We start from the raw sequence: 123,140 nt of genomic DNA, 5'->3' as shown, positions 1-123,140 counted from the left end.
TTAGATGCCTAACTTCAGACAATTAGTGACAGCTCAAACTTCCTTATGCATCTGCTGCACTGTGTCCTGGGTTGGAAAACAGTGTTTGAGAATTAACCTCACAAAAAAGGTCTGTTCCCCTTGGATTGGTTATCCAGTCCTATTCCTGTAGCCACAGCAGCAAGATGATAGAGAGCACTTACCCCTACTGGCTACAGAACTGAGCCAGGGGAAAGAAGTATGACTGGTTCCTCCTTTCCAGTTGCTGTCATCAAATGCCTTGAAAAGTGCTGGGTTTCAGTGTGCTATTTTATCAGAAAAATCCTTACATGCTTGAAAAGCCTGCTGCAGGTCCCAAGAACCAGTGAAACCACCCAGAAGGAGACTGAATGCCCCAGTGATTCTTGGGGGCATCTCGCTGCTGGTCTAAGAACTTCTGAAGGCTGTTGAAGCAATAGCTGTTTCATGGTCTATGGCTCTGTGCTCTTTCCATAGCCCAGTTCTGTTTGTAATCCATACCAAGCCCATTTCAGAGCACCAAGTCCTGGAAACCCTTTGGTTTGGAATACTCTTTACACAACTCTCCCTGTTGCATTGTATAATCCCAAATGAAACGTTTTGGGTAATCCCTTTGCTGTGGGCTTTAACTGGGTCTTTGAGCAGCAACGCTGTCCGAGTGCAAGGCACCTGCTCTGGGGCAGCTGTGGAAGCGGAGCCATGTCATGGTTAGAGCCATGTGGCATGGATACTGCAGCCCTCTGCCAAGAGGTGCTGGCTGGCATTATCAGATGGGCTGTCATGCAAAGTCTGTGTTCAGCAGTCTGTGGTCAGAATGGGTAAAACCTTGACGCCTTTCATTGAATCTGCACTCAAGGACAAAGAGAACATCCCTCCCCAAGGAAGCTGTCACAGCACCAAGATTGACAGAGTTCCGGAAGACTTTGGACAATGCTGTCAGGAACATGGTGTCATTCTTGGGGTGGTCCTCTGCGAGGACAGTAGTTGGATTTCGATGATCCTTGTGAGTATTCTGTGATTCTGTGAACATGTCACACAGTTGGGGGGATATGTGGTCCTTTGGGGTTGTGAAGAGTTTTGTTGGTTTGAAAAATTTGAAAAATTCATCCTGGATGTGGGCTGGATAGGAACTCAGGCATGAAGGGAAGGGGTGTTGTAAGAGGTATTTCCACAGGAACTTGGGGCAAAGGATGTTCTTCTTTCTGTAGCTAACACCAATGCTGGTTTTTAAGCACTTATGGCGCACTGAACCATGGAAGTGATTTTGAAGAAGAGAGAGCTAGAGAAGGGAGAAGGAATCACAGCATAATTTGGGTCTCCCTTCTCAGTGAGAGCTGAGCACTGCTGGCTTGGAGCTGAGGAAATTAATGGGAAATAAGTGAAGCAACGCATCACAAGATCTTCCGACCATCATTTCATGTTTAGGTGGAGTTTGAGTGACTTTAGCGTATGTAGAGTGTGAAAAGTAATACATATTTTCAAGTTAATGAAACAAAGTTCAGTTTTAGATTACCACCTGGATCATTCCTTTGGCTTAGTTCCCATTAGCTGCATTGATTTCAACAAAGCAAGACTGCAGCATTTTCATATCTCTCTATCCCTTGTTGCATGTCTCCCTTAGATGTTACACCAAGCTCCCTCAGTGTTCCCTCAGTGCTATGAATGTGTGCACACAGTTTGTCCCTGGTGACTTACAGCCAACACATGCACTCCTTGCTGAACTTTGTTTTTTAGTATTCTCCCCACAATATCCACTACAGTCACTCAAACAACACAAACTCAATATGAATATGAAACATCAATCAGGTGTATGTTGAGTGGAGTATCAAGCATGTGTCTATTGAATGGAACATCAGGCTTGTGTTTATTGCATGGAACATCAAGCATGTGTGGAACATCAAGTGTGTGTATATTGCATGGAACATCAGGTGTAAATAGGAATTGCAAGGAAGTTAATCATTTCATCATATTCCAAATTTTTACATACAGTACCATTATTAAAGCAAAACATATTAAGGCAAAATATATATATATATGTATGTATATATGCAGCAGTAGGTGACCATCCAAAGAGGATCCTACCATTGATGTTCTCTGTCTTTCTTCACTCCTTCTAGCACGTGATGTATTTCTTCCACATCGTGATGGACAGTAATCAAAACTTTGTCCATTTTCTTGAGCTTGCTTCAACAGCAGCTTTCTTATCAAGGTGAGATTCATTATGACAAGAGTATCAATTGATAAGATGTAAAAGGAGTTTAGTAATTAAAATCACATCCCATAATTTCAATGAAGTTACAGATCCAAACATTAGAGTGATTACTTGGATCTACAGCAATGTTATCTATAAATACAAAATCACAAGGGATTGTCATACAAGTGCATCCTTTTCCAATATATACAAATATGGTTTGAGGGGTTTCATCAGGATGTATTTCAAAATGATAAACCGTTTTTTCAGTATCAGGACAAATGTCTTGGGCTTTGATGGTGTTATGTTCGCAAATAAATCCTTCTTGTCCCCCCATAGCATATGCATTAACATCAATGGTTTGCCATTTACTTCCAATATGTTGGGCCCATGCTCTGTGTTCCAGGGGATAGACAGCTCCATTATGATTTAATCCTGAAGCGATGGTATGATTTGGCACATCGTCTGTACTGACACAGGTACTACAATGTGCACTGTGCCCAGCATTTACAGGGAGAAGAAGGGGAGCTTGCCCTGCCAGCCCTAGCCCCATCTGCCCCCAGCAGGAGCACTGCACATGGCAGGTGTTGGGGAACAGCTCCAGAACAATCAGCTGCCTGGAGCAGCCTCTCCCCATGCCCTGCAGCTGAGGGAGCTCCTGAGGGGCTGAGGGAGCCCGTGGGGGAGCCGCAGGGCCCTAACACCAGCTTCCACATATCGTGTGGTGGATGAGGACTTGTCTCATGGGTCGAGCACAAAAGGTAATAGTGAATGGGGTAACATCAGACTGGCAACCCGTCACTAGTGGGGTTCCACAGCGCTCCACCTTAGGCCCTGTGCTCTTCAGCATGACTCAGACAGAGGACTGGAAGGGATACTAAGTTTGCAGATGACAGAAAACTGGGAGGAGCTGTTGACTCCCTCGAAGGCAGGGAGGCCCTGCGGAGAGACTTGGACAAATTAGAGAACTGGGCAATCAGCAATCATATGAACTCCAACAAGGAGAAGTGCTAGATTCTGCCCCCATCAGGTATGGGGCAACACTGGCTGTTTGTACAGACAGGGGAATGAGATGCTGGAAAGCAGTGCCATGGAAAGGGACCTGGGGGTCCTGGTCGATGGCAAGTTGAATATGAATCAGCAGTGCCCTGGCAGCCAGGAGGACCAACTGTGTCCTGGGGGGGATCAGGCAAAGCAGCGCCAGCCGGTCGAGGGAGGGGATTGTCCCGCTCTGCTCTGCACTGGGGTGGCCTCACCTTGAATATTGTGTGCAGTTTTTGGCATCACAGTATAAGAAAAATAAGAAATATTAAGCTATTAGAGAGTGTCCAAAGGAGGTCAATGAAGATGGTGGTCTTTATTGAAGTGATTGAGGTCACTTGGTCTGTTCAGCCTGGAGAAGAGGAGACTGAGAGGAGACTTCATTGCAGTCTACAACTTCCTCCTGAGGGGAAGTGCAGGGGCAGGCACTGATCTCTTCTCTCTGGTGACCAATGACAGAACCTGAGGGAATGGTCTGAAATTGTGTCGGGACGTTAAGACTGGATATCAGAAAAAGGTTCTTCACCCAGAGAGTTGATTTGGAACAGGTTCCCTAGGGAAGTGGTCACAGCACTAAGCCTGACAGAGTTCAAGAAGCGTTTGGATGATACCCTCAGGCACAGGGTGTGACTTTTGGGGATGGTCCTGTGCAGGGCCAGGAGTTGGACTCAAGGATCCTTGTGGGTCCCTTCCAACTCAGCAGATTCTGTGATTCTGTAATTCCATGAAAAGCCACCCAGCCGTGCCTTTCCCACAGGGGCTCTGAAGATTAAAAATGACAAAGATCAAGTCAAGGCTTCTGCTGATAGCACTGTCCTGCTGCTAAACATACATAACAATACTCTACAAAGGTAGTTCAGGGACTTGTCCAGGAGCACAGACAAATGTTGTGTGAGAGAAAAAATAATAAATCTTACTGCACTTGGGCCTTGCTCCCTCTTTAACCTTTCTTATGATTCCGCTCTAGTTGTTTAAATCAACAGCACTTAGTAGAGATTGTACTTTTAATGAGGACTCCCTATGGAAATTGGAGAAAGAGATTCTTTTTGAAAAAAACTATAAAAGAACATTGCATAAAGAGAATATCATTACTGACACAATGCCTAGAAGCTTCAAATAAAACAGTAAAGCATGTAATTACCTATTGTTCCTTGTGTCCAACAGAAATGCCATTATGAAAAAAATATAGGGAACACAGGATAAGCTACAAGGAATAATCCATCTCTGGCGAGTGAATGATTTCTTAGTAGTTTTAGTCTGTAACTTACGGTTCAGTATCGTTTCAAAAAAAGACAAAGGTATGAAATGTTGGCCATTATCTCCTGCAGTAATGAGATATTCCTGAAAAGATGCACAGGAGCGTTTATAGCACATACTCAGTACCTTAGGGAAAGTGCAGTCTTGCATCACTCTTACCGCTACGGATTTTGCATTATAGAGGCATCTCAGTGATACTGCCAGATAATGGTGGCTTATGGCTTCTCTGAATAGATTATTAGATTTTTTTTCTCGTTGAAATTTTCCAGCCTTCTAAAGCAATAAAAATGGTGGACTGACAGCATCAGTCAGTTAGGAGAACTAACTGGTTGTCATTATGGGATTTTTTCCACAGCTCACACTGCATGTTTTTACGAAACAGAAAGGAAGGTGAGAGCTGCTATGAAATGGAAGCTCTTGAAAAAGTCCTAGTCATCACTTTTGTAGAGGAATTTTCCTTCTCATTGCATAACTAACAAATAGCAATGAAAACACAGCCCTATTCAGTCCTACAGTACTTCTATTACTCAGAGTTAATATTTTACTTAAGAACCTACAGTTATGATATCATTACCATAGTAGTCATAATTTGTTAGTCATTCTACATTTTGTAAAAATAACAAGAAATTCTCAGCTTGGCTTATGTACAGTGAGACTTTGAGATGGATAAATTTTACCTCAGGTATGATAGTTTATGTCTGAAAGTAACATCAGAGGTAAGTAGTGCCTGTGGTAGCTGATAGCTCTGAATTGTTTGTTAGGTATAACCCTACTTCCTAAAGGAGAAAATTGTGAGTTTGTGGAGATAAACATGTGAATAAAAAGTAATTTTTCTGGGATTTTTGTTGAAGAAAAATATGAATTAACTAAGTCCTGTCATGGATCTGACGTTTGTAATTATTGTCTTTTGATAGCAATCTCACTTTGTGTTTGGGTAAGCTATTTTTTGAAGCTCTTGCCCTACATCTTTGAAAAAATAAATTCTATGCAGTAGGATCATAATGCTGGTTAGGATTGTGATCTCTGACTTGGAAACTTTTTTAAAGAAGTAGAAAAGAGAAAAGATTACAAAATAATTGATCAGACATAAATTTAATGAGATATTCAATATTAAAAACTGGAGTACATTTTATAGAGATTAAAACCAGATATGAATATAAAAATATAGAAAAATACACACATAGGTGTGTGGGCGAGTAGGTGGGTGAACCTATTTAGCCAAAGAGGCCAATTAGGATTGTTAAAACAAGTCATGGATTCCTACTTGTTGTAGTGCTTGAATAGTTTGTGTAATTTCCTTCTCTCCTCTCCTGGAATGTGATTCCTAGGAATGTTTTATAGTCACCAACTTGGCAGGCACAGACAGCACAACAGGATTCCACTGCAGGAACCAATGTAGAAGGGTTATAGGCCTAATGGTAAATCCAATGGAAAATTCTGCTTACAGAGTCCCCAAAAAACTCCAACTATTTAGCATTTCAACAGTTCATCCTGCCAGAATATCAATGCCCAAAACAGATTCTTTAACTGGGGCAATTAGCACTGTCATGACAAATGGGGCAGTATTTCCTGTTGTTAAAGTAACCTTAGCTTGGAGGGTGGGGGTGGGATTTCCCCCCAAGCCACAGATCTATGATATAGCTTCTTTATTAGTTATATCACTATGCAATACAGCAATTTCAGCTTCTGTATCCACCAGAGCTAAGACAGTAAAGTTCCCTCAAATTGCCGCTTTATAGTTAAAGCAACACAGAGGCATCAGTTCCCCTCACATTAAAAGACTACAGTGGCAGCAAAACTGTCATTTCTCCTGTTTTGGCATTTGCCAGGCAGTGCCTTGAGGTAAGGTGGCAGTGGGGTGGAATAATTTCTTTGTATAGGTACTAATTTGGTGATGGTGAAATATTTCTGATGTTGCAATTCCCTTTATTTCTGATTGTGGGACACCAGTTTGTTTCCCTGTCACCCCTAAGGTAGCTCTTTTCTGGTTTTACCACCTTATTTTCATCCATCACCTGCACAGCTGGTTCCAAAACTACATCCCCCATGTCTCTCAAGGTATTTGCTAGGGCATCTATGCCTACCAGTAGCACTCACGACTTCTGGTACAATCAAGTGTTTAAGTGAAACAGGTCCTGCCCTTCTCAAAAGATGCATTTTTATACTTGTCATTACTGTTGCCCCATCCAGACTAGATCCTGTAATCAACACATGAGCCATGCCCATCTGATGCAGTAAACTAATACCTTCTTTCATTGTACACCAATTTCTGAGGGATGACATCAGTTTGTCAGTATCTGCATATGCTGTTAAAATTGCTGCACACAACCATTGGTACACAGTCGGCACAACAATATCCTGCTCACCAGGACCCCTGGTATTTCATAACTGAGCATCTGTTGTATCTGATCATCACTGGCTATAGGGCATAATAGATCTTTTTCACCCATTAAGAAGTGGATGTGTGCAGCACCATCATCCCAAGCTCTCAAAATCCATACTAGCATTCTTTCTCCACTCCTTTGCTGATAGAGCTCTGAAAATTCCCTTAACTCCTTTGGGCTATAAGTGCATGTGATCTGTACCCCTCCATCTGACACATTCCACTGCTTCTCCACTTGTATGAAGGGTTGCACTTGTACCACTTCCAAATCTGTTAAATCTGTCTCAAACTCAGAGTCTGAGGACTCACTCCAGATATTTCCATCCCATTCCTTGTGATCCTATGAAGATTTCATAGTGAGAGCAGGAACCTTTCTTTTCCATATTTATGCCTTCATTTGATAGCCTCCAGCCATTTTACAGTGCATTGCTGCTCATAGCACCTCTTTGCTTGAGTGGTAGTTATTTCTTGTGCCATCAACTCTCCATCCTGGAAAGTCCTGACTTCCAACTCTCTCACTTTGCTCTGCAGTGCTGTAAGTTCACAGCTGAGAGCTCTAAGACGGGTAGCTAATAGCCATCACTCTGAATGCACACACCACCCTCTTCCTTCTTTCCCTCCCCGTATACACTGAGCATGATGTCGTATGGTCTGGAATATCCCTTTAGTCAGTTTGGGTCACCTGTCCCAACTGTGCCTCCTCCCAACCTCCCATGCACCCTTAGCCTCCTAGCCACCATGGCAGTATGAAAAGCAGACAGGCCTTGGCTGTGTGTAAGCACTGATCAGCAATAACAAAAACATGTCTATATTGCCTGTGTTCAGCACAAATCCAAAACACAGCCCCCCTACCAGCCACTGTGGAGAGAATTAACTCTACCCCTGCCAAAACCAGCACATCATCATGAATGAATGAGAGCTATTTCATTCTAGCCCATGTTTCCCCAGTGCTGAAAGGGGTTTCCTATTCTGTCTTTGAGCACAATTAAATTAGACAAGAGTTAAAAAAGAGACAACTGGAAAGACATGAAAGAATATGAGTAAGCAATGGAGTTGTTTGCATTGGTTTTCTCTAAGAGGGAGAGAATTGATGTACCAGATAAAAAGGAAAAAAAAAAGAAAATAACCTTAAAATGAACTGCCTACATCAAACCAAACCAAATATCCCCAATGTTTTGGCTTATATACAGAGCAAACTTGATACAAAATCCATGGGGTGCACCAAAAATTTTGTATCAAGTTTGCTCTGCACATAAGTCCAAAGATGTGCAATTTGAAGCTGGAGGAGGAGGCATTAAACTACCCTCTCCAGAGCTTTCACAGCCTAGCCAGTGCTGCCTCCCTGTCTGCACCATGACCTCTGCTGCTGAGTTGCTTTGGACTGCCTTCCCATTCTCTTGCAGATCAGCCAGATCCAGTAGACTTTGGATACAGGAGATTTCTGCATTTGGGTCTGGTAGAGCTGAATCAAGTGGACTCTCACGCTCATCCAGCCTGATGGATGTGACTGCTTCTTTTGCCATCTCTGTGTGTGCATGTGTGCATTCCAAGGAGCCAACACACACCAACACACACACAGAGATTTACACAGTTGCTACAAACCAGGTTGACATCAACAGAGCAACGCCTTTACTAGCACCCAGGTATCCATAACCACCACATGAACACGAACATGAACACAGTCCAGTACTTTTCTGTTTTTCCAGGTGATCCAGATTGGATGTTTTCTAGTGAAACATAAACACACCTTCAATCCCTAGATTCATAAGCACAGTATATTTATAGATTCCTCAAATAACAGTATAGAAATTAATTTAAATAAATCCCTGTACTATTTGTGGCTGGATGTCAAGCTCCATATCTAGTCTTTGGTGCAAAGCTTGGGTCTTTCTAGAATCATGTCTTCTGGGTCATGAGAGAGTCCAGTTTCAAGTTCCCTGCTGCACCATACAGGTTCAGATAGAGGGATCCCACTGGTAGGCAGCCTAAAACACTTTACACTTCCAACTGCTGTTCCCAAGATCTGTAAGCCCCCCACTGCTCTGTGACCTGTGTTCCTTTTTTTCCACTGCACCCTCGCCCTCTTCTCTGACCAAGCACAGTTTCAATCCTTTGGAGTGACTCCCTCCTGTTGTGCCTGATGTGTCTGTCTCATTTTGCAGGTACCCTCTGTGAAAATCCTTGCCTTGCATGGGAGACTGAATAGGGCTGAAAACATGGTTAACTGTGAAACTAGAAAACTTTATTTCCACAGCTAAGTTAACTTCACGACTTGCATGCATGCAGAGGAGGAGCATGGGCAGGACAGAGCAGGCCTTTGGCACTGAGGCTGCCTTTGGATCAGCAGGCACTACCCCAGAAGGAAATGGTCATGGTCCACTGCAGCCTGCACTGGATCCTGTTCATCCTGCTTCTCTAGCCAGTTTTCTCCTTAGGGCCTCTAGGAACTTGTGCACCTGAGTAAAAAATTCCACCAGCTGCTGCAGTGGGAGTGGGAAGGAGCTAAACCAGTCCGATGGTGTTGGTATTGGTGTTGGTATTGGTGTTGGTATTGGTGTTGGCTTCTGAGAGGGGCTTGAGGCAGTCGTAAAATGATTCCATGCCCTTTTATCTGGTTGCAGGTCTATCTGGACCAGGATCCAGTCGTAGAAATACTGAGTGGAGGTGTAGACTCCGGGCTGGTTTGCTCTTGCACAGCCTTTTCCCCAGCTAGCCAAGCCAACGAGCCAGAAGTAGGCAGCATTGTCATCTTTGCATACCAGGGGACCACTGCTGTCACCCTGCAGTGGAGCAGAGACAGTTAAGTTGGTATCAGGTGGCTGCTGCCAGCACTAGGGCTGTCTCCTTCTCTCTCATAGCCCCAGCCAGAGCTGTATTCCTGGCAGAGAAAGGCCCTGCTCAGGTGCTGGAGCCTATAGAACTTTGGCTGGGAGCAAGCTGGGGGCTCTCTCTCATCTCTGCACAGGGATCCTGGATTTACAGAGCATGGACATTCCAGGGTCAGCATCTGGATGTATGGGCTGCCGAGAGCTCTAGATGGGCTTTCTGGGCAGAGTGCCAGCCTTGGGGCACTGGGCAAGGACCTGCAGATGGGGAAGGAGAGGGAAGCCCTATCAGCGGTGGGGACCTGGGGCTGGGGCAGTGACTGGCCCGGCAAAGCAGATGCTGGGCTGTGTCTGAGCAGTGGTGATGGGGCTGTCTGTGCTGCTGGGGGCTGAGTGGCTCCTACCTGGCAGGTGTCCATGGTGCCCTGTGGGTAACCAGCACACAAGTTGTGGGTGTGGATGGCCCCTGTGTACCACCAGCTGCTGTTACAGAGCTGGACATCGATGAGGTGGACCTTGGACTCCTGCAGGACATCGCTTGGTCTTCGATCTATGAGCACAGACAGGAATGAGCACCCAGCAGCTCCTGTTCCCTTCACTTCCTATCTGGGGGTAAAGCCCTTCCCTAGGGTTTCCCTAGGGTTCCCTAAGGGGGACACCATGTTGTCGTGCTGTCCCCCTTCTGTCTGGCTTTGGGGAGTGGGCCAGGACCATCTCTCCAGAGGCACATATCCTGCAGCCTGATTCTGGCTTTGGCCCCTGCAGTTGGGAACCCCAACCCATCTCCCTGGTGTTCCAAGCTTGCCCTCAGGGCACATGTCATTTTTGGGAACCCACCTCTTGCAGTGGTGGAACCCCAGCCAGCAATGTAGCACGTTTTCAGCTCTGACACTCTCAGTGTGGCATCAGGCACACAGCCCAGCTGTATGTAGTGGCTGCATGGGACTGGCTGGTCCAATTCCAGCAAGGCAATATCATTCCTCTCCTCACCGGGAGTATAGTGTTCATGAACCTGTAGCTGCTTAATCTGGCGCAATTGCACCTCAGGGCCCAGCTGAGTCAACCGGGTGGCCCCGATCACCACACGCCACATGCTGATGTTCCTGGGAGGCAGATGGAGAAAGGGATGAGAGGGAGCATAGCCATGTGCTGCAGCAGCCCAGCAGTTCCCTGCCTTCTCTTCCCAAGGCAGAGAGCAAAGCAGTGCTATAGAGGGTATGATTGCTCTAGCATGCCTTAGGCTCTGGTAATGTTGAGCTGGAGGCTGCTAGGAAGCAGTGGCAGGAGTGCAGCCTTCTCCCTGAGCAATATCTCAGCTGGGCTATGCAGTGCTGAGGCACTGGGTATACTGCAAGGAAATGGGATGGGAGTAGCATGTAGTGCTGCCAACTGGGCACCTGCTAGTTGTGGGGATATCTCTGTTCCCTGGTCCTCCTTACCTGGTGTTGATGAAGCAGTGGGCGGCTGTGAGGACCCACTGTGTGCTGATGAGGGACCCTCCACAGATATGCCCTGTGCCTGGTTTCTGGGTATCCTGGATGCTGACAATGCCAGGCCAGGCCCCTGGCTGGACACCTGAGCCACCCACGACACTCCATGTGCTGTCATCAGAAGCCGTGGGGCCATAGTCATAAGTCATGGGGCCGTAGGAAGCAGCCATGGGCCAGAGCCCGCAGGTCCCTCTGTAAGAAGAAAGTCATTGCTGTTGTGCTGCTCAGGCTGAAGGTCATCTGACTTTCCTCCCCACATGGCATTGTTTGCATGGCCAGCAGGGCCAGGGAATCTCATAGGGCATGTGTCTGTCTGCCCGTTTCTGTTTGAGTCCCACAGACAAGTTGCGCCAGCAATCCAGGAACTGTCAAGGAACTGAAGCTCCCACATGGGGTTCAGAAAGCTGTGATATGACCACAGGGGACAGGAAAAATCCAGTAAGGGTTTCCCAAGCTCCCCCCCAGAGCCTGAGGCCGCTTACCCGCAGGTGTCCCATGTGCCGAGCATGGGCTTGCACACAGTCAGCAGGACAAGGAGGCACAGCAAATTCATTGCTGCCAGTGGCATGTCTCAGCTGCAAGTAACGAGGGCTCATTGCCTCCAGTGCAGCCACCAGTGTAGTGCCTGCAGGCCCTAGGGCTGATGTCACAGAGTGGCTGATTTGGTGTTCTAGGCACAGAGGCCTCGGGGGACTGGGCAGGGGGAGGGGCAATGTAGAGTCATAGAATCATAGACTGGTTTGGGTTGGAAGGGACTGCAAAGATTGTCTAGTTCCAACCTCCTTGCCACAGGCAGGAACATCTTCCACTAGAGCAGGATGCCATCCAAGGCCATCCAACCTGACCTTGAAAACTTTCAGGGATGGGGCAGCCACAGCTTCTCTGGACAGCATGTGCTAGTGCCTCACCACCCATGGGACTTCCAAGCAGAAGGTAGGATTGGACATTGTTGACAGATTCCCAGTGAATGCTCTGCTGTTAGGATGCGGGTGTGCAGCCCCAGGGCAGGCAGCAGCACTTGCTGTAAGAGCTTGCGGGAAAACACCCCGTGTGCCATCATAGCCTCTTTGGGAAGTTCACTGACACCCTGCTCTCTGGATCACTTTGCCACCAAGTCCTTCCCAAAAAACTTACACCAGAGAACATTACTACCGCAGGCAGTATGCGTGTGTTTGGGTACTGAGGAGCCAATCTTGTTGTGGCTCTGCTGGGCAAGCAATGAAGTGCAAGCATACCCAAAAAGCCAAGCAGTGTCAACCTTCCTGCACAAAGCACAGTGAAACACAGGTGCAGCACTGTCCATGCTGGCCACGTCAGTCGCTGCAGCATCCTCTGGCAGGCTCCATGTCCTTGCTCTCTATGAGTTCTATTCCTGTTCTGGGACCACACTGACAAGGGTAGTTGTGGCATCTGGGATGCTTAGCCAAGGATGTGCAATTAGAAGCTGTAGACAGGGAAGGATGCTCCTGCTCTCAGCTCCACATGCCAATCTCAATGCCTTTGGTAAATCCAGTACCAGCCTTATCAGACTGCCTGCTACAGCTCTGTGGTGGAGCCTTGCTCACCTGCTGGACCGCAGGGCAGCCATGAGAGAAAAGCAGGAGCCAGCCACATGCGCTGCATTTGTTGAGCAGCACTAGGTCCCTGGAGGGGAGAGACCAGTGGCTCTCCTCTGGTGTCTTCTTGCAGAAGCCACCCCTGCCATTCTGCCCTGCCCCCCTTTACAAGACCTTGCTACTTAAACCCAATGCTTGGTCGAAGAGGAGAGCCATAAGAACAATAGAGAGACGGTAAAAAGGGGCCTGGAGAAGAGACTGAGTCTGGTTAGTATCGATGGAGGGGCATAAACATAAAGCGCACAGACCAATGTGGTTGGCCATATGTTCAACTTATTATTTAAATAAGTCAACTTTTATACAGTTTAGTTTGTTTTGGGCACATGCTTACAACAAGGTGATTGGATAGCTCAGTCTGTACACGCGTCTCATGTCTCCAGTTCATTGGACCTGATGTTCTGTCCACGTGGCCTGAAATCATACTTGGCATGTAGAGGCCTTCATAATTAGGGGCTTTCTGAAATCTGCAGGTGTACCTTTATCTGTACTTTCTCAAGGCTTTCTTGCTATAAACATACTATGTTCTCAAACCTTATAATTAGACACACAGCTAACAAGTATAAACATTACATATTTTCACACAGTCTATAAGTATAAACATTACAGCTTACAACTTCTAAAGTCATGTCAAGCAAGGCCTACAGAACTGCAATAGAAATTGTTCACAAAATTTGTATCCTGCAACAGGTTAGCTTCTCAGAGAGAAGGTAAAATATCAGGAACTCGGCACAAAAGGAGACGCCAGCATGGCAAGAGATATTTCATAGACTCCAGCTGATGTTAGGTAAGTTGAAGTAGAAGGTAAGATGGGGGTTTGTTGTTTTGTTTTTTACCAGTAGGTGAAACTACTGTTAAGGCAGCTTGTGAAAGTGATCCAGGAATAAATAAATTTGAACCCTGTTGAGCACTGCCCTTTCTCGGGTGAATCCTTTTTGTCCTGGTTTACTTTAAAGAAGAAGGTTGGTAATATTTTCCCAAGTGGTCTTAATGGGTTTTGAAGAGTACAAGCTGGCTCCAGGAGGTTATTCAAAAGCAGGTGATTTTATGTTTCATAGACCTCCTGATGGCCTAGCTGTCACTATTCCAAAAAGTTTAACCAGGGCAGTTCCATACTCAGCATGAGGCTCGTTTGATTCCTGTCTGAGATGCAAATTCTGTTGAGGCACCACATGGCTGTGAAGCATCCTAAACCTACCTTCTGTAATTTCTTGTCAAGCTTGCTACCATAATTGACTTCTTTGTGCAAGCACCACATTGTTCTCAAACATCTGCTTGGGAAGGTTTTTGAGGAAAAATTATTGAACAGAATGTTTTGAGACATGAACAACTGTCTTCCTAACATGCAACTAGCTTCCCTCACTCTTTCCAGTCTCTTAAACAAGAGACTCTTAAACAAGTGACTTGACCTTGATTTTCCCCTTTCCATCTCTGATCCACAAATGAAAGGAAAAGAGAAAGCAGCCAAACAAGCAGGTTTCTGTATTGTGAAATAACCTTTTTTTAATATGTAAATGGCCTTATTTTATTGGTAACTTGGATTTAGCACCTGCCATTTTTCTTCTTTCCTTTTAGTAATAGCCTAGGTGATACCTAGTTAGAAAGAATGTGGGAGAAATCCTTCTCACCTCTCTGGCGGAAAAAAACAAATATTGGCTAGCTTTAGGCTGAGCAGCTTGATTAGAAATATTAGTGTAGCTGCTGTTGCATGGAGACCCTACAACCTGTCTGGAAATCTGGCTAGACCATCAGACTACTGATGTGACCTTTTGCACTCGACTGCTTTTGATACTTAAAATGTGTAAGAGAAAACTCTCATTTTTCTTCAGAAATTTCAGCCATATCTTTGACTGTAGCATGGTCATTCTCTCTCTCTGGCTTTCAGTTACAGAATGGAGTAACGTTTGCACACTCTTGCATCCTGCATGAAGTGCATGTTTGGCTTTGATTTCTCAGCTGAGATTCTTCTTTCATTTAAGATCAGAAATGCATTGCCCAATAAAAGCCACATTAAATTGTTACTTCTTTTAAAAAATCACGCATCTCCTTGCTTCCCCTTTAGTCTGTAGATAGATATTAGTTATTAGATGGGTTAACTTGGGGGTTTTAATACAAGGCTTTATGTTAAAAGTTTGCTTTACTTAATAAAGAGCTTGCAAACTGTGATAGATTAGGATTAGCACATGTGATTAAAAAATGAAAAATTAAGGGAAAAGTTTTCATTTGCTGTCTGACTATTCCTAACTTTTTTCTAGAGGGCAACCTGTATTCAGTAATTTTGCTTTCTATACTTCATCATTTAATTTTCAAGTATTTCCATACTGCCTTAGTTTGACTTGCTCAGCTGAGCAGTGCAGAATAGCAATAAAAATCTGTGAACCTAAAAAACAAACAAACAAACAAACAAACCTCAAATAAACCAGACAAAAAACCCATTATTTTTTAAAAGTGATTAATTTCTGGGCAAATGTTGTTGTTTCTGACTTGAATAAAACAGTCTTTGATAGGTATGTAAGGTATCAAATATATTAAATCCTGATAATATTGCAAAATCTAAGTGTAAAAAAGGATGCTAAAACATGAAGCATTTAAAACAAGTTTCTTGGGGTTAAGGTTTATTTTTGCATTTTTCCCTTTTTTTTTTTTGGTTGCAGAAAACAATTTTATACACTGATGAGACAGAATGATAAAAATTGGAAATCTTTTTTTTTTTCCTCGTTTCATGAGGGAAGAATTGCTCTAAGAGAAGAGAAACTGCTGGATAATTACTTTGCAGTTTCAGTTGGCTAGTGTTGACCTCCTTCGGGGGTTAGTCAACAAACTAACATGTTTGTTCATGAGTGCTGATTTTATGGTATGCTTCTGCAAGAGCAGGTGATTTTTTTCAATAAATTCTAAAATACCCTTCTGTTTATTTGTGCTGATAAATGTCTTTGAAATTAGGATGTCAAGAATTCAGAATAGTACATCCATTGAAAGAAAATGGACACATGCATTTGTATTTAATAGCTGATAAAAACATTTTTAATATTATAAAAGGAACCAGAAACTCTACATCAGTTAAAACACTTGTGAAAATGTCAGACTTATAGGAACTCACTCAAACAACCTGATGAGAAGGCCTCTATTTTGGAAAGGCAATTGTAATCAGCAGCTCTTTCATGTGTCTACAACTCTGGAAGATCTTTGCCTTAGCACTTTGAAATCTTGGTGAACTTGGCTCGAATTTAACTTGTGTTAACCCCTTCTTTGCACCTCCAGCCCCCTTCATATTTTCAAAATATCTCTTGGAAGTGAAAACTAGGTATAGGACCTCCTTGAGGAGTGTTGTTTGAGGGTGAAACTGCTATTTTGAAGAGTCACCTTGCCACATGCAGGGCAAACTTTCATTTCCTGCAATTTGTGGAAATTGCCTGAGTGGTAAGATGAGAGAAAAATTAGTATTCTCTGTTCTCTCACTGTGAAAGAAGATAAAATCTCCATTTTTTAGGTAAGAAATGTTTTTGACTAAAATAAACCATTGTAGAGTGATAAGATCTTGTATGACAGAAAAGAAAGCACATCTCCTGTGGAAGAACAAGTTTCTGACCTCTTACAGTTTATTTTACTTGTACAGGTATGAGGACATCATTACATTGTATAAGGACTTACTTATATAAGTCAATAGTCTATTTGTGCTGTGTGACAAAGAGTAAAGAAAAAAATTTTATTTAGCTTCTGTAATGATTTAGTCCTGTGACAAATTAGTAGGCATTTATTTACTTGAAATAATGTTCTTCTGCTGTTTCCTGTTGTGATGTGCATCATTGAGACTCCAGGAATCAGCAATACGCCAAGAGGCGCTCTGCTAAGTACATACATTGGTGTTACTATATAACATGAAGGACCTGTCCTTTCTGTTTTAAGCATGAAGAGAGGAAAAAAATCTACTGCTGCAATACTTTCCAACTGAGCAGGGACCTTCATTAGGAGTTGCTACAGCAGCGCATTTTGGAAAAAAGGTCTTAATTAAAAGATCAAAACAAACAGGAGGAAGGACCCATCAATTCTTCCAAAAGGAAAAAAAAAGCTTTTTAAGAAAAACAGGCTGTGTTCTATTCTTATGCTATATTTGGCATAAAAATAGGCAAATACAGCTGGTGGAATTGATTTTTTTTTCAGAAGCACCCATGGAAAACGCTTCCCTCATTCATCATTTCCTGTTTCCTATTTTTGACTCAAACCCATTCCACAGTAATGCTACAAAACAAAATATCCATAAAGCCTGATGAAAATTAAATAATTTCCATCTGTATATCAAAAGTGCACCATATCAGTTGTTTTGGCTTTAGAGTGGGGCCCTTTTGATTAAATTTGTAAAAATACCTTTATAATAAAGATTGTTCATGCAAGACTTACAATAACTATAAAAAAAATTATGCTCTGGAAAAGATTAATTTCCTTTGATTTGACCTGTGACATGGACAGTGTCTAGCTTGCTTATATTTCAGGTTTGACTAATACTTGTTTCAAATTTAAAAGCTTTTTGTAAGCATAATTATGAGTAAGTTTACCGGTCTCCTAAAATCTCCATACTTATTCCGAGTTTCCATTGCATGAGTGACTTTAAAGATGATACAAGTGTACTCATTTAAAAGCAAAAGAAGCTTTCATTAAGTTTTGAAGTTGCATAAAAATGTAGAAATCACTTTCAGAGTGCTATAGTTCATTTGCAAGAAAGTAGGGTGGAAAATGTTCAAGTTGTGTATTATATATACAAGTGCCTTAAGTTGTATGAAGTGGTATTCTAATTTGAAAATCAAATGTAAAAGGTCACTGTATGTTTACATGGTTGCTAGCCAATTAGCCATATTGAGTTTGATAATGTGGACTGCTGTTCTTATATACATTAATTCTTAGAGTGCTTGGTTGTGAAATCCTGCTGCACCACACTAAGTGTATTTAATAGGCTTCCCATGAGGCTTAATTAGTTTTTTTTCTAATTGATTCTCCTCCATTCTGCCCTTTCTCTGCCCTAGCATTTAGCAGAACTCTGAATGAGTTGAAAAAGCAAAGGCAAAGAAGACTTCCCAAAAGAAAAGACTGCTTATTTATAAATATGAGATAAATTCCAAAGTAAGGTTTTTAAAAATTAAAATATTATCCAGGTTTCAAAGTAGGGCATGCTAATTCCCTGGCATAGTGGGACATTATGCTGACATGTACAGCCTGACTCTCTTCTATGTCAGTGCTTCAAATGTCCCGGGTGCAAATATTTATCTCTGTACCACAGTGATGAACAGCAGGGAAGGGGCAATTTTGGACAGTTTTGGTCATTAAAACAACTCCATATTAATTCTATAGCATAAGGTAAAACTAAAAGTCTGGACTGGGAAGCCTTTCACTTCTGTGAGGGCAATGGCCTGACATGCTATACCTAAGAGCAAAAGAAAGCCACTGTCTTTGAAAATAAATGACAGTGTATTTGGCAGCATTTTACATTTGCTTGCACAGCTGCGAATCTAGATGAAAAGACTTCCAATTCAAATTTGAAATCACACTGCATTTAATAAATCCAGTCATACCATAGGGGACTGATTTCCTGGCTTTATTCCAATGATATTTTTCTGACATACAAGGAGTGTTGTGCTTACACTTTCAATTTCATAAACCTCCTTATTAAATACCAAAAAGCTGTCAATAGCTTTTACTATTTTACAGAGTAAAATAAAAGCTATTTTGGAATTTAATAGGTTTGCTTAGTTCAGCCAGTGCTGTAAGCCGTAGAATTGTATATTTTTATTAGAAGTATTTTATTCTTTCATCCATTTTCAGGTATGCCTAGAATATGTTGTAATATAGCATCTGAAAACAAGAGTTCCTAATAAACCTACTGGTGTTGTGTAAAATCAATTTGTAACTGCACGTAACTGTATGCAAGTAACATGAGAAGGGAATATTGTCCTTTCACCTCTTTTTTTTTTTTAATTAAAATTTACCCTGCACTCACATTTAGACTTGAACTGCAGCAGACTCAATTTTATTCCAGAAAGTCCATTTGGTATAGAGTGAGAAGTATTTGTCTGAGTTTATTGTTCTACAGTAAACTCACATTGGTTCACTGGTCTTTCTTTTTTTAAAATTTTTACCAACCTTCTAGGCTATTGAACAAAACCTACCTCATGTTTATGTATGTAACACATGAAAAGATCTTTGAGCAGTATGTAGCATCCATGCTTCAAACATTCAGCACCTATTTCCAGATGTTTTCATGTGTGAAGATGATGATCTAGCTCACCACCACAGTCTGTTCAATACTTCAGTTTTCTCTCATTAATTTAGTTCATTTTGAGACATGAACCTAAAGTCACCTTGCATACACTTTGCAAATGCTCTGAAATTTCTCTATGCCTATAGAAGTCTAACAGAATACATTTGTAAATTATCCCCAATGTAGCATGATATAAAACTGTATGACAGGATATGCATGACCACCTTTTCGGTAGCTTTGTGAGAAGTATTGATAGTGCTGCATAAAGATCTATTTTTTGTTTGTGTACCTAGCAAATGAAGAAGACTATAGAGTTATAGAACAAATGTTAATGACATCTCTCTCCATGAAATGTCATCTATAACAAGCACATAGTGACTTTTACAGAGTTTGTTTCTGTCATTCAAAGTATTTGCCTCAGGGTGAATTAATGAGCTGGATTCAAATCAGAAATATTGGTATCATTTTACTACCAAAAACATAACTGCAGTGATACCTCTAGCATGATACAATCAACCTTTAGCCTTCCACACACTGTTGGAAGGCTGGTTTGAATGAAAAGCCCCAGAAAAATAGACCATCCTCTGAGAAGTTACAGGCCTCTTGATAAAAAGGCCAGCAAAGGATTCCTGCTCAAAATAACTAAGAAACAGCTGCAGTGTCAGAGGTTTTCCTCCAAGTCAACATCTCTTTGCAGATATTTAAAGATAGTTTATGACATTGTGGAAAGTAGTCCCTAAAATTATGAAACTTGTAAAAGAAACTTGGCTGGAACTTCACAGGTGAGGTCATGAAACATTGAAGTTACTCTCAGAAAATTATTGCCTTGTTATTTCTAGAAGCATTTATTACAGCAAGAGAATTCTAGCATAAAAATGAAGTTTGCACAATAAAAGACTGCTTTGTTTCACAAATATATGATTTTAAAAATATACTTTTTAATGGGTGTTGCTGCCTCAGAATTATAACAGCAATTATCATTCTAACCTGCACAAGCAGTGTAATGAGATTTCAGTGTCAGGAGGCTGGTTATCTATCTTTCCTAAATTTAGTCTTTACAGGGGTTGGTGGTTTTACACCTGTATGGGAGAAGGAAACAAATCCAGGAATGTCCAAATCCTAATACCAGGCAGCTATATTTCAGTTCTCTAGACTGTGGCAGGTTTTCCTCACCAATTACAAAAGGAGTATATGAAATCTGAATTCAGTTTGGAGATTTCCTATGTCTCCTATTGACCTGCATGTCTGTCTGGATCTTTCACACTTCAGTCTCAAACCTCTTCTAAAAAGTATCTGTACACTTCTCTTTTCTCTATGGAAAAACCTTTCTTGTCAATTTCATATGACAATTTCAATCCCTTTTAAGGAAGAAAGCAAATAGAGGGGAGGAAAACAACAGCAGCAGAAGCAGAGTCAGATTGTGTCTGTTTATTTAATTCCAGAGCAAAAGGTGTATGTATCTAACAACTGCACCTTCAATACGTATAGAAAAGATCGTTTCCCTACACACTAACATGTGCAAAGAATATTTCACACTGATTAGGACTCTGAAGTGATTTGGATGATCCAGGACTGGTATTTGTATTTCTCTCTACTTCAGGAATTCACTATATTCCAATTGTATGCTAAACCTGAAGAGAAGATTGACATCATATACTCTACCATTTGCAGAGTGAAATAAGGTCCTGTGACTGTCTTAGCTTCCTTGTCATGTGACATTTTCTTCTTTCCTCCTTTGAAACACTGTTGATTTATATACATATATATATATATAAATATATATATACACACATATATATATATACACAGAAGCCTACCTTCAAGGACTACAATGTACTGTTTTCACCTTACACAACTGAATATAAATGTAAGAATATATTTGTAAAGTATTTTTGAAACAACATAATCAAAACTTTCTATTAACACAAATGCTGGTGTTTGGTTTCCATTTTCTTTATAAAGACGACATTAATGAGTGCTAGAGAATAAAGGGAAACTAAAGCAGAACTGTGGGGACACTAGAGCCAACAGTGATGGTGTAATTTTACAATGTAAGAGTCTTGAATAGATTTGACCACATTATGAAATAGAGTGTTTCCTCATATGTAGTTAAATAGTTAACACAGTTAATCCTGTTGAAAAATGAGAGACTGTCTTGCATCCCATAGACTCAAAAAACACAATAGAAAAGACACTGGATATCATATAAAGGAGCTATAAATTTCCATGCTTTGTTGGATCCATGGTCATTTAGAAGGTTCATCTTCAAGAAATTACAGCAGTAAGAAATGCTTTTAAAGGCTTATAAACAACAGTTATATATGGTTGGGGTTTTTACCTTCACTCCAGAGAAATGCATTTACATTTTTGTGAGCAGAGATATATACATAGCAATTCACTATAAATTGCATTTTCAGTAGCAATTACTTTTAATTTGAATGTCTATCTATATAAGTTCTTCCATCTGAACTGGTTTTAGAATATCCTGTCCTTAGAAATAGTATAGGAAATCAATGTGGTTACTATGAGTGTAGTGGTTGCTAAGAGAAATAGTGATTTTTGCACTAGAGCCACAGAATTCTTTGTAATAATTATGACAGCTATGATATCCAAAGGCAATATGGATGCATCTGGATCTAAGATGAATCTGAATCAATGAATTTGGACATGAAACAATAAAATTGGTATTATTGTGCTTAACTAAGATTCTACGTGATTTGCTTTTTTTCCCAAGATCAAAAAAAAAAAAAAAGAAAAGAAAAAAGGGGGAAAAAAAGGCATTTAGAAGTTGGAGAAACAAGTCTCCAGACAGTGTGCACTTTATTCCTCTTAAGGTCTGGCATGCGGCATAGAGTTTTTCACCATGATTAGCAAACACATATAGTTACTAGTGTACATTGATCAAGGTGAGAGCTAAAACAGAGGAAAGATGCAGTGTCAGGATGCAGATGGAGAGTCAGCAGGCTGGAGGACAGCAGTTCAACAGGAGACTCCAGGCAGAAAAATTTACTTTCTTGCTGGAAGCATCCAACAGGTATCAAATACCTGACATTAACTGTCGAGGTTCAGCTCACCAGGTTTGACCCACAATGACTTTAGTGATACTCAGACGCACATATTTACAGGGAAAAAAAAAAAGAAAAGCCAAGAAAAACAAAGAAAAAGGAGGGGGAGTTATAAAAATGTCCTTCTTGAAGTGGCTGCCCCTGCCCAGATTGGCCATTTCTCAAGCATGTCGTCTTGCAACACTGAACTGAGACTTCAGCCTGATTTTGCTGGGACTTCAGCCTTATTTTACAGGCGGTTTTAGATGTCCCTCACCTAACTGCTCAGTCTGTAGCCAGATATCCAATGGATAACGATTCCAAACTACTGTGCACAAAGCATTGTTCAATAGTACTAGGACCTGTGATAATAAATCTTACACTTAATGGCCTCTTAGCAAAACCCAGCGTTCAGTTTTCACTTCAAACCACTGCCTTGAATTTGGTCTACAATGAACATCCGTGAAGTATTTGTGGGGAAATCCCACGCAATCTTTAGTCCAGCACTCCTTTGCTAGCCAGCACCTCTTCAGTGGTGGAAGGGGAAGAGGAAACCTATTTTTAGTTCTACCGCTAGTGTTACTGTTCACAGTATTTACTTCTAGTTTTGCCGTCGGTGTTACGGTGACCCGCGCCCCCGGCACAGGCACGGCGACGGTCCCGCGCTGTACGGCACCGTGCGCGGCACTGTCGCGCGGCGGCGGCGCGGCGGCCAATGGGGAGCGGCGGGCGGCGTGGGAGCCGCCGGGCGCGGACGGCGACGCACGTGTGTGGTGAGAGCGGCGGGGCCGGGCCCGCACGGAGACCTCCATTCCTGCGGCCTCCCGGGAGTGCCGCGGAGCCGGGCCTGGCGTCCCTGGGGAGCGGGAACCGCGGCCGTGCCCGGCTGTGCCACTGTGCCGCCCGGCGCCTGGCTCCGCGCCGTCCGTCGGGGAGGGTTTGACTCTGCCGTGCGTGTTAACCGGGGGGCGCGGGCTGTCTTTTCGTCACAGGGGATGCTCGGCGGTCCAGTAATCCTGTCTCCCACTCTGTTAGCAGTGTTGTCGCCATGGAGAACAAGGGTAAAAAGAAGTTCGCGGGGAAGAATGGAAAAGCGCCGCGTGGAAAAGTGCCACACGGGAAGAGGAAGTTTAAGAAGGATAATGGTAAGAAGGCAGAGGCTCGCTCATAGGAGCCCTGGCCCAGTGATTGTGGTTGTGTACTGGCATGTATGGAGGTCTTTTTGTTTTGGTTTTTTTTTTTTTTTGCCTTGGTAAATGGACGCATGAAACGAGTAGTTTGGGAAATGAGCGAAGAGAAGTGGGTGTTGTCTGCCTGAACTTCAGTAAGGCTTTGACAGTGTCTCCCCTCCTATAAGATCCTCACAGAGGTGCTGGTGAATTACAGGCTGGTGAGGTAGATTGAAATCTGTCTGAAGGGCTGGGTCCAGAGAATGGGATACTCTGGTTGGAGGCCACTGGTTAGCGGGGAACCCCAGGAGTCAACACGAGGTCCGGTTCTGCTCAACAGCCTCATGGGTGATGTGAATGATGTCACAAAGTGCACCATCTTCAGATTCACTGGTGACACAGAACTGGAAGGAGTGGCAGATGCACCAGAGGGTTGTGCTGCTCTCCAGGGGGACCTCAGCAGGTGGGAAAATGGGCTGACAGAAGCCTGTGAGGTTTATCAAGGAGCAAAGGGCAGACTCCTGCAGCTTGAGGGGAACAGCCCTGTGCACTGGTTCATGCTGGGATAAAGCAGCTTTCCAGAAAAGATCCTGGGGCTCCTGGTGGTCAGATGAAACATGAGCTAGCAATGGCTCATTGGATGCTGGGCTGTGATAGGTGGAGTGCTGCGAGCAGGGTGAGGAAGGTGAGCCTTGCCCTCTCCTCAGCTCTCTTGGTGAGGCTTTGCCTGGAGTGCTGTGTCCAGCTCTCGGCTCTTCAGTGAAATAGAGACATAGACTTACTGGAGAGAGCCCAGTGAAGGGCTGCAGAGATGATGAAGGGACCAGGGTGTCTCTCCTAGGAGGAAAGGCTAAGAGATCTGGAGCAGTTCAGCCTGGGGAAGACAAGGCTGAGGGGGACCTTGTGAATATACACAAATACCTGAAGAAAGGGTTCAAAAGCAGAACCAGACTCTTTCCAGTAGAGCCCAGTAGCAGGACCAGAGAACAGTGGGCACAAACTGGAACACAGGGGGGTCCCTCTCAACATCAGGAAAGACTTCTTTACTCTGGGGGTGACTGAGCACTGGCAGGTTGCCCAAAGAGATGGTGGAGTTTCCCACATTGGACACAGTCAAAAGCCACCCGAACATGGTCCTGGGCAACCAGCTTTGGGTGGCCGTGCGTGAGCGGGAGGATTGGACCAGATGACTTTCAGAGGTGCCTTCCAACTGTAGCCATTCTATGACTACCTTGCATTCAAGATTATACTGACTGTATGAGGAACTAACTTGGAAAAGTAAAGCTGAAATGCTTTAAATAGGTTGCATGGAAAGCCCATTGTCTCTAGTTGATTCACCTAAGATACTCTCCATCAAAAATTTGGAGTTGGTAACCTTTTGATTCTAGATTTGTTTTCCCACATTAAGAAAAAGTTTATTTGAGAGGTGAAGCTAGGTTGTGTGGAATTCCTGTGGGTTAGGATTGGGAAGACTTCTTTCAGCAACGTTTGCTCTCTTCTGTTTGGAACAGATGATCTCAGAACAGCTCTGACCATAAACTGTGAAAAGATGATTTGGGGATTGATGACTGTGATGTCAGGGATAGTAAAATTCTTGATGTAGAATAATGCTTTTTATGCGTGCTGCGTGGAAAATAATGCCTGGGCTAAACTTCCCCGGAGAAACCTGGGGGCTGCAATGAAAACACTGGCTTTGAGAAGCATGTAAGAATTACTGTTATAGAGTTGTTGTTACAAAGAAGTTTAATTCTTGTTACAGTAGTTTTTTTAATTTTGAAGCAACATAAGCTCTATGATAGCATTTTAATTTCTGGTTTGTTGATTAATAGATTCAGGTCCCCCAAAGAAGGTCTTTAACAAAGGAGGTGAGGAGGGAAAGCCTAAATCCATTTCCAAGAAATTTGTTAAAGGACAGTTAAGACCTGGAAAAGCTACTGTCAAACAGTTCAAGAATAAACAGCAACCAGAAAAGTTTGCAAAGAAGAGGAAACTCCAGGATGGTGAAGAGGGAGGTGAGCAGATTTTTAAGCCTGGATACCAGTGGAGGCCAGGGTGGGAAACACATTGTTCATCTAGACCTTCTTCTTTCCCCCTGCCTTGTTATCACCTTTCCAAATTGGCTGAATAACTCCAGATTTTCTTCCTGTTTGGTCTTTGCTGTGGGAAAAATTACTTCCTTTGACTAAGCTTGAGGTTGAAGTCATGAGATTCAAGTTACAAATTTTCTTGGAAGTCAAAATGAAAGATGCAGTAGGAAATTTAAATAAGTGGCATGCCATCATAAAGCTCTGTTTATTTTAATGGCAGTGCTAAGTGGTTGGCTTGAAACTGGCAATTTTGACACGTTTGGAAAATAGAGAGCTTTTCGTAGACCATTTTGGAAATGTAATCGACTGTTCTTAAAGTACTTGCTATAAATTTTGGAATAGAAATTCATGACACAATGTTGATTATCCTTTACATGTCTAATTTCTGTGGTCCAAACAATCTGATCACCTCCTTAAAAAAAAAAAAAAAGGACATCACGGGTGCTACCACTGCTTTTACATTTTACAGCTTTTTTGTTTGTTTGTTTATACAGAAAGACTAAGTAATTTTCTTGTTTTATCACTGTTTAAGTAAATTTGTTATTTAAATTTGTTTCTTCTGCATGAGATCTTCATGTTGTCCCTTTTCCTGCTGTGAGGCAAAGCTCTACTGGGACAATTAAACAGCATTGTAAAATGAGAAATGGAATTTTATGTGAGGGGATCTGAAGTTCTGCAGGAAAATGGTACTTGTTTGTAGGACAGTAGATGATGTTGGGTATTTTACTGTTGCTGTTATTGCAGATTTGCAGAATGGCTTTTTATGAAATATGCATTGGATATGTGGAAATCTTAGTAGCAACAGAATGTTCTTATTAATCTGCTTTAAAAAAACCTGAAACCCAGAGAAAACCTCTAAATGTTGTTTATAAGAGTAACTGAAAGCTGCTGTGTATTGCATAGTGGCACTGCTCTCAAAGCCTTACAAGTTTTGCTTGTAAGGAAAAAGAGTGTGATAGGGGAGTGATATAAAAATCAATAATATGCATTGTAAAAGGAAAGCATGTTTTTTTGGATGGGAAAGCCATTTAAGTGCAAGGTGCTGAATACCAATAAGTGGTGCCTTAAGGTCTAAAAATTTAAAGCTGTGTCTTTAATGTTTCTTTAGAGCCAATAGTTAGCATGACTTGCTTCTGTGAAGCCATGTATTATGAGAGAATGAGTTTTGTCAAGGTATGAATAAAGCTAAAATCAAATTCTTGATGTTTTTCCATAATTAATTTTTGGCACTTCTCTAATGTTATTTTGCCTGAGTTTTTTGTGTGGAGATGTACAGCTCTTGTATAGTAAAATCCCACTCTTAAGGAATTTGACTGAATAAAATGGTTAAGCTTGTAAAAAGGCTTTAATTTTTTCCCGTTTTCTGAGTTTCCAGATGTGTATTTTTGAGTTAGGGGTCTCCTTTTAAGAGAGGGAAAAGGTATGTATATATATATGTGTATATAGAGTGAACTAAAAAGGGAGAACTACTTGGGGCTGCTATAGGCTGCTAGGTACATTTAAGTCAATTTTCAAGGTAGTAAGAGATTAGCAATGCATCCTTTGACAGCTTTGAGGGAAAAAAAAAATTCATTGTTTGCCTTCTTCTTCCAGTATTCTAGAGGGAGCAATTGCTAGCTTAGCATACTTATTCAGTCTTTAAGCTTTCATGTTAGCTAGCTGGGTAACGGCAGGCAAAGGTCCTGAATTGCTAGCAATTCAAGTCATGGATCTGCCACAGTTTATACTGATAAAGAATTCCGTTGCTCCTCTTTTATTGACTGTAGAAAATGTATATACTTTTGTCTTAAGGATCAGGTTCTAAGAAGCCAAAATGGAACGACTTCAAAAAGAAAAGGAAGGAGTTAAAGCAAACGAGACAAATTAATGATAAAAGTAATTACGACATAATTGTAAAATCGAAGCAAATATGGGAAAATGTGAGAAGGTAATAAGGATTTTTTTTCTTTCATTCCATTAACTTTTAGTCAGAAGTTGCCTGAATACTCTCTTTCTCCTCTTGTAGTTATATAAAGCTGTATTTTCACGCCGGAACTCCATGGGCGAACAATAACGTTGCATGCAATTTTGTAGGTTGTTCAGAGTACGGTGACCCATGGTGCTAGAAATGTCTGCATTGAACTTGTATTCTAGGCTAAAATTTGTGAGTAAGGGCTTAAGGAGTTGTCTTACTTTTTTTGAATCCTGATGCACAGAGCATGTACTGATTTACCCTGATCCTGCAGTGGGATTACTGCATGAGTTTTTTGTGAAGGTTCATCTACTCTGGGGATGTAATTCTAGACATGTGGCCTCATATCAGCAAGCCAAGTTAATTTTGCTTGCTCTAAGTATCCTTGCTTTGCAATTTTGGCTGTAAGATGGTTACAGATCTTTGGAAGTGTAAACAACTCTGACTGCAAATTTGAGTTTATGTTTCAAATAATGCTGTTACTGGAAAGAAGAATAAGGTTAAAGTGTGGATATCTGGTTTGGTTTCCAGGAACTGAAGCAGCTTAATTACATCTTTTTACAGGCTTAATGAATGACAATATAAATTTGGATTAGCAGAAGCTAACCTAGTTTTATTTTGTACTGTCTTGCTTCTTAATTTATAGATATAATTGAATCATACTAAAAAAAAGCTGTTTCCTCAATTAAAATTTTTTCGCTGGGTTTTTTTTTGATTATAGGAAGAAATGCGATAAGGAGAAGAGAGAAAAGCTAATGAATGAACTACAGAAGCTTCTTCATGGGAAAATTAAAAATGTAGGAAAAACTAAAGGCATAGTGCATGAGTTCACCAAAGCTTCTTTAAAAAATTGTGTACTATAAAAGAACTTGTAAAAGTATAGCAGTGTAGTACCTGTTCTTCCGAAAGCTACAGGGAATTTTTTTAGACTGTGAGTAAAAAGAACAAAAACAGGGCTGAAAGACTACATTTGGCACTTCTATTTCAGGACAGTAGTCCTGGGATACTCTGTCTGTCAGCTGGCTATTTAAAAGGCTGTCTGTTTTGCCAAGCAGCTTTAGTGTAGTGAAATTTGATGTTAACTGAGGTTCAGGAACTCAGAGTTTTGATTAATTACAATTATTGCTTTGCAACTTTCTAGAGAAGATAGTGTCCTGATGCTTAACTGTACTAAATGGTTTCTTTGCTTCGTTCTTGAAATGTAATGGCAAAGGACATGAAAAAAAAATGAGATACCATTTAATGGTTTTATTTCAGTATGGAAAACCTTAATGCATGTCTTTAATTGCCAGCAACTGCAAGTATTGCCTGTATTTTGTTTGATAGAGTACTTGTAAAGGGGTAAAAGACCTGAAATCTTAATTTGTTATAAACACGTAACTGCTTTTTTAATTGGCATTACATGCTACACATGGCATGAAACTGTACTAGAGAGCATGTACATTAAAATAAATACGGTGCCTAGTGGCTATTGAATGGCCCAGGGTAATGAAGTATCTCTGTCGTTCAGCTGGCATTTGCACATGATTCAACTCGAGTGATCCAGTGCTTTATTCAGTATGGCAATGAGAAGCAAAGACAAGAGACATTTGAAGAATTGAAAGGTACTTTCTTCCCATTTACATTTTACCTTTATGTTTCTGTATTGTTGTTAGGAAGCATTTGAACAAGCCATATTGTTTTCTCTTTAATATTTTTAAATTTTTTTCTGAACTAATGCATCATTTCTAGTGAGCTCTTCATCCTTATGTGAGTAATGACATCTTGTTTTGTGAAGTTACTGTAGTGAAAAATAAAGCAACTAAATGCTTCTCCCTTCTTCTAGATAGCCTAGTAGAGTTGAGCAAGTCAAAATACTCCAGAAATATTGTGAAGAAGTTTCTTATGTATGGGTGAGTATGAAGTGAATTTGCTCATCTGTGTTGGGATGTTTCATTTCTAGTGTGAATGCTACTCTTAATTTATAGTACATTTATCATGAATAAAAAATAAGTCTCTGAAAACGTCTTTATAATAGGGATGAGACGGGGGAGTGTGTGGTATTGCTAACAGTGTTTTTCCTTTTACAAAACGTAAAGCTAAAGCTGTACCCATCAGGGATAACATGCCAAAAAAAGGTCAGATATATGCTCAAAGTTGATCTTTGCCTTAAAATGACCCTGGCTTTTAAAAATTTTCTCTGCATAGTAATTCGGAATGGCATCCTCTATTCTGTAGAATTTATCCATTGGTTTTCTTTTCTTTCTTTTCATTTTTCCATATTACCGGCTTTCTTGCCATGTTTCCTAAGTGCCATAAGGCTAATCCAGATGTATATATTTCATGGTTTCTGCACTAAAACTTATTACCTAAATGTGTTTCCAAGCTTACCTCTAAAAGTTTTAACTCTTGCTATTTATCTTTCTCCATGAAACAGGACAAAAACACAAGTTGCAGAAATAATCAAAAGTTTTAAAGGCCATGTGAAAAAAATGCTCCGTCATGCCGAGGCGTCTGCTGTGGTGGAATATGCGTATAATGACAAAGCCATTCTGGAGCAGAGGAATATGCTGACAGAAGAATTATACGGGAACACTTTCCAGGTTTACAAGGTGGTGTTTCAATACTTAGGAGTTTAAGATGATTTAGCACCTAACGGGGTCCTGTTAGTAATACCTTACCTATCTTACGTCCTATTTATTTTGATGAAATTTCTTTCTGTCAGCTGTCGAAAGGTAGTCCAGTTTAGCGTGTTTAAGGTGTAGTTATTACTTGCATGTTTCTAGTCTAGATGAAATTGTTGTGTTTTTTTCAGTTTGAACTATGTAAAATATTTTATGTTCATGTGTGAGCTTGCTCTGCTCATCCAAGACAGTCTATTATAATGTAGTTGCAGTCGTCATGGTATCATCGTGTCTAGTCTACCGTCATCCTTACTGAGATAAGATTTAGGCTTAATTCCCCATTAACACTGTAGATGACTCTTGTGTCAGAACTGCCTTATATTTTGTGAGAACAGGGTGTGGGCAGAATGGGCCTGTATCCATATACAGTATGCCATTTAGGCTTAATTTTTAACTTTTCAAAAAGTACAACCTCCTTTCTTTTGAATTCTGTTTTTATTTTTTTCTTGCTGACTTGAAACGTTGTTTTCCATTATAGTCATGAATTTTGCTACAAAGTACAAAACTGTTTTACACAATTACAGGGGAGTTACTTCTGCACCCTGTTGTACAACACAGCATACTTTTACCCAAGATTTCTGTTAAAACTGTATAAGAAATTAACAACTGATTTCTGAACTGTATTCCTGTTTTTTTTTTTAATAAGAGGTTATTACAAGTTTTAATTAAGCATTTTGCAACATTGTAATAGAAAGGTGTGTGTGCTGTGATTGTGGGGTGTAATTTGTTCTGGGAAGTAAAACAACCCATAAAAACAAGTGCAATGATACCTTTTGTCATTCCAGTGTTCTTGGCATGGGTGCTTCAAGTAGCCATACATTTTGGTGCAAACCTGAAACTCAGCACAATGTAGGTTTATTAAAAATGACAAGGTAGTCTTTAAAAAGACCGCTCCAGCAGGGACAGTTAAAAAAATATTCTAATTTTCTATCTAGTCAGACTGTTCTTCCAACAACAGATTATTTTACAAGTTACCAGTGTAATTCTTTAGTTGAGATACCAGGAAGTTTTTGTGTATGGAAGGTGTATGGTATATATTCCTCCTCTCTGCTGTTCCTGAACTGGAATTGAGCTGGGCCTTTGTCAACTTCTCAGTTCACTCACTTGTACACTCTGATGTATGTGTACATGTCATGCAGGATTTCTGTTTAGCTGAGGAGCACCTTAACATAATACCGGTTTTGTGTATTTTACCTTGTGTCCAACAGTCTCATGAAGAGCTGATATGATTGGCAAAAAGCGGCTCAGACCATGGAAGTAGTTTTTGTTTGCTAGTGATGAATATTTGATTTGTAGAAACTTAAGTTTACAGCTTCTGACATACTCAAAAAAGCTAGCTTTTTATTTCTAAAATTGTAAAATTTGTTAATTTTGCAGAAAATAATTTTGGTTTTGATATTGTTCATGACTTTTTATTAAAAAGGGACTAAACATTATAATTTTTCATAAACTCTGATACTTACTGGGAGCAGCTAAACCTCTGATTGTGCATTCGTTTCAGACACCAGTTGTCCCAACACTGGATAAAGTGTTAGAAGCTCAGCCTGAAAAGAGAGAGGCCATCTTGGATGAAATGAAACAGATTCTAACACCAATGGCACAAAAGTAAGGACAAAAATTGATTTAAAGTGTGGCAATCTAGCGTGAACCAATTTGTTTCTTACATACAAACAATGACATCAATATTCTTATAAACTCATATGACAGTGAGTCATCTCTCATATCTCATATGAGAGATCATTTTAAGCTGTAATGTTGCTGTGTTGTATAGTAAGTAACTATGCTTTTGTCCCAGGTGTCATAACGAATAACTTATCTTAATATTGAACTCCACTTCTATAAACTGAAGTGTCCCCTGCCCCAGTCAAACCATTGGTAGAAATCCCACACTGTGATATGTTTCCATAATGCATTGTTAGATAAGCTTCTCCAGTGGTCTTTATGAGAAAATAGGTTTTATAACTTTTAAGTTTCAGTAGAATCTTCCACATATTCTCAGTGGTAAACATCTAATCCAAACTGACTTTATGTGTTTTTGCACACCATCCTGCCTAACTTTTTTAAATACAAATGAGGTATTGCTAGCATATGTTAAAATGATTATTTGTGGGGAACTTGTTGTTTATATTCATCTATCCAAATACAGAGAGGCGGTGATAAAGCACTCACTGGTACATAAAGTATTTTTGGACTTTTTCATTCACGCTCTTCCAAAACAAAGATCTGTAAGTATGATTATTTTGGTTTTGGTCTTCTTTTGCCTTTTCAGTGAAATGTTTTTTATCTTCTTGTGAAAGTATTGTAAGTCAACTAGACAAAAATACACATCTTTCATTTACAGAGTTTTACACATCTGATGGTTCTAGATGGATGACTGGAGAGTAGTGTTGTATGGAGATTTACAGTCACAGTGAACTTCTACATCAGTGCTTGTGAGATCTAGTGAAATGACTTGATGTTTCCTTTCTTCATGCTGAGTGGTCCTTCTCAGCAGCGGGGGAATAATTGAAGCCAGGGCCATAGCTTCCAGTAGTTTAGCTTTCCAGTGTGTAGTTTCTTAACCACTTACAGTAATTGGCCAAAAATCTCTTGATCAAAATACAGTGAGATTGGGCCCTTCTGTCAGCACTGAAAGCCTTATCTGCTATGTCTGTATTGCATTCCAGTTTTAATATTACCTCAGGCATTCTTGCAAAAACAAGGCCTAAATCCATTTGTGTGAAGTGCCACCGTTTAAGCTGGTGTCTGTCAAGATTTCACCAGCCTCGTCCTGGTTCTCCAGTTCAGAACCATCTCACCTCAAGCCAGGCAGAGCCTTCTAAACTTTCTGTCTCTTACCTTCTTCTGCCAGTCTGGTCTCCTGAATTCTGCTTTGTTACTGTTAATAAACCCAAAGTGAAGGGTAGTGGAGTGGCCTGTTCATAATCTATTCTGAGTCTGGATGTTGCCTAATTAAACATTCCTATGCATTGTCTCAGAATGCTTCTGGATTCACAGGCTTATGTGAATCGGCAATAAGGCATATCTCCTTCTTGCTTGGCCTTCTGTGTGGGTGTGCTAGTATATGGAGATCCTCTTTGGGGTTTGGAAACCCCATCTGCAGATCTGTTCCTGCCTATACATACAGCTAGTGACACCAATCGTGTTATGACTGAGCAGTTTATAAGTAATTGGTCAAATGCTTGGAGCCTTTGGCTGGAGAGCAAGAAGAAGCTAAGGATAGAAAGAGGGATAGGTGGGAGTTTCATGTCAAAGAAGTTGTTGGATAGTAATAGAGGTAGTATCTAGTAAACCATGAGGGGATTGTTTGGTTTGGTTTGCTTTTTTCCTTTGGCTGATGGTATTATTTGTCAGATAGCTTCAGAACCTCATTCCTTTGATATGAAGACTAACTTTTGGCTGAATCTTGTCATACCTGATTTATAACATAGCCTGGTGCTTAAATGACTTCTTAGTTCTTCTTACTTTCTGGCTATTACCCTGTTTGTGTAAATAAATTACACCATCTTCAAAGATTTCTCCCTAAATTAATGGTTGTCTTCGTCTCTAATTTCTGTTTCAGTTCTGAGCACCGTGACTTGAATTTTTTGTAATTGGACAGCTGACAAGCTTCAATACAGTTGTGATTTGATGAGATGATTATGATAAACAGTATAGTTTAAAGAAAGAAAGAAAGCTTGTATCATTTACAGTCTTTTGGACTCTTTTTGAGGGGGTTTTTCATAGGTGAAAGCAATGACAGTGTTTCTGTAGAGCCAGAGCGTTTCTGTAGTGTTGTGGGCAGACAAAAAGATTCTTTCAGGCTCTCACCCACCTGCCTTGAGATTTCTCATGCCTTTTCTTTCACCTTTTTGCTTTATCACCATTTCTTGCCCAGGAAATGATAGAAGCTATCAGAGAGGCTGTCATCTACCTGGCACACACTCATGATGGAGCCCGAGTAGCAATGCACTGTTTATGGCATGGCACTCCCAAGGTAATGTTTGGTTTCCCTCTACTTAGTCCTCTGTGATTGTCCACATGGGTCCTTCTGCTAGTGCACATTTTCATGCAGTTAAGAATTTGAGAGCAAGGTTAAAAACTGGCCCCTCTTTATCTATTGACAAACACAAACAGTAATTTTTTCTTTGTGGAGCAAATACTCTCATTAGAACTTCTATAGTGGAAGCATCTCCTTTTATTTTTAGCAGAGATTTTGAAGGTGCCACATTACGCTTTTCCATTTTAAGATTATTGTCCTTTCATTTATCCCACAGATTTCCTAATACAAGTGAAATTGACAGGAGAAAGTGAAATTGACAGGAGAAAGAGGGCAGTAAAAAAGTCATACTGTGAAAACATGTTTGGCTTTGGAATGCTAAGACTTATAAATGTTATAGGAGCTGTGTTTTAGTTTTATCTGCTGATATAGCATCCTGAAATACTTTAGGTGTAATGTATGGCATCACCTCTTGGAAATACTCTAATGCCTCCTATATTTTTCTGTATTAAAAATAAAAAAGCAGTATTAACTGCTTCTTAAAGAGTACAGAAAAAAATATGAAGTTCCTAGGATCTAGGGGTGGTAATGAATCTAAGAAAGACTGAGCAGTGATTGCAAGAACCAAAAGAACAAGCACTGAGGCAACTTTCTGACAAGAATTTCTTGCTAGTAATAGGGTTTTGCAACAAGCTAGGGGTCCTGTTGAATAGGTTTCTTTCCAAATGAAGAGATGAAATTTATTCTTCTTTAAGTAATAAACGAAATATGTGGTGGTTTGGGTTTTTTTGGTTTTTTGTTTGTTGGTTGGGTTTTTTTCCAGTTTTTTTTGGCATCTTCTGTTGCTGGGCTGGACTTGCAAACATACCACAGCGCCTCTCTTGGATTGAGTCAGAATTCAGGTTTAACTTTTCACACTGATTCTAGGTGAAGACTAATAGTACAAATGTGAGTCTTTGGGAAATAATAGCCTTTGCTTTAGTAAGCAAAATGAAGATTATCTTGTTGAAAGGTATAAATAACAGTTTAGTTACTCAGAATCACTGGTATTCAAGGCTCATTTGAGTTTCCTGTTTCCTTTTGAATAGGACAGAAAAGTCATTGTGAAAACTATGAAGACATATATTGAAAAAATAGCAACGGTGAGTGTTCATTAACCATTTATTTCATAGTCTCTGAAACAGAAGTACTTTGATAAAGGCTGATTTGAATGTTCTTTGGTACTGGAAACAACTGTGAGGTCTCAAACTAGTCTTAAAACAGTAGTGGTGTATTAGATAATATGAAATAATTGAACTTATGGAATATTTAGAGACACCATTGTGGGCACTACATGTGGCTTCTTTAAAGTATTTGAGTTCATTATTAGTCCTAAGTTTTCTTTCAGGTTTTTCTTTTATGGAACGCAACTTTATATTGTATCTTCATATGGCTTGTTGGTTAATTCTCCTTGGTTGGGAATAAAACAACATGTATAAAGAAGAGGAAAAAAAAATCAAGATGTGTTGGAGACATTGGAAAGGCTATTTGAACATGCATATTTCTTATAAGATGGTCAATATTTTTTTCAACTCAGGAAGCTACAAAATGGATTAGTGCTAGAGTGACATACAATGGAAGAAGTCCATGTGTTTTATTTTTTTCTGAGTAACACGTATGCTTGGAGACTGCAGCACCAGTAGAGTAACAGATGCAACCAGATTTTCATACAATTGGGCAAAACTGGAACTGTGAAGAAGAGCTTTTTGTACTTCTTCCCTTCCTGGTTGCTGTGTTTTTCTGTTTGCTAATAGTTAATGTAGTCTCAGTCAGTGACCTCCAGACTTTTTTGATCACATCATGAGTGTGCATCCCCAATATGTGTATATTTATGTATAAATTATGTATCTGTACTACTGTACTAGCATGCATTATAAAACATACACAGAAATAGAAAATTTGAAAGAATGACATAAAGATTACCAGAGTTTTTTTAAATTTATTTATTAATGGCACTACGATGGATTGTCTTGTGCAACCCGCTTTGGGGCCCACTGGTCTAGGTAATGTTTCTCTCCATAATTTCCTAATACCAGAATAAATGAGTTGTTACATTTTATAAATTATATAAAAGTGTAAGAGAGTGGGTGAATAATAGCTAACAAAACATTGAGCACCGAAGATGTGGCTTCACTTTGAGGTACAGTCTCACTGACACACAAGTGAATTGGGTTGTGCCCTTCAGAGTATGCTTGGACTTGCACTCCAACAATGCAGTGGAGACTGTATGTCATTGCAGACACATGATCTCCAAAAATACAGTGTGTGACTTAGTTCAGTTTTAAGCAAATCCACTGTAGAAATAAAGTCTGCATGTAATGTTCCTGCAGGAAAATCCTGTGATTTCAAATGATGATTATACAGTAGGATTAGATTAATAGCTTGGATGTGATAAAACAGTGTATCCACTGAGAGTATATCCACAGAGCTACTTTTGTTTGAACAACATATTTCTCTTAACAAGCCTTGCTTTTAGAGAGTGCCTAAATGTTGGGCTTCTCTCCTTTGATGGAAGTAGTCAGAATTTGTTTGTGGTTCATTTTGTGTTATGGTTTAGACAAACTCTCAGAAGTACCAATTCTAAGTCAGTATATTCATAAAACTTGACTGCATGTCTGATGTCTCATCTTTGCAGGGTGAATTTTCTCATCTGGTCTTGCTGGCAGCATTTGATTGCATTGATGACACGAAACTTGTGAAGCAGTTAATTATATCAGTAAGTAATTGAACTTTTCCTAAAATAGTGTATTAAATAGTGTCAGTATGTTTGCCAGTGTATAGGAGGATAAGAGTAGGAATCCCCCTGCTTTTTTAAACTATTTAAATACTTTCCATATTTTCTGTTTCATTATATTTGTGTATCATGGTTAGTTTTTTATTTTCATAGCATTTTCATATGTTTTTTAGTTATTTATTTTAATTAGTTTTTAGGCTAGATTCAGTACTTGCTGAAATTTGCCCTTTTTGTACATGTTCATTCTGGCTAGTGGGTGACTGGAGTCTCTTTAAAGTTCATGTCTTTTGTCATGGAAGTTCGAACTCTGCAAGTTTCAAGAGATTAAATTGGTGAAAGACTTTAGAATAAGGATGTTACCTCATACAATTTACAGGCAAAAATATTTGCATCCTGTAAGCATAGTAATTAACACTGGTGTACGTGTTGTAAACAGCTTACAGTAGTACTCATGCTGTGGCTTTAGGGACTGACAGGTTTAGAGACAGTGGCAGGAAAATAAAGATGATGCAAATGTTCTACATTGGAGGAGGAATATGAGAAGAAAGTGGTTCTGATGAGGCTTGCTTTGAAAAATATGAGCAGTTCTTCCCTTAAGCAATTTTGTATAGCGGGGAGTTGGAATTTTGTACCCTAACATGGAGATTTGGCTGTGCCTTTTTAATGGGTCTGGAGAGATGAAAGCATCTTAGTGCAGAGATGGCTTTTGTTTCTCAAGGATTTTAGCTGTAGTTGCAGCTGGGTTTTGTTTTCAGATCCCAATCTGCAATGCAACAACTTCTGGAAAAGGTCCAAGCAAATAAGTCCTGATTTACCAGAGCTGTCTTGGTATGAGATCATTGAGGTGTTCCTGTATTATGTTACAAGCACTCTGCTTTCTGGAGAGTTTATTAGTTCAGATACTCTGTTTGTCTTTAGCTGAGCTTCCAAGTCATTTAATTACTGAATCATCTGAGATCAGTAATTAATCCATCATCAAAGAGAATAGAATATTTATCGTTTGGTCATCCTATCACATCGATCTGGACAGAAGAGTAAGGGATAACAAGGAGAAGTAGCCTTCACACATAAAGAATTGGCCCATCAGGGTTTATATGAGGTCAAATATAAGGAAAGGATGGCAGGGAAAATTAAAAAAAAAAAAAAAAAAGAAAAGATGAAAACCAGCTCTTCTGATAGTGAATGAAAACTAGTAGCAGATGGTGAGGTGGGGGCATCTTAAAATCAAGCATTGAAGCATACTCTTTGGAAGAAGCCAAGCCTTAAAATTGTCTCAAAGAGCAGTTTTTTCTAAAATACCTTGTACTGTTTATCATTCTGTCCATAATAAAATTTAGCTGTAGGAAGGTAACAAAACTAATAAGATTTGAGGGGGAGAAAAAGGAAAGGGTTTTTCTGTTGTTGTTTTGTGGGTTGTTTTGCTGGTTTGGGGGGCTTTTTTGGTAGTATTACAAAACTCATCATTTTTGTGGATTGGCAGCACATCTGGGAATTTGCAGGTAAGGGAAGGTTTTAAGGTCTTTAAATCCTTTGAGGAAGGTCTTCTCATCATCCCTCAGCTCCACAGAGTCTTAATCCAGGACCAAAGAATATGTGTGGTGCTTTGAAGCTTCACATGTGATTGGAACTGTACACTGTGAGCTTGGCATGTGTAAGGATTTCAGCAGATTTTAACGTGAAATCCCTCTCTTTCATGAGGACTCCAAAAATGCGTAGCTAGGAAGACACCACCAAAGAGAGACAGCATGTCTGTGTCATTTAGAGTTTTTCCCGGTATACTTTCTCACAGTTTTGAAAGTGACCAACAACTGTTATTTTATTAATGTTTCATTGTTGTTTGTTTACTCTTACAGGAAATAAATGCTTCCTTGCCCAATATAATAAACAACAAATATGGAAAGAAGGTCTTGTTGTACTTGCTAAGTCCTAGAGATCCTGCACATTTTGTTCCAGAAATCATCACACTTCTGCAACAGGGAGATGGAAATGCCTATAGGTAACTCAGATATGAAGGTTATTTTCCTTAGAGTCCAGAAGAGTTCACACAACTTTGTCATGATTTAATTTCAATTTTCTTCATAATAAATCTAAGTAAAGTAAATTTATAAAAATTATATTTGTAAGTATTATTAGATACATTATTCTGTCCTTATTTTTTTCTTTTTTTCCTCTTTTTTTGTTTAAATTTCACATACTATGGTTAGTAACTAGCAAGGTATTGGTGATCAGTAGTTTACCCCTTTTGTAAAGGGCAAATATTGTGATACGTTCTGTGTGTAAACTCATATATCAGATTTGGCATAGAAGAAAATTTGTAATATGCATCACTGGTGCTTTGAGTTGGATAAAAGTATATCTCAAAATCTAGCAATAAAAGTTAAAATTACTAGTTTGATTCTTATCTCTGGTATTGACATTGGTGCTTATCAGCTTTGAAGAAGGAGCAATTTTAGATGACTAGTGAGTTGTGTAAGAGATACATCTTGGTAGTTGAGATAACAAAATGAAAATAAACAGGGTAAATTATGATTAACAAAAAACTCTACGAGGTTTAAAGGCAGTCAGCTTTAAACACTTTCTCACTCCATGTGTTCTTAAACTACGTGAGCAATATGTGTTTAATTGTGTGTGAAACAGAGGGAACATTAATGCCTATATTTTAGTCTTACGGTAATTTATATCTGTCTCAAATAGCATGTATGTTATGAATTTCTTGTTGCTTAATGTGCATACATAGCAAGTCTTCTACAGTAGTGTGCTGTCCTTTTTCTCAGTAAGAAGAACACTGAACTGCGTCACCGTGAACTCCTGGAAGCCATTTCCTCTCCTTTGCTTGAATATTTGCAAGAACATACCCAAGAAGTAGTGGTAGACAAAGCTACCTTTGTCTTGGTTGCTGCCATCTTAAGAACAGCTCTTGGTGACATCCAGCCTGCACTAGATGCAATTGCTAATTTAGCAGCAGAAGAGCTGGTTCCGGGTGGCTGTGATGGACAGGTATTGTACAGAGGACAAGGTGCTGAGATCTTGCAGGTCTTTTATATTACTAGAATAAAGTCCTCTCTTTTTCCTTTATGTAAGACCTCAGCATACTGCTCTAGTAGCACTTGTACATTAGATGTGATCCTGTTTTCTGACATTGGGATTACATATTTTATTATTATTTTTGTTACTGCATCTGGCTGGAGTCATGGTGGCTTGAGGCAGTACTTCATATGAGTTGTAGAGCAAGTTACTTCATGATCTTGAATCTTTAGAACTGCTTTAAACATTTTGTGGGAAGGTAGCTGACAAGCATGTCTCTCTTTTAATGTGCAATCAAGCATTTAGCAAAGTTTTATATGTCATTTGACTATTTACACGGAGAATGACAGGGTCTCTTAGCTTTCAGGTATGCATATCTCCCTGTAAGGAAAGATCTTAGATAATAGCTGTTTGTCTTTATAGTATGACCTTCTCCTCAAAGTTGTGCCCCTCCTCTGTTTTGCTGAGTTAGGCTCAGTCAGATATGTGTCTGTAGACTAGAAAACAAAAAAATGCAGTGTACACTATATTTAAGACAGATGTCCTCCAGATTTCCATGGTTGTGCTGGATTTGCACTGTCTTTCCCTTTCTTTAAGATACACATTTTACAGAATTTTACATGAACTAATCATGTTTTCTGTGACTTTCTGTGAAAAGTGTAGTGAATTTTCAAGTCTGTGAAAATGCAAAAGGTCTGGAAGTTCTTGCAGAAGCAGGTAGACCAAGAGATTCTGCTCTGTAAGAATGAAGTCTTTGGAGGAGCGGGTGAAATGTTGGTTGATATGGTTTATATTCCTGAAAGTTAAATGTTGCAGGGAAGATGGTAAAAATTAAACTGGTCAGTTTGAATAAGTATTCAGAAACTCTTTATATTTGTGTAGGCGATAAGTAAATGAATCAGTGTGATGTAGTGTCTGAAGGCAAAGTGAATAAATCAAGCAGAAGTATTTATGGCCAGACATGGAACTGCATTTTAAAACGTCATCACTAAATAATTTGGTTTGGTTTTGGTTTGTCTGTTCCCCTTAAAGCTTCATATTGCAGAGCATCCAGCAGGACATCTAGTTTTGAAATGGTTAATAGAACAAGATGAAAAAGTGAGAGAGAGTGGAAAAGAAGGTATGTGGGAAATTCAGCTTTATTTGATCAAATTGACTTCAGACTAATTGCTTATCTGACCTAAAATAAGATTGTTGCATTTATTTCTTGAGTATACTAATATATGCAAAATTTAACATTAGTGCTTCTATGTTTTTGCTGCTGTGAGCTTCTATACAAACAGAATGCCAAGGATATGTTTGCTTTTTCTGCAAAGCAAGTAGTGGCTGGGGGTTTTTCTCAGGGGTTTACTGTGTATTTGGGACAGAGTTCATTCCTGTTCTTAAAACGGGTTGATAGCTTTGCTAAATTGCATAGCAGTTTAAAGTATAATAATAGAAACAGTAAAGTCTTTCTGACAGGAACCCCTGTTTCATTAGTGCTTGTGAGCTAAACTGTAATCTTTAGTGTGTTCATTGATCCTGGTGGATTAATGCTTTATAACTGTTATTACAATAATTCGTGCACAAAAATAGGACAACTTTGCTAGTTTATGTTCCATAAGGCAGATAATGGGCACAGATGTTCTCAGTTTAGCTTTTAAACCTATTTTATTACGTAACTAAAATCTTGTTGTGTGAGTCACCCTATCCTAATAGTGATTTCTTTTTCTCATACAAAAACCTCAAAAAATGAAAGGGACTGAGTGGCAAAGTATAATCTGAGGGAACTTCTTTGTGTGTAGTGGTTTTTTTTCTATGTAAAATTATCAGACCTTGTTAAACTCTTTATTTCTTTTCTTCTTGCTACAGTCAGGTAGCCACTGTTCCCTTTAAAATATGTTAGTTGTACTTTATTAAATATTTTTGAAAGGAGGTTGTTTTCCTACTTCTCAAGGAGATGATTAAAAATGTGCAAAGGGAAAGTTTTATGAGTGTCTTTCAGAGGCTAGCCTGAGATGATGATAGTAATCTGGATTTATTTCTGCTAACATCATGCAATTCCCAGTTTAAGCGCATGCTGTTCCCTTTGGTTTCCTCCAAAAAGTGCCTTGCAAAATTGTTGCTCCGAGTTCATTGAATTGGCATTAAAAACCGAGCAGTTGTTATTACGTGTGGAACAAGTATAAGAACTGACCTGTCTTCAGGTGGAATTTGGATCTAAAGTGATGTGAAAAATAGCTTCAGTGTTTGTTTGGAGGTTGGAGTTTGTTGGGTTTTTTTGGCATTATTTACTGCTAAGTTTGCTCAGCATACAAGTTCTAAGCAGTTTTCATGAGGGTCAGTTCTTCAAATTCAGCTGAGGACCTGAGGTCAGACTAGGTTCTTTGTTTTGCATATGTCATTAGTGTAATAAGTAATTAGTGCTGCTATTGTCTAATAAATTTCAAGCAGTACTTGGGAGTAGTCTAGCATCTATGAAGATTATGCATTGCATTGAACAGTCAGTTATTTAGAGGGAACTTTGTGAATAGTTGGTAACTAAAAATTATTTGATTAAATTGCAACTAGAGAGAACTTTTAACAGGCTTTTTTGTATAAAGATACTGTGTCAATTTTTTTCTTCTCCCTACCTCTTTCCCACGTTTTACAGTTTGCTTTGGAAGAACACTGGTGGAACGGGTTGGTATTGAGAATCTGAAGACCTGGGCAGAAGTAAATAGAGGTGCCATTATTCTGTGTTGGTATGTAAGGCACATGGCCGCTTCTGGTTAGATTGCAGTGTTAATTTCTTGAACAGCTAAGAGAATATAAATTGAAATTTCTACCAACAAAATCTACTGTATTTCATGCAACTGGCAAGTCTTCAATGGAACAGGGAAATGGAAGAATTCAAGCCAGAGTTTTCATAAGTTGTTCCTTGAACTCTATCTTTTGTAGTACTAGGGAGTGGCTCAGTATTGGAAAATCTGAAGATTAAAAATCAAATTTATTTTTAAAGTTGTGCCTACCATGTCTTTGTTTTACAAGCACAAAATTCTCAAAAGAGCAGTCTACAAATACCTACATAAAAATAATTAATGTAATTAGTGAAATACCTGGGACTGGTGGCAGCATACAATAATCTGGAAATTGTTTTGTTTTGTTTTGGTAAATTATGCTTTGTGTTGATCCCTTAATTACAAAGCCTAAAAATTTCTGATACTGGAGTAAAGAAATATTTGAAAGAGACCATGCATAAGAATAGACTATGCGAAGGCTTATGATGAGCTCATGACTTTGAAGCAGCGAACCATGCAACTAGTGAGATAAAAAATACTCCACAGGAATCAGACTAACAATAACATTTTGTTTTATTGAATGTGAACAGCTGTGTTAATCATCGCTGCTTTCGCTTTGTAGCTTCCTGTCAGTAGAAATCGAAGGTTTTGCCTTTAACCCAAAGTGTGTGGTCTGTGTTCTGGAACTTCTCTGTCAGCCTTGCACTTCTGGCTCCTTGTAAAGACTTTCACTGAACCAAAGTCAACAAACAATTCAAACAGACAACATGATTTTGAAAAATAAATCCTCTGCTTTCTTTTTGCTGCTCTACTTTTCTTTCTCCTGAAGTTACTTTAGACTCCTCACTGTTTGCTTTACTTCTCTGCTACTTTGATGTTCTTACTCTTTTGCAAGGTGAATCAAAAGCCGTTTTCAACTTCTGTTAGTTAATCTGAGTTCAATTCTAACTTTGTTTAGGCATTGTCATTCAGATCACTAGTGAGAAGAATTGCTAGTTGAGGAGTAGTTGCAATCCAGATACAAAGCCAGTTTGCACAACATCTTAATAGTCATATGGATCTGGCTGTTAAGATTGTTCAGCTGCCAGAATGATAATGCTCTTTCTTTGCCTCTCATAACAGGCCTTTAGAATTCAATAAATGTATCTAATGTCTGTAAATTACTGATCCTGCACATGAATGTTTGGTGTAGTTTTGTTAGAAAGGCTTATTTATGACACTGTTAATTCTTGGAGTTTTTGCCTTTGACTCAAGGCTGAAGAGGTTCATTTAGCATGTGGTGTGGCTGGTGTATGTACTGAGCTGTTTAGATTGTCCAAATAAAGTTGCAAAGTAAAGTAACAGATTTTTTTTTTTCCATATTTAGCACTTCAGTAACTGGCTATCACTGTGGCAATAGTCTTTGAATAGGCTTTGAAGACTTACAGATAAAACAGGAAACTATTAATTGCTTATTAGAAAAAACTAGCACAGTAGTGGTGTATTTTATGGAAAGATCTGTGAGGAACGGCAGTCTTTCTCCCTCTCTGGTATTACTCATGTCACTACAGGATGGGACTTTGACAAGTGTCCTTTGTTACTAAGCAGGGGAGCTTATCTCCCAGAGTGGCAGTATTTTCACCAATATTGAAACTTAGAGGAAAGAGAGAAAAGAGTATATTGCTTCTTTGTTTCCTGGAATTTTATTCTTAAGTTTTTTGTTTATTTCACTGAAATTTGAATCTTTGGTAGATTAAACTTCTCTTGATGACTTTTTAGGCATGAAGTCCTTTTATTTAGGCAGCTGAAAACACATAACCAGCTCCTTTTGTTCCATTTCATGTGACACCTGCTTACCTCAAAAACATATAGTAATTAATTACATTTTTGTTTAACTACATGCACTGAAGTCGAGAGATTATCTAAATCATACAGCAATAATAAATTGAATTTAGTCCGGTATAGATAGTAACTGCAGGGGTTTTTTTACATGATATAATTGTTGAGTTTTTAAAAACCTCCTCATTTAAAAAACCCAGATACTTCTTTTGTCATAAGGGAGCTCAGATCCCTCAGAAAAAAGTGATTTTCAGACAATGCCAGTTCTCCCTGAAGCCGTGATTGATTTTTGTTTTGTTGTTGGCTTTCAGAAGCCATCTGTCACATTCATGCAAATCAGAAACTTGGAATTACTCAGTGAGTCCATTTGAAGGTTTTTGGCTATCTAGTCATTATTTGTCAGTTACAAGCAGTCATTGCATGTGCTTGACTTCTTAGTTACCTGGTGTAATCTGGACCTTCACCTTTCCTTGTCCTACTTGGTTTTAATTTGATTTTTATAAAAAAAATCTGGAACCTGGTTCTGACCTAATACTAGCTTGAGGAGTCCTAAGGTAATGAGAGGACCCTCTGCAGGCCAGCCTAGTGTATAAAGTCTTGCAAGTACTTGAATGTCATGGATGCAGGTCTGTTTACTTTCCTATATATGAGTCTTCTGGCTGTTTTTTAATTTGTAAGTGATGTGTTACACCAGGGTAGAAAATGGGCAAGAACTTACTTCACCAAATGTCTTATCGACCTCCATGTGTTATTCGTGTAACCTGTAGGAGTTAGGTTTTATATCCACAAAATACATACATGCCAGCTTTCTAGATCTTATAAAAACTTCCAGAATAATAGTTTTGAAACCTCCCACTATGTTCACTATGTTGGTCTTATCAAACATGCAGATGTTCTGTATTAAGAATAGCTGTCTTGAAATACCTGTGGATACTAGGAGTTTGAAAGCAGCTGTACATGTATAGCTGTCAGCAGATGAAAGTAATTTTTAGAAATACATAAAATGAAGTCCAAAGTGTCTTGCTATTTTGTCCCTTGTGGTGAGTGAACCACGTGTACTTCTCTGTGTTAATTACCAATGTGATCAGCACATCCTTTGTTAGTGCTCTTGACTTTCTTGCTGTTGTCAGGGGTACATGACTCACAGAAAAGATAAGAAAGTATCACCCTCACTTGTGTTGAATGTCCCATGCAGTACTGCCTGTAGTGTTGCCATCTGGCACAGGATTTGGAGTTCTAAAGGAGTCAAAATATAAATCTCACCTTAAGCTGCATTAATTCCTTTATGTCTTCATCCAGTTTGCCATGTCTAATCCTTTTTTAAGAAGTAGGTGAGAAACAAGCTTTTAGGGAGCTGCAAAATTGAGAGCTACTTGGAAGAGTCTTAGGGATTGTAAGAACTTGAAGTATCACGCAGCCTGCTTGACACCAGCACATGGGTGTTATAGTTTGTTTCCAGTCTTAGTTTATTTGTATGTCAAACTTGTAATTCTGATTTGCACACGTGGTTTGCACACATCGGCTGTAGAAGACACTTTTTTTAGGCAGTGTTCACTCATCGTTTTGAAGTAGCAAATTAGCTGTGCCATTACCTCTATTGATTTTCTGTTGCAGTCCAAGAACATTTCACTGTTAACTAAAGGAGGGGAGAAGGACAGTCAATGCCTATGTTGATCTGCATAGTGGAGAAACTTTTTCTTTTCTAATAGTATTTTACATCTTATGATGAATTTCCTTGTTTCTGAGGAAGAAAGTTATGTGGGAAATCTGGTTGTTTTCTAAAAGTAGTATGTAAAAGGAGAACAGAACTGGTAAGGGTCTGTAGTCCTGCACTAAATGTGCCATGGAAGTACAACAGTGAAGGTACTTGAATGTATTAGATGTATGGCACTGTATGCAGTTTTAGGACTCCTGTTGCAGGAAAGGTATCAACAACTGGACTGAGTTTAATGAAGAGTGACCAGCACAGTCACGGGCTGGATCCCTTGGCCTGGTAGGAGAGGCTGTGGGGCCAAGGCTGTTTAATCTGGGAGAAGGGGCAGCTTGTGGGCACCCAGCAGCATCCCTGGCACCCATGGGAGGGAATGGAGGAGAGTTAGTCCCTTCACAGCAATAGGGGGCAAGAGGCAGTGGCACAAGCTGAAACACAAGAGGCTCAGGCTGAAGATAAAGGAGCAGCCTTTTCCCCATGAGGATGGTCCAGCAGTGGGGCTGGGGCCCAGGGAGTTTGGGCTGTCTCCAGCCTGGCAGGTTTCAAGCCAAGAGTGGGTGAAGCCTTGGACAACCTGGTCTGACCCAGTGTTTGAACATGCTTTGAATAGGGATCAGCAGTTCCCTGCAGACTGATTCATCATTTGTTGGTTGTGTTATCACTTGGTGTTTCATACTTTCTGGAATGTTTTACATCTTTTTATAAGAGGAAGTAACAGAATCTGGCCTGAACGATATTCTTCCCAAATAGTTATTGTTTCCTTACATGGACAGCTTCTTTTTCTATGACCTGCATGCTGACCTTTGACATCCTGTAATTTTTCCTGTTTCTTGTAGCCTTCTCCGGAGCACTGATGAAAAAGTGGCAAATACAGTCAAAAAAGGACTGAAAAAGCTCATCCCAAAGCTGAAGCAGAATAAAAACGTAAAAGGAATAGAAGCATTACTGGAAAAATTGACTTCCTAATGTAAATGGAGATAAAATGATTATTTACATCAATGCAGTCCACTGAGATTTGGTAAGATTTTGCATCATGGTTGTTGAAAGAAGCAATGTATGCATTTGTATATTAAATAATTTCTAAAACAGCTGGTCATTGTACTCATTCTATTGTGCACAGTAAAAGATTGTTCTCAGAGATTGAAATCTCGAGAAGATGTAAGAGCTAGTGGAAACTTCTGAACACATAATCAATAAGTTAAATCTTTTCTGATAACTTGCTCAAAAATGTTTTGAGTCTTGTTAAAATTTGCACATACGTTGTCATAGTTACCATAGAAACACAAGCATCTGTTCTGGAGATATTGTGTACAGGCAAATACACTTGTTCTTAATCCCTTCCCTCCTGGTTTCCTCAAAAAAACAAACAAGGAAAACAATTCAAGTTCCATTCTTACCCTGTGATGGAGGCCTTCCATCATTAGGAACTAACAAGAATAGAATGAAAACAGTCTGACCTTTTTCAGAGAAGGTCCTGAGGGAGCAGCTGACTATTTCAATGGACCACAGTTGAGTTTTGTTTTACTCAAGTCTTCTGAGAAGTACACACTTTTAAGCCCTGAAAAAAAACGAGTTTCTTCGTTGTAATGGGGGAGGGATGAATTTGCTTCTGCATGATATCAAATAAGTATCCTATTGATTTCTCCTGTACCCTATTTTGATCAAGAAAAATCAAACCAGTATTTTCTTTTAGAAAAAAAATCCAAAGCTTTCTTCTTAGGGCATTCATAGGTCACCCACCCCCCACCCTGCTGGTGTTAATGCCATGATGATAGACTAATCCACACAGAGAGACCAGTTAATTAGATCTCCAACAGCAGGAGGCACTCTTCACTGTTGATTAGCTTGATAAAATGTGGCTTCATTTTTAATAGCAGATAGCCATTACTTCTTCCAAGATACAGCTTCCACAAGATAAAGTACCATACAACTACCTGAAGGCTGCCAGTGATTAAGTAAACTGGTTTAAGTTCCTGTATTTTACATACTTGAAATCATTCTCCTCAGTTACTGTATTTATGAACAGAGTTCATGATGCTCCACCCCTACTCGTGCAGTCCATTGGGAAGTGCAGTGCTCAGCACACGTCACAATCAGATTACCCAGTCTGAAACTCAGACTTGCATGCTTAGCATGAGGTAAAATACTCTCGTTCCCTAGGGCACACCTGCATGGCCCTAACATTAAAGCACACAATCAAAGCATCACATCAGATCCTTGTCAGCAGACATTCTTAACATGGCTTTTTGCTATTCAGTTTGTTAGCACATTCTCTAGCTATGATATTTTCATTGCCCTGTGAAATCCTCTTGACTGGAAGTATGTCTGTGCCAGATTTTAAGGATTAGATATTCCCCTCAGTAAGCCAAAAATTTAAAAGGGTTGTATAATTTTTTTTCTGCTCCCTGTTTTGTTCTACTGCTAATTAAAGCTACAAAGTTGATGTTATGAGGAGGGGCTGAAGGAGCTGGGCCTGTTCAGCCTCAAGAAGAAACACCTGAGAGGGGATCTCACCAATGTTGATCAGTATCGGAAGAGAGGGTGTCAAGAGGATGGATCAAGGCTCTTCTCAGTGGTGCCAAGCCATAGGAGAAGAGTCAAAGAGCAGAAACTGATGCACAGGAAGTTCCACCTGAACATGAGGAAGAACTTCTTTTCTGTGTGGGTGACTGAGCACTTGGAACAGATTGTCCAGAGAAGTTGTGGAGTCTCCCTCACTGGAGATACTCAGGAACCATCTGGATGCAATCCTGTGCCATGTGCTCTAGGATGACCCTGGTTGAACAGGGAGGTTGGACCAGATGACCCCACTGTGGTCCCTTCCAACCTGACCCAATCTGTGATTCTGTAATTCTGTAATTATTCATCATAAATCTGTTGCGTGTTTCATTCAGCTTGGGTTTTTTTGGCAGTAACTGAGACTTCTTTAGAAACAATTCACCACAGTTTAAATTCACTATCTGTTGCTAACTAAAACAATCCATTTTATTGTCACAAAAGAAAATCCTGTTACAGAAACTAATGAGCTGCAATCTTCAGTAACTGAGAGGATGTGTTTACAAGCAGGAACACTTAATGCCAGTAATCAATTGCTTCTCACTGGTCTTGTCTGGGGGCAGTATTTCTTAGTACAAAAAAATTACAAGATACTCAAATAAGCAAATTTATAGAAATAATCATAAACCCAATTGTAATTCATAGTTTACTTAGGTAGTTTGACCAGTACATAAATGTTATAGTTAGGAAAAGACTTTCTAACATTGTTTGTTTGCATCTCTTGATTTACTGAAACCTTGCTGACTGTGCTCCCCTCTAATTCCACCTAAGCTTACCAGTATTTGTAAGTACTGAAAGGTTAATCCCAATTAGACCTGATTGGCACTGGCATTAAGTGGTCCTGCTTGTAACACATCTTCTCAGTTACTGAAGATTGCAGCTCCTTAGTTTCTGTAACAGGATTTTCTTTTGTGACAATAAAACATTGTTTTAATTAGCAACAGATAATGAATTTAAACTGTAGTGAGCTGCATCTAAAAAAGTCTCAGTTACTGCCAGAAAACCCAGCTTGAAAAAAATATGCAACAGATTTGTGACTGAATAATTAGTGGCAGACTAAAACAGCAGAAAAAAAATCTGGTACAGTCCCTCTGAATTTTTGGGTTATTGAGGGGAATAAACTAATGCTTAGAATCTGGCACAGACATACTTCCAATCAAAGATTACAGGGAGCAGTGAAATTAAGTCGAAGCTAGAGAAAGTGTTAAAAAACTGAAAGCAAAAGTCTTGCAGATATCTGCTTACATGGATTTGCTGTGATGCTTTGATTGTGTTCTTTAATTATGGTTGCATTAACTGGTGTGTACCAGGCAGTTAATTTGCATTTTTGAGTCTTCATGTATGGTTTATTTTAAGTTATGTGTAGTAATTTGGAGTGATGACTGCTAATTTTCCTTACCACAAACTGAGAAATGCCACTCTCAATTAAGTAGACATCAGTTTAGGTTATGCTGTAGGCAGCACTATTTTCCTACCAGGGATAGAACATAAATTTTGCTGTTAAGGTGTGTCTTTAATGTCAGTTGAAACCAAATTCTGAAATGGCCTTAATAGAGGGAGAGGTTATGTGAGTGCAAAAGGTTGTTTAAGTGGCTTAAGGTGTGTCAGAGAGTGGTCTAATTTCTTGCACTGAAGAAGCTGGTTGGATGCAGTGCCATTTCTGTCCTGATCTAACTCTGTGTGTGTGTGAAGGCTGAGAAGTAAAATCTTTAAAAGCTTATGAAACAAAAATGGTTTGATTTTTTTAAGTGTGTCTTTTTTATTTTTTTGAATGTACTTGACAAGGATTTTTGCCTACTTTAGGTTTTCCAAACTGATCAAATTATTGCCCGCATCTTAATATAGCTAGTAGTGATTGTGTTATTGCCAAGAAGACAACGGAAGCGCATATGCAGCAAGTGTTTGTGTCAGCTACTCGCTCAGAAGAAAGGCTGTGCCAGCAATTATGGGGCATTTGTTTTAAAGCCCTTGTCTAGAAGTGAAGTGACTGTCCCCTCTGGCCATCCAGAGCCAACACCTCTCACTTTACGTGGCAGAAGCTGGAGTGTGAACCACCAATGTTTAATCACTGTGAATGCTAGGACAGTCTAGGACAGAAAAGGTAGTGATAATTGTTTAATTTTTCATTCTTAGAAGACAGAGGACCCATTACCTTGGTAGTAATGTATATATTACTGTGTTTGAGAGTATTTTCCATTAGCTTGGAAAAAGGGGCATACACACAGGTACTGTTGCACCTTAATAGTGCTTGGTTTAAGGTACAGAAGAACCAGCATTCCTCTTTGCTGCTGACAGCAGGATCTGTCAAGAGCAAGCAGTATTTTGCTTTTCCACTGACTCTTCACCAACTTACCTTTTCTTCAAAAGCAGGAAATGTACACAATGACTCTTGAGTTTGTGTCTGGGTGCAGAACTGAGGAAAAAGTGGGGTCAACAGAAAGTGCACAATTGGTTAATTTCCAGACTTAGCTGGAAATAAAGGGGGAGCGTTGTGGGACACTATACATTTTGTAGGCCGACTGTGACCCATAAGTTGTGAGATTTTCTTTCTTACTCCTGTCTATCTCTTGTTTAGTTGGGCTGTAGACCTGTTGGAATGGACACAAAGCCATATCCATGTATGCACACCTTTTGGTACTTAGGGTTTCTGCCAAATGTTCTTGCTATTATTGTGTCATGTCTAAAAAATTAAATGGTACTAATCAAACATTAAAATTAGGGTTTTTTAATTTCTTACATCTTTAAAACAGATTCATGCAAGTGTTCATTGCAGTTAATCAAGACACATTTCCTTCTGATTTCTTAGGAGAAGTCTGTACTGTCCATCAGACAGTTGGCATTGTCAAATTAAAGATCACTGTCAAAACTCATCCGTTTTGCCTCACTAGTGTGTACAACATTCCTCATCTGCTTTCTGAAAACACAGAAGTTCATATATTCTTAACCAAATTATTCTTCAATCAGTTTTCTTGTTTTCTTATTGGGGTTTAAAACTTTTGCATTGACTTGTTCCCTTACATGCTCCATTATGTAAGTTGAACTTTCCATTATAAGGGGTTTTTTTATTTGGTTGTTTTGCGTATCTTGTTTTGAGACCCTGGTCTTTTAGGATATGGAACCTTTTTTAAGATCTATAAATGGTAGATACCATTTTATTAACCATCTAATAAAGAAAAGCATTCACTCCTATTTAAAAAATACCGTTCTATTATAACCGGGTCCTCAACCTTTTCTCCCATCCTTATAACTGCAAATTTCAGCAGTTCAAGCTTTTCGTGACATGATTTTTTTTCTTTTAGAAGTATGCAAATGCTCTAACCTGTTTGGCTGTAGCATCCGAAGTGGCCAGTAGTAGTATTTACAAGCTGTGGTATGGGGAGGGATTAAGGCAAGGGAAAGTTACTGATGGCTGGAAAACTGGAAAATATGTGGGTTAAATTCAGTTAATAGCAGTAATTTCTTGCATATGCCCACCTTAACATTATATGTCTTTGTGGTTTTTCTCTTGTAGTGTTGAAGTTTTATCAAGGGCCATACTGGTTGCAGTGGGTTTAACCATCTTGTCATCTGCTGTTATGGAAGATGGTTTTAATTGTTGGATTTATATCTCTTTCAATCAGAACATGTCTGACAAATACACTTACGCTTTACAAAATGTAAAAATCTTACGATTGTCTAATTTTCCCTGTCTTCCCCACAGCTGGTTCTGCCTGTCATTCCTGTACTTGTCAGTCTGTGATATAACTGGAGTGTGTCTACATGGATTACATCTTTTATTAGAATAAATAAAAAATAAATAGAAAGCATAGAGGAGGGAGCTGACAGACCTCCAGGTATACAGGCATGTACAAATAGGTGCTAGAAGCATTGAACTGAAAAGTCATTAGAATGTTTTTATTTGTTAGCAAAACAGACGTAAATAAGATACTTGTGGGGGAAAAAACCAACCAAACAAAAAAGAAGAACATTTCATTTTCATTTTAAAAATGTACTGAATTAAAAGCATCCCCAAAAAACATTTTTTATGGAAAAAAGTATTAAGGTAGTATTGGTTCAATATGTTATAGTCATTGAAGTTTCTGCTCACAGAGTATGGTTAGATGAAGAAGATCGTGTGCCACAACATTTGCTATTAAGTCATCTTCACAGTGGTGACGGCACCAGTTTTCAAGGCAGTCATTCTTATGGCTGAAATGCTTTCAGAGGCTGTTTTACAAATTGATGCCACCTGTTCTTCCAAGTAAGCATTTTTTCTGACCTTTTTTCTCTATTTGTCTGAAGAGGTTAAAATATTTAAAGCCTCTTTCGAATTCTGTATCTTTTGATAGTGGGCAGCGAAAAGAAGAGGTAGTACCATTTTAAAGACATGTTTGAGATATGTCTGAATTATTTCTCTTCAAAATAATTGAAAATGGTTGAACTTTCACATTACTGTAAACACTCCACCCTTGGTGACAAGACTCCAGGCTTTTGGTACACTCTGCACCTGAGAAAGATGCAGCAGAGCTAGCTGGCACAGCAGGTAGCAAGCATCAGATATTTGTAAGGAAAAGGGGAATCTGGCAGCCTGTAACCTCTGAGTGGCAGCAGTGAACAATTTTCTGTATGAGGGACTGTACTTCCCACGAGGATACCCACCCAGCTACCTTGCCCTGCCTAAAGGGCCTTGCAGCCCCCCATCACAAAGAAATGTGCTGTCGCCACCTGCCTGTGATTTCCTGAATTTTCCTAAATTTCTGGAACTTACTGGTTTCGGTGTTTGTTTTTGTTTTTTTTTTTTTTTGCTTGCTTGTTGTGTGGTCTATGGTCCTGTGTCATTGTCGTCCCTGTCTCCGCCCACCCTCCCCAACCACCCCCATCTGCCAGAACTGGTGAAGGAAAGAGTGTTGGTGGCCTGAAGAACAATTATTAAGTGGTAGCAAAAGATTGACTTTGTAGCATGGTACTTGCTTATCTAGTTATTAACAGGGGTCAAAATCTTTTGCTTATAAATGGAGCAAATCCACTTTAGAAGTTAGAATGACAGTACAGAGTAATTTTATAGAGTAGAATTAGACCGTGACAATTTTTATTTAAAAACCTCAATAATCTCTATCTCAGGACCTACTTGTAGAAGGCTTTAATTTTTCTCAGCATATTTCCATTAAATTGCCTAAGCACATAAAAACTAGCACTGACCTTTCCCTTTTTCAGTCCTAGATAAAGAGCTGGATTACAGTCAAATGGCATGTAATTTCTATACTACTAAATAAAGAAGTCAATAAAGGTTTTGTAATAGTCGATAAGCGTATTTTTACGTAACATAAAACCAGAATGTTCTAAACAGTTGAAATTTTTCTTTCCTAATCTTATTGACAGCCATTATTTTTCAAAAACATTGAGTTATTTGTAGTTGATAATAAAAAATGTTGAAGTATTCCTAGTTGATAATCTTTAAAGTTTTACATATTTAAAGACTGAATATTGCTATTTGCCTTAGAAGCCTGGGAGTAGTACCAGATGCCTATTAATCTGTGGTTTACTGTAGCTATCCCTGTAAGTGCTATCTTTCTGAATGAGAAAAGCAAACAGCTGCAGAACTGAATTGAAAAAATGATTTTCTTCTAAGACAAGGATTTGTGCAGAAGCAAATTCTAATTGGAATTCTTTCCACTGTCTCATGTAGAGACAGACTAGATTTCTACCCCCCCCCCCACTTTTTTTTCTTTTTTTTTTAATTCTCTCTTTTTACTCCTTTTTTTTTCTTTTTTTTTTTTCCTTTTCTTTTTCACCCCTCTTTCATTCCCCAATAATTCCCTGGCCTAAATTAAGTAGAAGAAACAATACTTAGTTCTCCTGAAATGAAGGCAGGCCATCCAGATAAACTGACTGTTTCTTTGTCTAACAGAGACACACCATGGTTACTAAGCCCGTAGTGAAACATAATGATAGAACATATTTTCCTTCTCCCTCTGGGTCTCATTAATATCTGCAGTTAGTTAAAACAGAAGACTTTATCATGACCATATTCAGAGAGATTTTTAATTTCTCAGTGGTTAGAGAATCCTCCACCCTGTTTCCCCAAAACCTTACTTATGCCAAATTAGCATCTCATAAAACAAGACCTATCTACTTTAATAGTATTGCCCATATTTGTTGTGTTTAATATTTTCCCTTGATGTTTTATTTTAAAACCTTTTGACTGTCAAAGCCCTATGGCATTCAAGTAACTAAGACAATCATGACTCCTGCATTGTTTCTGGATGTTGTCATGTATACCACTTGACTCTTTCCTTTGAGTAATCTAGGGATGGTGATAATGCCATTGAAGGTCTTAGTGAATGTGGCAGAATAAATTGAGTCCTTCTCAGTGTTAACAAGAAAATGGCAAAAGTGCTACATCCTATTTGAAAACCAGCTGGTTTTGCACAGCCTTCTTCAGATTGTCAGAAGTTTGTTCTGTGGGAATATGAACTCATTCCTTCCTCTGAGCTGGCTGGAGGTACACTTGGTATGGTATGAGCCTCAGACAGACTCTCACAGCAGGAGAGGACTTTATGGGAGGACCATCCACACAGAAAGTGCTGGCACTGACACAACTTTGGGCAATCCAGGCAATGTCTGACTGGTGTAGTCATACATCAACTTTAGGCGTACTCTTTCCTCTTGAAATGCACACACTTATGCTTAAGATCAGTTAAGCCACAAGGCAGAAAGCTGGATAAAGTAATCCAGAGAACAAAATTATGAGTTTTGCCTGAAAAAAAAACCTACCAAGGACTAACTTCTGGTTTTCTGGAAAGTGCTTTACTCCACTAGGAACCGGTTCATCTTCTCAGTGCAGCAGGGCAGGGGAGTCAGGTAATTACAAAACAATAACCAGGAACTTTACGTAGTCTTGTGCTTAGTGTTTCATAGCCAGAGAGGTCTGTCCTCCAGATTGCATACTTCTACCATGTATCTTGTGCCAGCTCTAGGTGTTAATCAGAGCTTTCAGCGTTGAGCTTGGTCATGAATCAAGCGAGAATCTACCCACGCTCCCCCAAACAGTCACATTTTTGTGATGAATCAGTGCACAGAGCAATCAAGATGGTCCCAAAGCTGGTGGGGCTGGATGGCAGAGGGGTAAGGGGGCAAAGTGCATTGAGGAAAGAGAGTAGGACAGGCACTGGGTAAGCTGAGCTGCCCAAAACGTGATGACATTGGTGCTCAGTGCACCCAGATGGGACCTGGTGGTACTGGTTACAATATCTTCTTCTAAGGGGACAGAAATTGTTCTCCTCTGTGTCTGTCAGTGTTTTTGCCCATAACCATGAGCCTGTAGGGTTCTCGAAGTAAGCATTTTACCTTCATGTGGCTGTAGTGTATGGGGACTGACTCTGGAGTCCTTGCAGACTAAAGTTGTCAACTGAAAATTGCTAGGGCCAGAGGAGACTGTAAGTTTGGGAAGATTTTGCTGCTTGGTCAGGGTACTTTCATAGCTTTTTTGTTGAAGCAGGGTCTGTGACCCACACCTTTGCACCCAGATGAGTGCTGGAAACACCAAGCTCTATGGTCTTTCTTTTACAAGTGACATTGGGCCATTATTTACCTGGTGCAAAATGGAACAGATTCAGCTAGAGGGGTGCAGGAGACTCTCTCCAAATGTATTTGAGTGGTTATAGCAGTGCTATGGGACTTGTGCATTAAAATCTTGTTGGACAGATAGGAAAGCACTTGCCAAGGACATTGAATTCTGACTCCTCACTAAAAGAGAGAAGACTTCTTCTGCTCGTGTTTTTTGTGGAAAGCCTATTCCCTGATATGTCTTGAAAAACATCTACTTCAATGGGTCCTGCAGGTGAGACAAGTGGGGTGGAAAATAGTGATATCTGTCAGGTCTGAGCCTGTGACAAAGTCCAGTCTCAGCAGAATAAGTGTTCAGGCTTTCAATTTCCGTAGGTGGCAAGAAGCTGCTGAGCTTGCTATGCAGAGCTGAGCATCTGCATCCCATCTGCATGGTCATTACTTCAGCAAAGAAATTAAAGTGTCCAGTATCTTGGAAAGTTGAGTAATCACCGCGTTTTAAGTCCCTTTAAGGGATCTAACTCCAGCTGCATGTTGAAAATAAAGCATAGTTGTGTTTTTGCATGCTTGTTACCTCCCAACTCACTCAACTGCAGTAAGCAGTTTCCTGTGGTTTCTGGAAACTTCTTGTCCTCTTGTTGCTGTGCAGAAGGGCCATACAAATTCATACTGTCCCTAGAGCCAAAGTAAAGCACCTATTCTTCTCAGTGAGTGCCAGGATTGTGCCTGCTGCATTGTGTGCAGTCCAGAGCAGCAAACATCTATCACATTGAACTCCCAGGGCTCAGCTGTGCTTTAAAGACATGGTTTAGCTTTTAACAGAGCTGATCAGCACACAATGTGCTGCCTGTCATTCCTAAAGAACAAAATGACAGATGGGCTTATGATACGTTTGTCTGGAGGTAGAGAATGAGAAGAGCAAGTTGGTTACTAATTACCTTCTCACCATTGAAAGGAGAAATGTCCCCATGCTTGACACAATTCGCATGGACATAGCAAAATTAATGAACTTTTTCACCCTCAGCTGTCCCAGAGTGAGCTTCACACTATTGTCTCCCTTGTGGTCCTGAAATTTGAATGCAGCCATTTGCATTCAGCAGGGCAGCACAGACAAAACATGAGAGTTCAAGAGTTTTAAAATGCATCCCTGTCATCAGGATGCTTTGCAACAGCAAACAGCCATGGGTCATATCGGTGATTGTTACCATTGCTCCTTTTCATGACACTTTTTTCCTTAAGGCTCTTTGTATCTAATTATCAATAAAGTAATTTTTCTTTCAGATCTGTTATTCAACTTACTATTTCTAAATTGGTATGATTGCTCTTATGTAAAAAGAATATTCCTGATTTGCTGTGAAGTCATACATGAAACTGTGATTCCATTTAATTGTAATTTTTATTTGTTTTGTAGGTTTGGGGGCAAGTTTAGACACATGAAAAATCGCATCCAGCTGTGCAAGGAGACCCAGTAATTTTAGGACACAAAGTACCCTTGAGGGTGAGCTAAGGGTCAGGATTATGTCCCTAATGGCTGTATGTACTAGATAAAGTATCTTGACTTTAAACTATATTTAAAATTGTTTAGAGATAAGTGCTGATAAGATCCTTTGTGATCAACAGACTTTATGAGATACTATCCATTACATATTTAATTTGATTCCTTTTTAAATGCTGCTTTAACACTTACGTCCCATGACAGGCCTATTATTCTAACAATTCAATAAATAGATAAGTTAAATACTGTAAAATAAATTTAGATTATTATTTAATACTACACCTAAAAAGACTTGTGTTTAAAAATGTTTTCAAAATTGATCAATGAGATTTATCAACTCAAACTCCAGAATTCTTCATTAGTTCTTGTCACAATGAAATATAGTTATGGGTGTGGTGGTGGAGGGAATGCTGAAAGCAGTGTATTGCTTGCTTGGACATGAAAATAGGAATAATTTGCAGGGCTGCATTTGAAAAATAAAATTGGAAGAGTGAAGCATAGCTATCTGACAGTGGAAACAGAAGCTGAAATCTTAAGGAGTGTAGCTGCTGCTAATATTTAGGTAAATGCTCTAGGCTGTTTTCCTGGATTTGAAAGCAGATGTGAAACCAATTCAAGCAATGCAATCAGTATATTGGGTATTCTATTTGTTTCATTTTTGAGACTGCCTTGACAGCAGTGAGGTGGCTGACCCTTAATGACACCAATTTGTTTTCCTTTGGTACTATTTAGGGTGGGTCTTTATTGCCAATCTAATCAGTAGCAGGAGGCTAGATCTCCGTGTAGATCTAATTCAGAGTTTCTGAGTGGTTAATCTGAAGAAGGTAATTTCAGAGAGTTGATGAGTGCTTTAGTTCTGCTCACCATATAGCAAAGTTTTTAAAAAAATTGTTGTAATCTGGACCTTTTTAGTTTCAAAAACAACCCCCTTCAAAACAGATTTCACCATCTACTGTTACTTTTGGCCTCTTCTGTTTATCTTCACTTAGCTTGGCTGATCTGTTTTTCTTCTTTCTCCTTCAGCTTCTCCATTTCCTCCCAATATCCAAAGCACAAGCTGTGTCATTGCTATGACAAAGAGTGGGTTGCACCTTCTCCACAGCACTCAGATATTTTCTTCATGGCTCTCCGTGTGAAGTCAACCTTCCCTCTTTCTTTCTTGAGAGCTGTGTACTCGTAAGCCTTCAGCTTGCTGTAATAGTCTGAGAATTTGTTGTAGAGGATGGAGATGGGCATGCCATTCAGGATTATTCCAAAAGCAATGCAGAGGAAAGCAAACAGGCGACCAAGGTGAGTTTCTGGACACATATCACCATATCCCACTGTAGAGATGCTGACCTACAGGCAAATTGACATTCAGCTTATTAGCTGGGAAGAAATATATAAACAGATATGTTCACTGATCAGGGACAATTTTAAAGTTAGTGTTTTTTTACTTTGCATCGTAAGTCTGAAATACTCTGTAATGCCTTTTTTTTTTGTACCATCCATCTTATAGAAAATATGCCTTTTTAAAAAAATCCCTCCCATGAAGTAAAGAAAGACAATGATTAGATACCATTTAGGAGGATTTTTAGAAGCTTTGCCCTGCAGAGGGAATTTCCAAACAATTTCCACACCAACCTGTCCAGAAGGTGAGTTTGCTTGGATCCAGTGAGAGAATAGATGGGGCTCCCTGACCATGCAAATCCACTGATAGCTGCAACCCTGCTCCCTCATTGTCACTTGGACCAGATGCCCTGTTTCTAAATCCAGTGTGCTGATAAACCCCAGTATTTGGGACTTAGTCCATGGGTTATATTTTGAGTTTTACCTGTGTTTGTCATATATATTGCAGGAACTAATGCAAAACACATGAAAATCTTCAGCTAATTGTGAAATGTAATTTCATAATATTTGCACTATAGGAAGAAGTGATCCAGGACTTTGAAGTTTCTAGATAAAATCCTCTTTAATGATAACATACCTACAAGGAACTGTAGCTTGGAATTTTTTGCTTGCAAGATATGCTTGCAACATATATATTAATAGTGCTAAGTGAGTACCCAGGTGGGAAATTTTTGCTGAATTCCCTTTTTTAAAGAAGTATTTGAGGGTTGTTTAAAATGTTTTGGGTTTGGTTGCTGTTGTTTTTTGTTTGGTTTTGGTTTGTTTTTTTTTCTTTGAGAGTGGTAGTATGTAATGTATCTGTTTTATATGAATCTGTACACTTTGCCATTACATTGTCTACATAGTTTCACAGACATTTTTCCTCTCAGCCCCATACTATACCAAGTACTATGATACTTTCACTGTAAAATTCCGTTTCAAAAATTCATGGGTGTTTGATTATGGGGATGCTACATATGAATTATGTATTCCCAAACAGTCAGCATAAAATAACTCCTAATTTAGTTACTTCCATTGCACACATCTTGATTTTTTTATAATTTTTACATTTAGTAAATATAACTTACTTTTCTCTGGCAAGTAAAACTTGCAGGCTTTTGCCACCTGGCACTTTCTAGTCAGTGCAAGAGACTAGAGACTTTTTCAGTCAGTGAATTTTATTTTTTTTTTCACAATGTCTCAACACACTGTGTGTATCCATGAAACAGTAAAAAAATCTCTGGCAGAAGTCAGCCACAGGCTGTAGGACTTTCACTGTAATGCCCTTGTGGCTTTAGCCACAGTAAGTGGCTTCAGAATAAATAAATAAATAATTCTTTGGAAGGTCACAGTGTGCAGCCTGCCATCCTCTAACATCCTAAATAAAATGTTATTTCCAGTGAAGAAAGCATTAGGGTACATGAAACAGCATTGGGTGAGCACATTTGTAGGATGCACCTGGTGCTTCCTGTGGAATAAAAAGGATTAGTCACTCGCTTTAATGGAAATTAAGTCACTGGATTTGAATGATAATACAGGATAAATATCTCCAAAAATAAATACTGAGATGAAGGTAAGATGTTTATCTCTACCAGCCAGGAGAAAATCATTATCCTCTGATAAGGTTCTGTTCCACTGGCATAGTCTTATACATTGCCTGTAATAGTTTAGGAGGGATGCTTCTTCTCTTGCATGTGGGAGACTGTGAACACTGTTGGATTTTAATAAAATTTGAGTGATCCAGATATTTAATTTGCAGTCTTAAAGAACAGATAGCCTTTAAAAAGTGTTTCATGCCTTGGAATTGCAATGTGCATGCTACAGCTTCTGTTTTAAAGAAACTTACTCAGCTAAATAGGCCTTTTTCACATAGTCATGTAAGTTTCTTAGGAATATCTAAATGATTACGGTGTCACTAGTTTGCAGAAATGAGCCCTAAAGATTTTGCATATAACCTGCATGTTCAGAAAACAAAACATAAGACTGATGTCCTCATTCTAGCAATGTATGAAGCAGGAATGTTTTCATAACCTGTATATATCACTTACGGATGATCTGCAAAGGTCACATTACAGAACCCTTTCCTTTATTCACTGATTTTTCCATCCTTCCCATGTCCCAGCTTAAAGGATATTCAGCACTGGTGCATATATGCATGTGCGTATGTAAATGTCTATGTGTGTCTGTAGGGCCAGTTTTTCTGCCATGAGCTGAATCACTACAAACATATGTATGGTAAACCACCACACCTCATTGGTCATTGCTGGACTAGAAGTGCAGACCGTGGGCTCCAGGACTGCTGGCCAGAAGTGACCTTGGATGGGCTGGGATTACTGTTCTGTGGGCCCCACACGCAGCTCTGGCATCCAGTGTCTATGCTGATCAACCAGCATGAGATGTTCTGACTCCTATCCAGTCCATTTGCATGGGCTTCTTTCTCCAGGGAAGTGACTGGGACAGAGCTAGACCCATAGCCATGCCCAGGGCTCAGTCCTGGGGCCTTGCATAAATGTCTGTGTCTTAGGGTTATGGGTGGCCAAGTTAGAGGCCCTTTGCCTCCCCTCAGCATCTGCAATGCCTAGCTACCTCCTGGTTTCATCCAGAATGCTATACATGCACACATCTTCTGCAGCACAACAGAACACAATCTCTTGTGTAAAACAACTGTTGGTCCTAATGCAACTTTAACAGCCAGAGCTCTGGGACAGCTTTCGCTTTTAAAGTTTGAGTGACCTGACAATAGTTAATAAGCTATGTCTTATCATCTTGCAGTTGTATGATGGATCACAGAAGATCTGCAAATAGAATAAGAATGAAAATCCTGTGTCCACCTGCAACCAGATAGCCTGATGCTTTCATTTTTGTTTTCCTTCCTTTTGTTTTTGGCAACACTGACAATGGCATTAAATGGGGAAATCTTTTCTTTCCCATCTCTTTGCCTGTTTCTTCTTTAAAAGTGCAAATACTTCCTGCATTTGGAGAGATGGCAATTTCAACGCTTCCTGCCTGATTAAGCCTTTAAGCTTACCACAGAGGTGAATGAGTGCATGCGTGTGTGTGTGTGTGTGAGTGAGTGCATATGTCCTGTAAGCTCAGAATTCAGAGCAGATGTTCACTGATCTGAGCCTGTTGTTTTCAAGGCTGCCAGCAGCTCCAGCAAGGAAGGGGAGGGTAAGGGAAGGGGGACCTCCGGATACCCAGCAAGGTAAGATGTGTTTACTTACAGCAGCCCACCACCAAGCATGGGGAATGCTGGTGAAGTTGGTGCTGGAGACGTCATGCTCCACTGTGTAGACCATGGCAGAGAAGGCGAAGATCCCCATAGCAATGAAGAGCAAAAGGCAGCCCACCTGCTGGTAGCACTGGCGCAAGGTAAAGCCAAAGGCACGCAGCCCTGTGGAGTGGCGGGCCAGCTTGAGGATGCGGAAGATGCGCATGAGGCGCATGATGCGAAGCACTTGTCCTACCTTGCCCACCCGTCCCACCTTCTCGATATCGTGCTCATGCTGAGAGCCCCGACCCCGGGGCTGGTCATCATCAGTAAAGCATTCGAGCAGCAGCTGCAGATAGAGGGGCAGGATGGCAATGAGGTCTACTGCATTGAGGGCGCTGCTGGCAAAGCGGCGTAGGTCTGGGGTAGAGACCAAGCGCAGCAGGTACTCCAGTGTGAAGAATGCAATGCACAGGGTCTCAATGTGCTCCAAGACAGGCCGGCTGTCCCCACTCTTCCAGTCTACCTGCTGCATCTCCTCCACAGTGTTGAGTGCCAGGGCCACCACGGAGATGAGCACAAAGAAGCTGGAGGCCACTGCCATCACCTTGGCAGTGACAGAGGAGAAGGGCTTCTCCATGAGGTTCCAGAGGCGCCAACGCTGGGGACCATAGTAGCGCATGTGGTGGAAGAGCTGCTCGTTCTCCTCAGCCTCTGCCTGGGAGCGCAGCTCCCGCTGGACCTTCAGCTGTTCTCTCAGCTCGTCACGGCGCTCCTCGAAGCAGATGCGGCAACAGCGAGGGGTGTATTTGAGACGCACGCCCCAGTAGCTCAACTCCTCCAGGAAGCTACAGGGGCACAGCTCGTCCCGCACACGCAGCACCCCTGAGGCATAGAAGTTGTACACCAGCTGGAAGACGGCTGGGTCCCGGTCAAAGAAATACTCATCAACCTGGGCAGCATAGTCATCACACAGGCCCAGCTGGCAATGACGGTCAGTGGAGGTGGCCAGGCGGCCCAGGCGGGTCTTGGGATAGATGGCCACTGCCTGGTAGGTGAGACGGTAGCTTTGGCCACCAACGTTGATGTTCAGCATGGACGGAGCAGATGCTGTGGCTGGGGCTCTGGCAGAAGGGGCAGGAGAACAAGGAATGAATGATGAGGCCTTGTTTTCTCCCTTAAATGCATCTTCACTTGGCCATTTTCTTTGTTCTTTCTCTTCGTCTTCCTCATCTTCATCATCCACATAATAGTTGTAATTCCCCTCAGGTCCCAGTAGCAGTAGGGACTGGGTGTTCAAGGGACCGTTAGCAGGAAAACCGCTCTGCTTGTCTACATGCATGCCTTCATTATCCTTCCCCTTGTTCTGCTGTGGGAGGATGTTTGGTGCTTCCCCCTCTCTGCCTTTACGTTTCAGGAAGGGAAACTCTCGCTGCATGTTAAACTGCAACATACTATTATTCTTTACTCTTCTCCCTTCTTTGCATTCACCTAATCAAGAAACTAACACCAGTCCTTTCCAACACTACAAAGGCTGACAATCCTGTTTTCTTCTCTCTTTATCTCAGCAGTATCATGCACAGCAGTGGTTCTGCATTTTTCTCTCTGCCAGCCACCACTTCAGTTGTTGTGAAAGCTCCGTGTGGGATATAGACATATGAAGACTGCTGTTGACCGTTTTAATCTTGCTGACAGCAAAGATCTGAGTGCTTAGAGGAGGGGATTTAGGGGCTATTATCCTGTTCCATCCTCATTTCCCTCAGGCTGTGACGTGAATGATTATGGATCCATAAATCTATGAAAAATCGGTAGGGGGGGAAAAACCCTAAAGTTTTATTCCTAATAAAACCCACACATTTCCTATTTCAGTATATATGGATTTAAAATAATCTCAAAATGAAAATGTGTGAGGGGCAGAGAGAGAGAAAGAGAGAGAGAGAGAGAGAAGAGAGAACATTACAGATATCTTTCATGCTCATGAAGATAGCTGGCTTGGTTTTCCTTAATGAAAATAATGAATAATTGATATGCAGATAAAGGGTAGGAACTCACTAGAGTACCTCTTAAAATGTTTTCAAAAGGTGAGCAAATAAAAGTCATCCCTTTTTATTCCCAGATAGAATATCTCCATTTGATTAAGAGCTGAGGAAAGCTGCAGCTTTGGCTGTGCTCTGGGAGTGCAGGTCTCATGCTACACTGGACTCAGTGGAAATGAAGGGGTGTGAAGGGGTTTCCAGCTTCAAACTCTTTATGAGCTGCTGAGAAACAGCATAAAGGCACTCTTGTTTCTCTTGCAGATCATTTTAGAGTAGCATAACGCTGCAGTGGGCAACTAGTAGGATAGGAGAGATGCTTTCTCTTGCTTTGATGGAGGTTTTATTCTCAGCTCTGGTTGAACTGGCACAAGCATCTCCTGTAACAATGAGCATCCTGAAAGCCAGTTTGCTTCCCCTTGTCACTGGGAGCACTTCAGTTGAGCTATGGCTCTTGTAAAGCAGAGGATACACACCACAAAAGGATGGTTCCTTTGGCATGCTCTTAGCACCTGAGTTATAACTTCTAAACACCAGCTGTATCCAGGCTGATGCGGGAAAGGAAAAGGCACTGGAAGATTACTAGCTTTGGCAACACCCTTGCTGGTCTGGAAGGTGTTCCATTTGCAATCCTGTAGCCTGCCTTCTCCTCGCAGGTCCTGACCCTTTCACGGAAGCTGCTGGGACAGTGTATCCCAGCAGCAGTGTTTTTACTTTGTTGTCCTTAAGTTCCTCTTCTGTCATTGGTCTCATGGTCTTGCACCTGCAGACCCCAATATTGCCGTTCTGGTGGTGTCCCATGCGAAGCAATTGCTGTTGCTGTGAGAATGCCCCCTTATTTTTTCCTGTTTCTTTACCCTCAGTTGTATCTTTTGTATTTACTAGTTCTTGACAAACTGGAAGATGACATAGCTAAGCATTTTGCAATACTTTTGTTCTCAGGGTGTATTCTAAGGTTTCTGTGTTCAAGGTTTCTTTGAGTCACATTGTTTAAAGCCTGGATTATTTGTAATTCATATTTAACTGTTCTTGAAAGTCTTTTGCTTCATGAATTTGTCTCCACTGTCCGTTTTCTTTCTTGATGCAAAAAAAGGCAGGGCCCCTATTAATAGGGATTGTCAGTGCCTCTTTAGAGATACCAATCTGCTTTGCAGTTTGCTTTGAACATTAAACCATACCATGGTGAGTCCTTTGTATAGCAACCTTAATGCAAATTAATGTCTAGTTTTGAGGCTGTTTCATTCTCCTAAGCAGACTAATTCAGACATAAAAAAAGGGTGGTCTGCAATGCCATCATTTTACTACCAAATATTTTCCATATTTCTTAATCAAGATTCAGACTATAACAAATTACTCTTGTCAGCCTCTGCTCTAACATTAATTTTTCTTTTTGTCAAGCTCCCTGGTCTCACGTCTGAGAAGTATCCAGTAAGGCTTTTTGCTCAGTGCTTGAGAGATCATTTCTCATACCATACTGCAGTAGCAGGAGCTTCTACAGGGTGAACTTTTTGACTGTCAGACATCAGCTCCTCATGCACCTGGACTCAGATCTTGGATATCATTACTAAGCAAAGCAAGGAATATCACTAAGTTCACTTCTGCTCAGACTAATCCCTTTGACCTAGATATTCTTGGGAACAGAGCTCTCAGGTACCCGCTGCACTCTACTCAAACTTGCCTCTAACTGACAAAGTAGGTAAAATCAAGTTGCTTTATTTATGTTCTTTATTTTGGGGTGAGAGTTAGTTCTGAGCTGCTAGTTTCTCAGCCTAGATAGATAAGAAAATGAAGTGACCAGAAAGGACCCACTTTTTTTCCCTTATCTACCTTATTCAGTGTGCTGCTTATCCTCACATGGATAAATGTCATTAGTAAGAATTGCACAATATCTTCTTGTATGGGGCAGACTATGGGCTGCTCAAAGAGCTCATTAGTAAGGTCCCTTGGGAATCCCTTTTTTTAAAGTTATTTGGGTCCAGAAAGGCTGCTCACTTTTTAAGATCTGTCTGTTAAGAGCAAAGGAGCAGCCAATTTTAAAGTGTTGGTAGCCAAGCCTGTGCGGCAGAAGGTTGGCTTGGCTGAGCAGGGATCTTCTAGAACTCAGGTGGAGAAGGAAAGTGTATGGACATTGAAAGCAAGTACAGATGATATGAGGGAATGACAGAGATGCTGCTCACCTCTGTAGAGAGAAAATTAGTGTGCCCAAAGCTCAGTTAGAGTTCAAACTCGCCAACACTGTGGAGGACAACAAAAAGGGCTTTTTTTTTTTTTTTTAAATATGTTAACAGCAACTGGAGGATCAGAGATAACATTGGTCCATTGCTTGAGGAGGTCGGCTACCTCACATAGGAATGTAGATCCAGCAAAGAAGTTTAATGCCACCTTTGCCTCTGTCTTCAACACTAGTGATGGGCTTTGGGATCCCTGGAGCCCAGTGTTGAAAGAAGTGTCACTTGGGGAATGATAAACATCCAGGCAATCCTGAAGTTGTTTGAGACTTGCTGCCAGTTGGATGCACCTAAGTCTGTGGGGCTAGATAAGATTCATCCCATGAAGGAACTGGCTGATGTAGTTGCAGGACGTCTCTCCATTGTTTTTCATTTGTCTTGGGAGTCTGGAGAGGTCCTAATCGACTGGAACCTGGCAAATGCTGTCCTGATATTCAGGAAGGGTAAGATGATGATTCTGGAAATTACTGGCCTGTCAGTCTCACTGCGGCACCTGGTAAAATTATAGAGAAGGTTATTCTGGAAGTTATTGAAAAACACTTGAGAGACAATGCAGTCACTGGTCACAGCCAGCACCCAGGGGAAAGTCCTGTTCGACCAACTTAATTGCCTTTTGTGACAAAGTCACTCATCTAGTTGACCAAGGGAAGCCAGTAGATGTGGATTGTTTTTCATTTTAGCAAAGCTTTTGGTACTCTCTCTCACAGTACCCTGCTGAATAAACTGCCTAGCACACAGCTAGACGAGTCCATAATAAGTTGTGTGAGCAACTGACTGCTCAAACGGCTTTAGTAAACGGTGTTACATCAGGCTGGCAGCCAGTAACCAGTGGGGTTCCCCAGGGCTCCATTTTAGGGCCAGTGCTTTATGTTTTTATGAATTACCCGGATACCAGCTTCCTGAGAACAGGATTTTCACAAGAGAAAACTATAATTAAAATGGAAGACGGTCATGAGAAGATAAGTTTTGGCAAGCCACCATTTTTAAGAGTGCTGGCTTTTCCCAAGATAGAGGACTGTAAAACTGCAATGCTCTTTCACTGAGCAAATCAGCTTCAGAATTGAGTATATGTGCTTTGTCTTGATTAAAAAATAAGAGAACTTTTTAATTAAATTACTTTAAAGAATTTATATGGTCCTGTAAGGCCTCAGTGGATTAGTTCCTACCTCAGTAGAGGAATTTTTCACAGATTAGTACTTTTTTAAGGTCAGGAAAGGCCTGTAAGATCATCTATTCTGACCTACTTGAACAATGGCCCCAGAACTTTTTTTAGCAGAATGGCAAAATGACTGAGCAATGTGTCTCAAACTACTTCTGCATCTTGGAGACATGAAATAATATGCTCGGCTGTCCACAGGAAATTGCACTGTAAGATTACATGTGTCCAGCCAGACTCCTTCCTTAGCTTCCAGGGACCTCTCAAGCTATGTTGACAATGTGGAAAATACTGCTAATGGTAATTATTAACAATATAATAATTATTAATGTCCTGTTTATCATATTAGAGCACTCAAAAAGCATAATAGGGCTGAAGGTAGACTGACTGACTGCAGTGTCTGCTAAAACTCTAAGGAGTGACTCAGCTAGTAAAAGAATTAAGATTCTGTTCCGTCTGCTTCTCCCCATACCAGTTCTTTATAAAGAATGATTGTCAAAAAAATAAAAATGAACTAAAATTTAAAAAAATCCTGAGCTACAGCTTTGCCAAAATACCAGATCTGCTTAGAGCTGAAGCAACCTTCATTCTACTCTGTCTCCACTCAGTTCAGTTAGTTAGACTCAAATGCAAGCAGGTGAGCAAGAGGATCCTTTCTGCTCTGTAATTTCAGGCATCTTTGTACCCTACCACCCTGGCAGACTGTCTCAGGCCTCAGAATGCCATGCTGTTGCTGAACAAATGCTTCTGTGCTTATTGCTTACTCTATTTCTGTTTCTTTTTTTTTTCCTCAACTTCCCAACCCTGCTGCTGCAGCCACCCAGTGGATGCTTTGAAAAGATGAGTGAGTGGGAAGAGAGGATGATTGAAGGATGGAATAATCAGCATCACCCAGCTGCTCATATCTCTTCCCACTTACACGGAAGAGCTCACATGCCTGTGCAATCCTCTGCCTTCATGCATCAGTGTGGCCTGCACCTACAAGAAGAAAGAACACAGAGAGAGAGCCAGGTACATAGACGAAGCAGAGGGACAGACTGGGGTTGTCAGCATGCTACCTGAGCAGCTGGGCTGTGTCAACCAGGGCAGCAGTGCTGATGTATGTCCAGGGGGCATGCCAGGTGACTGCAGCAGTATACTTGAGCCCAGAGACCCAGGACAAACCACGTGTGCTACCACTGCTGTCTATATATCAGTGGGTCCTTGTTGGTATCTGTTTCCACCTCTGGCACTCTATGCTGTCTCTTTCCTCTCCCAGTGAACTTCTGCTGATTGTTTTAAATTACATTTTCTTAAGCAGATAAACCCACACTGTTTACATGCTTCAGCAAGTCAAGGCATTACAGCATCCTATGCGCATAGGAAAATGTGACACACACAAAAAGAACAGTACCATATTCCTCTAGCTCAGCGAGTTCATAATGCTTTTTTACAGGTGGGATGCTGAAGAACAAAGTTATTTAACCTGGAAACAAGCAGAAGAATCAAGTGTTTTCGTATTTCATATCGCTGGGCTTTCCACTGGGCCTTGCTCACTGTATGCAATGGTTCATTCATAAACATTAGCAGCTCTTCAGTCACAGGCACCTTGTGCCAGTCCTGCAGTGAACAAACAGTATAAGCAAACAGTACGAGCACACAACAGCAGCAAGAACAAATTTGACTAAATGAGTGGGAATGAATGTCAACTCCACGCAGTGAAACAGGAAATATGCTGGAAGTAGAGAGCAAGTCATGGTAGTAACACTTTGCTAAAGGAGTGTGCAATAAATGGGCTTTATGTTTTCTGAGCATTACACCTTTATGTGAATAAGCAGTTTTCTTGATGACAGAGTGCAGCTACCAGTTTTGCTTTGAGAATTTTTTTCGTACTGCAGAAAGGGAGGAAGTATGGATATGTTTATACAGTGTTTGCACTTCCTCTCTCTCCCAAGAATTTACTCTTGTGTGTTTTTTTATTTGTTTTGCTGTTTCCTTATGTATGATAATGACACTTTTGACTGGCAGTATACAGTGATAAAGTGCCTTTTTTTTTTTTATGTGAGAGGACTGTGCAAAAACAATAGTGCCAATACACCTATCAAAAGCCATTGAAACCTCGACAATGATAAAATCACAAAGTGGAAGCCACAGATTAAAGTCTGTCCTGAGGAACAACAGTCCCTCAGCACACACAGGCCTTTCTGGCACACTAAGCAGCATGGCATTCATTCCCTGATTTCAGGATCATTGGTGGGCTGAAGACCTATCTGTCCCACAAATTGCAAAGAGCCTTCTGATTTTGTAAACTGTATCATTCTGGTACTGTTCCAGTCAACACTTCCTTCTTTTTCCCTGTTTGCATCCTACCACCAGGGTCACAAATCTCAGTGTGATGTAGTTTATGATGATCCATATGACAGGATCTTGAAAAACAAAAACCAAAGAAACAAATAAAACCACCCAAATAACCAACCAACACACCCCCCTCTGCCCACCCTCCACCAAAAAAACCCCCCCCCAAAACGGGAGGTACAAAATAAAGAAGTACATTCAACCTTGGATTCCTTTTGGTGGTAAAATGGTGACTTGTGTTGGACTCAGTTACAAGGCGATCTAACAGCTGTATGTATCATGGCCCCTGGACAGCAATTTTTTCTGATTTATGCATTCTATCACACACTATGCTGAAAACTGCTGATTCTTTACTTAGACTTTATCAAAACCAGCTAGCAACAGGAAAAAAACCCCAACTCATTCATGCATATTGCATGTAACAGGACCACACAGACTCAGAAAGGACTTAATGCAAGGCATGTATCCAGGAATATTTTTCAAAACCACTGGTAGTCTTCTCCAAGTTCTGTCTCTTAACAAATACATTCGTTGCAATAACTTTTTCTGTAGTTCCTTCTTGTTTGCTTGGGTGTGACTGCCCCTCTTGAGCCTTTCCTATGCGAGCACTACCAGTGATAGTGAATTAGCACAGCTTACCTGTCTCCTGAACATTTACTTGCTGCTCTGCAGCTGAATTACTCTCATGCACAGGTCTAATACTGTGCTACATCCCAAATCTGAAAGCCTGGCACCTGCCAGGCCCTCCACCTCCGTGTACTCATAGGCATATCCAGCTTCACACCAGCATTACCTTTGAGGAGGGGAGAAGGGATGCCATACTCTTGAAGTGGATTTTCTGACCCTATACTTGTAAGTCCATAATTCATAGTGGATTTTTTAAGGCTGTGCTATTGTGAAATTTTGTTTGCTTCCGGCATGTGCATGTCACAACTCTCCTTGTCAGTTTGGGACTGGAACTGCATGGCCTCTGCTTTTCTGAGATTTATTTATTGCTTCCTTCTCTTCCCGTATTGTACCTGTGCTGTACTGCCTTGGTCCCATCTGTCTGCCTCCTGTGCAGCAGCACCTCTTTCTATAAAATCAGTGATACCAGCACTCTTCTGTTTTGAGTCAGCTGTATATACACCTCATAAAGACTTCTCTATCCACAATATGCTTACTTTCCTTATGAGTGTTTCGTATGCTCTGTCATGGTGAAGTCCAAAGAATAAGAAGTGTATGCTTTTAGAATACAAATTGAATTATTTAATTGTAAAATTATTAGGAGTTCCCTTACACACAAGAAAGATTGGTTAAAAATAAACTATTCCTGGAACTTTTCAGAAGAAATCAGATAATTTTGTGTAGTGGAAGAAAAGATTTCACTCATTACTGAGATGCTTAATTCAGAGCTAATTATGATTTTAAATTCTGGGAGATATTTTCTAAACACTAACACAGTGTTTGTTTATAATAAGGCTCTCTATCTACAAAGTTGCATACCAAAGAACAAATCAGTTCAGGGGCAAAGAAAGCTTTTGCAAGCCTGGACTTAAGCCAGTTTTTGTGTATGGATATTTGTACACACACATATTGATACATATGTGTGAAAATCTGTCAGCAAGATGATTGCTATCCTTATCCATGTACTATTTGTAAGTCACTTTAATACAGGGATTTTTTCAGGCATATCATGAATATAGAGTTAAGTGGTTTAAACAGGTTATCTTTTATTTTGCTGCTCTGACCACACGCTGCACAGTATTGAATTGATTTACAAGCTGACTTTTCCTAGGGGAGAAGAATTCAATTCCCAACTCTGAACTTCTCTGCTCAATATAATGCAATACCCCAAATTTTTTTTTTGTCTTTTTTGAGAGTGAACAAGATAGAGAAAAGATCTTTGCTGATATTGCCTCTGAAGAAATAATGAATATACCTTTGAAAATATTAATTTGATTTTGACTTCTGGTAAAAAAGAGGTTCTTCCCTTTGACTCCCCTACTCTCAAAGGCTGGCAAGACAAAAAAATAGGTAGAGCTGCAAAACTATGGAAGGTTTTTGAATGTGACAGAGCAACAAGTGCCTGTTTAAGCTAATCACTACCTTTGTCAAATACTACTTAGAAAATCATCCTGAAAATTGCTTCTTTTAGAAAATACACTGTACTTTGCTGTTTTAAAAGGAGGTCAGAAATCCCTATTTTACAAAGATGAGTGCTAATTTTGTTATAATTAATTATAACAATTAATAATAATGGTTAATTGCATGATGCTTTATGTCAAACTGAAGTTGCAGTGTCATCTAAGACCTTTGTACGCAAGAGACTTTTTTCAGATTTGGCTGAAAGACAGTATTTAGAAAATATTCTGCAGAAACATGATGTCATTGCTATTATGGATAACCATTGCAGAAATAGAGGATCTAGATAGCTTAAAAAGCACTTGCAGTTTATCTCTGTAAGTAACCTTAGAAGAGTAAAAGTAATGAAAGGTGATTCACCGTAACACTAATACAATCACAAGTGACTTCAGGAAGTCAGAAGAAAAAGTCAGGCATAGGTGAGCTTTTCCCTCCTGCAAGTGCATAAATGCATGAGTGGTGAGACGTGGTTGCCCAAATTAGATGGGCTTCATTGTAGCTCAGACTGGGGTTGCAGAAGCTGATGTTCAAAATGGGAGGGCATCTTTATTCAACCTGTGTAAGGATGGCTTAGCACTAAACTACAATGAGGGAGGCAGGCAGGCAAGGGAAGAGAGGCAGACAGGCAGGGAGGGAGGGGCAGGCGGGAAGGAAGGAAGGAAGGAAGGAAGACAGGCAGGCAGGGGAAGGAAGGAAGGAAGGAAGGAAGGAAGGAGCCACATCCCACTTTGAACCTATTTTCTCCAACTCTTTTTAGACTCCTGACGTTGTCATCACACTTTTCTTTAATCTCCTCCACACTGGATGACTTGAGGCAGCAAAAAGAGGAATGAGAAATGCAGCTGAGGAAGTGTACAGTTCATTCACAACTGAGGGAGATTTGGGAGAAACAATCCAGACATAAATAACTGATAATAGCTAATGTAGGTTCTTGGCAGTGTAGCAAATAGTTGTTTGCCTAAGTTGTCAGCACCCCTGTTTGAAATCTATTTGAGAAGCTGGAAAGCACAGAAAAAGTGTAATTATGATGCATACTAATTTTTTTGTGGGTGTTTTTGTTCTGCTTAAAGGACCAAGGGACTGGAGTTAATGACCAGGAGGTCCCTTACAACATGTTCCTTGGCTTATGACTAGTCAGTCATTTGTGATGGGTCAGGGACACATGCTTGTGTGATATTCTCCTGCCTCAGAGACCATATGATCCAATAGTAATTTTCATGTCCTGTTACTCAATGATTTCCTTAATATGTTCAAAACCTATTTCTTTCTTAGGAACTTGCTAAAATCCTCCACTAGGACAAGTGGGTCCTGAAGGACAATTCTGTGTCATCATTCTGCTTCGCTAATGTTATTCACTAATGCTAATTCACTATGTTATGTCTTACTTTATTAATTTTCCTCCATCCAGTGTTTTACTTTGTTAACAGCTTAATTCTCCACTGGCTCATCGGTGTAGTTTCTACTTGTGTGTATGGCTCACCACAGTAAAACTTGGCTCTATAGGGTCAAGGTGTTCAATAATCTGCCAGACATATTTTATCTATGAGAAATGTGGGGTGCCATTGGAGAGGGAGCTAAGTGTAAAGGTGAAAAGGTTGGGAGCAGTGGCTGCAGATCAGAAAAACCAGAGGAAACAAGGAAAGAAGGAGACCTGATGTAAAACCACATACTAGGGTATTAATCTTTAGTCATTTAGTGAGGAGTCAGGCAGGAGAAAGTTACTCTCTGAACTGTTTTTCTAATATTTGTTTTTCTGAATCTTCACAGTGGTGGCTGCCAGAGGTATTATTCTCATTCCTGGCTCTTCCTCCACGTCTCCCCATGGAGATGAACCAGAGTCTGCTGGAGGCAAGGCAATGCATAATAGCCATAAAGCATCACAGGGCAGCTCTAAATGTGCTGCATACACATTGGAATTACATACTTGACTTCAAATAAAATATTTTTCTTAGAATTAGATCACCATTCAGCACTGTTGGTTGAGGCTCTGACAATTCAGATGTTTCCACTACTTTGCCTCACTCCTACATTTTTGCTCCTGTCTGCCACTGGTGGACACAGCCTCTCCTGAAGCCTGTGATGCTCCATTACAGTGACTTGCATCCCTTTGAGGGGGACATATGTTACCCCTGGGCTACTCTGAGAATAGGAGGGGACCTGGGCATACATTACAGTGTCCTGAGTTGCTGTTTTCTTTGTGCTCAGAGTATGCAGTTTATTTTGTTTTGCTATGAATTATGCTTTAAGCTAAATCTTGATCTTGAATTAACCCAGCAATATATCTTCAGCTCATGGATTCCTTACACTTTCTCTTTTTATTCTTTTTTTCTGGTTTGCTTTTTCTCTTCAGATATGAGCAATTGCATATACATCCTGGGCTGGCATAAGTCCGGAGGGACTAAATTGTAATGAGCACAGAAAAGACATGATAGCCAATTTGGTAAGTGAAGCAGCACACAAGGAATACCACTTACTTGACTGCAGCCTGATTTATAAAGTAAAGAAATGCACACACATCATACATTTAACAACAGATGGCATAAAACAATCTGCTAAATCTGCATCCCCACAGACTCAGCTGTGGTAGCAGAAGCAAGTCGTCTGCAATCTTGATCCTCCGTCTGAACAAACCAATGTAGATCATTATGATTTTGTGCATACTAGAAGGGAATGTAGTTTCAGCCACAGTTCAAACAAGTTATACTGATGGAGAATCTGAGATGATGAATTTTTAGTCTATTTGAGATGAACTGATGCCTTCGACAGTGTAAGGCATGTATTCATAGATGTTATTAGGTCACTGACAGAGAAATCTCTTTTTAGCCTTTTGCCTATGCAAGCTTCCAGTGGAGTTCCACCCTAAAAGCCAGTGACAGAAAAAAAAATACCAAGTGGAGAAGGATTTAAGGATTCAGCATTGCACGTTGTTTCTAGTTTTTCAGCATTGCACGTTGTTTCTAGTTTGAAGTGAGTACAATGCATTCAGACTGCAGATGCAGCACCCTGGGAGCTGTAGAGGATACTTGCATGAGCAATGCAAACAGAATCTGATGGCTCGTACATTCTGATAATAATGATTGACAAATGAAGAGGGAGTTTTATGTGTGGGGTTTTTTTCTGTTTTTGTGACTGGACACCAGGGTGATTGGACATATAAAAAGGCAGATGGTTTCGATTGATAGAAATGTTGGCTCTTTGTGGCATAAAATGTCAGTTCGGCTGAAAAATTCTCTGCACTTCAGCATAATGCTTGCACAGCATAGTTATCTACCTGTGTTACACTCCAGATTTTAAGCCATAAACTGCCCAGAGTGGTTACATTGTATTTAAGACTTTTATAAAGCCTTTTGGTTTGTTATAACCTTGAATTCGCATCTGAAGAAAAGAGTCACACACCTTTCTCTAAGACAAATTCTTTTAATTTAGCGAGAAAAATATTTTGGCAAAAGGTTTTACAGGAATAAAATGCAAACAAAAAAAGCATTTTACTAAAACACCCAGTACAAAAACTCAGTTCACAGAAAACACCTATTGCAAACAGTCAATAAACCAGCTTTAGTAAAACACAATTCATTGGTTTTAAGTTACCCATGAGAGAAGGAAAAGAGTAAAAGAAGAAAACAGATTAAAAGGGTAAAGAAAGAGAGAAGAAAGAGAAAAGGAGAGAGAGGAAAGAAAAAACGCTTACCATACAAGATCTGATGGTTCACATGGTTCAGGTTGGAGGAGAGGAGAGAGAGAGAGAGCTCGCATGGAGTCTCGTGTATTTATATAACTCAGTTTTCCCTCCCAGGCAGGGTATCCATCAGTGCCTGCCAGGCCAGAGTGGGGTGTGCTGTAGCCAGCCACAGGTTGCAGGGCTGGGGTGTGGGTGGGCTACCAGGCAGCTCTGCCTTGACTGACAGCCCGGCTGCAGGGCCTTCAGCTCTGCATGAGCTCTGCGGGGGCTCAGCCGTGTTGGCTGCACTCCCTCTGGCTCTGCCCTGCGCTCTCGGGGACCCAGCCCTGCTGGCTGCAGGCCGTGTGCTCCTAGCAGGCCTTCTGTGACACAGCAGCCTTACCATGGACCTGCAGGTCCAGGCCCAGTCCTTCCCCACATACACACACTCACAGTGAGTTGGTTCTGACCCATATCAATAATTCAGTGAGATTCAGATCCAGGACCTCACAACTTGTGAGATCAAAATTTTATTTCTAATGAACCAGACTTGGTCTCCTGGGGAGGAACAATACATCATGGTTTTAAAACATTTTAAGGGACAACACCATGTCAGAACCTCAGTATAGTTTGGGAAGGAAGGATCTCCTAATCAGAGCCTTTTAAGGATAAAATCTCCCTTAGAGTAGTTTGAAACTACAAGGTTTGGGGATTTGCTGACAGAATCTCAGCAAAGTGCTAGATAGAAATATTACACTTGTCATTTTTCATCAGTAATGCCCTAAAGGGAAATTCCATTTATTGGACCTGTTCACAGGAGAGTTTACATCCTGTCTAATGAACCAAAAAAAAAAAGGCTTTGGTTCTGTATTTTAATATGTTGTGTTAGCTGCAAAGTTAAATTTTATTAATTGTTTACTGTGTTTCTGAGAACTGGAGTACCTTAGGTAATTAATTACCCTGGAGTTATTGCTGCTCTCTGTGCAATAAGCATAATATTTAGTACGTTGATGTGACCAGACAGAGCCTCACTCCTCCTTTAGTGAATTCAGCAACACAGTTAAAATGCAAGACCTTGCAGTTTCCCCAGCTGAGAGCAGCATGTGAAAGCACAACTGTAGATGTGAATAGGTAGGAAACAGACAACTCTGGACATGACTTGGCATGGCTCAGTTGTGGGACAGGTCTGCGTGTGGGCGATGCAGCTGCACAAAGGCTGAGTCAGGTCGCCGGGTGCCAGGCTGGTGATGCCCTGGAACACTGAGCTCAGAAATCCAAATTGCTCTGTTACTAATCCCCTCCTTTCAGTTTCTCTGGAGAAATCCATGGTCTGAGGCAGTGGCCTTCCCTGGTCAACCTTCCCCCAGCTTTATGTGCTGAGCATGACACCATATGGTATGGGATATCCCTGTGGTCAGCTGGGGTCAGCTGTCCTGGCTGTCCTTTTGCATGCCCAGCCTGCTCTCCTGTGGGGTGGTGTGAGGAGCAGAAAAGGCCTTGATGCTGCGTAAGCACCTCTCAGCAATAATGAAAACATCTCCATGTTATCAACACTATTTTCAGCAAAAATCCCAAACATGGGCCCATACTATCTACTGTGAAGAAAATCAACTCTACTCCAGTCAAAACCAGAAAATTTGTGGAGGCCCTCACCTAAGGATGGTATGAAGGCTGAAGTTTTCATGGCTCATAAATGAGAGTAGGTGAATGCTTAAAAATAAAACATGAAGGACCATTGTGAAGGAAGACAACTGCATGTAAGTGACAAAGTATTCTGGCAAAGTATCACTTTATGATATCATTAAATTCTCCATAGGCACCCACAAATGGCCACTGCTAGAGACCAGACAGTGGGTTAAATAGATCTCTGGTATGTCCTGGCACAATTGATATTTTCTCCTCATGTGATGACCTGGTCCATCTGCTATGACTGCTGTCTGCCCTTTGACAGGAAGCTGTGAGGGCAGAAAGCCTTGCTGTCCTCTAGTTATAAAATCAAGGGGATTTGGGTAAATGTTTGGTTTTCCTAGGTATGAGACAATACAAATATTGTCTCCACAATATAATGTTGAGGGAAATGACAAGTAGGTAAGTGTTGCAGTGCACACATTCTACTGTAGCTGATGCTCATGCAATGGTGCCAGCTTCATTTCTATTCTAATGACTTTCAAATGTACAGTATGCTGTGGTCCCATGCTCATGAACTGTGTTGTATGAAATGTTTTAAAGAGTTAGTTTAAACAGAAAGCAGAGCATATTCATCTTCTAGGGAGATGTTTTACAGCCTGTACAACATAAATTTGTCCTAAGGCAGGTAGTCTGCAGCTGCTACTGGTTGAGAAATGGTAAGGGAATCCCCTTTGCCTTTGCCTTCACCTGCTAAAGCTGATTTACACCCGAGGGTTGCTCCCTGGGTTAGAGGGAATGTTTTACAGGCACGTCTGGAATCATAACTGCAGAACGTAGTTGTGATAAAGCAACTTGACCTTGTTATGGCATTTTTCACCTGTTGCACTAAGAACATGGTTCTCCCAAATGGTTTTGAAACACTTATGTGATTAGGTAAAACATCTTCAGGTATGTAAAACCTAAACCATGCAACAGTCCAGAAAAATGAAGCACAGTCTTGCATTATCCTAGTGTGTCATCTTGTCAGTTACTATGTGTACCACCAATTCAACAGCCAAGATGAAGTACTCTCATAGGAGTTGGCTATTGTGAGATTCCAGATGGCCCTTCCTCCTTCTTGCAGCACGTAACCTAAATATGTAACAACTCATCCACTATCACACTGAGAATCTGTTACTAGAGTGACACAATGAAATGAATTGCTGGAGAAACAAAAGGCAGTTTGGGGACTTTTGCATAATGTTCCCCTCTGAATTTCAGACTTTCAAAAAAACCAGGTTTTTTCGGCGTGCCTCGTAGTATGAAACAAGTAATTCACAGGAGGATGTGCCTTCATCACTCTACACCTTAGAAATAACAAAGGCCATTGTCCAGGAAAGAAAATTGCTCTTGAGCAAACAGCCAGTTTATCAGCCTGCACTCCTACCATAAAGTCATCTTTATCCAGCTAACTTTATGAACGAGCAAAATAAGCTTCGGATTTTTTTGGCTGATGAGATATGGGAGAAAAGGCAGAAGGTATTTCAAAAAGCAAAATTGAAAAAAGGGATCAGTGCCTCTCATGGCAGGTGCACGCTTCTCATTTGTGTGCCTCAGGGAAGAGGGAGTCAGAAGTGCTTTCAATTTACTGTATTTGATTTCACTTCTGAGAGTAACAATCTGTTCAGGGACTCAAACCGTGATGGTGGAAGTATGTCAGATTTGGGGTTTGCATTCATAAAGGATTTGGAGAAGAGAACAATACAATACTCATCCTAGAGGTGTACTCAGAATGGCCCGCTACAATTACCTCTTCAGTACATGATTTCAAGTGTGGTAATTCTTTAGGTAAAATGTTTCACAAACATAACTCATGTCTGCTTGGGCCAAAATGTAATTTGGAATCAGGACAGTGTAGGGCGTGTAGGGCATAAAATAACCTGAAGAGTCTTTATGGATGGTATAGCGCTGAGCAATCTTCAGATAAATCATTAAAGATTAATGCTAAACTGGTTGAAGAGAATAGGGATTCCAGTAAATGTTGAGGTATCCGCCACAGGAGCTCAGCTGACATCTTTTCTTCAACTATCCTGTCCTCTGAGAAAGGAGTTTGATGCCTGCTCAGCTGGTGCTACAAAAAATATCTAGGAGCCGTAAGCTGGGGTGAGATAAGAAAGGGTTTAATTTTGCCAAGGCAGTAGATGTTACACGACGCGCGCGCCGGGCTGTGCCCGAGATGTTACATTTATAGCAATATCTGGCCAATCCCAAGTGTGTCCATCCTCTAACTTTTGGCCTGGTCCACCCCCTGGCCCACCTCCTGGAATTGGGTCGGGGGGCTTTTTGGGACCCCCTCTTCATCATTCTTTGTCAACTTCGGGGCACAGAGAGCAGAGTCACACAGTTCCTTGACTCTGTCCTGCGGTTTAGGCCAAGATACAAGCGTTCTCCAAACAAGACAGGCTTGCCTTGACTAAGAGACTAAACATCTTCTACTGGATACGGGGTAGGGTTGATATGGGGAGTATGGAATGGGGTGAGAGGATTAAGGAATGTATAAACTAAGGGGTGCTACAGGGAGGAGGGAGAAAGGGGTTTGTTTCTAAAATCTACTTCTATTACCTATAAAACTTATAAGGCTTACAAAATTAGAAAAATAAAAAACATTAGGGGGCTTAAGGCATCAATTTTTTGGCTGTGAATCACATAATCATCTAGGTTGGAAAATACCACTAAGATCAAGCCCAACCTTTGACTGATTACCACCTTGTCAACTAGCATGGTGGAAAGTCTTTTAAAGTGTACATTTTTTTAACTCCCATGAAAACTGGATGGATGTGCAGAATTTGACTTTACCAGGCTTTCTTTATCTGCAGCATCCAAATTTGAATCAACAGTCCCACAAACAAGAGGTTAGTACATGAATTGCTGCAGAGTTTATAGCCCTTTTTCTCTCACAGCAGCTAAATGACTGAGTCATTCAAATCTGGTTTCTGTGAGGTAGAAAAATATGATGCCATTAGACCTCATTAATGAACTGCTGAGAGCCACACTCCACAGTAACCAACATCTCCATTCTCCCAGGCAGTAAATCAGCACTATTCCATTAAGTTTAAAGGGCTCAAGCTAATTTGCACCGACCAAGGATATCATGCTGTAAACTTAGGCTCCCACAGTGTATGGATTGCTTCATTCATCACAGAATCACAGCTGTCTCCAGCTGGCAGAGAGCACCTATTCAGCTCCGCAATAAAACACAGTAAAGCAGGAAATTAATAAGAACTTGAGGCCCTTGTGGGACTGTACAGAGCATGTACATTTTCTGAACATCATATGGGCTTTGGCCAGGGTGCTCATGATTCAGCTGCTGAGCTTGGGGATGCAGCAAAATAGTTTAAAATCTCTGTAGTATCTTAAGTTCTATATAATGCAATGGTATATCTAACATAATTACAGGACAATGTGGATACTATGTTAGTCCATCTATGCAGTCTTTGTAATCTGTCAGAAGTTTAGCATAGAATATAAAAGATTTAAAATGCATTTTTGCAATCTGTCAGTTGCAAACCTAAAATGAATGATAATGTTAAAACTACAGCTGAAAGAGGCAGGCATTTCTCGTTGGGCTTTTTTTCTTCTCTGGCTTTTTCACAGTTTTCATACTGGTGACTATAATTTAGTTATGCTCAGAAAGAAACAAGGAATAATTCAAAACTGATATAAATAACAATTATTTCTACTGGATTAGGGTATTTCTACTTTAGATAGTAAATATTTCTACTTTCTGGCCCTTTAGTGGGACTCCTGTTTGGAAGATCAGCAGCACTACCCTGAAGAAGAAAGCCTTAATGGAATTCAGAAGTCTTTGTTTAGACCATCTAAATATCTGTGAAAGAAGACAAATACAGACATTGGCCAGCAACAATTTGTCTTTTTCTTCCACTCTGCCTAAGTTCAAATCAGTTCCTAATAGAGCTGTCAATACTTCTGTACCCAGTCTCACCCTTCCAGGACAGCTGGTATCTGTTGCTTTGCTTATCTGTGGTAACAGGAAGATATTACCTGGACTGTAGGCACCCTAATTAGGCAAAAAAAATGAACAAACTGAGCCTCCTCAGCCATGTTCTTGGTATTGGTTTCATAGAATACATATGACCCAACTATTGGGAAGTTAGTTAGAATAAGGAGAATAAGGAGAGTTTCAGGCTGTGAGAGGGAAAGAAGTGTTTCTTTCCCTCAGTTAAAAAAGAAAAAAAAGAAAAAAAGTATAATATTTGAAGAGTTTTGAACTCTACAGACAATAGTAGCAGGGGAGACAGAAAACTTACAAGGAATAATGCAATACAATAATCCATTAAGAAAATACTAGGTGGCATACAGCATCTGTGACCTTATCCCAGGAAGCTTAACAACAAATCTTATGTTCTTAAGTCTAAGTAACCCCAGTAGGCACACTGTCCTCAAGTGGCAAATCTATTCTAAGCTCTAGAGGTTCCATCACAAAAGGGAAGAGAGAAGAGAGGATCTTGCTGCACCTGCAGGTAGCTTCTCTCTTGAACAAGCAGATGATTGTGAGACACATTCTTAAACAAGTACCCAGCTGTTACCTTATTACCAATTCTGCTCATTAAAATACAGCTGCATCAATATGAATATGGAAAATCCATTATATGATTGTCCTCTGGACTTATGTGGCCTGGAGCTGAAAAATGCTTTTCCAACTTTTGTTTCTGATGCTTCCTTCAACACCATGGCTGCTTTGGTTCTCATTTTCCCTGTTAAATTTTGACCAAATGTATGGTAATTTAGGCCTATGGACTCTTTAAAAATTACCAGAAGTCTACAAAACTTCAAGAGCACTACATTCATCGTCATGTTTTTGTTGGGGGAAAGCAGCTTGGGAAAAATCCTAACACAGATAACCAGCTGTTCCCCTCTCCCCCTGTTTTGGGAGGAAGTCTTTTAGTATTGCTCAGGGGTCTGGTGTTTGGAATGATGTCTGAAGGCTTCACTTTGTGGCTGTACAGATTGTGATATGCACTCCAGTTAATACGTCTAGCCCTGAGTATAGAAAACATGACTATTATGATGATGAAAAAAGAATTTTCTACAAGAATATTATTTTGCCTGAATGTTATTTATTGTATTACACTGTTCCCAATGGACTGGAAATTCTTTAGGGTAGAATAATTTTTCCTGTTTCTGTCTATTACTTAGTACAATGCAACCCTTACTTTTATGGCAGCTTTGGGCTATGCCAAAACATCAATAACATCAAAATAGAGATGATACTCTTGTATTCGCTCTCCCTGCTAATGTGCAATAGGTTGCACATTCAGTTGTGAAGGTGTCCTAACCACCTAATTGTTGTTTTCTGTCTTGGAGTGAGCCTCTTCAAGTTTACAGACTTCAGATGTGCTCCCCTCAAAAACATACAGAGGCCACACGACATGCAGCAACATCAAAGTGATAGGATGTGACCACAGCCAATTAAATACCAATCTTTTTTATTGAGGTGGATTGTAATGATTAATGCTGAATTAGATAGGAAAAGCAACTGTGTCCTGCTACAAAGTTCTCAGGGATATAACTTCATTTTCTATTAAAAGGAATTCCAGTGTGCTTTCCCTGCTCAAATTGAAATTTCCTCTAATTGCTCTGCGAGTAAAAGTTGAATTCTGACCCTGGTTGCTGGGACAGGAGTTTCCTGCTGGCTTGCCTTCTGCGTACCTTTCTCAAATGTGAATTTCTCTTGTAAGAACTGCCATTCAGGGGCTGTTTGGACATGTTATTGAGTGTACTTAAAGCATAAAAGGATTGGGAAGACAGGGAAATGAATGAAAGGAAAAAGTACATCCTGTGTTTTCCAGTTCTCCATTAGCAGCTAGTGGGAATGGAAATGGCCACTAGCTTTGCAGTAATTAGCCAGTACCCCAAACAGACAGATTTTTCAGCCCACAAGTTTTGTTTTAGATTGTATCATTAAAGCAGAACAATCCTGACTCGTGATATTAGCACTTAAGATTTCATGCAGCCACTGGTGCTCAGATTCTCACTGCTGTTTCCAGCAGTTTGAATCACAGCAGTTCAATCCCCTTTCCTGGTCCCCAGCTCTACTGCCCTTGCAGGTAACCACCAGTGTGGGAAGGCACTGGGCCTTGCCTATCTGGGGCTATGGGTGCTGGAGTTGTGGCACAGATTCCCAAATATTATTTATTTTTATATTTGCACAGCAGTGAAAGGCTAAATAGCTATAGAAGCTATACAGCTATAGAAAGCCTGATAGCTATATAGATAAGTTGGGTTGATAGATTTTGGTAAGAAAGATAGATATTGACTTCAGTAGCTATATAAACATGAGGTAAGAAAACCCCTGAATAAAAATATGTTTATACAAATGCTGTATAGTATTTCTTTACTTTCTTTGGCAGCCACAAGCTGTGATCTTGGACTAAGAGTCAACCATAACATTCTTCGGGGCCTTAGATGTTCTTGCAGGTGATGCATCCATAAAATTATGTTTTAAGACTAAAAGAGTTGTTAATAATCAGCTTTTATACAATGATAGCAGCTAGACAAAACTCAGCTAAGGAATATGGGGCTTACTTTGCTTTCTTAACATTTATAAACCTTTAGGATTTAGGGATATATCAATGCATTTCAATTCTATATGCAAATAGCTGTAAAACTATGATCTGCACAGGGAGATGAACAGTTTAGAGGACTTGTTAAAAGCTTTGGAATGTCTGTTCATTTTTTCTGCTCCAGTTTTCACTATGGCCAATCATGGCTATGCTTCGCGAACAAAGATTTCAGAAGGGCTCTACCCACGTTTGTTACAAGCGCGTTGGTGGCTAAAAAGGCCAATACGAGATAGGCACATCCAGTTGCAAAAGACACAGCAGAAAGACTCCTTAGGAGGTATATTCTGCAAGGCACGATTCTTTCTGCATTGTCTTTTCTCCTCAAGAGTGATCCTGCGTGCTTTCTCAAAAGCATCAGCAGTGTTATAGATAGTGTGTCTCCAGACCTCCCGATTGGAGGCCAGAGTAGACCAGTTATGTTGATCAATATGGCCAAGGCTGAGATGTTAGTGAAGTAAAAAATGTTGTTATTATTGCTACTATAATGATTCAGCCACCACTGTGAAAAATAAGTTAGCAGTCTTATTTCTTCTATTTGTGATTGTGCTTTAATGCTACAGCATTCAACAGAAGGCACACTAACGGGCACTGACAGCAGAGACCCCAAAGATTTGGCTGCCAAATCACATCACTGGAGCAATGAGATGAAGTTTATGACAGAGGAAATGACTAGTTTTTACAGCTACAATTTGATTTTTCTTTTTACCAGCCTTAAATTTTCTCCATACAAAAATGTCTTTTTAGACAAGAAATTATAGCCTGCAGAAAACATCTGCTAGTAAGTTGATTAATTAAAGATTACATTCCCTGATAGCAACTGCTGTGTCAGTCTGACTGGAAACGAGAGAATATGGAAAGTATGGCTGAAAGACTGGGGGAGAGTAGATATAATTAGTGGTAATAAAGGTTTCTGAAAGGCCTGGACTTGAACGTGCCATGGTTTAGCAATAGGCCAAAAAAATCAGAGGCTCGTTATTCTTAGTAACCCGAGGAAGTTTAATTCATTAAGACACAAAGCCTTAAAAGCTGTCCTGGGTGTACAAGTGAGTAATTTTCCCCAGTCAGCTACCTGCCAGACAGAAAGACAGAAAACCAAACTCACACCGAAGGCAGGTGTGTCCTCCTGCTAAGTGTAACATTCCTTGTCTCTAATTGAAAAAACCATGACAGAGGTTTTAAATCTTGTCACCTGTACTGTGCTTTCTCAGGCAACCTCTGGAGACTGCTGGTTTTCCCCAAGCAGAAGTGGGAAACAGAAGCGCCTTTCCCATGTCCCGTGCTTGCAGGTGGAAACAGCATGGAGAGCCCTAAGCCCCACAGGTACTCCTGCAGATTCGTCATCCAGATGGACCGTCTCCTGGCTCTGCCTTGTGGTATGCCAAACTCCAAACCCTTCACTGCACTTTCTTGATATTCCAGCGCTGGTTTAGGAGAATCTAATGAGTCACTTGAAATTACACTTGCTGTGTGGAATCAGCTATGAGAATCTGTGTTTCACACCCTCTTGGGTGCCAAGTTGCACAGTGTGATGCTAACACAACCAGTGCTGCCATCATGTTTGTGTATTTAATGGCTGGTTGTTCAGGAATTGGATTTTTTCACCAGGTACCTTTGTAATTAAGAAATAATATTGCTGGAACATTTAAGCCTCATGAGGTCAATCAGAGTTGTAATCCCTGTTGAGACATTTCACAGGCTGCTGCTGAAGGGCTGAGGGCCACTGAACCCCCAAAACAGGTTGTGTGTAGTCATTCTGTGATGAGCTGAAGATCTATATGTTCTCTCTAACCTTCCCCTCATGATGGTTTATTTGGTTCTTTCTGTCTGTAATTAGGTAGATAAATGGGTCTGGAAACATGTATTTCAGGTTTAAATCAGGCTTATTTTGGCTGAAGATACTTGTTTGGCCAGTTCAGGACAGGCTTAAACACAACCAAAGTAAATGGCAACACCAGGGAACACAAATAGTTTTGCACCAGTCTACCTGAACTAGCATGGTTTTATATGAGGAAACCCATCATACACTTCTCCACCTGTCAGGGGACATCTACCCTACTCTGTGATGGGGAAAGTTCACCCACTGCCTGCTTGAGGGATTGAGCTTTGCAGTAGCAAAATAGCCCATAAACTTTCTGCTTCAAGGTCCTCAATTTTCCATCTTTGAATTATTTGAGTAAGAAACTGCCTGGAGAGCCTGTTTTTTATTCAGCTTTGTGGTATGGTGCTTGACCTCAGCCATGAGCAGTTATGGGACCCAAAACCCTTATGTTAAAAAAGTAAAATCTCAGTTTAGTGACATGACCCCCTTTCAGTTTGTCTAAGAAGGACATATAATCACAAGAGACTTATGCTAGTACAGAACAAGCTTTTGGAAAAGAATCTACAAAAGCAGGAAAAATGGTCTTATTTTAATTTAATAAAATAATAATTTAATGCCTTTAAAATGTATTCTATATTTAAAATAGTAGAAAGTGAAATATGATTGTCTGCTTATTACAATTAACTGTCAGTGAATTCTATACCATAGAAAAAATTTATTTCAATCTCAGGAAAGAAACCCTACATGTTAATTTCTATATGTATAAATATGGATATCCCCCCCCCCGCCGCATGGCTGTGTGGAGGTGTCCCGGGAGCCCCGGGTCACCCCCCCCCGCCGCATGGCTGTGTGGAGGTGTCCCGGGAGCCCCGGGCGCGGTTTACTCCCCAGTCACAATCACCACGGGAGAAGGAGAGAATGGGGGAGCCTTGCAGGCCGGAGCTGCACCCCCATGGAGGAGAGGACAGCTTCGGAGCACACTCAGGTTTGCCGTTCCAGGTTTGGGGGGGAGGGGTTTGAGGGGGGAGGGGGAGGCAAGGTGGGAGGATGGGGGGGTCAGGGGAAGGGGGGTGAGGAGAGGGGAGGGGTATCGAGCAGGCTGTGGGGGTCCTCCAACTTGCAGGAGGTAGAGCGGGGCAGTCCTGTTTCAAGTGTCACAGGTGAGCAGTGCACCTGTTGATACGTGGTAACACAGTGAAGGAAGGATATGGTCAGGGTGGACAGTGGGTTTCCTTTACAGTGATGGCGGTCCCAGCCAGGCTGGGGCCTTGGTGGGCACCCCAGCCTTGGATGAGTGGGGGGGTTGGTTGGTTGCTTTGTTTGTCTGTTTGGTTTTGGCTCACCTGCGGCTGCTGCACAGCTGCGGCATGTTCTGGATGTGTCTGCTTTGCTCTGTTGCGTCCTGAAGGGGTGGACAGGGCGGGGGTTGTTCCTGGGTGTCTCCTTGAGATTGTGTATAGTTAGGTGATAGTGGGGTGGGAAGTGAGGGACTTGCCCAGATCGCTCTGACAGGCACAGACCATGTGTGCCCATATGTGGTTGCGAGCTATGCTGGCGATGGTACATGCCTTCGGTAGGGTCGCCCATGCCAGACAGGTCAAAACCATAGGGTCAGATACATTACATTCTTGGGCAGGATGAGCCCGTTAGCCTTCTGGCAATCATCCTAGGAGAAGGACAACTCTAATCTCAAACCCGGGCAGATGGAGCTCGCTTAGCCCTGTAAGGCCATCCATCTAAGAGAAGGTCACTCTAATCAAACCTACGTCCCGAGGACCTCGCTGCCACCGTCCAAGCTCGCTTGGCCCTGGCAGATGAACCTCAGGATTAAAGGGTGGGTTCAGTTCCGCGCATACTGCATCTCACCTAAAAAATTCATTGCGCAGGCTTGAAGGCTTTACCCACATGCAAAAAGTCCTGCAGCGACGGGCGAGGGTCGAAACGGTAGGTGAAAGGTGCACTGGGAGCCGCAGACTCAACCCTGCATGCAGGCGGTTCAGGATATTGGTCATTTGAGACTGACGGAGATGAGAGTCTCTTGGGGCAGCACCCTGAACGACCAAGCAGCCTTTTCAAGGACAGCACTGCTTGCTCCACTCGGAGAGGGGCCTAGAAAAGGTGGCCTAAACAAAGCTCATCTCCACCTTCACCCGGTTGGTTAACCGCAGACCAACGGGCATCTTCTTCCAATGCGGTCGCACAAAGAGCAAAAGACAAAGGCACGCACCTGCCTCCAAAGGTGTACCCAAATTAACTCTAGCATGTTGGAACATCAGAACCATGCTCGATTCTGCGAACAGTAGGCGTCCTGAGCGACGTTCTGCCCTAATTGCCCATGAACTGGCTCGTCTCAACATCGACATTGCTGCTCTCAGCGAAGTTTGCCTTCACGAGGAAGGCAGCCTCAGAGAACATGGTGCCGGTTACACACTCTTTTGGTCAGGTAAGCCCAGAACCGAAAAACATCTCTCAGGTGTCGGTTTCATGATCAAAAACTCTATTGTCCCTAAACTCGAAAATCTGCCGACAGGTCACTCTGACCGCATTATCTCCCTACGCCTTCCACTAAACAACAAGCAACACGTTGTCATCTTCAGTATATATGCCCCAACTCTCCAAGCTGACCCTGCTGAAAAAGATAAATTTTACACTGACCTGCGCTGCCTTACCCAAAAGGTGCCCGCAGATGATAAGATCATTATCCTTGGTGATTTCAACGCCAGAGTAGGTAAGAATTTTGAAGCTTGGAAAGGAATACTAGGCAAGCATGGTGTTGGAAACTGCAATGATAATGGTCGACTTCTGCTAGAATTCTGTGCAGAGCAACAGCTTACCATAACTAACACTATCTTTCAGCAGAAAAATAGTCTGAAGACAACCTGGATGCACCCCAGGTCTAAGCATTGGCACCTCATTGATTATGTCTTGGTGCGTCGGAGAGATGTCCGCGATGTCCTCCATACCCGCGTGATGCCCAGCGCAGAATGCCAAACAGACCATCGGCTTGTGCGCTGTAAACTCAACTTCATTCTCAAATTCAAACCCAAAAGGGGCAGTATCCCAAGGAGAAGACTTCAAGTTAACGATCTCCAATCAGCCACAGTAAGAGAAAGATTCCAGACAAATCTTCAAACCAGGCTCGAAAACCATCCCACAAATCCTGCAGATTCCTCTCCTGAAACAATTTGGTATCATATTAAAAGCTGCATCCTGCAATCCTCTGAAGAATCCTTAGGGTTCTCCCTCAAGAAGAACAAGGACTGGTTTGATGAAAACAATCAAGAAATCCAGGACTTGTTGAGGAATAAGAGAACTGCCCACCAAGCACACCTTGCACTGCCATCCTGTCACGCAAGAAAAACAGCCTTTCGTCTTGCATGCAGCAAGCTTCAGCAGAAACTCCGTGTCATCCAGAACAAGTGGTGGACCGATCTAGCTGCAAAAACTCAACTATGTGCAGATACAGGGGATCACAAAGGATTCTATGAGGCCCTGAAAACAGCATATGGGCCTACGTACCAAGTCCAAAGCCCACTACTCAGTGCAGATGGTCAAACGCTTCTGACAGATAAAACCTCCATTCTGAATAGATGGTCTGAACACTTTCAGACTCTTTTCAGTACCAACCGTGTAGTACAAGACTCAGCAATTCAGTCCATCACACAACAACCGGTGAAATTCGAATTGGATACTGCCCCCACTTTAGGAGAAACCCTTAAGGCCATACAGCAGGTGAAAATCGGCAAGGCAGCTGGGGTTGATGGAATTCCACCCGAAGTCTGGAAACATGGGGGCCTTGCACTCCATGCTAAATTTCACGAGTTTGTGGTGCGCTGTTGGGAACTAGGCGAACTACCTTCAGACCTTCGTGATGCAGTCATCATCACCTTGTATAAGAAGAAAGGTACTAAATCAGACTGCTCAAATTACCGTGGTATTACTCTGCTCTCCATTGCTGGCAAAATCTTGGCAAGAATACTCCTGAACAGACTAATACCCGCTATAGCAGAAGAAATTCTACCTGAAAGTCAGTGTGGCTTCAGAGCCAACAGGAGCACCACAGACATGATATTTGTTCTCAGACAACTGCAAGAGAAGTGTAGGGAACAGAACAAAGGTCTCTATGTAACCTTTGTCGACCTCACCAAGGCTTTCGATACTGTGAGCAGAAAAGGTCTTTGGCAGATTTTGGAATGTTTAGGTTGTCCCCCCAAGTTCCTTAAAATGATCATCTCACTTCATGAGGATCAGCACGGCCAAGTCAGATATGGCAACACACTTTCTGAGCCCTTTCTAATAAAGAATGGCGTGAAACAAGGCTGCGTTCTCGCTCCTACCTTATTCACAGTCTTTTTCAGCATGATGCTCCAAAGGGCCACGGCAGACCTCGATGATCAGGACGGTATTTACATTCGATATCGTACTGATGGAAGCCTATTCAACCTAAGGCGACTGAAGGCCCACACTAAGACCCTAAACCATCTTGTCCGGGAGCTGCTTTATGCTGATGACGCCGCCCTTGTTGCCCACACAGAAGCAGCTCTGCAGCGTTTAACATCCTGCTTTGCAGATGCTGCTGAGCTCTTTGGGCTGGAAGTCAGCTTAAAGAAGACTGAAGTTCTCCATCAACCTGCACCTCAGGAAGTCCTCCATCATCCCCACATCACCATCGGCCAGTCAGAACTCAAATCAGTCCAACAGTTTAATTACTTAGGCAGCCTCATCTCCTCAGATGGTAAGATCGACGGGGAGATAGACAATAGGTTAGCAAAGGCATATAGTGCCTTTGGAAAGCTCCATAAAAGAGTCTGGCGTAATAAACACTTGAAGAAAAGTACCAAGATCAGTGTTTACAGAGCCATAGTGCTGTCTACTCTTTTATATGGTTCTGAATCATGGGTCATCTACCGCCACCACCTGCGTCTCCTAGAACGCTTCCATCAACGCTGCCTCCGCACAATCCTAAACATCCACTGGTCAGACTACGTGACCAATACATCTGTTCTTGAACAGGCAGCAATCACAAGTATTGAGGCCATGCTACTGAGAACGCAACTGCGATGGGCAGGGCACGTCTCCAGGATGAAGGACCACCGCCTCCCTAAGATCCTGCTCTATGGTGAACTTGCCACTGGCTGTCGCAAGAGAGGAGCTCCGAAGAAAAGATACAAGGACTCCTTGAAGCAACAACTCAGCCTTGGGCATATTGATCACCATAACTGGTCTACTCTGGCCTCTAATCGGGAGGCCTGGAGACAGACCATTTATAATGCTGCTGATGCTTTTGAGAAAGCACGCAGGATCACTCTTGAGGAGAAAAGACAACGCAGAAAGAATCGAGCCTTGCAGAATATACCATCTAAGGAGTCTTTCTGCTGTGTCTTTTGCAACCGGACGTGTCTATCTCGTATCGGCCTTTTTAGCCACCAACGCGCTTGCAAGAAACGTGGGTAGAGTCCTTCCCAAATCTTCGTTCGCGAAGCCTAGCCATGATGACCATGAAATATGGATATATGGATTATATATATATAAAAATATATCCATATACAATATATGTAGAATATTTGAACACGTGGTCTGTGGTAGAAAAGGAGTTGAAAATGGTCTAATAAGGACCTATCCTCTGATGCAGAATTAAGCCTACAGCTTAATACCCAAGTGTAAGAGATAGTTATTCAGAGGAATGATTATAGGCTGCCCTACAGCATAAGGTACAGTCCTGAGTCTCAAAAAAGCCGATGAAATGGAAAGACAATGGAAATGCTAAACTAGGAACTTATTATCTCCTGATTTTCTTTCCCCTCTTTCTTAAGGAGAGACATAGGGCCTTAATGTCATATAAAAGAACAAATTAAAAAGGGCCAGAGTGGGAAAAATCTATTTCCAGCTGGTCTAACAACACTAATTCACTCACTTTTATATTTGGCTCCCCTTAAATGGAAAACTCAGTACTACTTCTGAGCATGACATAACCATGCTATGTGTGTCTGTGTGTGTGTGTGTGTGCATGCACACATGGAGAGAGCACATTCTGGAAGCACCATCTAACTGCAATTTCTTAATTTTTTTGGCAGCTGGAGCGTAACATTGCCTTTCAAGTAGATTTTCTTGCATTTAATTTGTTGGATTAACAGAAGTAAAATGGTGGTCTTTGGCCAGAAAAACGCTGTGTCTGTCTTTTCTTCGTTATTGGCTTGCCCTCTGACAGTATTATATTTCACTGTCTGCCAGCTGGGTGACAGACTGCCTGATGAAAATTTATCATGTTGCCCTCTGTTGTGGACACAACATGTCATAAGGAAAGTATCCATGATGTCATGGTTTTAGCCTCTGGTGGATGTACAGCACAAAAAATAAGAACTATAAAACAGCTATTCCTCTGTGCAATTTTCCTTGTTTTTGTGCTAGCTTACATTCTTACATTTATTAATTTTTTTCTATTGAATGTTTATACTCTGTTATGTACCAAAAATTAAATAATATTTTTTCCTTAAACCAATCACTTGTTCTTCATGGGTCTTGATATTGGGGTTTTTGGAAGCCCTGAACTAACATGGTTGTTTCTGCTTGTTTTGCTCATATACCCCCCAGATTAGTTCATGTCTTACAATTGTACTGGATCGACAACAAGCGCATCTGAATACATTAGAAGGTAAAATGTTGCTTCCAATGACTTTTTTTGATTTTTTTTTTAAGAAACACATATAATTCTACCCAAATATTTAAAACTATGAAGATGTCCTCTTTCACTCAAGGCAGTCTGAATTTTAGAATGCCACTACTGAAACATGTCATATGTGTTCTCTTTACATAACTTCAAGTAAGAGGATTCCTTCTGGGATAAAAATAGATTTCTCAGCCCAAAAAAACAGAGGAAAACTTCCTTCCGTTCCTTAAAGGCAGAGTAAAATTTCCCTTGAAGCTAAGGGTGTGGCCTTGAAGCCTCATTGGTTTCTTAAGCTGATATATTTGTGGCAAACCCCATTGATTCAAGAAGATTAAATTGTTATGCAATAAATATACACTCCAGACCTTTACAGCATCATAGACATTTTCCCCTTATGCAAAGACTGTTGTATCCTGCACGGAGCAGTAAACAAGATATCTGGCAATTAAGTGAGATGGAAAACTTTTGCTATAAAATGTAACTGATTCCTCTCAGTAATATCTTCATTACTGTTACCATTTAGGTTATTCTGATCCTGGAGGCTTTTCTTCTGTGAAATGTGTCCTGCTGAACTTTCAGGCTGTGACTTTGACTGTGAAGCTGCTATTCTGAGGAAACCAAGTTTCAGTCCCAGGGTTCCTGTTTTTTGTGGGTGTTTGAAGAATGACTGTGCTCCAGACTGCAGGCAATCATATCTCACATGTAGCGTCTCAGCCATAGAAGATTATATGCTTTTGCTGTTACATCACATAATGGAAATGACATCTAACTCTGAAGTAGGATCAATTAAAAAAAAAATCCCAATACATAGTATTTATTTTTGTAATCTGTGCCATTCCTTTTCCCCTTTATCTAAAGAAAAGAATTTTGTTTTGATTTTGTTGAAAACAGGGCAAACCTTCATAAACATTCAGAAAAAAATTGCTTCACCTAAAGTGTGCAAAATGCTACACAAAATGTACTTATTGTTATGCCTTGGTACAATCGTCCATATATCTCAGTATGTGTCTCTCCTTTTTCAGTTGCATGAAGTGAATTTTAATTAATTGTAGTAAGGATGGAAATGACAGTATGGCAAAATCTGCAGTTTGTTTTACATCAAGCAAGCCATTATGTTTTGCCTGTTGTATAATCACTTGTCTGTACACAAAAGATAGAAAAACTTGGTCAGGATTTAGTGCTGTTTGACTACCACTTGGAATGCCCATTAAATTACTGCACAAAGCAGACAACAATGCAGACTCAAGCCCCGAGACTTGTGTTAACTTGACTGCATAAATGGGTCTCCAAGTTTAAAAACAGTTGAACAAAAGAGCCACCATGGAGTGATTAAGATTTATTTGGGTGCTGGAGTGCACAGCTGCTGTGGGGAGGAGGGAGGGAGACAGCACGCATCCTCAGGGCTCGCTCGCCTGTGCTTGGCACAGGTCCCAGCTGTGAAGAAATGAGCAACTGCACAACCTTTGTGCTCCTCTGCTTCCTCAGGGCTGGCCTAATCCCCCAGCACAAACACGATCACTCCCACAGAGGTACCAATCAGCAAAGGGCTTGACAGGCTGCAGCAGTGCACTGATTAAGTGTGATCTCACCACATCATGCTCCAAATTTGTTCAGTTCTCCTGAAGGCAGAGAACTATTTTTGCATTAGTGCAGAAGGGTGAAGGGATAGAAGTCAGGTAAGGAATGGTCTACCAGCTTACCGGTGAATTTTATTTCTTCAACACACTGACTTGAATGCTCAGCACTGTTTGCACAGCAAAAAAACCCAGTCTTGGACTGCTTTGATATTGTCAACAATACAGGGGTGACACAGCCTCCAGCAGAAGGCTGTCTCTTCCTACATTGCAGATTCTGATATCTTCCTTCCTATATTACTGATTATCCCAGACTGCTAATGTTTGCTAATGACTTAAGGAGTCTGTTCAGAAGGCAGAGTATCACTGCAGAAACTAAAAATGAAAGCATCATGAGGGCAATATTAACATAGAAACTAAACATTTCATTGTGACTGTTTTAAAAATGACAAGTTGTAGTGGAAATGTGCCTACTCTCACTGGGACCAGGCAGTGCAGGATTGAAACTAAAACAGGCAGAGTGAAAATTACTATCTTCCAATTCAGGGAACCATTCACATGTTCAGTAGTATAGGTTTAGCAAAGAGCTAACAAATTACTGAGTTGTTTTTTTTCTTTTCAATGCCACCAGACAGTTTTCTAATAGCAGATTTTATTCAACTGTTGACTTGTAATGCAGCAAGAGATGGGCAGACTGGTACAATACATCCAGCTTCTATGTTGGTGTCCTTTGTCCTTAAGACAAAATGGTATCGTGGTGCAAGTTGGGTTATGTTGATTTTTACTTTTTGTCTTTGGGATGAAGTTGATGGTTTAGCACTATAATAATGTAAAGGTGAAAATCAAAACAATGTATCATGATTTTTGTTAAGAGAAACTTTGATTTTTAAAAATGTTCTTAGTGGCATAGTCTTATAAAAACTGAATAGAAACATCTGAAGGTCAGCAACACTAACATCCTTAAGGTCTTTGCTCATCCTATTAGCTTGACGATTAGAAAATGTACTTATGCTGAGTCTGTTAATGCATGACAAATACAGTAGGCATGTATATGAGACTTCCAAACAACATAACATAAATCCCGATTATTGTTGAACTTCCTGTGTCACCTGAACATATGAATGAGTCTTTGAACTACTGACTGAGGCTGTGAGTTAAGCATGTCAACATAGAAGCCTCACTGACCTGAGCCATGTCCTGAAGTACGTTTACTTACATTAAAAGCAATATGCTAGTTGTGTCAAAGAGTAACACTTTCTTCTCACTTTGATGGTTGACATCTGCATTTGGGTCCATTACTCTTCTCAAAGAACAATGCCTTGTTTTGTGGCTTTGTACCAGAAAGCTTTACTGACTCATTGCTAAAAGAAACAAGCATCATAATACATTGATCAAAACTGAGTAATAGAGTCTGATCCAAGTTGCAAGCACAAAACTTGCCCAGACAAGGCCCTGAGCAACCTGATTTAGCTTCGAAAGGAGCCCCACTTTGAGCAGGAGGCTGTACTAGATGACATTCAAGAATTTTTCTCTGGCTGTATACTTGAAATCCAGTTAACGACACAATATTTTTTGTTTACTCTTCCTGTTACTTTCAAACATGCTGCTTGCATCTCAGACTAGTGCAGTACATCTTGTGGAATGAACATATATGAAATTCATGTGGTTGGATTAAACTTTGTATATACGTAATTTTTGTGTTCTCTCTCCTTAAGCACAATATATTTAATGCAAAATCTTGCAACTAACAGCAAAGTAAATGTCCCTGTGGTGCACACCACCTACGCTGCCTACTGGATAAACCGCAACAGCAGAACACTAGCAGAACTCACTTCAGGTCTTTGCTAAAATTTGGTTAAATTATGGCATTGGGCATCTTTAAGTGAAATCTGCTTATACATGTGTGCTTGTGTGTGTAAGTATATATATGTGCATGCACACAGATTCCCTTAGAGCTTTACAAGCCTTAGTTAATGTTCACAATGGCCCTGTGACTTGTTACAAGTGGAAGAACTGAGGCACAGAAGAGATTTGCCCTAAATGAAACAGGAAACAAAAAGCAGAATGAGTGGAATACACTTTCCACTTACTTACCACATGAGCTATTTAATAGCCTTTCATACATACCTAATCTGAAGGCAGCTGTGACTCCTTACAAAGCATGGGACCATATTGTCTAGTCACAGTTCTAAGGTCCATGAACTTTAAGCAATCAAACATGACGGACTAGAGCAGAGAAACTCTGGAGTGCCAGAGGATCCTGTGACAATTCCTCTTTGTAGCTAACTGTGTCAGCCTGTGTGCTGAAGATAAATTGCTGAGAGAGGGATTTTCTTCTGTGTCAGGCTGAGGATTTCTGTGACTTCTGCACATTTGTTTCCTCTCTCTCAAGAACATGGTACAAAGTAAATTGGGCTCTTTGTTGGTACACTGATCTGTGTACTTCTTTTAAAAGCAAACTGGAAGTTCCTAGCAAGTCAAACTATAAATTTGTCAAGCTGAAAACATATCGATTTTATTTCCTTCCTATTTGTAACAAATAGAAAAAAACAAAATTAAATCACTGGTAATGTACATTCCCTGCTACTGCTCTTTGTGGCCCTTTTAATCCTCATCATTGTAATAGCTGACTTGTGTCTAGGTGGTCTTTTGGACTTTCATCTAGAATCAAACTAGAGAATGGTATTTAATGCAGCTCATAAAGTAACAGGTTATGCTGAGAAGGATCCCCTGCAAGAAAAGTTAATAAGGCAGCTTCACCTTTGACTTAAACTGATTTCATGTTTGCTCTACTTCTTAATATTTATTTCTGAAAATCTTAAATAACACAGAATGTCCTTCTGCCTGCTTACTACTCCTTGTTCCTTTGTTTCAACAGATGGATGAGGCATTTTCTGCTGCCCTCAGAAGAGGGCTGGATCCTTTCCATAAGCCCCAGACTCTCTGGCAGGAATTTATCCTTCATAGAGCACCTCAGGATGTTGCTGCAGGCCGTATGGAGGCCTCCCAGACTTTCTGTGATTTTCTAGTTGCCCTACATTTTGCAACATGAACAGTGGGGGGTTTGCATGTCTTGCTTCTGTTCTTAGATTTACCTATGCAATTGCTACTGATCACTATGAATTTGGGTCAGGTTCCTTCCTGTGATTTATAGGTAACACAAAAGAGATTGAAGGTTTACCTAAGGGAATGGAATGACAAAACAAAATGGGGAGATAGCCCAGCCCACCACCTCACAGTGCATTCACCACTCTACGGTCACTGCCCACAAAAGGCTCTTCGGCATTAGGAAACTCAGGGTTGCTCGTCCATCTTTGGTTACCCACTTTGCACTCCTCTGTCCTACAGACCTTATTTCACAGTATCTAGAGTCTTCTACAAGGAAAAAATAAAGGGGGAGGTGCAGGCAAAGGGGAAGTGGCCACATGTCTAGGTGCATCAGAGGCACTGGACTATTCTCCATTGATGATTGGGTTCCCCAGAGCAGACCCCTGTCTCAGCCCCTTCTCTTCAGCTGGAGTGTGAAGCTTCACTTCTTCCCTGGAGGGACAACAAAACAGGCTCTGAAAAGAATTAACTGACTTACACAATTATTTCAATTCTTCACTGATTCCTTAACATGATTGTTAAGCTCTTAATGACAAGACTGGCTGCTTGACTTACTTCCATTCTGAAATAATTTAAAGGCAAATTCATTTTCTCAGTTGTCCCTACAGTATCATGTAAAAAAGTACCATTTAGTGTTTGTTAAATTAACTAACTGCTACTGAAGTGTCAGATTAGAAGAAGAACAAAATAAATGCCAGGTTGAACTATTAAACCTGATATACTTCACAGCCACTTGCAGAGTCCATACTCTGAAGTGGATCTTTTTAAGTGCTGACTGCTAAATGAAAGTGTTGGAGTAGCTCATAGTCAAAGTCATGTCTGTCATGTTTATACAGAGCACTAAAGTCTTCTGCTAGAGATTCTTGATGGTCACCAAGGGACCCTCAGGTGGTGTCATGTAACTGGGAATGTCTGTTGCTTGCATGTGACATTTAAATGCATGTGAAACCTAAGATGGTGAAAAATGGCTTTTTTTGAATGTTTTTTCTCGCAAGTGGATGCACTGCTATCAAATACTAAAATGCAGTTCTCATGACACCATTTGAATTATGCTCTCTGTAAATAAGCAGTTGTACAATTTTCCCTTCTCTGCATTCACTTACATATATTAAACCAGCTGTGGAGGCTGCCAAAAAGACAAATGGCTAGGAAGAGCTAGCACTTTCTATATGCTACAATCTGTCAGATACCCACTTTCATCCAAGCAATTGCTCAAATACTGTTTCTGAGAAAAGATATAGGTATATTACAATTACAAAAATGCCAAGTTTTACCTGATACCAGGAACTTGATAATGTGTATGGATCACAACCAATAACTTAGTTAAATTCTACGGACACCATCCTACCTGCCTCCCCTGCCCTCAATTACTTTGACCTATTCTTCAACCAAAAAAAAGTTGGGGGAGAGGGTGCAGTGGGTTGAATGTTGTCTAATTGAAGAATAACCAATGTTTCTTCCTGTAAAACCAGAATGACCAAGTTGCTCCTGCATCAATATTTCACATGTAACTTGAATTTAGTACTAAGGCTTTATTAAGTGTCATTATTTGTACAAAGTTCATGGAGTGAACTTCTTTCACCACTAGAGACACAAGCTGAAAAATTAGAAACTCACAGTATTTGTCACCTAGACAGTAGGAGTCACAATACACTATGGAATTAACAAATCACAATCTAACTTTCTTGGAAGTCTAATTGAAATGCACAGATGAGCTCATATATTTACGGGCCAAAAAAAGGAATAAGCTGCCCAAACAAACCCACCACTTCTCAGTTGCACACATCCTCAAAAGGGATGTTAGAGTAGGCAGCACTGCTTCTAGCTTGTTATGGTGTTGACTGTATTCAGTGATCAACCTTTCCAAGAGACCTTTCAACAATACTTTCCACTCAAAGGAATGTTAAGTTAATCTTCTAAAGTTGCTATCCAACTTTGAATCTACGCACTGAAAGTACAATAAAACATTTCCATATATTTTGAAGTTTGACTCTAAGAGAGCACATCCTGGGGAGGAAGAAAAAAAATACCTAAAATCTGTCTAGTTTTGCTACAGAGGACATCACAGCAAAAAAATATTTCAACTACTTATGTGGTTTTCTGAGCCATTTGTCTTGATTTAGTGCTTAGTGTTTTCTATGTTCAACCAATCCATTATAGACCAAGAGTGTGTTAGTTAAGTTAGCCTTCAGTAGCCTGTTCAGGTTGTTGTGATTTTTTTTCATGTATGATATGAAGCATTTGCCACTGCTTGACAGAGGTGTGCAAGAGTCCTGACCAGGGCTGTGCACAGAAGAATTAAGGCCATCCATCATTCTTTCCACAAGCAGTCTCTATTTTAGATGTTCAACAGCCTGAATACTCAGCAGCCTAACTTAATTGCACAGCCTCTCTGTCCCTCCCCTGCTCTGAAGACTTTTTGATTTGATATGGGAAGAGTTTGAAGCTTTTTCAGGAAACAAAAAGTGAAAACCAGCAAGCCAGGAATGTATTATGTTGGCTTTTGCACTTCAACAGAACAGACAGACCTCTTCAAACACCTTCTTCTAGTAGGTGACAATACCAACCATTGCTGTGAGGCAGCTCAGAGACGGAATAGGAACATGTTTCTTTACAGACATGCTGTGGCATGACTACAGAAAGTATTGGCAGGCCTCCACTTACATCCAAGGCTATGAAGTGAAGAATGCTTCTGTAGCTGTATGCTTTTTTTCTTTATCTGAAGAGTCCCACACTATTTCTTCCAGCCTGAGTCTTTGTTCTGAATTTTTCCATAATCTAGCATGATTCAGCACTTACAAAAAAATAGATAAATGGATCTTCACTGTTTCAGTAAAGATCTGATTGGAAAAAAGTTATGTGTTCATTGAAAATGTAGGCAAATACAAGCTGGGTTGGGAAAAGGCACACAGCAGCTATCTGTAGTGGAATGAAGTGCAGAAGGGGAAGAAGTGAATCACATAAGCAACATAATTCCCTTTATGTTAATTTCCCTCTGTTTTTACAGCACTGTAAATATTTTACATTATTGCTCAAAGGCAGATCAAATAGGAGGCAGAAAAGAATGTGGGAGCAGAGGGAGTGTATTAAGAGAAATTTGCATATTTGTAAGGGAAAGAAAGAGTCAGTTTCAAATCCACACTGGCTAGCAGACACTGAACAGAAATAGGCAGTATTTAGAACCAGAGGGCTTATGCATTCATCTGGGAAGCAGAAATTATACCATTACTTTGAATACTAACTCAATAACCAAATAAAGCCATATTTTTGTATCTATTAGCAGAAAGTACTTCAGCAGGAATATAAAGTCAACTTAACAGTGAAACTCAACCAAACAGGTTATTAATGTCCCATTGCTCTCTAAGCCCACAGGATTGCAGCGAGGAGCTGAGACAGGGATGATCTTTGTGAATTCATTTAGTGGACACCAGCACAGCCACAGGCTGCTGCTGCAGGAGTGCTCAGTACAGATATACCACCTGCATTAGATGCCAGAAGAGTCATATGACAAGCAATAAAACAAGTGCCCTTGCAGATGGCCAGGGAGAAAAACTGTTCAAAGAGAGTAAGGCATTTGTCAATGTAAGTTGGATCTGTTTTTACAGAAGGAATCCCTGACTACTCTCCAAGCCTACTGTGGATATAAACAATTATTCCATAATACAAAAATGAAGAGGGGCAGGGAAGACTAAACCCTAGCGAGATGAAGAACTCAACTATATCTGCAAGTAAGTACAGGCCATCTTATATCGTCTGCTACTGTCTGATATTCCCCACTCCTCCCTCCTGCTATTTGAAGGCATAGAAGTCTTATCTGGTAAAGCAGTAAGTTTCCTCTAGACTATAGGAACTACTTTTGTATGTCAAGGCATGATTCTGACAACTTTATTCAGCTCAATAAAGTTAGACAACAAATTCCTAGAGCCCACAGTTTCTGTAAGAACCACCTCAGGTTCATTAAACAGATTTAACTTGCTACTTCAACTGAATGTTAACCTCAGGAAGAAGTATCTTCATCTGTCTTACCAGTCTACTCCTTATGCCATTCAGTACGATACTGGTAACACCAATGAAGTTCAGCAAAAAGGTAGAGCTGTTCTTCTGTACAAAGACCAGAAAGGCAGAGGAATTTGCCTGTAATTAGTTGCCATGTGAATTTATAATCAACCATCTGACTAAGAATTATGTTTTCTGGTTTGTCACATTTGAACACAAATACTTCTTAGTATCCTGAGTTAGATATCTTACTGAAACAGTTGAATTTGACCCCGTAACTAATGATCCTTACATATAAGGCTGATGTGAAAGGCACTTTATTCCAAAAAGTACTTGGCAAAATAGACACAGTATTGCTGTCCAGAAACTTTAGAGGCCCCCTTACATTCTAATCTTTGCAAGATATTTCAGTCCACATGCAGTCCAGATACTGAAAATGTCTGCAGTCAAGAGCTGCTAGGGATAGTTGGCAGAAGCTTCAATTCCCCAAGGAGTTGTGAGCTTGCTAGAAACAACTTATTTTAAATCTGCACAAGTAGGCAGCTGGCCTCACCTGTCAATAAACGAATCCACAGTAACAGAAGACCATTAAGAGAACAGACCCCAGCTGTAGCTGCAATGAGAAAAGGCATTAGAACCAAGCCCCAGAACTGATCCATGTTCCGAGTTGATGATTTTCACTGCTACCACTGTAGAGACAGGACTGCTTGAGAGTCATTTAACAAAAGAATAGCTAAGAGATTTTTGCTTCTTCCAAACTATGTGTTAGCCTTGAACCTGCATCCCGTCTTAAGTACTTTTTTGTTACCTTGAAGGGGGAAGGATTAGCAACAGTCAAGTAGCACCTCATACTACAACAGTTATGGGGTGGCAATTCCTGGCCAAGATCCTGAGTGTTAGGGAAGAAACCATGATTTTGTCCCAGGAAAGTAGTTTATCATTAAGGAAACAACTAACAACTAGGGAATCTACCTTTTACTCAGTTGGAGATTACCAAATAGTTTTGCCATAAAGATCAAAAGTTTATTTTTTTTATTCCAAACTTGATCACAGAGCAAATTGCCTGAAAACCACAGAACCTGCAAGTTAGTTCAGTCTTGATACTCCTTTATTGCAGGAATGAGCTATACATGTATAGTGGAGAAGGAGCATACCTGGTGCTAGAATTAGCACTCAAGTAGTATGGTACTAAATAGTTATCAGAGATGAGTATTATCTTCCCACACCCAGAGCAGTTGTACAATTTATTTTTCACTCCTACAGTCACCCAAGAGGCTCCAGCACTTCAAGTGATTGCTATCTTATGGCCATTGCAATGAACTGAGTTCCCACAGAGAAAGGGACAACTGGCTCATTATCGCACATTACAGGGGAGTTCAGTCATTACACGTGCAGCAACGGGGGCTCTTTAGCACTGAACCTCCAGGAGCAGGCTGCCACAATAGCTGCCAAGTCACAACTCACGTTCCTGCGCACAAGTGCAGCAACTACCATGACCCAACTTCCACTAGCCATAAGGAATAACTGTTAACATCTTGACACCACTGTGAGGTTATGCATAACATGCTTTGCAAGGAAGGACGTTATACTTAGATATATACTTACCTTATACTTGCATGGCAGACAATGTTTTGACCCCTCTCCACCCATCATGCCTATCAGTGTTGACTTGTAAGAGCTTGCAATAGTAGTTCAGTATTTTTAGCCCGTGTCAATCCTAACTTAGGAGTCCAGCTGGACTTCTATGATAGGAGACCCCCTCTGTCCAGTACTCTGCAGAGTATTAGTCTCAAGTACAAATCTCTGGGAAGTCAATAGTGTATTTCCTGTCTGGAGTACTGCTGAAGTAACTGAAGAAATACTTCATTATCTGGTTAGCAGTAGTAGTGTAGCCTACTAAAGGTTTCAACTTAGGAGATACTCTATTTTCACTGCTAACATAATAATAGAGAACACTTTAACTGCTTAATGTTTTTTATTTTTATCCCCTCCTCTGCACTTAGGTTTTACAGTGGTTTCTTAGAGATCATTCATTCTTGTAATCCTCTAAGAGGTAACAGACAAGACTGAAACAATCATACATACAAAATTACTTATGTTTACAAATTTTTGGCAATCATAGTAACCCGTTTTTTCCTATTGCCATTGCCCCAATCATTGAAAAAGACAGTGTACAATAATTTACATCTGAAGTATTTCAAAGTGCTTGATAGTGATTTTCCAATAATTATTTACAAGTGGCCTATACACATATGTACAGGTGTTACAAGTTGTGGCTGGAATATGGCTTTCTATGGAAAGTGCTTTATATTTGGTCAGTGGTGTTACTGACTAACCAACCAAGGGTTACTGATAAAAATGTAACCACTAACAGCTGAATTGTTGTGGACATGTATTTACAGAGGCTGTTGTTAAGCTGTATAAAATAGCTATTTACATAAGTTTTCCATAAATACAGAAAGTATCTTCTTTCTTCCAAGAATGGAGGAAGTCCTTCAGCCACAAACCTGGTTACTATCCCCAAGGAGTGTAAGACACAAGTAAACTGGAAGTGATTGCTAATCCAGCACTTAGGCCATATCATCATCTGTGCTTACAACCGATATCTGCAACAAAGTAAGTACAAGTTAGCTATAACTGTACTAACAAAAGACAGAAAACTCCACATATTATAGCTAATTCTGCAGGCTATAGTACAGCAATTAACAGGAGTGAGCCTTCATGCTCCATGTATTATTTGCTCAGTAATTGTTCTAATACTTGTCTCTGCAGGTTATAGATTTATACCTGCTCTGCCTAAGAAAGAGCAATTGCAACTAGACCTTTTCTCAATCCCAGTGGGGGTACCTATGTTAGAAGTTCCAAGCACAAATAGAAGTGGACAGCTACACAGCAAAGGGATACCATTTGCCACCACATTCAGCACAGATTACTCCATCCCAGGTATAAGACACCAGTTAACTACTACAACTTTAACCTTGATTAAAGGGACAAGTTCTCAGCTGACTCAGCCCAGCGGTTTGACTGCAGCCAGCACCTCTGAAACAGACACCTCTCCTAAACTCAAGTCAAATATCATTTGGCAGCCTGTCTACTCCGAGTATTAATGTGGAGTCTCAGACACATTAACAGGTTTACTTACTGCAGGGTAGGTGTGTCCCACTGAACCGCTGTGTCTTCCAATATCAATTGTGAGGTCCTCTTCTGTAGTTTTCAGGTACACTGGATTATCAAAATTCATGCTTTTCATGTTCTTGTGCTGCCAGTTGCGCCACATGAAGTAGCCAGCTGCTGCAGCCATCACCAGCAATACTTTGGGGAGACAGATTACAAACATGGAGTAGGGTCAGGTCAAGCTCTTGACTAAGACTGGCTTGTCCCACCACATGGGGTCCAAAAGGCTAGTGAATGCTGTACTCACCAACAGGAAGAATGATCCAAGCTGCTGATGTTCTTCCTGGTGCAGTTACTTCAGAAGTACTGCTAGTGTTGAACCCTGCATGAGAATTTGAAGTAGTGATCATGCTTACTCACAGGCTGGCAGATTGTCATATGCTCTTCCCAAGCCCAGAAGCTGCTATTATATTAGCTTCTCAGTAATACACCACTAGAAGAGCCTAACAGGCTTCATCCTGTATTAGCAGGAAGCTTTTTTTATTGCTTGCCTTCTCTGAGCACTCCTGGGATTTCATGGAACCTATAGGTTCCACACTGTCATAAGAGAACTAATTCTGTTTAACACATGCTCCAGCTGTTGTACTACACACATGATCTGGCCTGTGTTCTCTACTTGCATGCAAAGGAGAAAACTTCCAGGTAGGCTAATGGGTCAGTTTGCTTTAATTTCTCTAATGTTTAGCAGTGTGAGTTATTGGGACCAGTACCTCCAGGAACTAGTCCAACAGTTGGAGATTTTTCTGTTGTGCTGGTATCTTTAGCCTCAGTGTAAGCCACAGTTGTTCCAGTACCTGAAACTAATTATAGATCAAGAACCCAGTTAATCCTGAAGTTCTGCAATGGCTTTGCTATGAGAGCCATGGTAGTGAATGTTTAGCAGATGGCAGAAATGATCATGCAGCTTTTGTTAGCTTTACTGGGAACACTAACATTAGTTTATTTCACTTTCACACCCTCAGCAGAGGGTTTTTGATGAAAAATAGTTCCAAGAACAAGGCCAGACAGTTTATCAGGCATGAATTATGGGTATTTAGAGCCACAAAAATAGTAAGCCCTCCCATCCCTCACATAAGGTTTTCTGAGTGAGGTTTTAGTTTCACAAGTTCATTGATTAGGTACAGCCTTTGATACCCACAGCAATTTTTTAGATCAGCCAGCTGAGGCCAATATCCTCCCATTCAGCACTCTGACCGTGGCAGTCAGAATCAACATGCAATACAGTAGGGTGGCACCTTGGAGTTTCTAGTTCCACTCCACTGAACAAACAAGCCTGCTGTATAGTCAGTGCTGACCATAAGAGCAGCAGCATGTTGATTTGCACCACAAAAGGAGGTACAAACTTTCTTGGATAGCAACAGTCACTGATCAACTTTTCAACACTGTGTTATCTATATGCAGAGCCATGTTAGTTTATACCCCATGTTTAAGGGGCTGAGTATGTTTGTGCAGGTGCTTGCTGTCTGCAGAAAGCCATGGAGGTCCAAGGTCTTGTTGCAAATGATGATGATGATGCAGAAGCCAAGCATGGACTTTGAACAGCATCTGCAGACTTCTGAGAGCAGTATTAATCATGTTAGAAACCCTTCCTCTCCAAGATTACTTAGATGAGATTCACTCCCATATTTTCCAGTTACAGGTCCAGTACTCCCCTACTCCTTCCCCATCCATCCTGGTAAAGATTTCAGTTGTGTTACAATACCTGTACATCTCCGACCATCCTCTTGCAAGAAGTATCCAACAGGACATGCACAGGTGTACTTTGGAGAACGTTCATTTATCTGAGGAGCAGGCAGGCACAGGTAGCTACAGCCTCCATTCACCACGTTGTCTTCACACCAATTCCTGCCTGTTGGTACAGTAATTAACAGGAGTAAGCCTTCATGCACCACGTGTATAGCATAATTATTTGCTCAGTAATTGTTCTAATAGAGTTTCTTATCTCTGCAGGTTAGATTTATACCCACTCTGCCTAAGAAAGAGCAATTGCAACTAGACCTTTCCTCAGTCCCAGTGGGGGTGCCCATGTTAAAAGCTCCAAGCACAAGTAGAAGTGGGCAGCTACACAACAAAGGGATACCATTTGCCACCACCCAAACAGGGGAAGCTTCTTACAAGCATACATCGACATAACTACAAGCTGTATTGAAGTTACCTGAGGGCTGAACAAGTTCATGATACACAATGATGTCCTGTGCATCATTGAGGTTATTCACTAGGGTAACCAAGTCAGATCCAGTAAATTTGTTGGCACCATAGACTGCCTCATTTTCTCCATCAATCCAGTACACACGGTCCTAGAAGGCAACGTCATTGCATCCCATTACCTCCATGGTGCTGTCACATACTAGCAAGAAGAGGATCTTTGACAATGAGTATAGGAAGTCATTCTTACCTCAAATATTGTTAGAGCAAGAGGATGAGGAAGGAACATATGTGACTTCAGCACAATTCTGCGGTCCTGGCCATTCAAGTCCACACTTGACAGCATATGTAGTTTAGAATCAAGCCAGTACAGACGGCTTTTTACAAGATCTAGGAGGGGAAAACACCAAATATATTTACTGTCTACATGAAAAAACCTCCAAGGCCTCCTGCAAGAATTAAAACACCCAAAGGTTTAAGAATAGTTGCAGTGTTGTCCTAATTTCTTACCATTCCAGAATGCAGAGGGCTGCTGCAGTGATGCCTAAGCGGCCTGTGCCTCAACTATAATATAGAGCAGTGTAAGGAAAGTTACTGTTTCAGTATCTGAGAAGTGCTGTCTGTGCCTGTTGCAGCGTCTCCAGGCAAGCAGAAACTTCCCTTTCTCAGAAGCTGAAAATAGTTCTCTGAAGGATGACCTTGGCTTTTGTAGCAAAAAAATTGCTAAAGCTCCAGAATACCTCTGGCACAGAGACAAGTTCAACATACCTAGAGCAATTCCATTAGGCCATTGGATTTCTGTTGTCACAAGCTGCTGTCTGTCAAATCCATTCATTCCTGCTTTTTCAATTTTTGCTGGCTCACCCCAGTCTGACCAGTACATAAAGCTGTGAAGCAGAATTTATGTTGTATGATGCACTATAGTACTGTGTAGTATCACTCTTTATTATGACCAATAACTAACAAAGGCTACCTAAGTCAGTTATCAGAACATGAAGTAGCTGGTAGGTCCACTCTTTTAAAAGAACCAGGACGAATACTCACCCAGAGATAGGATCTACAGCAATAGAAGCTGGCTCTCTCAGCTCAGAGAGAAACAAAACCTTTCTTTTTGTGCCATCTAGGCTAGCTACTGAAATGGTCTTTGCAGTTGAGTCAGACCAGTAGATGTTCTTATAAACCCAGTCAACAGCAATTCCTGCAGGGCTGTGTATGTTGTCCAGTATTCTGACGCGCGTTCCAACCTTAACACGGGTATCAATAGAGGCACTGGAAGACAAGAAGTTACTTGCTTTCAACACCCCTTGGCACACAGATCTCAGGCAGTCAATGCAGAAAATACGTGTGGGACTTCCCACAGAACGCCTTCTGTACAATTGTAGGAGCTGTTACTAGTAAGTGCAACAGGCATGCACAATGCTAATTGTGGGAACTTGCATCAGCTGTACTTTGTCATTAGGAAATCAGGAATCTTGTTCTCATTACCAGAGACTAGAGAAATATCCTGGGTAAAAGGATGGTTTAGGGAAGCACACTAGGTTCAGAAGCGGAGTCCATTTACCTGAAGATTGCTTTTTGGCTGAAGTCAGCCCAGTAAAGCTTTTGCTCAGCAATATCAGCATCTAGAGCTACAGAGTTTCTTAGCTGCTCTACCAGCTGAATGTACTCTTTCCTCTCAAGGCCAATCTTCCTGATATCCCGACGGTTGGTGAAAATTAGACATGGTTCTTTCCCTGTAAAAAGAGTGTATATCCAGTCACATACTGTTCTTTTACAAGAAGTTTTAAGACTCATCATATTTAGTATTTGCCATTCTACACTTTCTAGCAGATGCTGACAGAGGCCTTGGCTGTACCATACCTCATTCTTTCCTCCCTCCACAAGGGTCCTCCTGCCCAGGGAGCAGACACAACCCATTTATGTTGCAGCTTTAACCACTGCATCATGGCATCATTCAAAGTGTGAGTAGTGTTCAGATCAGTACAAGTTACATTGGCAATAGCATAACTAGTCTCAAAACCACAGTAGCATAAACAGTGGATCACTTGCAAGCTCATTTTAAAGTGGGGATATAGAAGTCTTATGCCAATACTCACCCACTGCCTTGCACACCCCAGTAGCAAGATCCATCTGATAGCCGCGGCTACATTCACATTTGTAGCCCCCTTTCAGGTTGATACAGATTTGACTACAGATACCAGGGTTCTGGCATTCATCAATATCTGTAAAAACAACAACAATTTAATTTATTCTCGCCTCCAATACCACTAGTAGGGTCCACATTAAACTACTAGATACTTACCTCCACAGGTTCTTCTGTCTAGAAGCTCAAACCCAGCTGGACAGTCACATTCATAGCCAATAACGAGATCTCTGCAGATATGAGAGCATCCTCCATTGTTCACCAGACATTCATTTATGTTTGGAAGAGAGGAATCGGTCCCTTCTGAGAAAGCACGCATATTTAGTCTTATAGTCTTAGTCACGGAGAGCTTTACCAGGTACCCATCCCTCTTCTAATGATGCCCGCCACATCTGATTAACCATTCTGGCACCTGAAGTCACATGCAAGACACTCTCTTCAAATTCATGTTTGCTGTCAGCACCTTTATCTGTGTTACAAGCAGGCAGCAGCAAAGATTGAGGCTCCTAGAAGTTTCTAGGAGCATTCTAATGCATTCGAGTGCCTTCTGGCCACAGAGAAGTCATCCCAGTTTAGCTAGGATAAAACTAGCATATTAAATACGTTGGTCTTGGTCGCAATGTTTGCCAACAAGAAGTGCAGACGGGCATTCCAGACTCACATCTGACAGCTCAAAGTATATTCAGTAGTCAACACTGCATAATGAGCTTATTCACTTACTACACTCCTTTAGGGGTTCATCACTCCAGTCCTTGCAGTCTCTCTGCTGGTTACACACTTTATTGATATCTATGCATTCTCCACTTCTGCACTTGAATTTGCCAGGTCCAGAGCACTGAATAACTGAGATAAGGAAGATTGTGAGGGTGACTACCAGCTTCAACAGATATTCTGCAAAGATTTTATTCTTGCTTAGTTCCACACTTACCATTGTTACAGTTTGCTTCATCAGTGCCATCCAGACAGTCTCTCACACCATTGCACTGCCTACTCCCATGGATGCAGTTCCCATCTTCACATCTGAACTGGTCTGGTCTGCAGGTCCGAGAAGCTGAGGACACAGCCATTACAGACTTTTACTTCTTAGGTTTACTGAAGGAAAGAAAATAAAACAGAAGCCAAGCAGTACCTCCTGGAGAAAGATCAAGTTAACTTACGGCAGTTGACTTCATCACTTCCATCCTTGCAGTCAGGATCTCCATCACAGCGCCACTTTTTGTGGATACATTCACCTGAGCCACATTGCACCTCACTGGCAGAGCACTTCACAGGAGGTGCAGGCTGGCGGCCACATTGCTGTAGAGATTCATCTGAGTGGTCAGGGCAGTCAGCATCATCATCACACACCCAGCTGCTGGGGATGCAAGTGGAACTCTTGCACTGGAACTCGTGAACTCCACAGGTAGGAGGTGCACACTCCAGTTCATCACTGCCATCACTGCAGTCATCTTGACCATTGCAGACAAAGCTCTTGGAAATACATTGCCCACTGCTGCATGTGAACTCTGCCGGACTACAAGTCACATTGCCTGGGGTAACAAGAGTAAGAGAGATTAGCAGATTACCACAAGAAGGCTGACTTTTTTATGGAGGTGTTTTGCTTGGCAGGTTTTTCATCAGCTGCAGCTGTTAGCCGACAGAAGATCAGCATCCTGTATAAGGCTCTAGGAAAGCCTAACTGACCATTTAGAGGACATTTTGGTCCCACAGACCATCCACCTTGCTACTGGACATTATGAGTGATAGGCATCAGCTTTGAACTACTGAGTGAAAATAACCTTCTGAAGTAGCTAGGCTGTCCTGCGCTTCAGATTTTGAGCCTTTCAGAAAACAGGCTCTAACCCCATGAAACAGAGACAGGTGAGAGAATTGCTAAATCTAGAGTAATACAAACTAAGATTAAGGTAGTCAGATGGTCAGCATGTACTGCAGTTTGAAACTGAAGTGTTTTGTGCTGGTCCCCGGAACAGCAGTGGCTCATTTGCCTGGACCAGCAGAGATAACAGATCAAGATCTTGTACCAGTTGATTCTGTGGTTAAGCAAACCCACATAACTTATGCCAGTTCAAATTATGCTGTTCTAATAGCAGTGTAGCTAGCAACTCATTATGCCTAGGCTGATAGTTTTATCAAATTAATTACAAACACTGTCTGTAGATTTACTTGTCAGATTAAGGCATTTGTTTGATGAGTAGGCAGCAACTCCACAGACACACAGCAAAAAAGTCTGGAGATCTGCGTCTCATTAAGCCATCCAGGTAAGTAAGATGGGTTCTGCTGGAAGCCAATCCTGTCACTTTGGTTTGGTCCTGTCTCAGGACACCTCAGATAATTCCTATGTATGCAGATTCATTAGAATAAGCCAGGAATGCTGTACTCAATGCTGCCAGTGGCAGCTCTACTTGTGTACCAGCCTGAAGTTGGTTCCCTCCTCCCCACGGACACCTGAAATCCAGCTTCACAGAATACTTCAGGATAGGGCTATAAAGCAGATCAGTTGTGCCCTTGGCTACAAGTCACTACTACACTTTTAGGAGACAGTTGTTAATGTAAGCAGCAACTAGAGTTACTTGTTCAGAAACTCTCCAGAGAACAAGTTCTGATGTTTGGCCTGCCATGTGACTAAGCCTATGGCTAGGGCTAAAATTAGCCAGAGAAGAAAGACAGATGTTGAATAGCTTGTATTAGTATAGCTTTGAACTTAGCAGGATAGAGGAGTGTTAGAAAAAGTTTCCTTTTTTAAGTGGCTGCAATAGAATATGAATGTAGAAGAGATATTGATACTCTGAAAAATTTATCTTCCCAGGTATACTGCCCAGCTAGCTCCTCTGCAGACAAGTCAATTTCAAATAGAGTTATGCAGCCACCATTTCTTCCCTTACCACAATTCTCTTCATCTTCTCCACTGTCACAGTCTTTTTCACCATCACATTTCCAGGACACTGGGATACACTGGGTTGACTGAGGACCACAGCTGATTTCATTTACCCGGCATGTTCTCATATCTATCGAAAAAAGTTCAAGTTCAATTTAAGAGCTACTGATCTTGGGTTTCAGCAGTTGTCCTGAAAGTTGAGACTGAAAGATTTCAGCTCTGGACAAAGTTGCAGTTACTTAGATGTCAACATCCATCAAAGCTGATGGCTTCATCATGGAAAAGGTTACACTACTTTGTAGTGTTCAGTAAAAGAAGATGCTTTCAACTCCTAATAGATTAGTATTATAAGAGTATCTTTGTAGTGGTATCTTGTGCAATCTTGTGATTGCACACCAGTTAATGCTGTAGAAGCCTGAACTATAACAAGTAGTAGTAGCCAGGAGTAACGTCACAGTGCAGTAGGACTTGGGGCTGAAGTATTCCTCAGTGTGGATCCTATTGATACAGAGATGATGCTTCCTGGACCTATATTCCTTGATGAGTTACCACAATTAAGACTGGGGTTGCTAATCACAAGATCTCAGAGTCAAGCCTCTGCACTTCTACTCCCACTCCCAACATAGTGTCAGACACTCAGTCCCTACACTAGCTCTGGCAGCATAGGGACTGCACTTGCAAAGTACCTGCCTTGGAGAACACTTGGTGGACAAGCCACAGTAGTGGTCAGGCCTGCCATGTTCTGCTTTCTGCTTCTGACTGTCAGTAAAACCTCGTACTTGCTCTCTCTTACCAGGACAGGTACAGAGTGCATCTTTTTAAGCAGTAAACTCAACGAGATCTTGATGTGGCCAAAGCCAAACTAGCGCTTAGCAAGGTGCTCTCCAAGACAAGTATATCCTTCCTTTGGGAGCACCAGGCAGCAAGCAGGCAACACATCAAAATGCTACTCCCCACAGGCTTGCCTACACCACCAAGCCAGGTTAACTTACGGCACAATTCAGGACTCTCGTCAGACCCATCCTCACAGTCTGGATCCCCATCACACTGCCATCTATTAGGCACACACTGGCCACTGAGGCACACAAAGTCAGATTCAGCACATGTCTTCTTCACTGCAAGGGAGAAAGACAGCCACTTGTTTAGAGACCAGAGGCTCAGCTTGTTTGTTGCTGACAGAGATAAGTTTCTTTGCCTAGGAAAGTTATTCAATATCCTTAGTTCTTGGATGTCTAGTGACAGCCTAATAACAGTGCTGTTTAACACTTCTTAGAGAGAGTTATTCTGTGCATAGAGAAACATTTATATTCAATTAAGCAGGCAATGAAGGACCACTATTGCTAAGGGAGGATAACTTGGTATATTAGCTGCTGCTTTGAACAGTCTTAAGTAAAGTAAGGCCTATTGATCTCAATATTCAGGTTTTGAACTCCAAGTTTATAATTGAGGCATTTCATTTGTCATTACAGAAGGATGGTACTATGTAACTCAAAGGTAATAGTTTAGGTCTGCTTGAGCAGACTGGCAGTTAAACTACACCAGTTGGATATTGAGTATGTTTTGCCTCATCTCCAAGTACATTCAGTCATCCATCTTAGCTTCTGTGTCTGCTAAAAGCAAGGGTTGGCGCCAAAGCTTGACTTAGTGTTTATAGGAGACTCCAAAGAATCACTTTCACTCAAAACAGGGCATTTAACCATGGAATAGCCAACAGCAGAGTGCTAGCAGCAAATATTTTATATTATGTATTCAAGAAACAAATCAGAACAGGCTTTTTTTCTGTTCTTGTCAGTTATCACCCTCACAAGGAAAGCATTTTGGTCAAGCTTTGTCTCAGTCACCCATGTCAGGCAAGTTTGACAGCACTCAGGAAAATTCAACTGCTTGGATGGATATAAGGCATCAAAATAGTCATGCAGTTGTTCTAACAAATGTGTTTTCTTTGTATTCCAACTATCTGAAGTGCTGGACAGGATAAGCATCTCTCCAACCATTCACTGGTAACATCCCATTTTCAACTACCACATACTACTATAGAAGTATTATTTTGATTACTTACCACAAGCACTCTCATCACTGCCATCTGAACAGTCTTCATCACCATCACATTTCCATAGTTGAGGAATACACCGTCCATTACTACATGCAAATTGGGATTCCTCACATTTTACTCTCGCACCTTCAATGAAAAAAGGAACCTAAGCATGGATATTTTAGCAATACTTTCTTGCTTTTCCCTACTGCTGATAAAAAAGCTACCCTACCCACCTTACTAACCAGCATAACATCAGCATGAAATCAGATGTGAGCTCCAAATCTTTGTAGTCACCTTATTCAGTAATGAAAGCAGAGCCAAAAGCTTTCCTTCACAGCACAAATGCAGAGTTTAAGCACTATGACAGTCCACCTGCCAAACTGCAACAAACCAGTCTTGGTGTTGTTCTTAAGTTTGTTTTTTTTCAAGGTAGGGTCAAGTTTGCAAGACAGATGGATACGTGCACACGTGCACACGATTTCTGCTGTCTAGCACCTAGCATTCTCAAAATTCTTCAAACTTTAAGCAAACTGGGTTTAAATTTGATTAATGTCAAGCTGAATTTGCATTTCAATACCCTGCTCCTAATAGGGTATTACAGCAGAATGCCTGAGATGTCTGTAAAGATAGCTTAGATAACTGCTCTGCAGCTGAACAAGTTTTCACGATTCATGTTACTCCTCAAACAATGGCACCCAGAGACATTCCTTAGTACACACTAAGAAAAGTGTGATGCTAAGAGAGCAGGATAATTTATCAGTTCCTTCTGCAATCAAGTTTGTTGTCTCACAACTGATAAGCAAGTTGAGAAAGGTACTGCTTTCTGCATAGTCCTTAGAGTGCATTTTCCAGAGTATCCTCAGTTCTACAACTGTATGACTCCATCCCTTAAGGGAACCTACTTTGCCTTGAAGCCATGTCATAACTGTCACTAAAAGCAGTAGCCTGCTTCTTCAGCAGTTAAGCCAGAGCTGTTTCACATAATGCATGCAGGCAAGTGTGTAAGATCATGCATTAGTATTGGCTCCACATGTCTACAGCACAATGCAAGACCTGCGCTCCTTCTTGGTTTACTGCATTATTTAGTGAAGGTACTTTGTCTGGGTATTCCAAAGGGCATTAAACTTTAGAAGATTATTATTTGCTATTATACATCATCTCCGTATAATGTGCAAAAAGCACAAACAGAAGGAAGCTATTCAGACATTTCACATTATATCGGCTACCTATCAGGCACTAGGCAATCATAAATCTTGGACAGAGTACAAGCAAGAACAACATAAGCAATTCTACCTGCTGAATATCCCATGTAAATTCATAATCAAAACAAAAATTTGAAACAGTAGCTTACTGAGTTCTGTTAATGTTTGTTCTAGTAGCCTTACTGGTGCAATAAAGCAGTAACCCACTTGTTAGACAGAGTAAAGCCGTAACAACTTTTTGCATGGGAACTGTATTCAAAGAGTGTCAAAAATCAGAACATCAGCTCTTGTGTTCTCTATTTCCATCTCTCATTTCCTTTTCCATTTGGGAATACTCCAGAATGCACTAATAGCATGGTTTTGTAAAGCTATTACCATTTGGTTATGAGCTGTCAAACAAGTAGCTTGCCTTGTGCTAGGAGGCACATTCCAGCCAGATTAGAGCAGGTGTAGAAGCCACAGCCAGCAGCTCGCTCTAAGTCTGAGGACACCTTGTTGTCCAATAACCTCTAATAGAAGTAGCCTTCTGCTTGCAAGCCCTGGTCACACATTATTTCAGTTTGTACTTTATTACTATGTAAAATACGCAACAACTGACTGCTGCTACTTTTGAGACTTTCTCATCCAGGCTTTCAGAGTGAGAACAGTCAACCTTTCCCAAAATAGCATACAGTGATATTAGACTAAGCCTGCCACTAAGGGGATCCCAAAATAACTCCACAGTCCTTAGTTACTCTATTTCAAGCTAGAATCATCAGAAAAGGCTTGCTAAGACTGCCTAGTACATTGTGACTTACAAACATCACATCATTTTGACCAAATGCTATAGGGAAGCTACAACCAAGGCTAAATGAAATCATAGCTGAGCTTGGAGTAACACCTATAAGTTTACACTTACAACTCTTACAACAAGCCATTCCAATAAGATATCATTGCTTCTGCAGCTGATACCAAGTGAAATGTCAGAGCAACTACTTTTGTTAGCCCACAAACATGTAAAAAAATTGACAACACCTAACACCCACACAGGTGCACAAAGGTAAAGATCGGCATCTGCTGCTGCTCCTGAGGATGTCTGTCAAACTCTAAAGGCCACTCGGAATGAGCTCCAGTTAAGACGAAGGTTGGTTCCAGACAGTAACAGGTCCCTGTCTTTCACCAAGCATAGTTCTGGAATGTCAGGTAACCATTTAGTCATGACACTACCTGTCTAATCCACTGCTATTTGAAGCAACAGAATCATACCTCAGTTGCACCTTCAGTCACTAGACACAATGTTTTTTAGATCAGCATCAATTAGCCATTAATTCAAAGCTTCTCTTTATGTGCTACTGATACACCAGAAGCACCTTCACACATTTTCTCCTCCTTAAAATATGGCTTAGTAAACAGAAGTGTAGAGAACCAGTAATATCACTGTGAGAGAGCCTGTGATTGCTAACATGTATTACCTGTTCCCCAGGTAACTACTTACTACAAGTTGGCTCATAAGCAGAAATGAGTGCAGGGTAAAGGAGCACAGTAACACTGACTACCCAAGTTAAACTACCTTTCTCCATATCTCTGCTAGCACTGTTAGTCTCAGCCCTTTAAGCAAGTTGCCAGCTTACTTGTCTGGGCAGCCTCAAACATGTGACACTTGTGTACTGTCATATGACACCAAGTCCAAGAAAAGCTTGCAACAGTGATTGGGAAACCTTGTGAGAGCATGAACTAGCTGAGACTTCTCCCAGACCCTGGCAACTGTAACTAGTAGTAGAAGAGAGCTGATGGGGTCACTGACTCAAATTGAAAGAAGAGTCTGCCTAACTTAGTGGAGTTGCACAGTGGAAGGTATCTCTTATGATCATCTCTTATGATCATTTCCGAGCATACTGCACGAGCAATTTCAGTGCCAGACAGTTTGGCCCTTCATACTCCAGCTCTTTAATCACGTCTGTTGTAGACTGGGCACGGGAGCCCATAACTGGGAATTGAGGGTTGACTAGGGCAAACATTTCTTCTCTTCCTCTTTGTATGAGGACTGGATACAACAATGCCCTGGCTGGGCTCTGCCCAACAGACCTGGTGTGTGACCTACTGCGCAAGTTAAGACTATGAGGTCTGGCTAACTCTAAGCATACTTTGCGAACAGAGCCAAGATTTGTCGCTTAGGCCTACTTTAGGGCAATAGTGAGGAGATTCATGAGCCATATTACAATGAAGACATCAATTGCCCACCTCCCACCTGGGAGTAGCCTGGACCTCAGCTCCCCAAGGAAGAAAGGAGTCAGCCAAATGATTATTACTTCCACTTAAGGGGAAAATATTTTCAAATGACCATCAGTAGCCCCTGTGCATGACCACTACCACAGGGGAAACAGTTCCTACGCCCGGAGGCAGCCCTGGAGCTGGCCACGAGCAGCGCTGCTGGCGAGCGTCCAGCATCGGGAGAAGGGACCCGGCGCTGGCGGGGCTCAGCCTTGCCACCAGGTGGAGATCCCTCATGGTGGTTTTACCCCGGGCCCTGATCTAGAGCCATGCCAACACCGCTGGATAACACAAAGCCGAAGTTGCACCGTAGTTTGACAGCACCTTTAACGCCGCAGGCTTCCCAAGCGCTCCTCTTCCTCTCTCCACAGCAGAACCCCCATCCTCCCCGGACCTCCGCCGTAGCTCCCAACCACGCAGACTCTCCCCTCAGCACGGAGCAGGAAATTAAGCGCCCCCATGGCCCCCGGGTCGCTCCCGAGAGATGTGCAGCCCGGGGCGCGAGGGCTCGGCGCCGCTCGGGGCCCGGCGGGGAAGACGGCGCCTCCCCCGACACGAGGGGCGAGGGGGCAGTCGCGGCTCCCCTACCCACCCGCGAGCCCGGGCCCGCCCCGCGCCCCTCCACGAAGCCCCCCTCCCCGCGGTGCAGCGGGCACGCAGCCCGAGAAACCAGGGGAAAAAATAATGGAGAGAGAGAAAAGGAGAGGGTGGCGGGAGAAGAAATCATCGCGGAGGGCAGCGGCTGGAGCTGCCCCGGCGGTGCGCGCCCCATCCCGCTGCCCTGGCCCCGCACTCACCGTCGGCGGCGGCGGGCAGGCAGCCGAGGGCGAGCAGCAGGAGCAGCGCCCAGCAGCGCGGGACCGCCCGCCGCTCCGTGCCGCGCCCGGCGCCATCGGCCGCGGCGCTTGGGTCTCCGCGCTGCCGGTCCAGCCGCATCGCCACGCCGAGGACGGGGAGAGGGCGGGCAAGCAGGCAGGCACCGCGGTCGGAGAGGCGACGAAGAGAGGCGGCAGCCGGAGACATGCACGGAGGGGGTGGGGTGTCCCCGCGGCGCTCTTATACCGCCGCTCGGCCGCCTAGCGCGGCGCTGGTGACTCACGGAGCCGCGCCGGGCGCCGGTTGGCTCGGTAGCGCCGCCCGCCCCCGCTTCCTCCTCCGCGGCACCTGCGGTGGCCGCGGCGCGCCCGCACAGCCCGCTCGACGCGGCTCGGCGAGGCACGGCCGGCGCGGTGAGTGGCGCTGCGGCGGCGCGGCGCGGTGCCGCGGGCAGAGCCCCCCGCGCTGGCCCCGCCCGGTCCTTCTTCCGCGATCCGGGGGTGGTGCGACCCTGCCCCGCCACCAGCCCCGCACTGGAGCGGCGGAGCGGGGCAGCCTCGGCGGGAGGGGGGCGCGGCGTGCCGCGACTTTGTTTGTCCTGCTTGCCCCCAGCGCCGCCGCCGCCGGCCGCGCCCGGCGTGGGGAGTGGGCGATGCGGCTGCCCCGGGCCGGGCCGGGCCGGGCGCGCCGAGATCCGCGCTGCGCGGGGGCTGCCCCACGAGAAGCGGTTGTTCCCCGCGGTGCCCGCCGCCTCATGAGCATATGTTCGTATGTCGGTGGGGTTTTCCGTCCCGCTATAGCGGGACTTCATTTAAAACGAAGCAAACGCAGCTCTCGAGGAAGAAAATCACTACTTCTGCATTATTCTATCGCGGGGTCCTAGTTAATTAGTAATTGCACAAAATGATATGTCAAAGTCCTGTAATTACAAGCGTAACCTTTTATTTTAAGGAAGAGAATTTGTAGTTTTATTCCACGTTTGTAGCGTTTTGTATATCCAATTATGTCGTGACGAAATGTGAAAAGAAAAGGAGGGCTGGTAAAATGCAAAGTTGGGTTTGTACACAGCGCTCTTTGAATTCGAAATTGTGCATTCTGAAATCCTATGGCTTTTTTTCGTTTATTTTCATGGACTTGCTATTTTATGGTAATACTATTTGCTGTGCTTTTAATGTTGTAGTGGACATGTAAATGTCAGCAAGCAGCTCTACCCAAAAATTATGAAAAAAATGGTTGCTGTTTCTTTCCTTGGAAATGAAGTCATAATTTATTAGCCTAATATTTTAAGTCTTTTCCAGTAACGTGAATGATTCCTCCGGTATAGCAAGTATATTTGAGGTTCTGTTTCCTGTATGTTATAACACATTTCTTTATGTATTATTTACAGAGTGAAGCCCTTTTTGATTCGCATCCAGTTGTATCATGACTGCAGTAAAGACAAATCGTATTACCTCATGAATAACTTTGGAGTGTATTATCCCTTGGAGTTTATGTAATGAATGAGTGTCCACATCATCCAAGTGGGCAAATAGTTGATGTGTCAGAGACTTGCTTAAAAAGTCAAGATTGGACTTCATGTAACTGAAATACATCTCGGAATTATATTTCTGATATATGTTTAAATGCGAAGAGAGCAGTTCCTAGTGTTTGCCTCCCTAAAGCCCCTCTACCTCGTGGTCTCATATGCTACTTCAAGCAAGAAAAATCTATTGTGTACAAGGGGGTTGACTGGGGTCCTCAGGAAGATGGCTTAGTGTAAGTGGCACGCTGAAAGCTTTGTTCTCCTTGCAGATCTCCAGCATGACATACTGCCTTCAGTCAGGTGCTCACTGTTGCGTGGTCTGCTGTGCTTTGAGCTGAACAGCATTTTCACAAATGTCCTGCTATCATTACAGGAATATTTTATAAGTCACACACTTGAGTGCAGCAATACACAAGAAGACTCCAGTCATGCAGAAATACAGAGCTGGACGTAACTTAGTGTATGCTGGTAGTTGATGGCATTCCTTGTTTGTCTGTGGAAGATACTGGTTTACCAGAAGGAGGAAAAGTAGGCTTTGTCCACTGCATTATCACTGCTCCATGAACACCTGCAACTAGGTTTTTAATGGGAATCCAGCTTTCTGTCTTGGATGTACTTAGCTCTTTGTATGCCTAAGGATTTAGACTTCAAAGCAGAACTTGCTGTAAAATAATTTTTGGTGTTCAATTAAGTTGAAATGTATGAGTAAGTAAGTGCATGAGTCTGATAATCCACAGGTTTTGATGGAAACTCCACAAAAGAATCTCAGAACTCCTTCCTTAGCACCACCCCTACAGGAAGAAAAGGGCAGGTAGCCTGTTGGATACTACGAGACCATCTGCAAGATCCATGGGAACCATCTGCACTGAGATTTTGCAGCAGCCATAGTCTTGCAAAGGCTTGCTTCTAGTGGGAATGGGAAGGTATCTGGGAGGATTTGTAGTTTGTATAATGAATTTTAGAGTCACTTTTTTCATACACACAAGGATACAAGCCAGAATATCTGTACAGGAGAATAGAATAAAATTGTGGGTCTCTGTTGGAGATATGCACACTTGGGAGAATAGCAGCCCTACTGTGCTAATGATAATGTAGGAGCAAAGCACCCAGGATGGTCAAAGGTTTAGGAAGGGTGTTGAATTTTGTAGGGAATGTGAGCTGACTCTTGTAACCATCACTCCTTTTGTCATCGAATGCATTAGCATTTGCTTTGTTTCAGTGTGTGACCTGCAGTCTTTGGTTTTTCAATATGTTTGAGTTGAACTTCTTCAGCTTTGGGGAAGTCAGGAAGCTGCAGGCAGCAAGTACTTAAGAAGTGGATGACCTCAAGGAGTCCAGAGAGGGAATGTGAGGAAAAGCTGACGTTTTCATCTTTGTTAGGCAAGTTCCAATAGTCAAGAACGGTTTCCAAGGGTGCTCCACTCCTGTACTGCTCTCAGAACCGGTCTGTCTCAGAACTAGATCCATCTTCTGTTATTATTTGCAATAGTATATATATTCAATATGTGCTATAAATACATGTGGTATGCAGAGTACAGGGCTAATGTTTCCAAAACTACATGGGCAGTTGTGCGGGACTAACCAGATTGGCTTCTTCTGTTGTACTGAGCAACACATGTGCGTATTGTGCAGTACTATAAAGTATCTGTATGTGTTTGGATTCAGTGACATTTCACTGGATGTGAAGGCTTGTTGCAGATTTCTCATTTGTGATAATAAGACTTGCCATCTTCATGTGTGGATATTCTGTGGAAGAGTCTGTGCAAAAACTAAAGTGTCAAGTGGTATATAGTATTAGATGTTATGGATAATTGTTTGATTACTGCTAATTGGTTTTAGAGAAGTCTTCAGGTCTCCATCCTGTTTTTTGACCTGCAACTGGTGAATATTCTTGAATATGTGATGTTCCCTTGAAAAAAGCTGGAAAGGATTGCCAAGAAGGTAAGTGAACCAGTCAGGCATTGCCTTTGCCTTAAAATATGACACCAGTAACAAAAAATGGCATCGTGTTACCTTTCCTTTTGGGAACTTTCATGGATATTGGGCTCCCGAGACTTTCCAACATCAATTCACCTGTTAATGCATTTGGACTTACCAAAAATGGATAAATGGTTCCATCCTTTGGGAAAATTAATTTACTCTGTTGGTTGTAGAGTGTAAAGGCAACTTAAAAGAGAAAATAAAGAACAAAAAGGACATTCTGGAGTACATGTAATACAAATTCAGTGTGTTTTGTGTTCCTTTCTCTTTTTGCCTTAAAGACCATATAGCCTCCATTTCTAAATGAATTCCTAAAGCACTGGGATTACTAATTCAGCCTCAGGTCTTAAATCAATGGGACTTTTGCCTCCGGCATCCCTGGTGAAGGACATGAAGTGAGGATGTGTCTACAGTATTCAAGCTAGTCTAATAAAGGAAAGCCTCATGAGTAGAAAAAGCAGCAACTACATATCATGGGATAGCACTCTGCCTTACAAAAATATTTTCTTCATTGTGTGTTGCCATCAAAGACATTAACTGCTCGTAAGATCATTGAATGCCTGAACTGACAGTAAACCAAGGAGGTGTGTTCATAGCTATATTTTGGAAATGCAGAGCCAGGATCTGTATTACTGGCTTCAGAGGAGTTGTACAGAGGATGAGAGAGAGAGAGAATGCATCCTTTGGGAATAATTTAAAATAGGTATGTGCATGAATCCTGATCCATGTGATTGCATGGCTGTATCTAAGGGATAATTTGGCCTATTTTTTCTTTTTTTCCTTTTTTTTTTTTTTTTGCAAAGCCTCTCTGCAAACTGTGTGAGAGTTTATACTGTTGTTCAGAGTGCTGTTCATGTCCATGTTCTTTGTTTCTTCTGCAGCTGTGGGCAAAAAAGGAGAACAAACACATACACAACTTTGCAGTAAAAAAGCACCTTTCCTGTGGTGTTCTCAGGATATCTAACAAACAGCGAATTAAGACTCTTATAGAAAAGTCCTTCTTCCCCTTCCTGCTATCATCATCTGAGCTATAAAAATGAGGCAGAATTTAAGTCTCACTGGTGATTTTAATTCACTTTTTTTAATCATTAGTGGTACAAGAAACCTGTATAGTTCATCTCTAAAGAAGGCTAGAAAATACTTGTCTCTTTTGGGTGTATTCTTCATGATGGCTAAAACAATGGATACAATTCTTGATCTGCCACCATCAATTGGAATTTGCTGCTGGTTTCTGTGAGGACAGGATTTCCTCTTCTGTGCTACCAATTAGTTGGTTTTCTTTGTATGGTCACTTACTAATGGGGTTCCCCTGTTTGTGAGTATGTATGATAAGTGCACAAATGCATTTTATTTAGTGTTACGATATTGGAAGACATCACAATAGCTACATCATGTTAGGAACAGAACCTGGAAGTATTTAATTTGTTTTCAAAGCCCAAGTTTGTGTTTCACTGATGGTACTGTGCAGTGCATAAACTTGCAAATGAGAGTAGTATGTCATGCTTTGGAACCAAAACTTTCACTACCTTTTTTTTTTTTTTCCAGTAATATATGCAAAACTTTAGCTGTGAAAAAAGAGCCTTCATTTCCATCAGATGTGGCACAGAATGTGGCCTCAAAATACAGCCTTACGAATTTTGCAGCTATGTGGTTACTTTGCCTTTTTATGTTTACCTTTAGAAATGAGATACACTTTAGCCTGTAACATCAATTCTATATGCTTAGTAATAAAACAAAATTGTTGATACTGCAAGATTTATTTTAGGTATATATAAGCTGGAGTATATTCTGATCAGATTTTCCTCTGAGAAAATCTGTTAATATGAACATCTATTAAAATTCCATCAGA

At 41.1% G+C, this 123,140-nt stretch overlaps 4 protein-coding genes and 1 long non-coding RNA gene across 9 annotated transcripts; 2 read left to right on the top strand and 3 right to left on the bottom strand.

Annotated features, from left to right (window-relative positions):
* Nucleotides 1-9,123: 9,123 nt before the first annotated feature.
* LOC113981909 (acrosin-like) lies at nt 9,124-11,807 on the bottom strand. Its single transcript, XM_027709609.1, has 5 exons — nt 11,667-11,807; nt 11,134-11,376; nt 10,532-10,797; nt 10,099-10,244; nt 9,124-9,649 (listed from the first exon to the last, which is right to left on the bottom strand). Exons 1-5 carry the CDS (start codon nt 11,750-11,752, stop codon nt 9,272-9,274), a joined length of 1,119 nt encoding a protein of 372 aa, XP_027565410.1. The 5' UTR covers nt 11,753-11,807; the 3' UTR covers nt 9,124-9,271.
* An 11,000-nt stretch (nt 11,808-22,807) lies between these two features.
* Nucleotides 22,808-47,113, top strand: PUM3 (pumilio RNA binding family member 3). 2 transcript variants are annotated; one of them, XM_027709585.1, is made up of 18 exons: nt 22,808-22,864; nt 23,130-23,236; nt 25,090-25,272; nt 27,139-27,274; nt 28,020-28,095; nt 28,809-28,902; nt 29,124-29,190; nt 29,715-29,889; nt 31,463-31,566; nt 32,108-32,186; nt 33,839-33,937; nt 35,029-35,082; nt 36,615-36,695; nt 38,567-38,709; nt 39,488-39,710; nt 40,770-40,857; nt 42,370-42,460; nt 46,862-47,113. In XM_027709585.1, the coding sequence occupies exons 2-18, from the start codon at nt 23,140-23,142 to the stop codon at nt 46,989-46,991; spliced, it is 1,920 nt and encodes a 639-aa protein (XP_027565386.1). In that variant the 5' UTR covers nt 22,808-22,864; nt 23,130-23,139; the 3' UTR covers nt 46,992-47,113. The 2 variants fall into 2 exon arrangements, with proteins under 2 accessions (XP_027565386.1, XP_027565387.1); XM_027709586.1 differs by lacking the exon at nt 22,808-22,864 and adding an exon at nt 22,907-23,041.
* Nucleotides 47,114-58,366: 11,253 nt separating this feature from the next.
* Nucleotides 58,367-63,638, bottom strand: KCNV2 (potassium voltage-gated channel modifier subfamily V member 2). The gene is made up of 2 exons (XM_027709610.1): nt 62,214-63,638; nt 58,367-58,959 (listed from the first exon to the last, which is right to left on the bottom strand). The coding sequence occupies exons 1-2, from the start codon at nt 63,636-63,638 to the stop codon at nt 58,690-58,692; spliced, it is 1,695 nt and encodes a 564-aa protein (XP_027565411.1). The 3' UTR covers nt 58,367-58,689.
* A 39,467-nt stretch (nt 63,639-103,105) lies between these two features.
* On the bottom strand, nt 103,106-118,032 carry VLDLR (very low density lipoprotein receptor). 4 transcript variants are annotated; one of them, XM_027709605.1, is made up of 19 exons: nt 117,771-118,032; nt 113,546-113,665; nt 112,479-112,601; nt 111,494-111,616; nt 109,769-110,140; nt 109,540-109,662; nt 109,332-109,454; nt 108,771-108,914; nt 108,565-108,690; nt 108,030-108,201; nt 107,513-107,737; nt 107,237-107,355; nt 106,719-106,858; nt 106,479-106,620; nt 106,026-106,172; nt 105,034-105,123; nt 104,571-104,645; nt 104,292-104,461; nt 103,106-103,755 (listed from the first exon to the last, which is right to left on the bottom strand). In XM_027709605.1, the coding sequence occupies exons 1-19, from the start codon at nt 117,994-117,996 to the stop codon at nt 103,720-103,722; spliced, it is 2,796 nt and encodes a 931-aa protein (XP_027565406.1). In that variant the 5' UTR covers nt 117,997-118,032; the 3' UTR covers nt 103,106-103,719. The 4 variants fall into 4 exon arrangements, with proteins under 4 accessions (XP_027565406.1, XP_027565407.1, XP_027565408.1 ...); XM_027709606.1 differs by having other exon boundaries at nt 108,771-108,911; XM_027709607.1 differs by lacking the exon at nt 105,034-105,123.
* A 108-nt stretch (nt 118,033-118,140) lies between these two features.
* LOC113981921 lies at nt 118,141-122,084 on the top strand. The gene is made up of 2 exons (XR_003538567.1): nt 118,141-118,202; nt 119,177-122,084. It is a non-coding gene; the product is annotated as an uncharacterized LOC113981921 (long non-coding RNA).
* Nucleotides 122,085-123,140: the final 1,056 nt, after the last annotated feature.

The sequence above is a fragment of the Neopelma chrysocephalum genome, unplaced genomic scaffold (genome assembly GCF_003984885.1).
Source record: "Neopelma chrysocephalum unplaced genomic scaffold, ASM398488v2 Primary Assembly neopelma1_96814, whole genome shotgun sequence".
Taxonomy (NCBI): domain Eukaryota; kingdom Metazoa; phylum Chordata; class Aves; order Passeriformes; family Pipridae; genus Neopelma; species Neopelma chrysocephalum.
This window is presented reverse-complemented; position numbering and strand designations above follow the sequence as displayed.

Coding starts and splice junctions, on each gene's coding strand:
- LOC113981909 (XM_027709609.1), bottom strand. CDS start 11,752: ATGCCACTGGCAGCAATGAATTTGCTGTGCCTCCTTGTCCTGCTGACT. Junction 11,377..11,666: donor GGCACATGGGACACCTGCGG/GTAAGCGGCCTC, acceptor TTCTTCTTACAG/AGGGACCTGCGGGCTCTGGC. Junction 10,245..10,531: donor GGGTTCCACCACTGCAAGAG/GTGGGTTCCCAA, acceptor CTGTGCTCATAG/ATCGAAGACCAAGCGATGTC.
- PUM3 (XM_027709585.1), top strand. CDS start 23,140: ATGGAGAACAAGGGTAAAAAGAAGTTCGCGGGGAAGAATGGAAAAGCG. Junction 28,096..28,808: donor TTCATGGGAAAATTAAAAAT/GTAGGAAAAACT, acceptor TCTGTCGTTCAG/CTGGCATTTGCACATGATTC. Junction 29,191..29,714: donor AAGAAGTTTCTTATGTATGG/GTGAGTATGAAG, acceptor TCCATGAAACAG/GACAAAAACACAAGTTGCAG.
- KCNV2 (XM_027709610.1), bottom strand. CDS start 63,638: ATGCAGCGAGAGTTTCCCTTCCTGAAACGTAAAGGCAGAGAGGGGGAA. Junction 58,960..62,213: donor ATGCTTGGTGGTGGGCTGCT/GTAAGTAAACAC, acceptor ATTTGCCTGTAG/GTCAGCATCTCTACAGTGGG.
- VLDLR (XM_027709605.1), bottom strand. CDS start 117,996: ATGTCTCCGGCTGCCGCCTCTCTTCGTCGCCTCTCCGACCGCGGTGCC. Junction 110,141..111,493: donor AGAAGATGAAGAGAATTGTG/GTAAGGGAAGAA, acceptor TTGTTACCCCAG/GCAATGTGACTTGTAGTCCG. Junction 105,124..106,025: donor GGATGGTCGGAGATGTACAG/GTATTGTAACAC, acceptor ATCTATAATTAG/TTTCAGGTACTGGAACAACT.